The following is a 144,179-nucleotide window of genomic DNA, read 5'->3' as shown; positions in this document are numbered from 1 at the left end:
TTTAGAGAAACTGAAAAGCTGTTTGGGAGGCCTGTGTCTTGGCAGAGAAAAGAATTGAAACTGCTAGCTGGAGATAGGGGAGTTCAAGTTGATGGATGTTTTATTAAGGAGATGCCAGACAGGCATAGTTACCCCCTCCTGTACCTTCTTTCTCCCACACAGAAATCTGGCTCAAGCATCTGGGATTAGCCAAACTGGAAACACAGTTGGTCCAGAATGCAACACCTTCAACAGGAGAGACTGAGAGATTTCCCCATCAGAATATCCCATAACTCCATGGTTAGACTGCTCACCTGGGAGGTGGAAGATCCCTGTTCAAAACTCATCTTCCCCTCAGATAGAGGGGGGACTTGAACCAGGAGTCTCCCATGACCCAGGTGAGTACCCTAACCTCTGAGCTAAAGGTTATAGGGGAGGGCTGCTGTCTCTTCCCCCCACCATTTTGTGTGAACTCACCTTAGGGGCCTGATCTGGTAAGCGTATTAAGAAGGGACCTATTGGATCAGCCCTGCATATGATCTAGGTGACCAAACACCTCTCTTCCCCTAGTCTATGAATCACTCGGGAGTTTAGGCAGGAGATAAGCACCTGGACCCTGAGGGGAAGGCTGCAGTGCACATGAGCAGAGTCAGAAATATAAGCGCTAAGAGAACCTGTACTGCAATAACTTAGTTGCTGAGTGAGTTTAGGTGCTTACAGGTTTCAGTGGGAGTTTTGTGCATCATAGGTGCCCTGAAACTGGGACTTAGGTTCCTAACACAGGGACTTAGGAGCCTAACTCCTTTTTGTGCATCCAGGCCTTTATGTTTCCATGCTACTGAAGAAACAAAGCACAACTTAGCAGAGCACTCAGGATGTGCACATCCCTAAGTGTGTCAATGCTTCATGGTATTACTGTACCCTGCATCCTCCCTTGCTTTATCTCATCCTTGCTGTTTGCACCTTCTTTTGTTCTGTTACCAGAGACAGATGAAAGCCCTACTGACCTGGCCAGATTCCAACTTGGGTAACTGTATTCTGCCTACCTAAAATTCCCCATATGATTTCAAGTGGGGCGGGGCAAGCTATTTTCCACCTCTCCTTCTAAAAACATTATTTGCAATGTTGGCACAGAACTGATGCTACATTCCAAGCCAGTGGTGGTTACATTGTAATAGTGGATGTGATAACCTTATGCATATATATCTGATGAAAGGAGTTATATCAGATTGTAACTCTCAGGAAGTCAAGCTGAGAGAATCATTCTCAGCAGTAATAAATGTGATTAATCTTGCTGATTTGTCTGTTCTCAAATTTTCCACGAACACTTAGTGATTACCTCAAATGTATTCATTTATTCAGAATTAGTCACTTGGACTTTTGGTGAATAACTCTTGGGCCATGGCTTGTTTGTGAGAATTCAATTTACAAAACTCTAGCTGTGTTGGTTGGCACTGATTGCACCTACACTTCTCCTTCTGTTCCCTGATTACCAGAGAGTAAGTCTTAAAATCAGGTTTCTGGTGCTGATACGTTCATAATTCAGCATTTGCTTTCCATGAATTATCTCTAATATTTGCTAAACAAATTCACCACTTTCTCCACATGCATGCCAGCAAACCCACCTTCCATAATATTCACAGAGAGCAAATACAAAAGGGCTGAGAACAGAGTTGATGCAGTTGTGTTTAAAAATCCAGAAGTATATTCATTGACTTTTGTTTGTTTTTGCAATATTCTCTCAACTCTGTGAGAAAGCTCACCGAGAGAGGAGGTTTCTGTATGGTGAGGAGAAAAGAGCGGGTCACAGAGGGACCCCTGGCAGGCAGGAGAGTCAACTGCATTCTGTAGTGTAGCCACCAGTCCCTGTCATGACTGCTTAACCCACTTTGTCTCTCTGCCTAATTCAAGGGAGGACACTGTGTGAGGACATCAGGAAGCATAGGCCGTGTCGATAGTTTCTTAGAGATAGTTATGTCTCTTCACCATTTAGGGACAACACACAGGATCCTGCTGGAGGGTCTGTAGCTAGTTCAGGCAAACTCCTCCGGGAGCCTCTGGAGCTTAGTGCATGAGCCTCTACTGCATGAGCTAAAGGTCATATGGCTGTTAGCTAAGGCTGTAGAGCAGACTCATTAATCTCTTTCTCTAAGTGGTCTCGGTGCCACTAGGTGGGACAGAACACCACACCCAGAAGGTGCGTGGGTTACATGTTCAGATTGTGATCACCTAGTCTGACCTCCTGTACATCACAGGCCATAGAATTTTCCCCAAAATAATTCCTACAGTATATCTTTTAGAAAAATATCCTAACTTGATTTAAAAATTGTCAGTGATGGAGAATCCACCATGACCTTGGTAAGTTGTTCCAAATGTTAATTACTCTCTCTGTTAAAAATATATGCCTTATTTCCAGTCTGCATTTGTCTAGCTTCAACTTCCAGACATTGGATATTTTCTACTAGACTGAAGAATGCATTAGCAAATGTTTGTTCCTCATACAGGTACTTATAAATTATGACTGAGTCATCCCTTAACCTCTTTGTTAAGCCAGATCTATTGTGCTCTTCGAGTCTATCACTTGGCATGTTTGCTAATCGTTTAATCATTCTGGTGGCTCTTCCGTGAACACTCTCCAATTTATCAACATCTTTCTTGAACTGCAGACCCCAGAACTGGACACAGTATTCCAGCATCAATCACATCATTGCCAAATACAGATGTAAAAAACCTCTCTAATTCTACTCAAGATTCCCCTGTTTGTGCATCCCAGGATCACATTTGCGTTTTTGGCCTCAGGGTCCACTGGGAGCTCATGTTCAGCAAATTATCCATCACAACCCCCAGATCTTTTTGAGAGTCACTGCTTCCTAGGATAGAGGCCCTCCATCCTGTTCCAGAATAACTGGATCATTTTTCTAGAATGGTCAGCAAAAAACCAGTTATAAGTATTGGCTGAGATATTTGAAGGAACTTAATGGAAACTTGTATCCAAATCTGGATTTGGACACCAAAATTCCGAGGGTGATGTCTTCACTGATGAAATAAAGCGTATTTTTACCTTGGGATAACTAATGTGCACTAGCTTTCCTGCTGTAAAAACATAGTGAAGACAGGGCATATTAGTTTTACCTAGATAAACTAGATGAGATCAATCACAATCACAATCACAGGCAAGGTGGGTGGGAGGGTATAGTGCTGACCTGGACTATCTATCTTGTGGTAGACACTACCAGTACCTTGACAGGTTTCAGAGTAACAGCCGTGTTAGTCTGTATTCGCAAAAAGAAAAGGAGTACTTGTGGCACCTTAAAGACTAACCAATTTATTTGAGCATAAGCTTTCGTGAGCTACAGCTCACTGCATCCGATGAAGTGAGCTGTAGCTCACGAAAGCTTATGCTCAAATAAATTGGTTAGTCTCTAAGGTGCCACTAGTACTCCTTTTCTTTTTACCAGTACCTTGTCTCCACAACGATTTTACAGCAAAATAAGTATCACATACTAGTTATCTCACTATTAAAAAAAAACCTCTCCGTGAATACAAAGCTTTTAAAATCCTTTGAAGATCCCAGGCATTGACAATTAAATTGCCATTGTTAGGTTTCTGATCTAACATTCCCACTGAGTTGAATGAAGTCAGCTCACTTATCTCTCATAGTCTAGTTTCCAGCTATCATCTGCAGACATAGCAATATCCCATCTACAGTATATCAGCCATGTTGGTGGAGACCTAATTGCTACACTTTCCTCTCTTGCTCACTTCATTTTCTCTGCCTGATGCCTTGTAGCCTTTCCTATGCTGATCTCTCTGGGTATGCCTGCATTGCAGAGTCTACCCATGTACTGGTTCACGTGCAGGCAAGCATATGCTAGCCAAGTGTGGCCCCAAGTGACCGTAATGCAGAGCTGCCCACAATCCATACACATGTAGCTACCTCTACACTGGTGCAGCATTTCCATGGGTTTGGCACTAAATTTTGTGGGGATGTAACCCAGGATTCTTAGTGCCTCATTAACTTGAGCCACTCTGGGAATTGGTTCACAGTGTATTGTGGGTATTATGGTCAAGGGTCAACTAACATGAGTTAAAACTGCACCATAAAATCATAGCATCATAGGACTGGAAGGGACCTTGAGAGGTCCTCTAGTTCAGTCCCCTGCACTCAGAGCAGGACTAAATATTATCTAGACCATCCCTCACAGGTATGTCTTACCTGCTCTTAAAAATCTCCAATGATGGAGATTCCACAACCTCCCTAGGCAATTTAGTCCAGTGCTTAACCACCCTGATAGTTAGGAAGATTTTCCTAATGTCCAACCTAAACCTCCATTGCTGCAGTTTAAGCCCATTGCTTCTTGTCCTGTCCTCAGAGGTTAAGAAGAACAATTTTTCCCTCCTCCTTGGAACAACTTTTTATGTACTTGAAAACTGTTATTATGTCCCCTCTGTCTTCTCTTCTCCAGACTAAACAAGCCCAATTTTTTCAATCTTCCCTCATAGGTCATGTTTTCTAGACCTTTAAACATTTTTGTTGCTCTTCTCTGGACTTTCTCCAATTTGTCTACATCTTTCCTGAAATATGGCACCCAAAACTGGACACAATATTCCAGCTGAGGCCTAATCAGCGTGGAGTAGAGCAGAAGAATTATTTCTTGTGGCTTGCTTACAATACTACTGCTAATACATCCCACAATGTATTGACTCATATTTAGTTTGTGATCCACTATGACCCGGAGATCCCTTTCCACAGTCATTTCCCATTTTGTATGTACGATTGTTTCTTCCTAAATGGAGTAGTTTGCATTTGTCCTTATTGAATTTCATCCTATGCTTTGTCTACACTAAGATTTTAACACATGCTCATTGATGTGGTAGGTAACCACTTGTTAAAAATACAACTTTTTGCCTACTAAAAATAAGGCCACATTTCTTAGAACCATAGAATCATAGAATATCAGGGTTGGAAGGGACCTCAGGAGGTCATCTAGTCTAATCCCCTGCTCGAAGCAGGACCGATCCCCTATTAAATCATCCCAGCCAGGGCTTTGTCAAGCCTGACCTTAAAAACTTCTAAGGAAGGAGATTCCACGACCTCCCTAGGTAACGCATTCCAGTGTTTCACCATCCTCCTAGTGAAAAAGTTTTTCCTAATATCCAACCTAAATCTCCCCCACTGCAACTTGAGACCATTAGTCCTTGTTCTGTCATCTGCTACCACTGAGAACAGTCTAGAGCCATCCTCTTTGGAACCCCCTTTCAGGTAGCTGAAAGCAGCTATCAAATCCCCCCTCATTCTTCTCTTCCGAAGACATTTAAAATGTCTTCCTTTCCTAGTCAAAAAGCTGTCGACGTAAATAGGAATTGTTACCATGTAATCAAGAGCAGAATTCAGCCCTAACTGTTGTCTTTTCTGTTGCCTAGATATATTCAGCAAAACAGAAACCTTTCCTGAGGTCTATTCAGTAGAGTATTACAATTTAGCAATTACACTAATTACAGATACTTAACAGTTATATAGGCCAGCACTTACATTGCACTTTACATTTTCAAGGTGTTGTACAAATAATAGCTAATTAATCCTCAGAACATCCCGGTGAAGGAGGAATATATTATACCCATTTTACAGGTGGGCTCACGGAGGCTATTTGACTTGCCCAAGGCTATTCATCCAGTCACCTTCCAAACTGGGGCTAATACCTTGGTGTTTTTAAGAGCGGAGAGAACAGTACAAATGCAATCAATGCCATATGAGTCAGAGATTCATTCCTTGAGAAAGTAGAGGAGTACAGTGAACTGCTAATTAGATTTATGGGCACATTACAAATATTTCAAAGTCCTATCTCCCCACAGCATCCAAGTGTTTCTATCCTGGCCACAAAGTTAGTTCCATATTTATAGAACCATTCAACTTCGTCCTTTTAATCCACTTCAAACATGCAGGTAGGAAAAGGGGGCGTGGAGCCCTGCTAGCTATGGCAAGGGTCAACTAGAATCACAATACACTGTAGAAAGTCTCCTATGGGGTAATCTTCAGGGGACAGAGCATCACCTGCCCTTTGTCACCTGAGGAATAAAGACAGAACTGCAAGAAGCATCACAGCAATTGTACAAACCATTATCTGAGGATCTGGAAGACAATAGGTGAAAGTGGGGGCTGTATAGGTCCAGACAGCAAGAATGTCAAAGTCACAATGGGATGTTTCAGGAGTTTGTTGTACCACTTCTGTGTTAAAAGCTGACATAAAAGGTTTCAAGCTGAATCTGGGCAATGACCTTTAAATAATGACCTGGAAAGGCAAGATCTGCAAAAGTATATATATATATATATATATATATATATATATATGTAATGATCTGCTAATTGCAAGGATCTCCCCTTGTTGAATAGGAACGGAGCCCTTATTCCTGAATTTAAATCTTATTGTTAAAGTATATATATAAATTGCTTCTTCCATCCCTGGAATTCAGCTGCCTTTGGAGTGGAAGGCTGCAACTCTTTGGCTATGTCTACACTACACAGCTTTTAACAACATGGCTGGGTCGCTACAGCTGTGCCACTAAAAGTCGCACAGTGTAGCCACTGTTTGTCGGCTCTCCTGACAACAAACAAATTCCACCCCCAACGAACAGCATTTGTGTTGCTGGCAGGAGAGCGCTCCTGCCGACAACGCACTGTTCACACCGGCATTTATCACGGCAAAACTTTTGTCTTTCGTGGGGAGAGGTGGGGTTAACGCCTCTGAAAGACAAAAGTTTTGTCGTTCACTTGCCAGTGTAGACATAGCCTTTGACAGTACACAACAGCTTATGAAAGGAAGTGCAGAAAAATCCCCTCTCCATTGCAACTGCAGAGGGATTTCAGGGAGACAGATATTTAACAACCCAGATCAGAATTTAGCCAATGACCAGGCTTAATACTCTTACCAAAAGGGTGTCAGGACCTCAATTCTACATCTCATCATAAAACAATGGTCCAAATACATCCTTGTGCTTTTGTGCAACCTGGCGCAGGAAGTGAGGTGAAACTCTATCCTGCGATCGCTGCGGGAAGCTAGTACACTCCCCACTTCACATTACAGCTGCTCTCTTATACCCTGGCTACAATGGCCACTATGGACATTGCTGCAGCCAGGGAATAACTGGGGCATAGAGACACTCTGTCATGCCCATCCCCACCCATGGATCCTTTCTGAACTCAGGGCTTCCTCACGGGGCAAGGCCAGTTCTGCACAGGTTGGAGAGGTCTCCCTCACTATGGGTAGTCTGCAGAAGGGCTTTGTGATTGCTCTATACTGGCTCCGCTGACATAAAGTGGCAGTTGTATACCCTTGAATTCCTCTAAGTACCTCCAGTATAAAAGAGCCCTTTAAAAAGCATTCAGGAGTGGAGTCCCTCATTTCCCCTTTTTTGCTGCATGAGCACAATGGGACTGAATAGTGTTAGGATATAGATATTCAGGCCTGTCTGTAAAGGCCTATACTCTAAGAATTTAGGTGTATTCTTATCACTTGGCTAGTGATAGAGGTATAAAAGAAAGAATCAAAATCACTGTCTGCTGGTGTAAGGGCCTTCTCTTACTGTGACAGTCTGAGGCCCTGTTCTTAGGCTAAGGCCTTTGGCTAAGCAGCAGAGGCAGCCATAAGCTGGGAAGCGAACGGTCACATCCTCACATTCCAAACTAGTCACACTGAAATAAGGTGCTATTCGGCTGTTAGGAATACAATCCTGTCCTGATAGTTCCTATCACCTCCAGAGAAAGGGAAGTGCCTAGAAAATGTAAAAGGAAACTTAGTTTGATAGCATCCTGTCCGGCAAGAACTCACTTATCAATAGCTGGGATGTGAAATCCTCACTTCTGTATTGTCTTGTCATTATAGTTCCCACTTTGCTGTTGTTTGTCTGTATGATCTCTGTCTGGTTTTGTGATTGTTCCTGTCTGCTGTATAATTAATTTTGCTGGGTGTAAACTAATTAAGGTGGTGGGATATAATTGGTTACATAATCATGTTACAATATGGATTGGTTAGTTAAATTTCAGGAAAATGATTGGTTAAGGTATAGCTAAGCAGAACTCAAGTTTTACTATATAATCCGTAGTCAATGAGGAAGTGACTGGGTGGGGGTGGGGGTGGGCATGTGGGTGTGTGAGATAGGAACAGGGAATGGGGGTAAGAAAATTGGAATCATGTTTTGCTAAAGGGGGAGATGGGAACAGGGAATGGGGGTAAGAAAATTGGAATCATGTTTTGCTAAAGGGGGAAATGGGAACAGGGAATGGGAGTAAGGAAGTTGGAATCATGTTTGGCTAAGGGTAGGAATGGGAACAGGGACACAGGTGTAAGGCTCTGTGGTGTCAGAGCTGGGAAGGAGGATACTAAGGAAGGAAACTGGAATCAGGCCTGCTGGAAGTTCACCCCAATAAACATTGAATTGTTTGCACCTTTGGACTTCGGGTATTGTTGCTCTCTGTTCATGTGAGAAGGACCAGGGAAGTAAGTGGGTGAAGGAATAAGCCCTCTAACAAATGGAACTCATCCTACAGAGCAGAAAATCCCCAGCACAATATGTAGACTATTAAGGCCACTGCTCTGTATACCCATCTTGCTAAGCACCATTATGAGATACAAAAGAGAAAAAAAAAAGATTTTGTCTGTCTCCAACTATTCATCAACTATTTCATTTTTTAAAATCCACAAATGTAGATGAATAAATTATTTGATAAAGAGATGATCATTTCCATTTGCAACACATCTTTGTCCAGTCCCAGATAGAAAATGAACTTTCATATCAATGACCCCCACTTGTTACCTACATTCTCCTCCCATTAATCAGTCTCAAATATCAAAAAAGAGCTGGATTTATTTCTGCTGAGGAAGCTTCTCATAAGAAAAGACATATGCGAATCCTGCCATGTTCAGACAGAGAAGTGCCTGAGTTTGCTTTACTAGTCTAGATTTTCAAACTAAAATCAATGAAGCAATTTCAACAGTTTCTCATCCTTTTGGGGGTAGGAAGGTTCATCCAAACTATCAAAAGTTCAAAATCATCTCTAAGGTGTTTTTTTTAGAGCGGAAAGGTAAAAATAATAAGATCACTCACTGTGAAAAGACGAAAACCGCGTTTTCATCTTGCATATGCTCTCATCCAGTTTAACCCCTGATATTAAATGTGAGATTGCTCCTATCTTTAGAAGTACAACATAACAGCTCCTCATTAGATCCTGAAAATATACAGCCAGACTTTGAGTCCAGGGGGGTCACTTAGGTCATAAAAGACTTTGACAAATGTGTCAGCCACTGAAATTGAAAAGATGACTACTTCTATTTCTTTCTTCTAATGACAGATCTTTTTTAAAAAAATTCTGATACCTCTGTAACTGCAATAAGGGATTATCTAGACCAAAAGAAATGGGGTGAGATTGTGTGCTGAGCACCCAGCTCTGGGGCCCAAAATTGCCAGGATCCCTATAATTGTGTGCATTGCAGGGATTCCTCTCCTGCCACTTGCATGTCCCCTTGTTCCCCAGGCAAGATCACTATGAAAGACTCATGATAAAATCATGAGAGTTGGCAGCATTGTGTATCTATCTGCTGGAAGCAGTAGCAGGTGGCTGTCCTTTGTGAATCGCTCACGGGGTAGACACTAGACCAGTATATCAACAATATTCATTGTTTTCTAGCCACACCCCTTTATACCTCCCTTAGTCTGCAAATTTGTACTAGCTTTGCACATCCGCTCAATGCCAAATTGTTGCGAGTTACATTGCTTTCTGCTTACACCAGTTTAGGCCCATTTTATAAAAGACTTACACCCCACGTAACTTAGATCCCCCGTAAGTCACTGAGTTGGGCCTTCAACCCGATGTCCAGCAGGAGGACAAAACGGGGTGAAAGGGAAAAGAATTGTCCATATCTCCTATCAGAATTCATTTATTTCCATAATTTTTATTTAATGATATACATTTATAAAAATGCAAAAAAGGGCACCGATCTATATGCTATATCAGGGATCGGCAATGTTTGATACATGGCCCACCAGGGTAAGCCCCCTGGTGGGCCGGGTCAGTTTGTTTACCTGCTGTGTCCACAGGTTGGACTGATCGCGGCTCCCACTGGCCATGGTTCACCACTCCAGACCAATGGGGGCTGCGGGAAGAGGCGGCCAGCACATCCCTTGGCCCTTGTGACTTCCTGAAGCCCACGTGGCAGGCCATGTGCCAAACGTTGCCGATCCCTGACCTATAAGTACTATCAACATAATTTAAAAATATGTCCTAAGTCTTAATTTCAGCTATCCCCTACAACTCCCCCATTCCCCCTTGAACAATTCCCCACCTTTAGAAGTACATCTCCCCTCTCATTTTCAAATATGTGGCAGAAAAAATTAGATTTGCAACATGCTCCGAAGACTCACCTATTTTGGTCTATTTTGAATCAAGTGGAACATGAATTTCAGCCTCAGAGGGTACACTATACTTCAATAAAAAGTCTGCAGCGCCGTGTCTCACAGCCCAGGCCCGTTGACTCAGGCTCCTGGGGCTCAGGCTACTGTGTAGAAAAATTGCAGACTAGACCTTCAGGGTTTCTGAAACCGCCATTGGTTTCAGAACCTGGGCTCCAGCCCAAGTCCAAACATCTACACTGCAATTTTTTTCCTCTCAGCCCAAGCTCTCCAAGCCCAAATTAGCTGACCTGGGCCAGGTATGGCTGTGCTGTGGGTCTTTTATTGCAATGTAGACATTCCCGTAGCGAACACGCTGGCAACAATCCCCACTTTGTTTCTAACAATGGCACTCCAGCTTGAAAGCCACTGCTGCTCTCAACTGCGGCTGTGTGGCCTGTTCAGATAGGCAGTTCCTAAGAGGAAGGATGCCAAATGATTAGGGCACTAGCCTACAACTTGAGAGACAGCTTCTGTTCCTTGCTCTGTCATGGACTTCCTGTGTGACCTTGGGCAAGTCATTAGTGCCACTGTGTCTTAGTTCCCCAACTATAAAATGGGGCTATAGCACTGCCCTACCATCACAGGGCTTTCTGAGGCTAAATACATTGAAAACTGTCAGTAGAGGTGGTTGGGAAAATTCCAATCAAATGTTCATTGGAATTTGCTGATTCTGAGGTGGGGCAATTTCATCAAAGGTCCAGTACAACCCTGGCAGAACCCTGCATTGTTTTCTGCCAGCTCTCCTGCCTCTGGTGGGCTGCAGGGACCTTGGCTTCCAGCGGCTGCAGCTCTGGGGCAGCCTGCCGGGTGTATTACCCAAGAGATGGGGCTTCATTCCTTTTCACTGATAATTTTGAAATTTGGGGATTTTGTTCCTAATCAGAATGAAACTAAATTTTGAAATGTCAAAATCCTCCACAAAATGGAATTACCTTTCTCCGCCCACCTCTAATTGTGAGGCAGTCACATGTTTCAGTAATGCCCATTTAAGTACCTATAGATAGATAAAGGTCAAAACTAGCACTGGAAATCCACAGGCAGCCAGTGCAGATCATATAAATGTTCTCTTTATTTTTCCAATTCTTTTGCCCCAGTGTGAAATTCCCTCTTTAACTATCAGCTCCTATTTTAAAACTCCCAAACTGGGTTACAAACGAAAGAGATGTGGAAATAAAAAGGTCCTGTGTGTAGTTCTGTTCATTAATGCAACCCAGAAATGCTGAATACAAACAGTTTTGAGCTGCGATAACTGGATTTAATCTAGTGTATTATTATAACCTTTTTATTGTGAGTTTGCCTTCCTTCTAAGTCTATTCAGAGAACAGAAGTGGAAAGATGCAGTGGAGGAGCACCATTACATTTCTGTTGCTGCCAGACTGATCTAATTTATAGGATCCCTTAACCACTAATTGCTTAACTAAATTGCATTTTGCAGTGCAGATAGGAGCCATATTAGATTTTGAAATTCTGATCCAACTCCAAAATGTCTCATGGAGCATTTTTCATTACACTCTTGTGTAGACTTTCTAATGCCTCTAAACAGTTAATTAATTTATTTTAACAGACAAAAAATCCTTCTTAGTTGAAGCTCTCCCCCTCATTTTGCTTGCTCTTAAGTTTTCCATGAAGTTTTTCCATTGGGAGTTATTAGACTTGGGAAGATGGTGATACTACTATTTGGTGATTTAGTTTATATCTTGCATTTCCTCCAGTCCCTTTCATCCCAAAGTGCTCTGTAAGCTATTTAGCTGAAGTTTCAATGGTAGTGAGATGCCAAACTGCCTTTTGAGCATTTGAAAATCTACCCCCTGGCCCACAAGTGTACAAAAGTAACTTAATCCATCATTGCAATGCTGCCACCTCTGGGGTGGAACACAGCTGTTCTTTAACAGCATTCATCAACACTGTGTATAAATTACATTGACTCGCAAAGCAGTTCACAAATGTGTCGCTTAATCGATCATTTATGTCTCTTCTGTCACTGAACCAGTCACCTGGAAATGAAAGCTTCTGTTCCTTATTATGAATCATCTGAGCTACTGAGTCTCCCCAGGGATACTTTTATCAGTTATAGGTCTGATTCTTACACTTAGTAGTACCTTACTCTGTGAGTAGTGCCATTCAAATCAACATGCTTAAAGGGGACAGAGTCTGGTCCTATATTTATACATCTGGGATCAGACATCAGATTAATTCCTTCATTCCTTTTTTTAATATATACTCTACATTTTCCTTTGAGTCCCAGTAGGATAGTCAGCATCTTTCTGCTTCCTCTTCAGGTATCTACATACACCAGATCAGCTGCATATGTATGCATTCAGAAATTCAAGATGTATTGGTTTGCAAGGTACATAGTGAAAAGAGGGATTGGTCCTGGAAACAGACCTCAGGCTAGGATCAATTACATTGTTCATAATGGTTGGCTTTGAGGATGCATTGCCTTGTTACTGAGAGAATTTCTCTTCATTACTGATGCATTTTAAAATAATCTCTGGAAGTAATTCAAGCAGCTCCACCAGAAATTTATGTTATATTTATTTAGCTGCTTTCTTCCAGAAGTCCTTTATTTAATTGCTTCATTCAAGTTGCTTCACAGTCTGATTTGCAAATTTCAGACAAGGATCAGTGGTGCTGCAGCGGCTGCTGAAGTGCAGCCACCTCTGGGGTGGAACAGCAGCAGCTCTTTAACAGCAGACGACACTACTGCAGGTTAAGACAGGAAATGAATAATATTATATCCCTTTGAAACTAGTGGGAGGATTTTAGTTGACAGAAGTCAGTTATTCATGAAATTTTAGCCAGGAAACTGTAGTTAACATTCCTTTTATGAGGAAAAGTGCCATGAGATCTTTAACGGTCACAAGCATTCAGCACCTCACTTCATGTCTCTTCCTAAGTGACTCTATATAATGCAAATAAAGTAACAACCCCACGGCTTCTAGGCAACTACAAATAAAAATCTAAAGCAGAATCACTCTGAATTTCTCCATCTTTAAGAGTGAAGGAGCAAAGAGGAAGTAATGAAAGTACCTTATCTGGCAAGCAAGAGATTTGGATGACAGCCTGATACATAGAGAAGGAAAAGGTCATGTGGATGTCCGTCCCATCCCACCAGTTTGACTAGAGAGCCTTTGTGACCTCCATTCAAAATGGACAGGCTGTGCCCTTTTACTCTTCTGAGCTTTGCACCTGCTGCCTTCAGAGCCAAGGCAATGAGGCAGGATGCTGCCAGGAAATGCAAACAGAAGAGATGTACCGACCCTCTCAGAACCCTGATTTAGCTCAATTCAGCGGTCAAGTGCAGCAGAGAAGTCAAATGAACATCTGTTCTAGTTGCTGCAGTTGGAGGTGTGAGTTATGAGTGGAGATTTGCCAGATTACTAGGTCTATATACAATTGAAAAGAGAGAGAGATGAACTGATGCCAAGGTATGATTTGATCCCAGACAAAGTAACTTGTTCAGAAACAGAAGATCACAGACTGAACCCAAGGAAGGGGATTGAGCCAAGAGCAACTGGAACAGAGAGGAAGGTCACAACATGGAACAAACTGCTGAAGTCAGGAATAGAAGCCCAGGATGAAAATCAATTCAAAAGGAGGATCTGATGCAGTGAAATGGAGAGGCAGAGAGTGTGGAACAGCTTGGAACAGTTTCTCTGGCTTGCCAGTAGACACCCTCCTGCACCAGCCTGTACACTACTTAGTCCAGTCTCCTATTTGGGGTAGACTCATCACACACCTGCTACTACTTTAATAATGGAGGTATGTGAGGTAACTGGTGAGTCAGTTGTTTCTTTTCCCAGAATCCCCTCCTTTGGATTTCCTGGGATGGCCTTCCTTCTCTGTGTCTGAATTTTAGGCCCCAATCCTGCAATATGATCACTGCATTTACACAGATCCTCATGGACACTCTAGGATCAGGACCTTAGACAGTGATTGCTTATACATTTCTCATGGCAGGGATTGTATTTATCTTTCGTGTACCACGCTGAGCAAAACATCAGTAGTTACTATATGATGCTAACTTTCAGGGAAACTATAATGCATCCTTCAACTTCTGTGATGGGAATAGGAGTTCCTTTGTTAAATATTTGCAAAAGGTGGAAGCCGTCATTCCAAGTGAATCAGAAATTATGCAAATTTCACTTGATCAATTCTCCTTTAGCATAACACTGTGGATGATACTGTGTAAGACCTCAATCCAAATGTGTTGCATTTACTTCCCTCTCTTCAAATGGCTCTGTGCCCTGTAGGCCTGGCTTGACATGATTAATCAGACATTATTTATTTTTTGGAGACAGGATTAAGAAGGTAGATGAATCAGCAGGCTGGAAACAAAATGTCTGTACTAGCTAAGATAAGGGGGAACAGCCAGGGAACAATTTACAAAGGACAAGATAACAATGGATAAGAGAAGTCAGGAACCTGAAGATGAGGTAAAGAGTAAGTCATATTTGGGCAATGCATGGACAGAGCATTCTGTACTGGGATTGGTTCCTTCCAAGTAACCAAACCAAACCCCAAATGTGTAATGAAATGCATAGTAAATTCAATGTAATGTGTCTATGCATATAAAGAAAGAGGTTTTCTGTGTAATGTTGGATGTGTATCCTAAACCCACCCCTACATTTGAATCTGAACACCTCAGCATGTGCCAAATAAAGGAATCTGAATTACGAGACTGAAGTCGAACTGAGTTCTTATGGAACCAAGTGGAAGAGGTCTTAGGGTACTCCAGCATGTCCCACAGTAGGTCCAATGAGCCCTAGGTTATTTGTACTGGTGGCAGGTCTCAGCCTTTAGCCTGTTGATCTCTGAAACAATGGGTGATAGGTGGAACCTCCGTTCAGGGAGGCTAGCCCCATGGCCTCGCCCTTTCTGCATGAGGTCCCACCCGGGCCAGCAGAACCCCAAGCCGCCCCCTCTTCCCCGCCACCAGAGGAGCCCCGGGCCGGCCCCAGCTGGCTGGTTGACCCAAGCCCCGGCCTGAGCAGCCCCAACTGCACTGGCAGGCCTGGGGCTGGAGCAGCCACAGCTCAGTGTCCCACGGCAGCGGCTGCAGCCAGAGAAGGCAAAGACTTCCCTGGCCTATTATACCTGCTGCCCAGGTCTGAAACTAAACAGGATTCCTAGGGTACAACTGTGCACCACTGAGGTCAATGGCAATTTTGCCATTAACTTCAATGGGAGCAGGGTCGTGTGATCATTCTCATGGGGCCACCATAAGTGTGTGGTGTCTCCAACAAGTAGCTGGGTGAATAAATTAATATACAGTCCCTATTCATGGATACAATGGCAAAAAGGGACCACTGTGATCATCTAGTCTGCCCTCCTGTATAACACAGGCCATAGAACTTCCCCAAAACAATACCTAGAGCAGATCGTTTGGGAAAAAAACATCCAATCTAGTATCCTGACCAGTGAAGCATCTTTGCAATCCATTTCAATGTTGTCTGCAATCCTGCTCAGAAGTGGCTGTACTTTGGCAGCTGGCTAATGAAAATAAAACCCACCTCTATACAGTTTGCCATTCTCTGAAGCAATGAATGGGCCAGGAGCTTAGTAATAATGCTTGCATCTCTGGGTTTCAGGTTCAATGGAAGGGCCAGTGACACTGGGCAAGGGTGGTGAAGTAAGTCAGTGAAATCTGGAATCTTGTCTGTGTGCTCAGATCTCCTTCTTGCTACTTCTGTCATACCATGGGCAGACTGTAGGCTGACCAGGTTTTCAAAATGCAATTGGGCCAGCTATTTGGGAGTGGAGGGAAAGAGGGGATGAAGTAGTCAGTGATGGGGATAGTTTTGGTGGACATCAGGGTGGAGTGAATGGTGGAGCTGGTCAAAAAATGTTGAACTGTGTGTTGTGAAACATTGCTGAAAGTGAAACACTGAAAAATTTCGACATGATGTAAAAAGGGTGGGAGAAAACAGGATGTGCTCTCCTCCCTGTCTATTGCTGCCAACTTGGGGATTTAACTCTGCACATAACTGATCCAAGGCTCGTGCTGGGGCAAGGGAACCAATCTTGAAGCTAGAATTGGATGTCACAGGCCTGGGGCAGGGAATCCCTGGGGCTGCAAGTGGGCTAAGCCCTCCTGTGGTCAGTTTCACCCAGCTCAGCCAACAGGCAGCTCCTTCACAGAGTCCGAGTCTGCAGGAATGTACAGTAACCAGGACAAAGCAATCCATGTTTGTTTGTTGAACAACTGACAGGGACCTTAGGAGAGGCCCTAAGCAAATGAAGACATTACTTCTTACTCTCTGTTTTCAGTCTTGCTTGCGACTCAGCGATAATATATGTTCCCTAATGTTACTTGCTAAAAGCTGGTAGGTTTGGGGTATGGTGTCTGCCTTTCTTCTTTAATCTTTGTCCATAGGTGAAGATTTTAACAGCAGTGATCAGGGTATATGGGGAACATGTGCCATCCACCTGTCAACTTTACTGAGTAAAAACCCATCAGAGGATGAGATTTGCACATGGGGATAAGTATGTTTAATTTAGCAGACGTGAAATCCTCCCTCTCTGATGTGCAACCTCCCACCTCTGCTTGAAATTAAGATCTCATTTAAAGCAATTAAGCTCATCAAGACCTGAAGATGGCTGCCAGAGGTCTTTTTATCCCAATGGCTTCCTATCTTCATCCCTGAAACAGCACATTCACACACGTCTCCTGAAGTTCACCAAAGGTTGTTTTTGTTTTTAAATCCTGAACCATTTGGGGCTTCTCATTCTCTCACTTAGATACAGGCTTTAATATGCAAGATGTGTCCCACCAAATGCCCTTGTCACTTGCCTGCTCCAGCTCCCCATGAATATGAAACATGGCGTGAGAGTTACCAAGTCCTGTGTTGGGCTGCCTCTCTGAATCCTAATCTGGAGCTGGGGATGGCTGTGTTTTCAGACGTGCCATCTGTATAGGAAGGAGTCTCGGAGAAGAGTAAGCATGATGCCAATAGTGAATCCAGGTTACAATGTAGCTTCCCATAGAGAGACAGTGGCTTCATAGGAAAGCTTTTTTGATGACAGTGTCTTCCTAGAGCGGGGCAGGAAATGGACTTTACATTGCACAAAAATTAGTGAAGTGTCATAAAAAATCAGAACAAAAAATCAAAATATTGAACTTTTCACAAACTGAAAATCAAAAAAAAAACAAACCTTGGTTCAGGTCTATCAAAATGCTTCATATACATGTTGATCATTTTATATTTTTTGATTTTTTTTAAACTAAAATTAGCTTAAATTTCAAAATGAAAAGCCATTTTGATCAGGAAAACCAGAATTTTTCATTTAAAATACGGCAAATCAAAACCGGTTGACAATTTCAAAACTTTTTTTTCTCAGAATTGTTTTGAATTGAAAAAATTAACCAAAGCTGACACTTTCCCTTGAAAAGTTTTGGTTTCAACAAATTGGCATTTTCCAACAAAAACAAATGTTTCACTGGGAAATTCCCCAACAGCACTACTTCTTTCTATCTCCTACTTTTCCTCCCCTTTTCCAGTCCACTGCTTGTCAAAAGCAGGCTTTTCTGTAAAAATTCCCTAATAGGATTCCAGGGTACCAGCTTCTGACACATTATGGGAAAAGAAGAGTAAAGCAAATTGTCAACTCGCCAACTTTTCTTTCAGAGACTTAAATAATTCTCAGTTGTTAATTATTTTGTCTGGATCCCAGTGTGTAAACCCATCCATTTGCAATGATTTGTCTGCTGTATGAGGTGGTATTTAAAACATAATAACTAGAGAGGAAGACTAGAAATATAAGCCCAGAGTTTCAGCTCCAGCTGAGGAGAGCACAGCACAGCTCTCTAGGATGGGTACAAAGGTGGCCTTTGTCCCCCTGACATATGCATCCCAGACTGTGTTGGGCCAGCCCCCAGTATAATTTAAAGCATGCTAAAGGCTGCTCTAAGGGCAGGTCTAAACTACGGGGTTAAATTGACCTAAGTTACACAACTCCAGCTATGTGAATAATGTAGCTTAGGTCAACTTATTGCAGTGTCTACACAGCACTGGGTCGACGGGAGAAACTCTCCCATCGACTTACTGTTCTGGTGGAGTACCGGAGTCGACGGGTAAGAGTGATCAGCAGTCAATTTAGCGGGTCTTCACTAGACCCGCTAAATCGACTCCCGGTGGATCGGTCACCACAGCGTTGATCCATGGTAAGGTAGACATTCCCTAAGTTATACTGCTGCCAGCAGCCATGGATCGCGGATCATAGGCATACCATGGAGACACCCACTTTCCTCCAACCACACCTGTGTGGCAACAGCAGGAAGAGGAGGTATATAGAAGATGTAATGCCATGTTTATTCCACTGAGGATCCCTCCCACTGGGGAGAACTTCCAGGTTACACTAGGATTACATTAGTGCATCAGTAGCCACTGGAATTAGTACATACTTTAGTCTGTTACCACCCCTTATGTGTTTCAGACACTTGGTCCATTCACTGCAAGGTTTGGTGGATGTTTTGTTAGTTCTTCTCGGAAGATAGTGACACCGTGGCTGGTGTCTTGCCAAGGAGCCTAAGTATGTAGTAGTACCATTTTTTTACCCTCTCTGGTCTTGCAGATTAGGTTTACACATCACACAAATGGCTTCATTTATCAGTGAGAAGGGTGGTTGGTTGGTTGGTTGATTGCATTTGATGTTGGATAAAGTAATATGGCCACTCTGCTTCCTGCCTTACACACTTTTGACTGGAAATGCAATAAGCATCCTTTGGGAATTACCTGGGCTAGCACTGAAAATCCAGACTGGGAGCCTAATCCATGATCAGGCCAGGGATGTTGCTAGTCTTGTTAATGACTGACTCCATCAGCCCAAGGATCTGGCAGTGGGCCTGTGCTGATGCTGTTGTGGTTGTTGTAGTATCTGAGGTCAGCGTAGAGGTAGTTATTGTCTGATGTTGGGTTGCTTTCCTGGGGACTCTTTCCATTAGGCAAACTCTTCTTGAGTCAGTCATAGCTGGAATTGGGTAGATTAGGATATGGCTTGAGGGGATTACGTTCTCTGTCTACCAGATTTCCAGGGTGGTACAGCAGTGTCTGGAGTGTTTTAATATGAGCAGGTATGATGTATGGATACCAAATTCACACAAATGGCTTAGTTGTTTGCCTGAATAGGGGAAAGTGGGGTGTGGGACTAGTGTCATTTTTTCAGATGATTCTATGCAATATTGTCTTGGACTATTACTGTAACCTCTCTGGGGCAGGGATCACAAGCCAGATTCTCCTCTCATTTGCACCAGTGTGAAGCTGGAATAATCCTTTGATTTCTGTGATGTCACTCAGGATTTATGCCAGTATACCTGAGATCAGACTCTGGTCTGTATTAAATGTCTTTGTAAAGTGTCAGCCTCAACTGCCTGTTTTCAGCTTTAAGTGTAGGTTTGTCCACTTCTCCCTCAATCACCTCCACACTTCCTCCCATGCAAGGAAAACCACCCAGTCAGAATTCTAAAGCAATCACCTTATCTCTTTTCAGAGTAGCAGCCGTGTTAGTCTGTATCCATAAAAAGAAAAGGAGTGCTTGTGGCACCTTAGAGACTAACAAATTTATTAGAGCATAAGCTTTCGTGAGCTACAGCTCATTTCATCGGATGCATACAGTGGAAAATGTATTCCTTCCCCACTCTGAACTCTAAGGTACAGATGTGGTGACCTGCATGAAAGACCCCCTAAGCTTATTCTTACTTACAAACTTTGCCTTGTCCTTGAACCCTATGCTGCCACCACCAAGCATGTTAAACAAAGAACAGGGAAAGAGCCCACTTGGAGATGTCTTCCCCCAAAAATATCCACCCAAGCCCTACACCCCCTTTCCTGGGGAAGGCTTGATAAAAATCCTCACCAATTTGCATCGGTGAACACAGACCCAAACCCTTGGATCTTAAGAACAATGAAAAAGCAATCAGAATCTTAAAAGAAGACTTTTAATTAAAGAAAAAGTAAAAGAATCACCTCTGTAAAATCAGGATGGTAAATACCTTACAGGATAATCAGATTCAAAACATAGAGAATCCCTCTAGGCAAAACCTTAAGTTACAAAAAGACACAAAAACAGGAATATACATTCCATTCAGCAAAGCTTATTTACCAGCCATTTAAACAAAAGGAAATCTAATGTATTTTCCACTGTATGCATCTGATGAAGTGAGCTGTAGCTCACAAAACCTTATGCTCTAATAAATTTGTTAGTCTCTAAGGTGCCACAAGTACTCCTTTTCTTTTTACTTATCTCTTTTAATTCTTCCCTCACGACCTCCCTCTGCCGTGATGCCTACAAATCACTCCTGTCTGGCATTGATTAGGCAGGTGGAAAAGCTGTGACTTCTGCTTTTTTGCCAAGTTCTGTTCATTTAATTATTGCTTCATCTGCCCAAATTACTCCAGACCCATTTGTCTGTTTCATCCACATGTCACAGCTTGCCTGACACTAGGCTCTCTGGGGCAGGGACTGTCATGTTTGTTACTTAGTACAATGGCGGCCTAATCCTTGATTGAGTTTCCTAGATATTATCCAAATACATAATGAAAATTAAATGGCATCATACAAATAATAATTAATAATACAGTAGCATTTTGTTAATGCATTGGGAACATAAGAAAATGTGAAAACCAGCCAAGCTGCACGTTGTCAGCTTGTTTCCTTTTAGAGCTTTTTTTTTTAAATCAGATTGCTAAGTGTTGTTTCTGCTACTGGCTGATTTGCAAACATCACCACCTTTCCAAACACTCTCAGCTTCTGAGGGTGACGGACCACGTCAGGAAAAAGCAATCTGATACCGAGCTGCATAAATTGCTCTTTGCTTTCCCTCCCCTGAATGTGCAGAAGTCACAGGAGGAAAAAAAAGAAAAAGAAAAAGGGAGGGAGAGAGAGAAGAAAAGCTGAAAAGATTTGCCTTTGCAAAGCATTCTTTAAAGTACATTTCCACAGTGCATGCGCCTCTGACTCGCACAACCTTTTTTCATTTTCCCCATTACCTCGGCTTATTATTATTTTCCCCTTCCTAGTTTAATTTCTTTTCTTTCTAAAGAGCTGATTTTAACAGCTGCATCTCCAGCTGTCAAGTGTATAATTCAGGGACAATTTCTCACCATTGTGAGGATGGGTCAACAAAATACATTCAACAGCCTTCGGGGTGGGGGGAAGCTTCGCATGACATCTGCGTACATTGAAAGGGCAAAAAAACCCCAACAACCCTATATTAGCAAACAATGCAGAGTCATACAATGAACGCTCAGCTTGTACCTTCCTTTCAGCAAATAATTTAGCATGAAGACAACATTTGTCCCAGCTGATAAGGAGCCTGTTCTGGAGGATTTGGAGTGCTATCCACAAAAGTACTTAGGTACCTTAGCCCCATTTTTAGGCATCAGTATGATCCACAAAACTCTCACTCGGCGCCCAACCCTATAGGCATCTTAAACTCACTCAATGCCTACATTTTTGCAGTGAAAGCTCCCTAGACACCTATGTTTCAGCTCCGATTACATTCACTGCAGCCTCAGTCTAGGTGCCTATCTCCCATCTGAGGCCCAGAGCGATTCACAAACCAGGGAAAATAGATGTTCAGGAACCTAACTCAGGTGCAGAGGCTCAATCCAGGAGACGTGCTTGGCGGTCATCTACCAAATTAGGCAAATTCACACATCAGATGAGTCAAGGGGGCAGAAGGACAATATCATTATCACATGGCAGAGTGAAAATCCACTGCTTTCAGTGGCTGCTGCTATACTTTCCCTCTGTTATTGTTTGTGTGTTTGTTGCCCTTTCCCCCTGAAATCAAATGCAAATAAAACATAATGTCAGCAAAACCCCAAGCCAATGCAACCAAGTAATGAAGCATACCGATGGAAATGTCTAGGATGGAGGCCTGAACCTCACATGAAAACACGAGATTGTTCTTTCTCTCATTGGATGTCAGCAATGACTGTCTCTGAGGCTCTGTAGATTTCTGATCATACTGACTCTTCTTGTTCTCAGACAAGCTCCTTCTACAGTGACCTGTTAACTGCTAAGGTGGATCAGCTCTTCCTGAGTCCTCTTCCTTGTGGTTAACATTGTCAGTGACAGGGTAGGCCTATGTTACTTTTCTTGTGTGACCTATATCATTAACATGCTAGATATACTCAAGAAACAAAGGCATTTAATGACAGTAGACACTGAGATTCAAAAGTTAAAGCTTTATACCAGTTAAAGCAAAAATTGTCAACATCACATACCAAAATATGCAAATTAAATATCCTTAAATCAAACTCCAATAAGTTCTCAAGCAGCATTTTTCTTACTTTGCCTAGCAGTAAAATTCTATTATTATTGACAGAAATATTTTTGTGTCAGTTTGTGTGTGTACGGTGAAATTGACATTTACCAATAAAAATCTAATCCTTCCAGGGCTAACTGTAAGTAAGACAATCCTCATTGCCTGAGGCTGGAGTTAAAAACTCTCAGTTATTCTGTGGTTGGTGGCAAAAAGAAAAAGCAACAAGTATCATCTTTCTTGCCCCTCTCCACCAACTCCATCCTGAGGCAGAGACTGATCATTATCTCATTGATTGTGGCTAGTGATGTTGTAGGGTAAATCACAAAATCAGATAACCTTGCTTCCCAGCCTTTGTAAACTAATTATATCTATTAATCACATAGACCTCAAATTTGTCCCTCACACCAAAAGAGTTCCTGCAGCAGCAGGCATGCTCCCTGTTTTCTTTACATCTTGCAACAATTGTCTTGCCTCAATATTTCATGACCTTTTCCTGGCAAGTTAATTAGACCAACCAACCTGCTGCTCAGATTAATTAAGAAACTCAAGAAAAAGTTGTTGGGTTTTTGTTTGTTGGTTTGTTTTTTAATTGCAGCAAAATCACCCATTAATTTAAACAACAATTAAATGACAAAGAATCTAACGGAAGTTCAGCTTTAACCTGGAAATGGAAGAAAAAAATGATCTGTGAATCTCCAGCTTCTCCGATCCCACACTATCAATTGGTTATGGGCTGCTTTTTCATTTTTGTTCCTAGATGTTATGTAATGTTGCTGTGCAATGTTATGTAGCTGACAAGTTTCACTTCAGAGAGAGCTGCATTTCAGAATAGGCTGAAGGGGCGCCTGTGTGTACTTATAGGTCTGTTTTTTGAGCAGCTGAGTGAGAGTCAGAAGACCTGACTTCTAGTTTTGACTACGCCACAGATGTGAATGTGGACAAATTATTATTATTATTTATTCATATATTCTAAGGCCAGAAGAGACCATTATAATTGTCTGTCTGACCTCCTGTATAACACAAGCCATAGAACTTCCCCAAAATAATTCCTAGAGCAGATCTCTTAGAAAAACATCCCAGCTTAATTTGAAAATTGTCAGTGATTGACAACCCACCATAGCCCTTATTTACTCTCCTTGTTAAAAATGTACATCTTATTTCTAGTCTGAATTTGTCTAGCTTCAACTTCCAGCGACTGGATCATGTTATACCTTTCTCTGCTAGATTGAAGAACCCACTATTAAATATTTGTTCCTTATGTATGTACTTATAGACTTTAATCTATGTTAAACTAAATAGAGCTCCTTAAGTCTATCATTATAAGGCATATTTTCTAATCCTTTAATCATTCTCCTCTTCTTTGAACTCTCTCCAATTTATCAATCTCCTGAGCACCCGAAAGCATGCTAGGTATGATAAAGACAAATAGAAAAGACGTGGCCTGTGTCCAATAAAGCTTGTAATCTGATTCCTGTAGACAGCCCTTGATGTCGATGCAGATTCCCAGTGACATCAGTGGGACTGCATGCAGGCAAAACTGTGTGGATCCAACTGCAAGATCAGGGCCTAACTAGATATAGGGCAAGATGAGGGAACATAGATCAAAGGAGTACTACAAAGACAAGCTCATGAGACAAGTAGTGATAGAGCTGGTCAGGGAATGGTTTTCTAACAGAAATTGTCCTTTAAGCAAAATTGAAATTTTCCATGGGAAAATTTCAGTTGTGCCAAAATCTTTCATTTATCTTTTAGGAAAATCAAAATGATGATCTCTGGCTGCCTGCCTGGACAGCTCTTGTCATTTTCACTTTCTGGCTGAAAACTTCCATTTTGGTTCTTCTGAAACAGAATTTTTCAAAGAAGAGTTAAGAGAATGATTACAGGATTAGAAAACATGCCTTATAGACTCAAGGAGCTCAATCTATTTAGCTTCACAAAAAGACGGTTAAGTGGTGAATTGATTACAGTCTATAAGTACCTACATGGGGAACACAATGAATGATTACTGATGGGCTCTTCATTCAAGCTGAGAAAGGTGTGACGTGATCCAATGGCTGGAAGTTGAAGCTAAATATAATCAGACTGGAAATATGGCATAAATTTTTAACAGTGAGAGTAATTAATTGCTGAAACATTTCACCAAGGGCTGTGGTGAATCCTCCATTACTGACAAGTCTTAAATCAAGACTGGATGTTTTTCTAAAAGAGCTACTCTAGGAATTATTTTGATGAAGTTCCGTGGCCTGAATTATACAGGAGGTCAGACTAGATGCTCACAACGGTCTCTTCCGGCCTTGGAATCTATGAAAGAACTCTCCTGGGGAGTACTTCCATAATTCTCACACCCTTAGACTGGGCTCTGAGTGACAACACTCTGTGTATCTACTGTGCTTAACCAGCTGGTCCAACTGGGTTTGATACCTGTGGTTTCTCCCTTTGGGGGCTTGTGACCAGTAGGATACAGTGACCCAAAACAACCTTCTTAAAAGAAAAGTACGGTTTATTTAATTACAGGAACAAAGCATAACATAGAGAAAAGAATTTCAAAACAACAAAAGGTCTCTACACATGTCTAATCCTTTAATCATTCCCCTCTTCTTTGAACTCTTGCCTTGAGTCTAACTATCCTTGCAATAGACGACCCTGATATGTCTAACTTCCCCCAGGTCTCCCCTTGCCAGATTCTGGGTTGTCAGTCTCAAAAATCTGACTCTGTCAGCTGTGCCTCCCTTGAGGGAGTGTAACACTCTTTAAACCCTCTTGGATCCATTGGATACCTCCTCCACACAGGGACAGAATCCCTCTTGGGGAAACCTGACTGGCAGGTCCAGTAGGGGATCACGCCAGGGCATCAGAAAGAAGGATTCTTGCATTGTCTCTCAAGTGTTCTCAGAGAAAGGTATATCTGGATTCACTTTCCCCTTCCTGGGTGCATTTCCTGATTATCCTGCTAGTGAATTAACTCCACATATGCATACAGTAAACATCACAATAACATGGTCAAGATAAAGTAATCATAAATTATTGTAGGGTCTTCTCAATTTGTCACATATCACATCAATCGTCATGGCAAATATTCACTGCCTCTCAGGGCGAGACCTCTGGTCAGCACTTTGTTCCTTAACCTATGTGTTCCATATAGCACTGTAAAGTCCTTCTTATGGAAGATGTTTGTGCTTACAGTAGCACATTCTTCTGGCTAGGGATAGGTTAAGCAGATTCTTAAGCCTCTGCCCCCAAAGTCAGAGGAAGCTCAGATTCAGGAGTAAGTGAGGCACAAAGCACCAGTGGTGGAATAAGATGTGATTGCTGGTATCTACTTGTCTCTTGAGGGAGGCTGAGTTATTGGGGCTGCCTCACTTGGGTGACAAATTAAGGATAGAGGAATGAGAAGAAGTAGAATCCATACTGAAGCAGAATACATTTCTCTTGCCCTATCCTGGGGATGTTTTCCGCAGGTCTGGTGCTGAAGACCAGTATCCTAGCAATAAAGTATGTCTGTATTAATCAAAAGCCCCAGTTTTACTTCAGCACTTAATCAACCACAAACACCATCCATTGCCTCCGACATTCTGTCCCCATAAACATTACCTCCAAGAGTTCCAAGCTTTGATCCTCTGTGTCTAGTTTTACTGGTTCTACTGCTGGTCAGTAAATTTTATCTAAAGTGAATTTAGAGCTGGGAAAGGGTGTCTGAAGACTGCCATTCTCCATATCCACAAAGAAGATACAACATGGGTCCTGGCAATGCAAGATTCCCCACAGCATCGCAGACCTGATCTGAAAGTACCACATCTAGGGAGGAGAGTGGAGGTCAGCTCTCAGTTCTTGGACTTTCTGCTGAAACTCAAACCAAAAAAACTGCTGTTCCTACTGGTGGGGGTAGTAGGGATTTTTGTGACGCAGACACCAGCCAGGTAAGACCTGGATGGGTGCCAGCCATCTCTAGGGTGTAGCTCAGCAGTTCTCAAACTGTGGCTTGGGACCCAAAAGTGGGTCATGGCCCTGTTTTAATGTGGTCGCTAGGGCTCGTTTAGACTTGCTGCAAGGCTCAGGTTAAAGGCCCCCTGCCTGGGGCCGAAGCCCTTGGGCTTTGGCTTTACCCTCCCTGACCTGGGGTGGCCGGGCTTGGGCAGACTCAGGCTTCGATGCCCCCTCCTAGGGTGCTGTAGTCATTTTTGTTGTCAGAAGGGGGTCGTTGTGCAATGAAGTTTGAGAACCCCTTGTATAGCTCTTAAAATATTCAATGTTTGTAATCATTTATATCAATGCATAACACAGAAATTAGCCCTAGAGTTTGAGTTATTTAAACTAGACTGTACAAGGGACTGAGGAGCATATGGGTAAGGAATAATTGCACATTGACCCCAGGGAATGCACTGAACAAAGAGTTCATTGGAAAGATCTCACAAAGCCCTACCTAAGGGCCTGATCTATTTCAATCTCATAGACTCTTCAGGTTATATTTGGGTCTGGTATAAGTGGGAAGAACTCCATTTGGCTGAGGTGTGAGTAGCAAATGCTTCAATAGCTTGCAGGACTTTGGCCCATTGTGATACGAAAGAGACGCGTCCGTTCAGTTCTCACACGCATGCATCCCCTTCTCCCCTCACTTATCAGGTTTCAGATAATATTCTGACAGACAGGTGCCCATATATCTCAGCAGCCTGACTTCTGAGCCGATGATGAATACTGCATCTCCTCTCTCCAGCTGGATTCATAGAATCGTAGAATATCAGGGTTGGAAGGGACCTCAGGAGGTCATCTAGTCCAACCCCCTGCTCAAAGCAGGACCAATTCCCAACTAAATCATCCCAACCAGGGCTTTGCCAAGCCTGACCTTAAAAACCTCTAAGGAAGGAGATTCCACCACCTTCCTAGATAACCCATTCCAGTGTTTCACCACCCTCCTAGTGAAAAAGTTTTTCCTAATATCCAACCTAAATCTCCCACACTGCAACTTGAGACCATTACTCCTCATTCTGTCATCTGCTACCACTGAGAACAGTCTTTGGAACCCCCTTTCAGGTGGTTGAAAGCAGCTATCAAATCCCCCCACCCACCCACAGACTAAACAATTCCAGTTCCCTCAGCCTCTCCTCATAAGTCATGTGTTCCAGTCCCCTAACCATTTTTGTTGCCCTCCGCTGGACGCTTTCCAATTTTCCACATCCTTCTTGTAGTGTGGGGCCCCAAACTGGACACAGTACTCCAGTTGAGGCCTCATCAATGTCGAATAGAGGGGAACGATCATGTCCCTCAATCTGCTGGCAATACCCCTACTTATATAGCCCAAAATGCCATTAGCCTTCTTGGCAACAAGGGCACACTGTTGACTGATATCCAGCTTCTCGTCCACTGTCACCCCTAGGTCCTTTTCTGACGAACAGAAGAGCCCAACGATCTAGCCAGCTTTCTATCCACCTTGTAGTCCATTCATCCAGTCAATACTTCTTTAACTTGCTGGCAAGAATACTGTGGGAGACTGTATCAAAAGCTTTGCTAAAGTCAAGGAATAACACGTCCACTGCTTTCCCTTCATCCACAGAGCCAGTTATCTCGTCATAGAAGTCAATTAGATTAGTCAGGCATGACTTGCCCTTGATGAATCCATGCTGACTGTTCCTGATCACTTTTCTCTCCTCTAAGTGCTTCAGAATTGATTCCTTGAGGACCTGCTCCATGATTTTTCCAGGGATTGAGGTGAGGCTGACTGTAGTTCCCTGGATCCTCCTTCTTCCCTTTTTTAAAGATGGGCACTACATTAGCCTTTTTCCAGTCATCCGGGACCTCCCCCGATCACCATGAGTTTTCAAAGATAACGGCCAATGGCTCTGCAATCACATCCGTCAACTCCTTTAGCACTCTCAGATGCAGCGCATCCGGCCCCATGGACTGGTGCTCGTCCAGCTTTTCTAAATAGTCCCGAACCACCTCTATCTCCACAGAGGGCTGGTCACCTCCTCCCCATGCTGTGGGAACACGGGCCAAAGAGGCCACAAGAAAAAATGGTTTTGCTGCTGCTAATCTTACGGTTGATTCGAGCCCTAGTGTCTACACTAATACCACTTCATTAAATGTGTTTATCTGGCAGTACCAGCCTCCTTTTCTAAATTTCCTTAAATATTAACCCTGGCCCCTTTAAGGCTGCCCGTGGTGAAGAGTGGAACATCACTGCTGTGGGGAAACAGGATCATTACTGCTTTAATCTAAAACGAGCATCCCAGGGTCATTTGGATATTTCAGATTGAGAGATTAAAACTCCATCTCGTGCTGTGAAATGTAATGTAAAATTTGCTGTCTGTGTCTTCCGGAGCTCATTTCCAGGAGATCTCATGACACTTACCTAATACAGGTTAGGATCCTCTTTCCAATTCAAAATTACAGCTAGAAGATATTCATTCATATTGTTTGCACACGGCCAGTGACTGAAAGATGAAAATTAAATGTGTGTGTATATACATATCTATATCTGTGTGTGTATATATATCAGGGAGAGAAGCTGCTGAGCATCTCTCCCTGGTTTATAGCAACGTGTTAGATAACAGAGGAAAGGCGAGAGGGGAGAGAGCCAGAAATGGAAAGAAGAGAGGTGAAAGAGAGGCAACTGTGAAGTATGAGGTTACACATTCAAGAGCTCTGGTGGTGAGAGAATAACCACCAAGCAAGGGTAGCTCAAGAGGTTGGTGACCCAGCTGTATTGAATATGGGCTTGATCCAAAGCCCGTTGAAGTCTCTCCATTCACTTCAATAGGCTTTGGATCAGGCCATGTACAGTATTCGTATCCTTTTTCTGTAAGCGACAGATTGTGTGTGGCCCTACATGCGTGCAGTAGATGCAGGGAGGGCTCAGGGAGCTTTTCTACCTTTTTCCCAATGGGCAGCCATAATCCCAGCCCTTGCACTCCTTAGGGTGGGGGCAGGTTCTAAGCTGGCATAAGTTGGCATACCTCCACTGATTTTAATTAAACTATTCTGATTTATACCAGGGGAGGAACTGGCTCATACAGATCAAGGTGGGTAAGAATCACAGCCCTTTCCCAAAGGAGGATGAGGCCTTGGTTCTCAGTTTGAGGCTGGCCCAGGGAGGAGTGTGTGCTGCTGCACCCTTTCAGAGGATGAATCAGTTGCCACTCTGATGCACGCTCCCCCCCATGCTGAATTGACTTCAAATGCTGAATAGCTAAACAGTAAACTGGAGTTTTTGGTTTATTCCGTGTCCTTTTCATTTATTTTAACAGTAGTGATTCATCCCAATTTACTATGTTTTTGCAGCAAGTTGAACTCCAGTTGGGTTAATTTTCATTCTCTGCAGTTCTTTATTACTTTGTTAGGTCTAGACGCACTATGGATCTTTGGCAATAAATCTTTGAATTCGGCTTCTTAATATGGTTGGGAGGTTTACATCATTTACAAAGTCTTAGTTACCCATCCATCATAATAATGTCACACAGGACTGATGGCCCTTATGCCACTGCAGCATCAACATCATGAAACAAAGACTAACATTAGGAAATCAATTAGAAATGATATAAGGAAGATCATTTTGACCAAGAATTGGTTGATACATTAGCTATTTGCACTGAGGTTCTTGTCTGCTGTGTATCAATGTTAAATAACAGTACCAAGATGAGGACATAGCTGTTGTCAACAAAAAAGCATGTTGGCTCTTCGCTTGAAAAGAGATGGCTGGCTGTGAAGTTCTTTTATAGGACAGATGGAGAAAATGAAAGCCATTTTAAAACAACCAACATGGATAAAGCACTGGCCAGTGTAGGGCTCAGGAATAATAAAAGAATGTTGGTACTGTCGTAAAATACAATGTCTATCTTGCATCACCATCTTACATGTCTGTGGTGCCTTTTATGCCAAAGGATCCCAAAGCACTTTACAAATTGTGCATGTAAGAATCACTTCACCCACTGAATAAAAATACTGAATAAAGGACGCTTGGATAAGAAAGCACAGAGCTTAGTGACATCAGATGTATGTGCAGCCAGTTGAACATCAGCTTTATTTGTCTTCACCAGCCCAGAATGCTATAGGCAAAAAAAAAAAAAAAATAGAAAGTCCTCATAGTTTCTCTGACCCATTTCTGTTTCCCTTTGTAGCCCTGGTTTATATCAATCACGCACTCCTACTGACAGAGCTTCTAAAGTTGTGAATTTCAGTTTCCTTTCAGACCTTGCATTTCTATTACACAAAAGACTCTATTATTTTAAATATCAGTATTTGCATTTTAAAAGGCTTATATATTTGCCTGCCTCTGAGGAAGGGAAAAAATTCTCTGAGAGGTGAAAAAATGAGGCCTCTGGCATGCCAAAGAGTTGAAATAATAATGTGGTTTCACATATAGCTGGGTTTGAAAGCCCTGAAAAAATGATGTGGGGAAGATTGATTCTAAAAAGAATATCCACTTATAAAAAATGGAAAGCGCACAGCATGTCAATAATCTTTTGGAAAATGTTACGAAACTACCATTGTTTGAACTGATTGCTATCTAATAAATGTGATCAGTGTGGTACCTGCCCAGGGAGCTTTAACTTGCAGAGACTGGGAAGGTTTCTGTAATTTTTGAGGATAAAAAAAGTCAAGGAAAAAGAAGACTGAAATTTCATGTCTTTATGTCTAGAAAGTTACCATGCAGCAGGAATGTGTCCTGTGATGAGGACTGTGCTATGACCAGGAAAGTCAAAATGAAGGAAAAATTTGCAGTGACAAAATAAATGTCCATGGAGATGCATCTAATTAGCCACTGGAAGATAATTTAGCCCGATATCCTTAAAGATCCTTAAATGACTTAAGATTGCCATACATCTTACAGGTCTAATTAATACTGCGTTAGTGTCTCCGAGGCAAAAAGATGAAAGATAGACTATACTTTTAGGCTGAAATTGAGACAAGTCGATTGCAAATAAAGTAAAACCCACGAGCGATCTATATGAGGAGATGAACTGGTAGTCTTGGAAGAATCACATGGTTGTATTTTGCTTTTAACAGTGATGTCTGTGTATGCCAAGTCTTGGAGTGCACAGAATGAAGTTGTCATGATATTGGTATTGCACTTAGATTCTTAGCTATCAATTCTTTCCACAGAAGAGAAAATCAGTGTCCTGTTTTGTATACATTGTAGTGACTCCCTAGTTATTCATAGTTACTTTAATAAGAAGAGAAATTGAACTTTTTTGCATTTTAGGAGGAACTGAATAATTTTGCATACTACTGATCCATAAATTATAAGTGGCTTCTTTGTTCACATTTTTTGCTCATCTAATTCAGTACTATAGCTACTAAATCACAAAAAAATAGCTATCTGAAATGTGCAGGGTAGAGATCTCCAATTAAGTAGAATAAAATATGTATGTAGCTCATAAAAAAATGAAATTGATCTTGTACTTTAAAGAGAAAATAGTTTTGTCATTAAAATACAGGACTAGATTCCATGACTCCTGAGTTTTATTCCTGGCTCTGTCCAGACTAAATGTGTGACTTTGGTCAAGACATTCAACTTTTTTGTGCCTCAGTTTCTCCATCTGTAGAATAGAGTTAATAATACTTTCCTGTCCCACAGGAGTGTTCTGAGACATCTATTTTTTGTAAAACACTTGGTGGTGTTCTGATGGAAAGCTTTATAGAAGCACAACATTATTCATAGTTTTACTATTTCAAAAAATGCATCTTTTAGTAGACAAGAAAGACTGGATGGGTAACTAATAAAGTTACCAAAACTTTATTTTTGTTTTGTTTTCCTTTTCCATAGAATCATAGAATATTAGGGTTGGAAGAGACCTCAGGAGATCATGTAGTCCAATCCCCTGCTCAAAGCAGGACCAACACCAACTAAATCATCCCAGCCAAGGCTTTGTCAATCTGGGCCTTAAAAACCTCTAAGGATGGAGTTTCCACTACCTCCCTAGGTAACCCATTCCAGTGCTTCACCACCCTCTTAGTGAAGTGTTTCCTAATATCCAACCTAGACCTCCCGCACTGCAACTTGAGACCATTGCTCTTTGTTCTGTCATCTGCCACCACTGAGAACAACCTAGCTCCATTGTCTTTGGAACCCCCTTCAGGTAACTGAAGGCTGCTATCAAATCCTGCCTCACTCTTCTCTTCTGTAGACTAAATAACCCCAGTTCCCTTAGCCTCTCCTTGTCATGTGCCCCAGCCCCCTAATCATATTCTTTGCCCTCTGCTGGACTCTCTCCAATTTGTCCACATCCCTCCTGTACTGGGAGGACCAAAACTGGACGCAATACTCCAGGTGTGGCCTCACCAGTGCCGAATAGAGGGGAATAATCACTTCCCTCGATCTGCTGGCAATGCTCCTACTAATACAGCCCAATATGCTATTGGCTTTCTTGGCAACAGGAGCTCACTGCTGACTCATATCCAGCTTCTCGTCCACTGTAAGCCCCAGGTCCTTTTCTGCAGAAAGCTTTATATATTTTTCATGGGATAAGAGAGTGCAACAGATATAGGTCCTATAGATTTTTGAACATGCTGGAGATAGGACTTCACTAGCTAAAATTTTCTTTGACTCTCCAGAAATACCAATTCAGTTAAAAATTCCTAATTTGCTTAATTCTTTCACCCATCATCCACCAGTTAACTTATAAGTATCCCAGTCAATAGTTACTCCTCCTAGAAACATGAACTCATTCTTGGATACAGTTATTTTACGACCATTTTCACCATGGCCAGAGCCATTGGGTTCATTCACGTGCCTACAGGTAAAGGTTTACTAAACTCTAAGAACAGGAGTCAACTTCTTTTCTTTACATCTTTAGCAGGTATTTGAGAATCAGTTGCATTTGTCTGCCACCTTCTCTGTATATCTATCTATCTATCTATCTATCTATCTTCTTACTATTAGGAATTTTTAACTTCTTACTATATGCTCCATTCTATGCATCCGATGAAGTGGGCTGTAGCCCACGAAAGCTTATGCTCTAATAAATTTGTTAGTCTCTATGGTGCCACATGTACTCCTGTTCTTTCTTCTCAACCCTTTGTTAACATCAGTCTACAGGTCTCAGCTGATAACACAGCTATTTCCGAAAACATGGACGTGCATGTGCAGTCAGGGTCTATAGCCCCTGCTAGCTGATGCATTAATATTTCATCGCCACGAGGTTTGTTTTAAAAGAAGGGATTTAATAAATAATAACAACAATTTTGATATTAACATAATACGGTGTCCCAAATACACTGAATGTTTTTTCTCAAAGCCTATCTGAAAGGTCAATAATGTCTAGGGGGAAAATGCAGTACCACAGTATGCTCAATAAATTGATGGAGAAACAAAGCATTAAACAAGGGGGAGCATTCCTTCACTCCTATATACTTACACCTGGACCCACAAAGGGACTTAGACATTGTGACACTGAGGATCGGGAGGCCTAACTTCTTCAGGCGCCGAGAAAATCCTTGAAATAACGCTGTGATCTACAAAGCCTGGTTAGGTGCATAGGCTCCCTATACAAAGAATGGGGAGAGATACACACCTTTGACTATGATCCACAAAACCCAGCATGCTAGGTGGGCAGCTCCTGCCTTGCTCCACACTAAATGGTCACAGAAGAAGAAGAAGATGGTGGTGGTGCCCATCTTTAACCACTTTTGCTCCAGTAGTTAGAGCACTCAGCTGAGATGTGGGAAATCTATGTTCAATTCCCCACTTTGCCTGAAGGGAGAGAAAGGATTTGAAGAGGGGCATCCTGCCTTCAGGAGCATGCTCAAACCACGGAGCTATGGGATAGCCTGCTACAGAGCTCCCTTAGTCTCTCCTTCTGAAGCTGTTCCACTGTGTATTAAAAACTTAGAGTCATTGGGCCAGAGAGAATGACTCTAGGACAGTGGTCCGCAAACTGTGGGGCAGGCCCCCTAGAGGAGCATGGAGAAACATCCGGGAGGCACAGAGGGCGGGGAGGGAGCAGCACCCAGCCCCACTCTGACCCCAGGTCTGTTCTGACCCAGACTCCAGCCCCCAGCCACAGCTGTGGCCCCAGGTCCACTGTTTGAGAGTTGGGAGACCCTTATTCATGGGAGGCACACGAGCCACCCCTTCAGAGAGATTAGCCATGTGGCCCTGCCCCTTCTGCCTGAGCTCCTCCCCCCACTGCCCACCAGAGCTCCCTAAATCTCCCCCAGCCCATTGGCTGGGAATGGCAAACCACGACTAGTGGGAGCTGCAGGGGGCTGTGCCTACGGACGGTCAATGTAAACAAAATGTCTCATGGCCAGCCAGCAGATTACCATGATGGGCCTTGTGCCGAAGGTTGCCGACCCCGATCTAGGATTTAGTCACCTAAGTACCTTTGTGGATCTGGGCCTTAAATATTTAAGTCCAATCCAATATGTCAAAAATTACACGTAGATCAACTTACCTATAAAATATCAGTACTTTGCAAGAATGGTACATACACTAGATGACCCTCGTGGTCCCTTCTAACCCTATGATTCTATGATAGCACCTGTTTTCCCAGGTTCTCAAAGCACTTTGTAATCATTAATTAGTTCCCACAGCACCAGGGGTGTGCACAAAGGGGGGCAAGCAGGGGCACAGCTGCCCCCCCAATACAAAATTCCTCCAGCCCCGGGGCCACGATGGTGGGGAGAGTGAGCTCCTTCTGGCCCCAGGGCTTTGGGGAGGAGAGCAAGCCCCGGGGGTGGGGGGAGGGAAGAGTGAGATCCTGCTGGAGCTGGGTCAAAGTTAAGTTTCTGCATACACCCTTGCACAGCACCCATTTGAGGGTGGTGAGTGTTATACCTATTTTCCATAAACTTAGGAAGATTGCAGGGGTGTATTGGCTTGCTTACATAAACCCAAGTCAGTGACAGATCTAGGACTATCATGCTTGAATTCTGACTTTCAGTCAGGTGACTGAACCAGTAGATAGACCTTCACTCAGTCCATACCCTCTTAGGCCTGGTCTACAGTACGCAATTATATTGAAATGAGCTGCGTTATATCGAATTAAAATTAAATCTGTCCACCCAACCAACCCAGTTTTGTCAACTTTAAGGTCTCTTAAAACCGGTTTCTGTACTCCACCTCGGCAAGGGGAGTAGCGCTAAAATCAACATCGCTGTTCTGGATTTGAGGTACTATGGACGCAATTCGATAGTATTGGCCTCCGAATGCTCCATTGTGACTGCTCTGCACAACACTTTCAACTCAGATGCACTAGCCAGATAGTCGGGAAAAGCCCCGGGAACTTTTGAATATCATTTCCTGTTTAGCCAGCATGGCGACCTGGTCAGCACAGGTGACCATGCAGAGCTCACCAGTGCAGGTGACCATGCAGTCCCAGATGTGCAAACAAGCTCCAGCATGGACCAAGTGGGAGATACTGGATCTCATCGCTGTTTGGGAAGAAGAATCTGTTGAGGCAGAACTCCCTTCCAAAAAAAGGAATGCAAACATATTTGCAAAAATCTCCAGGGGCATGATGGACAGAGGCTACTCCAGAGACACACAGCAATGCTGTGTGAAAATCAAGGAGCTCAGGCAAGCTTACCAAAAGACCAGAGAGGCAAATGGACGCTCCGGGGTCACAGCCCCATACACGCCACTTCTATGATGAGCTGCATGCAATTCTTGGGGGGGATACCACCACTACCCCACCACTGTCCATGGACACCTGCAAGGGGGGACTCTCACGGAGCGGGGAGGATGATTTTTTGGAGGAGGAAGAAGAGGAGGAGGAGGACAGTGCACAGGCAGCAAGAGGTGAATAGGTGAATCCGTTCTCCCCGGCAGCCAGGAACTGTTCATCACTCTGGAGCCAATACCCTCCACCTGCTTCCAAGGCGGGCTCTGGGCCCATAATGCCAGAGAAGGCACTTCTGGTGAGTGTACCTTTGTAAATACGATACAGGGCTTAAAAGAAAGTATATTTACTGATTCATTTGCCCTGAAGACTTGGGATGCATTCGCATCCAGTACAACTACAGGAAAAGTCTGTTTGCGTTTGGCTTAAAGGTTCAGACTCCAGCGGTGGGGGTGAGGGGAAATCCGTCCATGCTGGCCTGTTGGCGTTTGGCCTAAAGGGAGTGGGGTGGGGTGGGGTGTGTGTGTGTGTGTGAGAGAGAGAGAAGCGATCATCCTAGACAGACCGCAGGCTCTCCTTTTAAATGGCCAACCCACCAGGCATTGCTTGGTATGGGAAAGGAGGGGGCCGCAGTTCGAAAGCATTGTAATGAATGTGGAAGAAGCAGAACCCCGCGTGCCCATAGGGCTTACCATGGCTACCTGCAAGCTGAATGCTGTTGCCCAGCTGCGTGTGATGCAGTCACACCAAACTGGTAGGCACTCAGTATAAACGGCAAAATGTGACCTTGTACAGAAATAACGTGCTAGGTACTATGAATTGTTTGTTTCACTGAGAAACAATCTCCCCTTTGTTCTCTTGAATGTATCATTTAAACTTCTACCCTACCTTTTTCTCCTCCCACAGGTGCAAATGTTTCAATGCGCCCCCTATGAACTCCGTCCCAGAGGCTGGCCCAGATTAGAAGGAGGAAAAAAACGCACTAGGGACGACATGTTTTCAGAGCTTATGCAGTCCTCCCACACTGATAGGGCCCAGATGAATGCGTGGAGGGAAACAATGGCAGAGTCCCGGAAAGCATTCAATGACCGCGATAAGAGGAGGGAGGCGCGCGATGAGAGCAGGCAGGATGTCATGCTCAAGCTGATGGGGGAGCAAACTGACAAGCTCTGCTGTCTGGTGGATCTTATGAGGGAAAGGCAGCAAGAACACAGACAGCCGCTGCAGCCCCTATATAACCGCCCTCCCTCCTCCCCAAGTTCAATAGCCTCCTCACCCAGACGCCCAAGAACACGGGGGTGGGGGGCTCCAGGGACCCACCCACTCCACCCCAGAGGATTGCCCAAGCAGCAGAAGGCTGCCATATCCTAAATTTTGATTTGCAGTGTGGCCTTGTCCTTCCCTCCTCCCCCTTCGCCCCCCCCCCCCCCCGGGCTATCTTGTGATTTATTTCCCTGTGCTTTTAATCAACTAATAAAGAATGCATGGTTTTGAAATAATAGTGACTTTATTTCCTCTGCAAGCTGTGATCAAAAGGGGGGAGGGCAGTTGGCTTACCGGCAATTAGAGTCAAGAAACGGGGCAGGAAACATCAAGGAGAAACAAACACCACTGTCACACAGTAGCCTGGCCAGTCATGAAACTGGTTTTCAAAGCTTCTCTGATAAGTAGCACGCCTTGTTGTGCTCTTCTAATTACACTGGTGCCTGGCTGCGCAAAATTGGCTGCCAGGCGATTTGCCTCGACCTCCCACCCCAACATAAACGTCTCCACCTTACTCTCACAGATATTGTGGAGCACACGGCAAGCAATTACAATTGGAATATTGATTTCGCTGAGATCTAACCGAGTCAGTAAAAAGTTTCACAGCCACTGGGAATCATTCCAGACTTGCAACACTATGAGGTCCCACCAGTCTGTGCTTGTTTCCCGAGCCCAGAATCAGAGTTCCACGGCATGAACCTGGCCTAAGGCCACCATGATGTCCCAGTTGCCACATGCTGTGCTTCTAGGAACGTCTGTGTCCATGTCTTCATCACTATCATAATCACGCTGTCGTCGCTTCCTCATCCAGTTTTGCAGGTTTTGCACGTACGGTTTACGATGGCATACTGCACAAGTTGCAGGACAGCAGAGTTTTGCAGACCTACTGCACCGTCTGCTGCAGGAAAGCAGGGGAGCAGACTGGCAGCGGAAACGGTGGTGTATGGTTGACGATGGCAGAAAAAAGGCGCGAAATGATTGTCTGCCGTAGCTTGCACGGAGGGAGGGGTGACCGATGACATGCACCCAGAAACACCCACAAGACTGTTTTTGCCCCATCATGCACTGGGAGCTTAACCCAATGATGGAGACTGCTGGAACTGTGGGATAGCTTCCCACAGTGCACCGCTCCGAGAGTCAATGCTAGCCTCGGTACTGTACACGCACTCTGCCGACTACATGCACTTAGTATAGTGGGGACACACACGACCAACTGTATAAAATCTCTTCCGAAAAATCGACTTCTATAAATTAGATATAATTTCGTACTGTAGACGTACCCTTAGCTTTAGGGAGTTGGAACAATAGAACAGGACATATAGATGCCTTTGGCTTTTTAATAAGGATATGATCCAAAGCCCATTGAAGCCATTAATTTCAGTGAGTGGTGGATCCAGTCCCATATGAATTTTTATGGAAAATAACACCAGGATTTTGTCCAAGCAAAAGAAAAGCAGCAATAAACAGTTGGGAACAATGACCTGAAAAACGTTGCCGTAAGTCAGATTTCTTTGATCAGTTAGAAGTTAATATCATAGCTTGCTTTGCCAAACACCAAAGCCAAACTTTGTGTGCTTATAGTACATTGTTACAGGGTATACAAAACACCCCCAGAGATTGGCAGGGAATTTTTTTTTTTTCCTGGCTAGAGGAAAGCCCAATGTCAGGAGCTTTGAGTAAAAGGGTCTGCAGGTTAGCAGAACAGGGTCAGCTGTGGGGAATTAATTGCCAGCTTCAGGCATTAGTTAACTCCTGTCATAAATATAAAGGGAAGGGTAAACCCCTTTGAAATCCCTCCTGGCCAGGGGAAAGCTCCTCTCACCTGTAAAGGGTTAAGAAGCTAAAGGTAACCTCGCTGGCACCTGACCAAAATGACCAATGAGGAGACAAGATACTTTCAAAAGCTGGGAGGAGGGAGAGAAACAAAGGGTTTGTGTGTCTGTCTGTAGTCGTCTTGGCCGGGGACAGAACAGGAATGGAGTCTTAGAACTTTTAGTAAGTAATCTAGCTAGGTATGTGTTAGATTATGATTTCTTTAAATGGCTGAGAAAAGAATTGTGCTGAATAGAATAACTATTTCTGTCTGTGTATCTTTTTTGTAACTTAAGGTTTTGCCTAGAGGGGTTCTCTATGTTTTTGAATCTAATTACCCTGTAAGATATATACCATCCTGATTTTACAGGGGGGATTTCTTTATTTCTATTTACTTCTATTTTTTTATTAAAAGTCTTCTTGTAAAACACTGAATGCTTTTTCATTGTTCTCAGATCCAAGGGTTTGGGTCTGTGGTCTCCTATGCAAATTGGTGAGGCTTTTTATCCAACATTTCCCAGGAAAGGGGGAGTGCAAGTGTTGGGAGGATTGTTCATTGTTCTTAAGATCCAAGGGTCTGGGTCTGTAGTCACCTAGGCAAATTGGTGAGGCTTTTTACCAAACCTTGTCCAGGAAGTGGGGTGCAAGGTTTTGGGAAGTATTTTGGGGGGAAGGACGCGTCCAAACAGCTCTTCCCCAGTAACCAGTATTAGTTTGGTGGTGGTAGCGGCCATTCCAAGGATAACGGGGGTAATATTTTGTACCTTGGGGAAGTTTTAACCTAAGCTGGTAAGGATAAGCTTAGGAGGTTTTTCATGCAGGTCCCCACATCTGTACCCTAGAGTTCAGAGTGGGGGAGGAACCTTGACATGGTGGCACAGTGGTGGGATTAACCTGAAATCATTTTGAGATCCAGTTGAGATTTTTTGAACTAGAAATACAGATTTTAAAAAGGAATTTTTAGGAAGTCCAGAAGGCAGCTTTGAAACTGAAAGCAGCTTGGTTTCTCTCTGCTTTGTGGCCAAGCAGAGACAAAAGGGGATTATCTTGTGAATTGCAGGTTTTCTTTGCCTGGAGGCACGGTACTTAACTCCTGCAGGGAAATTCACAGTCTTCCAACCCAGAGGTTTTTTTTTTTTCTTCCTAAAAGTAAATAGGGGGTGTGTGCTCTACCCATTTGCCTGGAGACAAAAGTGGCAGGGTTTTTTTTTTAGGATTTTGATTTTTTTTTTGTTTTACAAGGAGCACAGGTTTGAAAAGAAATTTTTTTCTTCTTTGGGCTGGGTAAGCAGGTTTCCAAGTAGTTGGAGGTTTTTTGCTTTAATTTGGGCCCAGAGCAGAGACAAGGGAATTGTCTTTTTCTGTAGGCTGACAATCACTATCAGAGAATAGGTATTCTATTCCAGCACAGCAAAATTTTACAGCCAAGTTTTGTTTGTTTATTTCTAAACCTCGGGTGTAAAGTTAGTTAAAAACAGAGAGGTTAGAATGGCCAAATCCTCAGCTCGACTACAGCTGGAATTAGCCAAATTTCAGGCTGAGGAAAAACAAAGGGAACATGAAAGACAGATAGAACTCATGCAGCTGAAGAAGGAACAAGAAAGGGAGGCAGAACAACACCAAGAGGCTGCCCACAAGAGGGAAATGGAGGCAAGGAAGCATGTGGAGGAGGAGAGGGAAAAAGAGAGGAAGCATGTGGAGGAGATGGAGAGGATAAAGGCCCAGCAGAATATACCAACAAACCCTAGCAATCCTTCTCCAGGTACCACTTCCCATCCCAGAAAGTTCCCCACCTACAAGGCAGGTGATGATACTGAGGCCTTCTTAGAAAACTTCGAAAGGGCCTGCCTTGGGTACAACATCTCTACTGACCAATACATGGTAGAGCTGAGGCCGCAGCTCAGTGGACCCTTAGCTGAGGTGGCAGCTGAAATGCCTAAAGAACACATGAACAAGTATGAACTGTTTAAATCCAAGGCGAGAGTCAGAATGGGGATAACACCCGAGCAGTCTCGTCAGAGGTTCAGAGCCCTAAGGTGGAAACCAGACGTGTCATTTACCCGACATGCCTACCACATTGTAAAACATTGGGATGCCTGGATATCAGGAGCAAGTGTTGAATCTCCAGTAAATTTGCCCTTCCTAATGCAAATGGAACAATTCTTAGAGGGTGTTCCTGAGGAAATAGAAAGATACATCCTAGATGGGAAACCCAAAACTGTAATTGAGGCAGGAGAGATTGGAGCCAGATGGGTGGAGGTGGCAGAGAAGAAGAAAACTGGTCGCAGTTGGAGCGGAGACCAGAAGGGACCACCCCAGACCACACCCTATTACCGGGGGCCGCCCAAAGCCCCACCTACCTCCCAAAGAACCCTCCAGACCCCTTATCGTCCCACCACCCCGTTCTCCAGCAACCCTCCTCGCCCCAGTGACCCGTCAGCTGGACGATGTTTTAAGTGTAACGAGCTGGGGCATGTAAAGGCCAACTGCCCCAAGAACCCCAACAGATTACAGTTCATTGCACCGGAATCACACCAGAGGTCCACAGGCCCAGATACCTCCCAGATACCCTTGGAGCGGAGGGAAACTGTGAGTGTGGGTGGGAGGAAGGTCACCGCGTGGAGGGACACCGGAGCACAAGTGTCAGCTATCCATGCTTCCTTAGTGGACCCCAATTTAATCAACCCAGAGATCCAAGTGACGATTCAACCCTTCAAGTCCAACTCTTTCAATTTGCCTACAGCCAAGTTGCCTGTCCAGTACAAGGGCTGGTCAGGAATGTGGACTTTTGCAGTCTATGATGATTATCCCATCCCCATGCTGTTGGGGGAAGACTTGGCCAATCATGTGAAGCAGGCCAAGAGGGTGGGAATGGTCACCCGCAACCAGGCTAAACAAGCCGTGAGGCCTAGCTCTGTTCCGGAAACTTCTATCAGGACCCAGTCAGAGGTGATGGACCTGGACCCCAGGCCAATGTCTGCAACAGCAGTAGTGGATCCAGTCCCAGAGACCCAGACGGAACCAGTCCCAGAACCGGAACCAGCCAAACAACCAACACCAGACCCCGTGTCAGCACTGAATCCAGTACTTGCAACCTCAACACCAGAGGGCCCCACCGAACCTGAACTGGCAGCAGCCGATAACCCTACACAAGAGGCTCAGCCGGAGCCTGAATCCCAACATAGTGCACCAGCGGAGAGCGGTTCACAGTCAACAGAAACAGCTCCATCCCCTATATCGCTTCCAGAGGGACCAAGCCTAGGTCCACAATCCCATGAGGAACTGATGTCTCCAGCATCAAGGGAACAGTTCCAGACCGAACAGGAAGCAGATGAAAGCCTCCAGAGAGCTTGGACGGCGGCACGGAGCAACCCACCGCCTCTCAGCTCTTCTAATAGATCCAGGTTTGTTGTAGAAAGAGGACTTTTATACAAGGAAACTCTTTCTGGGGGACACCAGGAAGACTGGCATCCTCAGAGACAGTTGGTAGTTCCAACTAAATACCGGGCCAAGCTCTTGAGCTTAGCCCATGATCACCCTAGTGGCCATGCTGGGGTGAACAGGACCAAAGACCGTTTGGGGGGGTCATTCCACTGGGAGGGAATGGGCAAGGATGTTTCTACCTATGTCCAGTCTTGTGAGGTGTGCCAAAGAGTGGGAAAACCCCAAGACCAGGTCAAAGCTCCTCTCCAGCCACTCCCCATCATTGAAGTTCCATTTCAGCGAGTAGCTGTGGATATTCTGGGTCCTTTTCCGAAAAAGACACCCAGAGGAAAGCAGTACATACTGACTTTCATGGATTTTGCCACCCGATGGCCGGAAGCAGTAGCTCTAAGCAACACCAGGGCTAAAAGTGTGTGCCAGGCACTAGCAGACATTTTTGCCAGGGTAGGTTGGCCCTCCGACATCCTCACAGATGCAGGGACTAATTTCCTGGCAGGAACTATGAAAAACCTTTGGGAAGCTCATGGGGTAAATCACTTGGTTGCCACTCCTTACCATCATCAAACAAATGGCATGGTGGAGAAGTTTAATGGAACTTTGGGGGCCATGATACGTAAATTCGTAAATGAGCACTCCAATGATTGGGACCTAGTATTGCAGCAGTTGCTCTTTGCCTACAGAGCTGTACCACATCCCAGTTTAGGGTTTTCCCCATTTGAACTTGTATATGGCCGTGAGGTTAAGGGGCCATTGCAGTTGGTGAAGCAGCAATGGGAGGGATTTACACCTTCTCCAGGAACTAACATTCTGGACTTTGTAACCAACCTACAAAACACCCTCCGAACCTCTTTAGCCCTTGCTAGAGAAAACTTACAGGATGCTCAAAAAGAGCAAAAAGCCTGGTATGATAAACATGCCAGAGAGCGTTCCTTCAAAGTAGGAGACCAGGTCATGGTCTTAAAGGCGCTCCAGGCCCATAAAATGGAAGCATCGTGGGAAGGGCCATTCGTGGTCCAGGAGCGCCTGGGAGCTGTTAATTATCTCATAGCATTCCCCACCTCCAACCGAAAGCCTAAGGTGTATCATATTAATTCTCTAAAGCCCTTTTATTCCAGAGAATTAAAGGTTTGTCAGTTTACAGCCCAGGGAGGAGACGACGCTGAGTGGCCTGAAGGTGTCTATTACGAAGGGAAATGTGCTGGTGGTGTGGAAGAGGTGAACCTCTCCATGACCCTTGGGCGTATGCAGCGACAGCAGATCCAGGAGCTGTGCACTAGCTACGCGCCAACGTTCTCAGCCACCCCAGGACTGACTGAACGGGCATACCACTCCATTGACACAGGTAATGCTCACCCAATTAGGGTCCAACCTTACCGGGTGTCTCCTCAAGCTAAAACTGCTATAGAACGGGAGATCCAGGATATGTTACAGATGGGTGTAATCCGCCCCTCTGAAAGTGCATGGGCATCTCCAGTGGTTCTAGTTCCCAAACCAGATGGGGAAATACGTTTTTGCGTGGACTACCGTAAGCTAAATGCTGTAACTCGCCCAGACAACTATCCCATGCCACGCACAGATGAACTATTAGAGAAACTGGGAAGGGCCCAGTTCATCTCTACCTTGGACTTAACCAAGGGGTACTGGCAGGTACCGCTAGATGAATCTGCCAAGGAAAGGTCAGCCTTCATCACACATCTCGGGCTGTATGAATTTAATGTACTCCCTTTCGGGCTGCGAAATGCACCCGCCACTTTCCAAAGACTTGTAGATGGTCTCCTAGCGGGATTAGGAGAATATGCAGTCGCCTACCTTGACGATGTGGCCATATTTTCGGATTCCTGGGCAGACCACCTGGAACATCTACAAAAAGTCCTTGAGCGCATAAGGGAGGCAGGACTAACTGTTAAGGCTAAGAAGTGTCAAATAGGCCTAAACAGAGTGACTTACCTTGGACACCAGGTGGGTCAAGGAACTATCAGCCCCCTACAGGCCAAAGTGGATGCTATCCAAAAGTGGCCTGTCCCAAAGTCAAAGAAACAGGTTCAATCCTTCTTAGGCTTGGCCGGTTATTACAGACGATTTGTACCGCACTACAGCCAAATCGCTGCCCCACTGACAGACCTAACCAAAAAGAAACAGCTAAATGCTGTTCAGTGGACCGGAAAGTGTCAGAAGGCCTTTAACAAGCTTAAAGCGACACTCATGTCTGACCCTGTACTAAGGGCCCCAGACTTTGACAAACCGTTCCTAGTAACCACAGATGCATCCGAGCGTGGTGTGGGAGCAGTTTTAATGCAGAAAGGACCTGATCAAGAATTCCACCCTGTAGTGTTTCTCAGCAAAAAACTGTCTGAGAGGGAAAGCAACTGGTCAGTCACTGAAAAAGAATGTTATGCCATTGTCTACGCTCTGGAAAAGCTACGCCCATATGTTTGGGGACGGCGTTTCCACCTGCAAACCGACCATGCTGCACTAAAGTGGCTTCACACCGTCAAAGAAACTAACAGAAAACTTCTTCGGTGGAGTTTAGCTCTCCAAGATTTTGATTTCGACATCCAACACATCTCAGGAGCTTCTAACAAAGTGGCTGATGCACTCTCCCGTGAAAGTTTCCCAGAATCAACTGGTTAAAATCGTCCTTGAGATGTGGAAAATATTGTTAGTCTTTATGTACTTGGTAGTATATTTAGAGATGCATGTGTCTTATTAACTCTGTTTTCCTAGAGCTCCAGGAAGAAATCCAAGCCAGTGTTTCACCCTAGCTGAGATTTGGGGGGCGTGTCATAAATATAAAGGGAAGGGTAAACCCCTTTGAAATCCCTCCTGGCCAGGGGAAAGCTCCTCTCACCTGTAAAGGGTTAAGAAGCTAAAGGTAACCTCGCTGGCACCTGACCAAAATGACCAATGAGGAGACAAGATACTTTCAAAAGCTGGGAGGAGGGAGAGAAACAAAGGGTTTGTGTGTCTGTCTGTAGTCGTCTTGGCCGGGGACAGAACAGGAATGGAGTCTTAGAACTTTTAGTAAGTAATCTAGCTAGGTATGTGTTAGATTATGATTTCTTTAAATGGCTGAGAAAAGAATTGTGCTGAATAGAATAACTATTTCTGTCTGTGTATCTTTTTTGTAACTTAAGGTTTTGCCTAGAGGGGTTCTCTATGTTTTTGAATCTAATTACCCTGTAAGATATATACCATCCTGATTTTACAGGGGGGATTTCTTTATTTCTATTTACTTCTATTTTTTATTAAAAGTCTTCTTGTAAAACACTGAATGCTTTTTCATTGTTCTCAGATCCAAGGGTTTGGGTCTGTGGTCACCTATGCAAATTGGTGAGGCTTTTTATCCAACATTTCCCAGGAAAGGGGGAGTGCAAGTGTTGGGAGGATTGCCCAGTAACCAGTATTAGTTTGGTGGTGGTAGCGGCCATTCCAAGGATAACGGGGGTAATATTTTGTACCTTGGGGAAGTTTTAACCTAAGCTGGTAAGGATAAGCTTAGGAGGTTTTTCATGCAGGTCCCCACATCTGTACCCTAGAGTTCAGAGTGGGGGAGGAACCTTGACAACTCCCCTAGGATGTTAGAAGAGGGATGTGTTTGGGGGGTGTTGAAGGATAGCTAGGAAGGGGGCAAAAGCTGAAAGTAGCACTGGGGAAATGTTTGTTCTCTTACTTAGCCACACTTTACACCACTGCTTTGGCTTTTGGCTGAGAGAAGCTTCGTGTATTTGGCCATGGAGAGGGCAGTGCATTCTTTATACTTACTTTTTATTTTTTCAAACCATTCTTTTCACCTGATGATGACCCTAAAAAGAAGCCCAGTCTGCGGGGGTGTAATTCTTCTCTCACTTAAAGCAATGTAAGTTAGAACAGGAGTAATGCCACTGCCGTCAATGGAGTCTGCTGTGAGAGGATATTTAGGCCCATGATATTTAAATTCTCCCTGCATGAATATTTTTCTGCTCTAACTGGTCTGCTACATAGCTAGTAGCATATATATCTACACATACACACACCATGCCTTTTCACAAGGTTCTTTGGCAGTATAGCAACCCCAGTGAAGAAATTCATGCACCCAGAAAGGTACAGTTAACATAACTATATGTTTTTTAAAGGTAAAATGAGATGACAATGCAGAGAGGTTTGGATGCTGCTCTTATATGTATTTTCCAATCTAGTGAAAGTTTGATGGTTTAACTGTGCATATATTCTATCAGTTTCAGGGAAGGCTGATATAATTTAAAGTTCTGTTACTTCAGCAACCGATCAAGCTTTTCTGATGCAAATGAAAGGGCAATATTCAGAGACAGAACTTGCTAGCCTAACTTACAGTAGGTGGAGAGAGCTGCTGATGTTCTGATTCTCGGTCCTTTGATCTACAAAATGTATTTCTCAGTCTTATCCTCCCAGCATTCCTTGTTGCTGGGGTGTTAGAATTCCTAGCATTCTTTTTGTTTGAGTTGGTATTGATCATACAGCTTTTTCTCTTGTAGCTACTACATGCTGATGTCATTAGTGCTCCAAGCTGATTTAATATTTCAGAAAATGTAAGATTATTTTCTATTTTGGAAAGAAATATAATCAAAGAGATTTCTATCCTTGTGTCTTGTAAAAAGATCACCCTAGTCCTAAGCAGATACTTGGCCTCATCCCAAAAGCATCACACACAAATCAGTACAATTTTTGCTTATGGTATTACTAGAAATGGAATACAGGTAGTGGGGCGGGGGTGTTAAAATACACATTAAGATGCAATGGCAGAGCTGAATCAGGAGAGGAATAACATGGCATCAGGATTGAGATGCATCAGCAGAGCTTGGTAGACCCCCTGAAATGAAATAACAGCTCATGTTTGCAGCTTGTGACAGAGGTTTTTTCATAGAGCTGTGTTGGGATGACAGAGCAATCCCCATCTAACATGGGAGAAGACTGCGTGTGGGTTTTTTTAAGACTAATAATCTTTAGTAGTAAGCAAGCAGGGAGCTGTTGATCAGACTCTGCTAGGAGTATCTTGCACCATAGAAAGTGGTAGCATTTTTGGGCAGGCCTGCTAAGCAATATTTTTACTGCCAAACAATGACCCCTCTATACCCCTCCCCTCCAAGGAAAAAAATTCCCAACAGCATGTAACTGACTCCTGACCACTGTGATCACCCTGCTATGCATTGGGTCAAACTGAGGAGTATGGGAAAAAGAAGTAAGATCACTTTTTGGCATACAATCAAATTTAACTTAAAGTGTGCGGGGGTGTGAGTATGCAGTCTTCTGGTGCTGAAATGGAATGTAGCTGCTTGTGCTCAGATCCTTACACAGTTGCCAGTATTTAAAGAAAATATTGGAAGGGGTGATTTACCCTCTAACCTAAGGAGTCAGGCAGCCCCTTCCACCCTGGCTGCAGCTGGTAAAGGATGTTTTGTAACCTCCAGTGATTTCTATCATCTGTGTGGTGTTTGCAAACTTTAACTTCTAAATTATGAGCCCCAGCCCTGTGAGGCAGGTAAATATCTTTGTTCCAGACTTACATATGGGTACAAGAGCTTAGGCGATTTAAGAAAAGGTCACAGTGGGGTCAGTGTCAGAGTGGAGATTAGAATGAAGTATCCTTTGTTCTCAGACCACAAGACCATAGTGGCTCTTATGTTACTCAGCTGACTCGCTTTGTGGTCAAAGGCCACGCGGCTCCTATAGCAGAGGATGGAGTTGTCAGAGTTCCTTCCCCACTCTGAACTCTAGGGTACAGATGTGGGGACCCACATGAAAGACCCCCTAAGCTTATTCTTACCAGCTTAGGTTAAAAACTTCCCCAAGGTACAAACTTTGCCTTGTCCTTGAACAGTATGGTGTTCAAGCACCACCAAGCATTTTAAACAAAGAATAGAGAAAGAGAGCATTTGGAGATGTCTTTTCCCAAAATATCCCCCCAAGCCCTACACCCCCTTTCCTGGGGAGGCTTGAGAATAATATCCTAACCAATTTGTTACAAAATCATCAAAGACCCAAAGCCCTGGATCTTGGAAAATGGAAAAATCAGTCAGGTTCTTAAAAGAAGGATTTTATGAAAAAAAAAAAAAAAAAAGGAAGGTAAAAATCATCTCTGTAAAATCAGGATGGAAAATACTTTACAGGGTATTCAGATTCAAAACACAGAGGATCCCCCTCTGGGCAAAACCTTAAAGTTACAGAAAACAGGAGTAAACCTCCCTCTTAACACAGGGAAAATTCACATAAAACAAAAGATAAACTAATCCGCCTTGCCTGACTTACCTATATTGGTTGCAATATTTGAGACTTGGATTAGGATGGGTTGGAGAAGATGGATTTCTTTTTGGCCTCTCTCAGTCCCAAGAGAGAACAAAAAATGTAAACAAAGAGCACAGAACAAAAGCCTTCCCTCCCCTCCCCCAAGATTTGAAAGTATCTTGTCCCCTTATTGGTCCTTTGGGTCAGGTGCCAGCCAGGTTAGCTGAGCTTCTTAACCCTTTACAGGTAACAGGATGTTGCCTCTGGCCAGGAGGGATTTGATAGCACTGTATACAGAAATATGCATCTGATGAAGTGAGCTGTAGCTCACGAAAGCTTATGCTCTAATAAATTGGTTAGTCTCTAAGGTGCCACAAGTACTCCTTTTCTTTTTACAGAAAGGTGGTTACCCTTCCCTTTATTTATGACAGGAGTTTAGAGCAGCTCTGAGTGCCATCAGTGGCAGTCTGAGCAACACCGTCCTCTACAGATGCAAACTGGCGTTGGACCGTCACAAAAATAGAGGGAGTTTTGGCCACAGTTTTTACAGACCCCATAGGGCAGCCTTGGGGTGCTGTAAAGATGGGACTGTGAATAACAAAAGAATGACAAGCTTTCAATCCCAGCTGGTATAGTCTGGTTTGTGTTTGCTGATACTTTCAAGGCTACCTTCACAAGGAAAAGGTCTGGAGACTTACTGTTTATTTTCAGTTATGCCAACTTTCTACTCGCATAAAATCAAACACCCTTGCCCTGCCTGCTTCCTGCCCCTCATCCAAGGCCCCGCCCCTTCTACAAGACCCCACCCCTGCTCACTCCATCCCCCCTCCCTCTGTTGCTCACTCTCCCCACTCTCACTCACTTGATCATTTTCACCAGGCTGTCTCAGGGACTTGGGGTGTGGGAGGGGGTGAGGGCTCCAGCTGGGGGTGCAGGCTCCAGGGTGGGGCCAGAAATGAGAAATTCAGGGTGCATGAGGGGGCTCCAGGCTAAGGCAGTGGGCTGGGATGCGGGATGGGTTGAGGGCTCTGGGTGGGGGTATGGGCTCTGGGGTGAGGCAGGATTGAGGAGTTTGGGGTGCAGGAGGGGGCTTCGGGCTGGGACCAAGGGGTTCCGAGGACAGGAGGGGAATCAGGGCTGGGGCACAGGAAGGGTGTAGGTTCCAGATGGCGCTTACCTCAAGCAGCTCCCGGAAGCAACAGCATGTGCGCTCTCCGGCTCCTAAGCGGAGGCGCGGCCAGGTAGCTCTGCACACTGCCCCGTCCATAGGTACCGCCCCCGTAGCTTCCATTGGCCATGGTTTCCAGCCAATGGGAGCTGTGGAGCCGGCACTTGGGGTGGCATGCAGAGCCCCCTGGCTGCCCCTACCCATAGGATCCAGAGGGGGAACATGCTGCTGCTTCCTGAGCCGTGCGGAGCCATGGCAGGCAAGGAGCCTGCCTTAGCTCCGCTGCACCACTGACCGGACTTTTAACGGCCAACTCAGCAGTGCTAACTGGAGCCACCAAGGTCCCTTTTCGACCTGGCATTTGGTCAAAAACCAGACACCTGGTAACCCTATGATGCATTGGAAAATGTCCATGGAAGCTGAGGCTCTCTCTTATATTTCTAGTTCCCCCAAACTAATCCCAAAGGCCAGATCTGCCTGAAGCAGTGAATGATTAGGGCAGTTTCCAAGTGTTCCTATGACTAGCAGAGAGATCTGATGCATGAATAATACTGTCTAGTTTAAGCCCAGAATTGCAGTTATGGAAGAATTTATCATAGGCTGCCAAATGAGGAATCTTTCATGGTGGGGGTCCAAGGCTGGAATAGCAGGGTGTGCTGCAAGCCAGGACTTAGATAAATGAGCAGAACTGGGAGTGGGGTACTGGACTGGAACAGAAGAGTGAGGAATGTGCTACATATGTGAAGGGTTGTATTGTTAATGATTATTTCTTCTCATGCAACCTCTGTCTTTTAGGATGGGATTCTCCCCAACATGCCAAAAATATGCACCAAAACTGCACTAATAATGTACAAACATACAGAACTTTTCATTCCAGAATATCTGAGAGCACCCAACAAATATATGCACTGATCTAGATAATCAATTTACCCACCACTAGCAGCCACCTCGGGTGGGATGCAATAGGTGTTCAACAGTGCACAGCAACACACTGCAATTTAGACAGAAGGTAAAACACAGAAATTTCAGGGGGGATCTGGATAATTGCCTAAATGAGAACTTGTTCAGAAGGGTTAACGCCTCAACCCATGCCAATGTGCCAGATCTGGTCCTGTTAGTCTGTGCTGCCAAGCACCTGCAACTTCCATTAGTCAGTGGCAACAGTGTAAACCTCTCAGGATCGGCTTCCTGGGAGTCACAGTCAGATCTTTTCTGTTAAGAGCGTGCTTTTGTGTTCTAGCCAGCTCTTGTATTTTACTTTCCAGTTATGTGGCTAGAATGCTTTTGCCTTTGATGTATTAACAAAAATAGATATATAAATTTGAAAAGCAAGGGCCATTTGAGTTGCTTTGAGTATTTATAAAATGCAGCAAAAGTCACTTCCCCGAATAACCATTGACTGTTGGATGTTCACACCATACCCCAGGACTCCATTTTGCCATTGTTTGCACATCAAAGCATGCTCTTGTTAAACAGGCTAATTAAATGACTGTGTAATGACTTGCAGTGTCTGGAATATTTCTGATACACTATTGTGTTTATTGTGATTGAATCTCCACAATGTTTTGAGTGTCCAAATACACAGTAAATTAGTGAAATATGAAGGTGCTTGTGTGAATATTAAATTTTATGACAATGGGGGGAATTAACATAAGAATTTCACTGCAATAAAAACTTTATGGATAATAAAAAAATTGTATGTTCTTTCTTATTTAAAGATGTCCAGAAATGAATATGAAATACCAGGCTCCATGATTTTGTTTTTGTTCATAACATTCTTCTGGCAGAGCATCGTTTCTCCAGGACTGCTGTCTAGAGTAAAGGAGGGTTTGCATTGTGGACAAAACTAGCAGCCAGTGCTATATCTGGATGTTTAATATCATCAGACAGTAAAGGAGGAAATTTTCTCCCTATGATGTGTTGGTAGGATTCTTGGGCTATTTCACTTTGCTCTGGAGTACTGAGGAGCCACCAGGCGGACCTATCCACAGGATTAGTTTCCTCATATTTTGTCTTGTCTCGGGGTTTGTGGATCTTGTGACAAGTCAAATATATGGGCCCTGAGGCAGGCTTTCATACTCTGCACATTGTGCCTGATCCAAAGCACGTTGACTCCTATAGAGCCTAATTCTCTCCTATGCTGAGATCTACTCAGTGTAGGAGATGGTTGGGGCTGTCTAGGACCCTATTATAACACCCAGAGCCTGTTATAACACCCTGATCTTCAAGCTGCGCTGGTTCCAATGTTAGCTAGAGCAGATCAAGGGCTGCTCTAATTTATGCTAGGTGGTTGTGATCCTTAAGGAATCATATACCAGCTGTGAATCCAAAAAAATCCCTTTCCCCGCGTTAATCCCCCTATGCTGGGGTGGTAGTGATTGACATGAGGGCCAGTACTGGGACAGAAAACCTAAACCATAACTGTCAACATGTATGTGCCACTGGGTGTCACTTTTTGCCATTATGCATACACTGTTATGTGCAGTTTTATGAGTCCTGTGATGTTTGTGGGGAAGGGAATGTCCTGAATAAATAATCACTTCAATTAAAAGGAAACTGTCAAAAGCCAACAACTTAGGGTTTAAACATATCTTTAAACTAACAATAATAAAAGATCCTTTCTCTTCCACCACAGAACCTGATGCTTGCAGGCCTTGCCTTCTTCCTACTGATCCCTCCCCTACTCCTTCTTTTCAAGACATTTCTTTAGCTGCCCATCAACATCAGTAAACATGCCAAAGGCAGCAGGACTTTCTACCCTGCAAAGTCTTATCAAACAGGCCTTGATCTCCTTGAAATATGAATCTAAATGCAACGAATGAATTATACAATAATGTGGGAGGAAAATACTGTACCTAATCCCTCCTGAAGTGACAATCACAGCAAAATCCTCGTTTTCTAAACATAATGTGCACAATATTGAGATTCTCAATTCATCCATACTTGATTAGACTCCTTCCATCATCATTTACATGGTGTGTAGTCTGTACAATTTCACACTTACTCTGTCACGCTTCCTAACCATCACAGTTTAATATTTTATTCAGCTCATTAAATAAAGTATTCTTTCCAGCTCATTTAAAATCCTGTGCATTTGTCGCCCCTTTGGACACGGGAAATTAGATGCAGGTTGGCACTGTGGCAGTCAGAGCGTTTTAGCAAAACTATACATCTTGACAGCATAGATGGGTCCAAACCAAGACCGTTGAACAGTGTGGGGATTCAAAATCTGACATCAGATCTGGATCAAAAATGTCACAAACGGCCCTTGTATTTGTAAGGGCCAATCCCTATCTTTGGAGCTGAGCACCGTTGAATTCTATGGAGCGCAAAATCCAGACCCAGATCTGAATTTTGATCAGACAGTTGTATAGTGCATTTGGATGATCTTACCTTTGAGTCCTTGAATGAATGGCATTATGTTAGTGCACCATATTGGTACTATTAATTGAAGGTAGATTTCCATATGCTCATGTTAGAATATCCTGCTTCATTTTTAAGTGCATTTCAGGTGCAGTGATTTGTGTACTATTTTCACTTCTTCTGGCCTAATTATACATCCAGTGAGACTCATCTCCGCTTTGACAGTCTGAAATGTGTAACAACTCATGATGCTTTATCCTGACTGGATCTGACATAAGTAGTCAAAATGTATTTTGGTTTGAGAAAATAATCTGCCAGTGATGAATTGCAGAGGTATATCACTGAGCTATGGAAACCAGGGAAGGCCCATAGCATGGCTTTGTGCATTCAGTTAGGACACTGTAAGACCTCAGACGATGGTAGATTAGTATACCAGATGGCAAACAAACACTCTCAAATTACACTTTCTAATTTGTAAATACAGTTTTTCCCTTGGTCTTTTTTACAATAAATGAAAACTTCAGGAAGCCTGGATCTGTTTCCCAACCAATGTCATTTTCCTCCTTTGCCATTGTATAGTGGCTAATGAGAGCTGTGAGGCAGCACTGCTTTATTACTGGAGGGTTGCTCCTAAGGACTGGGCTACTATTGATTTTATTCCTTAAAAATGGGTCCCTGGAGTATTTTGGATTGTTTTGAATGGAAAAAACTAAAGATTTAATTGAATTTTTTAAACAGACTTAAAAAAAAGCTCTTAGGTCAAATTTTGGGCCTGCCAACAGTTTGTCTTTAAAAATAGCAGGTGAAATACTGGTCCCATCAAACTCAATGGCTCATTTTCCACTGATGTCAATGGGGCCATGATTTCAAGCTTTCATGTGGGTAGAAGGCCGCACCGAACTATCCTTATTCTGGAATGTAATGTCCTTCATAGAGATTTTTCTCTAGAACATCTGGAACATTCACACCCGCGCCGCCATGCCCCCTGCCTTCCAGCAGCACAGCAAAGAAGTTTTTTTCATTCTATATTCTCCCTTTCGTTTCCTGCAGTGCGGACATCCTAACCATATGGCCCATTTACTTTGCATTTGAAATAGAGATGGGCCTGAACCAAAACTCAACCCCACGTTCGGCAAAGCTGTACTGTAGCTTGATTCTGCATGCACTTAAACCCAGTGTAAATGAGGAGTAAGTTTCCAAGCAATCTGAAATCTTTTGCAGTTTTCTTGCTGAAGCTTATGTTAGTCTCTGTGTAAGTTATAATCAGTGGACCAAAAGCAGAGAAAGGATGGGTGTAAGAAATGCTGCGACCTTCACAAAGGATTCCAGAGTCAATTGTCACTCCTGGGTAATGAGAACAGCCTGTGGTCAGACTCCATTCCAATAGTTGTGGCCAAAGATGGGAACATATTTCCCTTTTCCATCACCACAGGGAAATAATTTCCAAAAAAAATTGAACATATGGAAGCATAAGATAAAGGTCCAGATCTATTGTGTTTCAATTTGTTTTTCCAGTGAACTCATAACCCAGATAATAAAATATCCCAACATTGTGCAGTACTGAGAGTGCCAAATGTGTCAAAACATTACCCAGCTATCAGAAAGACAGATGATTAAGTGGTATGGCTGAGTGGGCAGAGTATGGGTTCACATTCTTCACAGGTGCTCTGTTTAATTTCTAATGCTTTTAGTGTCTAATAAATGGAGATGAGAAATCCAATTCAGATAAAATAAGAACCTGTTGGGACTTTTGTCCGAAACTCAAACTGAATTAACCAAAACTTTTCTGACATTCCAAAAACATCGGCGTGAACTGCTTTAAGCACAGACCACAAAAGTGGTGGTAGGTCCTAACTTACCCCTTTCCTGGTACCCTGATGCTGGTAAATCAAGTGCCAGCTCTGGCCCAGGCCATAGGCATTAGCTAAGAACTGACAGACTAATAGAAGGAAACCAAAACAACTCACCTGTTTGTTAGTTTTATTCAAAATTGGTATTAGTCTTATAAGAATGTATTTAGTGTTTAGACTCTATGAAATACTCATAAATTGCTGCAGACATTAATCTCACTTGTAATATTGGTATTCCATGTGATAAAGGAAATATGTACATTTTGCTTTGTAACTTTGAAGATGTTTGCTCTGAATTTGAACCAAAGCATGGGAATCGTCCACCTCTATCAAGGTTCCTCCCCCACTCTGAACTCTAGGGTACAGATGTGGGGACCTGCATGAAAAACCTCCTAAGCTTATCTTTACCAGCTTAGGTCAAAACTTCCCCAAGGTACAAAATATTCCACCCTTTGTCCTTGGATTGGCTGCTACCACCACCAGACTAATACTGGTTACTGGGGAAGAGCTGTTTGGACGCGTCTTTCCCCCCAAAATACTTCCCAAAACCTTGCACCCCACTTCCTGGACAAGGTTTGGTAAAAAGCCTCACCAATTTGTCTAGGTGACTACACACCCAGACCCTTGGATCTTAAGAACAATGAACAATCCTCCCAACACTTGCACCCCCCCTTTCCTGGGAAATGTTGGATAAAAAGCCTCACCAATTTGCATAGGTGACCACAGACCCAAACCCTTGGATCTGAGAACAATGAAAAAGCATTCAGTTTTCTTACAAGAAGACTTTTAATAAAAATAGAAGTAAATAGAAATAAAGAAATCCCCCCTGTAAAATCAGGATGGTAGATACCTTACAGGGTAATTAGATTCAAAACACAGAGAACCCCTCTAGGTAAAACCTTAAGTTACAAAAAAGATACACAGACAGAAATAGTTATTCTATTCAGCACAGTTCTTTTCTCAGCCATTTAAAGAAATCATAATCTAACACATACCTAGCTAGATTACTTACTAAAAGTTCTAAGACTCCATTCCTGGTCTATCCCCGACAAAGACAGACTATAGACAGACACACAGACCCTTTGTTTCTCTCCCTCCTCCCAGCTTTTGAAAGTATCTTGTCTCCTCATTGGTCATTTTGGTCAGGTGCCAGCGAGGTTACCTTTAGCTTCTTAACCCTTTACAGGTGAGAGGAGCTTTCCCCTGGCCAGGAGGGATTTCAAAGGGGTTTACCCTTCCCTTTATATTTATGACAACCTCCATCTAGAAGGACTATCAAACAGTAAGTGGGCCATCATAAGAGAAAAGCTTTGTGAATTGCCCCTCCATGATGGAGAATTATGTGCAGAAGTCCCTGTCCAATTGATTTGAATGCTGGAAGAGAGAAATAAAAATAGCTGATATGAAGATTTTTCATTTTTTGTTGTTTTAACTTTCAAAGGGACAGAGACATTAAAGAAAGTCAGAGAACCCAAGGGATTACACTTGGGTCCACCCTGAAAGACATTTTGAATTGACAGATGACCACATCTCTGTCATCTTTAGGAATCATAGATGGTAATTCATTTGTGTGTATATGTCTGCTTGCTTTAACTTGTAAATAATTCTCTCATTTCTTTTTCCAGGTTAAGCCTTTAGATAGTTTATTATAGGACTGGCTATGGGCATGGTCTTTGGTGTAAGATCTAGGGTACCAACTGATCTGGGATAAGTGATGGTCTCTTGGGACTGGAAGCAACCTGAGTATTTGGTGTGTTTTTTGTTTTTTTTAATTTTTCCCACAGCCCCCATTGGCCTGGAGTGGTGAACTGCTGCCAGTGGGAGCTGCGATCGGCTGAAACTGTGGACGTGACAGGTAAACAAACCAGCCTGGCCTGCCAGGGGGCTTACGTTGACGATTCCTGTTATAGAACATACTGACAGTTTTGGGTGTCCTCCCTATTTTTAAAAAAAGAAAAGGAGTACTTGTGGCACCTTAGAGACTAACCAATTTATTTGAGCATGAGCTTTCATGAGCTACAGCTCCCTATTTTTGACAATCTGCTCTGAGGTAAGCACTCATGGTGGCGAACCACTCCAGACAGTGTGACATCTGGGGGTTATGTCAGTCACAATAGGAAGTGAAAAGAAAACATCATAAAATGCTTTCCCCCAAGCTTGGCTGCTCCAGGGTTGAGGTTTTCCAAAACACTCAGCACTGGCCTAACTCTGCTCCCTCTGAAATCAACAGGTGTTTAACCATTGACTTCAATGGCAAAAAAGTTAGGTCAAAACTGAGTGTTTTTGAAAATCCCACCCACAGTGCATATCCAAATCTGTGAGGACAACTGTATATTTCTGAACTGGACCAGACCAGAAAGTAACTGAAACCTCACAAGAGATCATATGCCCACAAGATTCCCACCACAGTTTCCAGATCAAAAAGGAGAGGAGAGGATTCTTTACCACCAAAGCTTTCAAAGCCCACTCATCCCTAGTTGTGGAAGTCATCTAGCTTTTCAGAGCTGGAGACCAGCCTTTGTCTGAGAGTATGTGATATTCATCCATTTCAGTTCGTAGTGTCCATGCATATATTATGGTTCCAGTTTGTGTCATTACACCCCTTGAATTTCACTTTCCGGTTCTAATCAATGCCTCAAATAAAACAAAATTAAATTAATGCCTCCTTCATGTCAAAACTACATGAAACCTCACACACAGTTTTCCTCTTTTCCACTAAACTAAAAACATAAGTCAGCCCCAGTGCTCAAAATTCAGCTCAGAATCACTTGAAACTCAGCCCAACTTTGTTTCAGGCTTCACAAACCCACCTTGCCTTTATGGATGAGACAGCTCTGAGCTGCAGTGATCACATCTCAATCCAGAAGCTGAACAGCCCAGAGTTTGGGGATAGTTGAATCTGAGTGTTTGGTTTGGCCCATCTTAAAATTAGGGACCATGGATATTAAATTTGTCATTGAATTCTGATTCTGAACGTTCCCCCTCTTTTTCTTCTACAAATTATGAAAGTGTCAGGAGGGTGCTAGGATCTAGGGTGTTGGTTCAGGCCAATCGCTGTTTTCAGGGAACCCATACATATCAAAAAGTAGGTTTAGACACCCAAGCAAAAGATGGCTCAGTTTAGAGGTTCTCTAACCTGTAGTTCTGATGATACAAAGGCTCAAGACACCAATGTGAATGGTTTGAGACAGAAGGAAGGCACTTTCTTCAAAATTCAGAGCTAAATTTTATCACAAAATTGTTTATCTCCTTGCCAATAGCTGCTTTTCTGAACGAAATAACTCACTTGGTTTGACCTTTTCACCACCCAGATTTACCCCAAATCTCCCATCTACTTAATGCTCTAATGGCAATATTTTTTTTTACTTTCAAACCCTGAGAAAGACAGACAGGTGTTAAAACACTCACTCAGTTTCACTTTAACACTCAAAATAAAAAAAAAAAATTGAAGACAGACATGAAGGACAAAGGAGTAGTTGTGCTGAGCTGTGCGACATGGTGCTGATGTCTATTGTTCATACCTGCAAAACCAAAGCAACTTTTGTATCTTAGGAATGCAAAATGAAACAGAAAAATGCTAGAGAAACTTCCATTTTTCACGCAATAATTGGCACTGCTGTATCACAGAAACAACTGTCCTTGGAACTTGTACCACATGGCATAGGAAAGAGCTAGTTCAACTGACAAGATGTGAGACCCTGTCATAAATATTCTGTCTGAAGGAACAAAGGACTGTTCTATAGTGGGACAATGTGAGCAGCTCTTGAAACTTTGAATCATATAAATATAATGTTCTCCCAAAATACATCTGGTGAAAGGTGACAAAGGGACCTGACAACAGTCTTCAAATATGTTAAGGGCTGCTATTAAGAGTACAAGTAATCAATTGTTCTCAATGTCCACTTGGAGGAAGGACAAGAAGTAACAGGCTTAATCTTTAGTTAGGGGGATTTAGGTTAGGTACTAGGAAAAAGCTTGATAATTATAAGGGTAGTTAAGCTCTGGAATAGGTTTCCAAGGGAGGTTGTTGAACCCCATCCTAGGAGGTTTTTAAGAACAGGTTAGATTAGCGATACTCAGACTGAGGCTCGGAAGCTGCAAGTGGCTCTTTAATGTGTCTCCTACGGCTCTTTGCAGCACATGATATTAAAACACTGTGTGCTTTAATTATTAACCAGTCTGGATGCTTTTACTATATTATTAACAAATTATAGTTGATAAAATAATAATACTTGGTCAGTCATTTTGCTGTGAGAATAATATAGATAGATAGATAGATAGATAGTAAATGAAACAATGAATTCACACCACAGTGGCTCTTTTGGGTAATGCTGAACTGCTAATTTGGCTTCTGAGGTTTGAGTATCACGGGGTTAGATAAATACCTGTCAGATTTACTTGGTGCTGCCTCAGTGCAGGGGCTGGACTTGTTGACTTCTCAAGGTCCCTTCCAGCCCTATGTTTCTGTGATTCTTTGAAATGGACCACCATGGAAACTGAGGATCTCTGTGTTCTCTACAAAAGAGAACAGTAGTGTAAACCTCTGAATTGAACCAAACCAATATGATTCAACTTTGACCTTCTCTAGAGGTTAGAGGGAAGCTCTGTTCAGCTCAAAGTGATCTTGTCTCTTTCAAACCTCTCTGTTAAGGTACCCAGTGAGTGTGCCAATTCATGCCATTTGCGGTGGTGATGTTTTTGCTGATATGGACACTGGTCCCTTAGGGTATATCTACACAGCCAAGAAAAACCTGCAGCTGGTCCCTGCCAGCCAACTCGGGCTCATAGGCGTTGGAGCTGTGTAGACTTTCAGGCTCATGTTGCAGCCTGAGCTCTGGGACCGTAGCACTTTGCAGGGTCATAGAGCCTGTGCTCCTGCCTGAGCCTAGAAGTCTACACAGCACTGAAACAGCTCTACAGCCTGAACCGAATGAGTCCGAGTTGGCTGGAACGAGCCAACCATGGGTTTTTCTTTGCTGTGTAGACATACCCTCAGAAACTGGACTGAGACCTGTGCACAATAATCAGCCACTAGGGGGAGTTGGTGATAGCTAAACAAGGAAATGTGTGGCTGGTTAGTATTGATTTATTCATTATTGGCAACTGCAGGAAGCGGGAGCCTGCAGAATCATTGCAGACATATGAATGTGTTGCCTGAATAAAGACTGTTAATACTTAAGAAGCTGCCATATATGTGGTATTATGATACAACATGCAACGAGGTGGAGCTGAACTAGAAAGGAAGGAAGATAGGTACATACATTGGTCTGGGAAGTAATCTGTAAGTAAAACCTACAAACCCTTACAAACACAAAGAAGGAGGAGTGTGGTAAACTTTGGAGATGTTAATATAGCAACAATGGAATTACCCTGGAGAATGCCCCGTTAGGTTCAGGACCAGTTTCTGGAAGTCTGGAGGGACAGCAGTCTCATACAAGATAAGATAGTATGGATAGACCTCACAGACAGACTGTTCAAGTTACCACAACACACAATGAGAGGCTTGAGCCAAAATGCAACAGTGATGGTAGAATTATCTTTTGCAGAGTTTAAATTGAGATGTTCTGTATTTGAAAATGTCCACCTACATATTTGTAAGATTACAGAGTGTAATAGTGACTGAGTTTCTGTTTATTTTATTATTATTTTCTATTTTAAATGTGTTACTAATTATTCTTGTTGGTTTTGTAAGTTGTGTGGAAGATACTTAAAATGTCAGAAATGTTATAATATGTATAATAGACCAACCAGTCAGGGGAGTGGGCAGATAGCTAAACATGGAAATGGAAGGCGAGCTAGATTTGGTTTGTTTGTTGTTGTCAACTTCAGGAAGTAGTGGGCTTGCAGAACCATTGCAGACATATATGTGTTGCTGAATAAAGACTGGTTTCAGAGTAACAGCCGTGTTAGTCTGTATTCGCAAAAAGAAAAGGAGTACTTGTGGCACCTTAGAGACTAACCAATTTATTTGAGCATAAGCTTCGTGAGCACGAGCTCACGAAAGCTTATGCTCAAATAAATTGTTTAGTCTCTAAGGTGCCACAAGTACTCCTTTTCTTTTTGTGAATACAGACTGTTGGTACCCAAAGAAGCTACCATATGTGTGGTTTTACAACACAAGACCCAGCCGTTCATTTCTTATACTCACCTTATACTCTGTCTTGGATGAAATTTGCCATTAATTTAAGCTGTTGCTCCCTTATTTAAGTCAATGCAGTTAAATCCGTTTACTCAGCTGTGGATTTGGCCCTGTGCATTTCTGAGCTACTCTGTGTGAAGAAATGGATCTGAGCACTGAAGTTCAGAGTCAGATATGGATTAATATCCAGCCTACCCCCAAAGTTCTTGGTGGTTTACATCTGGTGTGAAAATTTGGATCTCTCTAACGTGGAATCCTATGTTGCTACAGAGTGAATACATTTGTATTGGTTTGTTGCCTGATTGAGTTTGTGTTCTTTTAATATATTTTTACTTCCTATAAAAGGACAGTCATTGGAATTTTAATATTTTTTTGTTTAATTCTGGTAATGGGCTCACTCACTAAAGGCTGACCCATTCTGTACTTTTTGATTTATGAGTAAAATATCTTTTAAAAAACAGCCAAAAAAAACCATTTGGGAAAATGTAATGCATCAATGTTTAGAGCTTGTGATTATTTCCACTTGCCCTACAAAACCTTAAATCACACTTTTTTTTTAAGCCCAGAAGGGATGTTGGCAAGTTAATGCCAAAAGCCTTACAAAGGTGCAAAGGACATTTCTTTGTTTTCTGACTCCTGCCTCCTCCATGTCTGTCAGCAAGGCTGAATTAGAGCTGAATCTGATGATTGTGTTAAGATGTTCCAGTGTGAACAAATGAACTGTTGGCTGCAGGTCATCTCTTGGGGTAATTATAAGGCTCCAATCTTTCAAGTGCATCCCTGTGGGTGCAAGGGATGCCAGTGTGAATGCAGCTGCAGGATCAGGACCAATGATTATATTCATCTCATTTGTTCGTTATGATGGGCTACTACTAAAGCCAGGGAAAACCCTAAATATCACCCACATCAGAATTTATCCAGTGAAGAAGAGCTCAGGAGAAAGTGTCCTTCCTTTCTCCCCCTCCCAAAAAAGGAAATCTAACCACCACTTCCTTGTACATCAGAAGCAAAATATAGCCATTGTTAGGATATAGATATTCAGGCCTGTCTGTAAAGGCCTATACTCTAAGAATTTAGGTGTATTCTTATCACTTAGCTAGTTACAGAGGTATAAAAGAAAGAATCAAAATCACTGTCTGCTGGTGTAAGGGCCTTCTCTTACTGTGACAGTCTGAGGCCCTGTTCTTAGGCTAAGGCCTTTGGCTAAGCAGCAGAGGCAGCCATAAGCTGGGAAGCGACCGGTCACATCCTCACATTCCAAACTAGTCACACTGAAAGAAGGTGCTATTGGGCTGTTAGGAATCCAATCCTGTCCTGATAATGCCGATCACCTCCAGAGAAAGGGAAGTACCTAGAAGATGTAAAAGGAAACTTAGTTTGATAGCATCCTGTCTGGCAAGAACTCACTTATCAATAGCCGGGATGTGAAATCCTCATTTCTTTGTTGTTCTATCCCTGTAGTCCCCATTTCCCTATTGTTTGTCTGCATAATCTCTGTCTGGTTCTGTGATTGTTTCTGTCTGCTGTATAATTAATTTTGCTGGGTGTAAACTAATTAAGGTGGTGGGATATAATTGGTTAAATAATCATGTTACAATATGTTAGGATTGGTGAGTTAAATTTCAGTAAAATGATTGGTTAAGGTATATCTAAGTAGAACTCAAGTTTTACTATATAGTCTGGAGTCAATCAGGAAGTAAGGGGGCGGGAAATGGGAACAGGGAATGGGGGTGGGGAATTGGAATCATGTTTTGCTAAGGGAGGGAATGGGGGTGGGGAAATTGGAATCATGTTTTGCTAAGGGGGAGAATGGGAACAGGGACACAGGTGTAAGGCTCTGTGGTGTCAGAGCTGGGAAGGGGGACACTAAGGAAGGAAACTGGAATCATGCTTGCTGGAAGTTCACCCCAATAAACATCAAATTGTTTGCACCTTTGGACTTTGGGTATTGTTGCTCTCTGTTCATGCGAGAAGGAGCAGGCAAGTAAGTGAATGACGGAATAAGCCCCCTAACTGCCATGTGCAGCATGTCAGATTTATGAAATTATTAGATAATATGACGGGTGTATTTTTCCTCAAGAGGTTTTATCACTTCATAAAACTGTCTTCCTAAGTAATTTACAAGAATGATTATTTATTTATTTATTTTCAGAATCTCATGGAAGAGAACAGCTAGCACCAATTTGACATTTCAGTGCTTATAAGAATCATCATGGAACGGAATACAATAGATAATCCTTTCATCGATTCCTGCAGTGGGGATGTGCATTAGTATAAAAAGTTAGAAAGACCAGGACAGCTGGGGGAAATGAACCTTTCCGCCAATTGTGATAAGGATTTTATAAAATGTTCTTTCTTTGTCTTTCTCTGTATGTATAATGCATTAAGAAATAGATGTAGATCAGAATCCAAATTCCAAATCTGAACATTCTTTAACTTTTGATGGTCAGCAAGTTCAGAATCCAGATATCCTAGCTGAGACTAGCAATCTATAATAGACTTTACCCCAAACCCATCTTTTATTGGTGGATGCAGTGTTGTTGTAGCCATGTTGGTCCCAGGATATTAGAAAGACAAGGTGGTCCATAGGGTTGCCAATTTTGGCTGGATGTATTCCTGAAGATTTAATCGCATGACATAATCTTTAAAGAAAGATTAATCTTTAATTCCTGCAGAGTGTAGGCCAATCGTGGAGGATTGGCAACCCTAGGTGGATGAGGTAATATCTTTTATTGGATCAACTTCTGTTGGTGCGAGAGACAAGCTTTCAAGCTTCCACAGAGCTCTTCTCTCACAGATCATCCCTGAAGAAGAGTTCTGTGTAAATTCAAAAGCTTGTCTCTCTCACCAACAGAAGTTGATTCAATAAAAGATATTACCTCACCCATCTTTTCTCTTTGATTGTTGGGATGTTCAAAATCTGCACCTGAATTCAAATAACGTGACTTGAGTATACATGTATCAGGAAGGACTCTGCCATTGAAAAGAGGTATGTAATTTGTATTAATTAGAAATGCCATAGATTAGATTAGATTAGATTAGATTAGATTAGATTAGATTAGATTAGATTGCTGGATTTAAAGTATTGCTTAGGTTTCTCCACTGCCGATGAGAAAAGAAGGCAAATCTGCATTCGACAACATGGTGGGTACTGGGGAGGGACAAATTCTACATGAAATAGGCTTTGAAAAATACATTTTTCCTCTACAGGCTGAGATCAGATGATGTAAAGCAGCATTTACCAACAATTTGTAAGGGATTAGTCAATTGTCAAAAGAGATTGCTTCCTGAAAGATTTCAGAGTGAACAACTAAGCTGCAGATGGTTTTTAATAGCTTTCTACAGCTGTGCACAGCTGGATGAAGGGAACTTGATTCTGTGTTACCTGTATCTTTCGTTCTGTCTTAATAAGTGATGACTTGTATTGCAGTGAGGTATAATGACAGGCTTTGTGTCTAAGCATAATATGGATTAGGGGCCATTAATTCTGAACACTTTAATCCTTTTTTCTATGTTTATTTCATAACTTTATGTGTTTTGAGCCCCACAAATAAATCCATAATTACTGCTGTTTTGTTCAGTACAATTTACAACTGATACAATGATAAACTCTCCCTTTCTAACTTTGGTATTCATCAATGCCTTTGCAGTAAAGCTCTATTCAGTAAGGTTCTTCTGCATGAGACAGACTGCCACTAAAATCATGGACATACTAGACCCAGGATCAGCAACCTTTGGCACATGGCCCGTCAGGGAAATCTGCCGGTGGGCCGGGATGGTTTGTTTACCTGCAGCATCCGCAGGTTCGGCCGATTGCAGCTCTCACTGGCCGTGGTTCACTGTTACAAGCCAATGGGGGCTGCAGGAAGTGATGTGGGCTGAGGGGTGTGCTGGACGCCACTTCCGGCAGCCCCCATTGGCCTGGCATGGCCTGGGAGCTGCGATTGGCTGAACCTGCAGATGCTGCAGGTAAAAAAACCGGCCCGGCCTGCCAGTGGATTTCCCTGATGGGCCGTGTGCCAAAGGTTGCCAAAGGTTGCTATTTGACATTGGTGAGGCCTCATCTGGAGTACTGTGTCCAGTTTTGGGCCCCACACTTCAAGAAGGATGTGGAAAAATTGGAAAGAGTCCAGTGGAGGGCAACAAAAATGATTAGGGGGCTGGAGCACATGACTTATGAGGAGAGGCTGAGGAAACTGGGATTATTTCGTTTGCAGAAGAGAAGAGTGAGGGAGGACTTGATAGCTGCTTTCAACTACCTGAAAGGGGGTTCCAAAGAGGATGGATGCAGACTGTTCTCAGTGGTGGCAGATGACAGAACAAGGAACAATGGTCTCAAATTGCAGTGGAGGAGGTTTAGGTTGGATATTAGGAAAAACTTTTTCACTAGGAGGGTGGTGAAGCACTGGAATGTGTTATCTAGGGAGGTGGTGGAATCTCCTTCCTTAGAAGTTTTTAAGGTCAGGCTTGACAAAACCCTGGCTGGGATGATTTAGTTTCGGATTGGTCCTGCTTTGAGCAGGGGGTTGGACTAGATGACCTTCTGAGGTCCCTTGCAACCCTGAGATTCTATGATTCTATATTCTTTGGTGCAATCCTGTCTGTTTGTAAATAATGACCTCAACGTCCTGTTTCACTAAACACAGTAGAAACAAACAAGAGAAGGTTTTTTCCCTTGCTTACAGTTTCCAGGTCTGCCCCTCTAGTCAGTTCTGTGCTCAAGAACTCTGTCTCTGCTGCTTCTCTGGACCTGCTCACCACTGCTTCTTTTGCTGTCTGCTGGCTTTTTCCTCATTTTCCTACCTCTCACACGCAAAGTTTGCCAAACAATACCCTAGCCCCTGCATGTTCAACTAGTCCTAGGGAAACCTCTTTTCATCTCTCTGGGTTACTTTTTGCTCAGGCCTTGCCATGAGGCTCATTGCTTTGGGTGGTGCTTCTATTGTTTTCAGCTATCTCATTACATAAAGGGATATTTAATTGCTCTTTCCATCTAGCCTGAAGGAAGCACCCATCAGTTTTAATCAGGCTTCTGATTGAGCTGCTTGATGGCAACCATTAAAACCTTCTCACATAACAATAACATTCTTGTATCTACCATGTGACCTAAAGACAGGAGATTGGAAAATCAGTGTCATAGCTACACTGGGAAATGCCCCATGCTGGGAGTTATTATACAATACTGGGGAACATCCTTGGATAATCATGGTATCAATGGGCTTTGTAATTGTGCAACTGCAAGCCATATTAGCAGTGGTGTTAATTGTATTGATTTTGAAGGTTTGGAGCTTAGTTAGACAACTGGGAAAGAGACAAGATGTATATGAAGTACAGGCTTTGATGAAGCTTTAGAGAGGATTCTACTACTTCAAGGTGCGGAGTTTTGGGAACAAAGGCATATTTCATAGAATCATAGAATCATAGAATATCAGGGTTGGAAGGGACCCCTGAAGGTCATCTAGTCCAACCCCCTGCTCGAAGCAGGACCAATTCTCAGTTAAATCATCCCAGCCAGGGCTTTGTCAAGCCTGACCTTAAAAACCTCTAAGGAAGGAGATTCTACCACCTCCCTAGGTAACGCATTCCAGTGTTTCACCACCCTCTTAGTGAAAAAGTTTTTCCTAATATCCAATCTAAACCTCCCCCACTGCAACTTGAGACCATTACTCCTCGTTCTGTCATCTGCTACCATTGAGAACAGTCTAGAGCCATCCTCTTTGGAACCCCCTTTCAGGTAGTTGAAAGCAGCTATCAAATCCCCCCTCATTCTTCTCTTCTGCAGGCTAAACAATCCCAGCTCCCTCAGCCTCTCCTCATAACTCATGTGTTCCAGTCCCCTAATCATTTTTGTTGCCAGATAGATTGAAGTGTTCTCCGACTGGTTTATGAATGTTATAATTCTTGACATCTCATTTGTGTCCATTTATTCTTTTACGTAGCGACTGTCCAGTTTGACCAATGTACATGGCAGAGGGGCATTGCTGGCACATAATGGCATATATCACACTGGTGGATGTGCAGGTGAACGAGCCTCTGATAGTGTGGCTGATGTTATTTAGGCCTGACGGAAGCCTGCTGTCGATTTTAAGAGACTGTTCTGATAATATTTAACAGCATAAGCATAAACAGAACTGTGTATGTGTAAGAAATTGCAGAGTAATCGTATTTGTGAGAACAAGAAAAGATAAAGTAACTAAAGAGCTAGAAAAGATTGGGATTGGACTAACACTAAGCCTGTACAGATGGGGCAGGGGAGTTAACATGGAAATGAGAGACTAATATATATGTATAAAAAAAGACAACAAAAAGTTTTAATTAAGTTTGTGTAACAAAGGCAGGTTGACGCTGTATAGTCCAGTGCAGGAGGCGACTATGATGAGATCATGATAAGCTTCCTACTTGTGAGTAATTGATCATTTCTTGCTGAGTGTTTTGCCTTAATAAATATTTGTTAGACCCCCTGGCTACATGCCTCCAGCTTTCACCCTGACCACACCACACGATCCATTGTCTACAGCCAAGCTCTGCGATACAACCGCATTTGCTCCAACCCCTCAGACAGAGACAAACACCTACAAGATCTCTATCAAGCATTCTTACAACTACAATACCCACCTGCGGAAGTGAAGAAACAGATTGATAGAGCCAGAAGAGTTCCCAGAAGTCACCTACTACAGGACAGGCCTAACAAAGAAAATAACAGAACGCCACTAGCCGTCACCTTCAGCCCCCAACTAAAACCCCTCCAATGCATTATTAAGGATCTACAACCTATCCTGAAGGATGACCCAATACTCTCACAAATCTTGGGAGACAGGCCAGTCCTTCCCTACAGACAGCCCCCAAACCTGAAGCAAATACTCACCAGCAACCACATACCACACAACAGAACCACTAACCCAGGAACCTATCCTTGCAACAAAGCCCGTTGCCAACTGTGCCCACATATCTATTCAGGGGACACCATCACAGGGCCTAATAACATCAGCCACACTATCAGAGGCTCGTTCACCTGCACATCCACCAGTGTGATATATGCCATTATGTGCCAGCAATGCCCCTCTGCCATGTACATTGGTCAAACTGGACAGTCGCTACGTAAAAGAATAAATGGACACAAATGAGATGTCAAGAATTATAACATTCATAAACCAGTCGGAGAACACTTCAATCTCTCTGGTCACGCGATTACAGACATGAAAGTTGCGATAGTACAACAAAAAAACTTCAAAACCAGACTCCAGCGAGAGACTGTTGAATTGGAATTCATTTGCAAATTGGATACAATTAACTTAGGCTTGAATAGAGACTGGGAGTGGCTAAGTCATTATGCAAGGTAACCTATTTCCCCTTGTTTTTTCCTACCCCTCCCCCTCCTCAGACATTCTTGTTAAACCCTGGATTTGTGCTGGAAATGGCCCACCTTGATTATCATACACATTGTAAGGAGAGTGATCACTTTAGATAAGCTATTATCAACAGGAGAGTGGGTTTGGGGGGAGGAGGGGGAGAAAACCTGGCTTTGTGCTGGAAATGGCCCAACTTGATTATCATACACATTGTAAGGAGAGTGATCACTTTAGATAAGCTATTACCAACAGGAGAGTGGGTTTGGGGGGAGGAGGGGGAGAAAACCTGGCTTTGTGCTGGAAATGGCCCAACTTGATTATCATACACATTGTAAGGACAGTGATTACTTTAGATAAGCTATTATGAGCAGGAGACTGGGGTGGAGGGAGAGAAAACCTTTTGTAGTGGTAAACACCCATTTTTTCATGCTTTGTGTGTATAAAAAGATCTCCTGTACTTTCCACAGTATGCATCCGATGAAGAGAGCTGTAGCTCACGAAAGCTTATGCTCAAATAAATTGGTTAGTCTCTAAGGTGCCACAAGTACTCCTTTTCTTGTAAGGACCCGCTGAGTAAGTGAACCTTAATCCATCAGTGTTAGATTTTGTTTTATTGACAGAAAGTTGTCCAGTACATCAGGGATATCTTCCTCCATTTCTCAAAATGTACCATGTAACAATGGGAAAGAATCACTGAAAGAATAGCTTTCTTCTCTCACTGACAAGGAACTTTATTAGAATGAGGAAAACAGCATTATCCCTAAAGCTATTCCGTATCTACAGAGTATTAGTTCAGAACCTTTCCCAGCCCCCTCCTGCTTACAGCTACCAATTAAAAAAAAGAGTACATATCTCCTCATCACCATGGGACTTTTAACTTCCATCTAGGCAGCAGCCAGAATTTGGCAGCAAGGTACATAGATTAGTGTCTCATTGAAAGGCTGACATCTGTAGAAGGCTGTACCTGATCCTAGATTCATAGATGCATCTCTTGTGAGATGCTGAGTGTCCTCAACTTCCCTTGGCTTCAATGAGAGTGGAAGGCACACAGACCATTGCAGAATCTGAGTCCTCACTCCTATTCCTCTTCTAGTATGGCCCTGCATAGTCAGCATTAGACATGAGTCCATACTTGCTATGGGACTGTAAAAGAGCTGTAGTTACGTCCATAGCAGCTCTTTGACTTTACAAGACATACAGAAAAACTCTTGCATTATAAAGGACAACATGAAAAGTAAGAATAGCAAGAACTGGTTGTAATGAGGGCATTCTGTTAAGTGGTTCTCTTAATGCATTTCTACTGTTTTCATGAAGGTCGCTAGTACCTACAGAAGATGCATTGGGATGGCAGCTCAAATGTTTTCATACAACTTGTATGCAGTGTTGGTCCCCTACGTACCTTTGGATCCTGTAGAATCACATAGTGTTAGCATCTCATTATCACATGGCGGGATGGTAATTAACACCTGTCACTACTGAGATCCATTTATTAATCCTCCTTTTTTGCATACAGAGACACTCATGGCCAGGATATGCTGATCTGTTTGCAAGGATGCTAAATGTTGCCTACGCTTAATTGTACAACTTTCTTGAATGGACATGGGGCTATGGGCAGCCATCATTGGCCTGGAACAGCGAACCGCGGCCAGTGGGAGCTGTGATCGGCTGAACCTGTGGACGCTGCAGATAAACAAACTGTCCCAGCCTGTCAGTGGATTTCCTTGATGGGCTGCATGCCAAAGGTTGCCAATCCCTGACGTAGCCAATGCAAAGTTATATATCTAGGAACAAGTAATGCAGGGGGTACCTGCAGACTGGGGACTCAATCCTAGAAAGCAATGACTCTGAACAGGATTTAAGGGTAATAGTAGACAAACAACTCAACTTGAGCTTCCAGTGTGATGTTGTTGCAAAAATGGCTAATAGCAATCATAGGATGTATAAATAGGGGAGTAATGAGTAGGCATAAGGAGATGATTTTACCTCTGTGTATGATATTGGTGAGACCAGTACTAGAATTGAATACAGTTGTGGCGTCCACATTTTAAAAAGGATGCTGAAAAATGGGAGAGGGGGCAAAAAAGAGCCACAAAAATAATTTGAGGGCTAGAGAAAATGCCTTACAGTGAATGATTTAAAGAGCTCAATCTGTTAAGCTTATCAGAAAGAAGACTGAGAGGTGGCTGCTACAGTGCATGAGCACCTTCACAGGGAGAAAATTCTGAGTGCTTTCTAGCAGAGAAAGTCATAACAAGAACCAGTGGCAGGAAGCTAACGCCAGACAAATTCAAATTAGAAATCAGGGACATTTTTAACATAGACAGTGATTAATTGCTGCAACAGACTACCAAGGGAAATGGTGGATTTTCCATCTCCTGATGTCTTCAGATCAAGACTAGATGCCTTTCTGGAAGATATACGTAAGCCAAACATAAGTTATTGAGCTCAATATGGGGTAAGTGGGTGGAATTTAATAGCCTGTGATACACAGAAGGTCAGAATAGATGATGTAATGGTCCCTTCTGGCCTTAAACCTTCTATTAACTGATTTCAGTGAAAGTTGCACTCATTTGATCCCCAAATGTCTTCACTAAAGAAACTGACCTTTCCTTCTACCCTCAAATGCTGTATGTTCTAGCACTATGATCAAAACAACTGAAGAAAGTTTGCTTGTTTGACTGCTGTCTTTTAGTCTGTACTGTAATTAACCTTGACTGATGCGACAACAATTCCAGCTACATGAATCATTTTATGTGAAGGCCATTACAGATTGTTAATTTACCTTTTAAAATGAATGATTCAGTGAGAAATCAAGCTAAGTAATAGTGGTGGAGTAATTAATTGAGTAGGACTGTGTTGGGTTGTGAAAGTGAGCTGCCATTGCAAAGATATTATTATTATTTTATTATTAATTTGTTTGTTTTCTGATAGTGCCCATATTATGCTGAATCCCTGCTCACAGAAAGATGTGAGGTAAAATCTTGACCTAGCTGATGTCAATCAGAATTTTCCCACTGACTTCAGTTGTGCCAGAATTCCACCTATGGTCCCTGCTCCAAATAACTTTATACTCAAAGGGCCAGATTCTGTCTCCCACACTCATTTAGTACTTTCCTCCACAATCTGTCCAAGCTACTATTCATCATGGAGAATGGTGACACGGTCTGTCCCTAAGCAAGCAAGTAAGCAAGGGAGGAGGAGAAGTGTACATTCAAAATATGCATGAGTATTTATATACATTGGGCCTGATTCCCCACTGAGTTACTCCAATTTAATGCCAGTGCATTGAAGTTAATGGAGTTCATCCAGCCTAAAGCTGGAATGCAGTGGTGAACTAGACCTATTATATATAGGTTAGCCTAATCATGACTCTGAAGGTATCTTCTGTGCAGTGGAGCTGACAGGCAGCTCTAGCAATTAGCAGGAAAGCAGGCCAGAAATCTGACGATGAGTTTGCATATGGCACAATGGGGGAATCCTGGATTACATAAACTGTCTAATTTTCTCAGTATAGCAGGCCAAAAACATCATCACCTCATGAAAAATAATACTTTAAATACACTTTAACACAGTGCTGTAAAAATGAAACCAAACAATAAGAAACTGGTCTTCGAAGAACCTGTGAATATGAAAAATGTGACAAAGTAGTTAAAATGGAAGTGTTTATGTGCCAGTGAATTTCTACTAATGAAAAAAGTCATTATTAAAGTAACCTTTTGGTTAATATAAGGTGGGTAGAAAGCTGGCTAGATTGTCGGGCTCAAAGGGTAGTGATCAATGGCTCCATGTCTAGTTGGCAGCCGGTATCAAGTGGAGTGCCCCAAGGATCGGTCCTGGGGCCGGTTTTGTTCAATATCTTCATAAATGATCTGGAGGATGGTGTGGATTGCACTCTCAGCAAATTTGCGGATGATACTAAACTGGGAGGAGTGGTAGATATGCTGGAGGGGAGGGATAGGATACAGAAGGACCTAGACAAATTGGAGGATTGGGCCAAAAGAAATCTGATGAGGTTCAATAAGGATAAGTGCAGGATCCTGCACTTAGGATGGAAGAATCCAATGCACCGCTACAGACTAGGGACCGAATGGCTAGGCAGCAGTTCTTCGGAAAAGGACCTAGGGGTGACAGTGGACGAGAAGCTGGATATGAGTCAGCAGTGTGCCCTTGTTGCCAAGAAGGCCAATGGCATTTTGGGATGTATAAGTAGGGGCATAGCGAGCAGATCGAGGGACGTGATCGTTCCCCTCTATTCGACATTGGTGAGGCCTCATCTGGAGTACTGTGTCCAGTTTTGGGCCCCACACTACAAGAAGGATGTGGATAAATTGGAGAGAGTCCAGCGAAGGGCAACAAAAATGATTAGGGGTCTAGAACACATGACTTATGAGGAGAGGCTGAGGGAGCTGGGATTGTTTAGCCTGCAGAAGAGAAGAATGAGGGGGGATTTGATAGCTGCTTTCAACTACCTGAAAGGGGGTTCCAAAGAGGATGGCTCTAGACTGTTCTCAATGGTAGCAGATGACAGAACGAGGAGTAATGGTCTCAAGTTGCAGTGGGGGAGGTTTAGATTGGATATTAGGAAAAACTTTTTCACTAAGAGGGTGGTGAAACACTGGAATGCGTTACCTAGGGAGGTGGGAGAATCTCCTTCCTTAGAGGTTTTTAAGGTCAGGCTTGACAAAGCCCTGGCTGGGATGATTTAACTAGGAATTGGTCCTGCTTCGAGCGGGGGGTTGGACTAGATGACCTTCAGGGGTCCCTTCCAACCCTGATATTCTATGATTCTATGATTCTATGAATATGTTATCTTCATTTAAAAAAAGAAAAACCTACTTAGTAAAACTTTAGCTTGGAAGAACTTCTGAATTATCTAAAATGTTTTCAACAACTTTTATAAGGGGAACTTGGAGGTGAAATTGAAAATGGATTTATTGAATGACATCCTAATGACACTGAAATAAATATACAAGGTTTCCAAAGTAAGTGACTTTCAATAACCCTAGATATAGTTAATATTTAATTAACCCTTTATCGCCCTGCTTTCTCGAGTTGATTAGCATTGGTGGACATCTACACTCTTTCAGAGCCCCATTAATTTCAGGTGCAGGACTGGACCCCAGATCAACAAAACATTTAAGCATGTACATAATTTTGAGCATTTTCTTAGCACAATTGAAGGCAGTAGGCCTTGAGCAAATTATCTGGTATGTAGGGATGGACTTGAGCAAATGCTAAAAGTTAAGCTGAATTGTGGCCTAAGGGCCTGATCCAAAGCCCATTCAAGTCAATGAAAAGACTTCAATTGACTTCATTGGGTTTTGGATTCGGTCAGGGCATGACTAGACAGGAAGGTTTGTTGAGCAGTCAGAATGCAGGATTGGGACTCAGGGTTCAGTTCATGGCTCCCCCACAAACCTCAGCAAATTACCTAATCTTGATGTGCTTTAGTTTCTTTATATATAAAATAGCATTAACAATACTTATCTGCAATCTGTTGTTGATCTCTGGAGTCAGCTTGTCAGGAGAGACTGCACAGCCATTTTATCAAATGTGTGTGCATTCAGCTTAGTCTGAGCAGGTTCAGTTTTCTGGAAGCATATCAGCCAGCATTTTTGAACTTGGGTGACTTCAATGTCAGCGCCTGTCAAGGTTCCTTCCCCACTCTGAACTCTAGGGTACAGATGTGGGGACCTGCATGAAAGACCCCCTAAGCTTATTCTTACCAGCTTAGGTTAAAAACTTCCTCAAGGTACAAACTTTGCATTGTCCTTGAACCCTATGCTGCCACCACCAAGCGTGTTAAACAAAGAACAGGGAAAGAGCCCACTTGGAGACGTCTTCCCCAAAAAATATCCCCCAAGCCCTACACCCCCTTTCCTGGGGAAGGCTTGATAAAAATCCTCACCAATTTGCATAGGTGAACACAGACCCAAACCCTTGGATCTTAAGAACAATGAAAAAGCAAGAAGACTTTTAATTAAAGAAAAAGTAAAAGTATCACCTCTGCAAAAATCAGGATGGTAAATACTTTACGGGGTAATCAGATTCAAAACACAGAGAATCCTTCTAGGCAAAACCTTAAGTTACAAAAAGACACAAAAGCAGGAATATATTCCATTCAGCACAGCTATTTTACCAGCCATTAAACAAAAGAAATATTATGCATTTCTAGTTAGATTACTTACTAACTTTTTACAAGAGTTCTGAGCTGCATTCCTGATCTGTTCCTGGCAAAAGCATCACACAGACAGACAGACCCTTTGTTTCCCCCTCCTCCAGCTTTGAAAGTATCTTGTCTCCTCATTTGTCATTTTGGTCAGGTGCCAGTGAGGTTATCTTAGCTTCTTAACCCTTTACAGGTGAAAGGGTTTTGCCTCTGGCCAGGAGGGATTTTATAGCATTGTGGACAGAAAGATGGTTACCCTTCTCTTTATATTTATGACACCACCTTTGAAATCAGACCCTTAAGAAGGTGCCTAAACATAATTTGGGGTATTTAAATGTTAGGCACCAAAGTTTAAAGAGTGGTCCTAGTTTACCTTGTCATGATCAGGGACCTAACACAAACATACTACACTGTTCTATACCAGTAACATGATATCGATCATTGTATTACCTACCTCACAGGAATCTTAAAAAGTTTAATTTGCTAATGTTTGTAGAACACATGGCTAAAAAGTGCCACAGAAATGCAAATAATGACATAATAGTCACCCTATGTGTCGTAGTTGCACTCCCCAGTAATAGGAATAAACCATGGAGAAGACAACTGCAGACTTTACAACAGTTCCCAACTGTGTTGGGACCTAATTCTGATCACCGAAACTCTTACTCATTTTAAACTCCTGGTCTAAACCAGTGTAACAGAGCATAATTTGGCACAGGGTGTGGCAGCAATGAAACTGCCAATACAGACTATACAGAAATATCACTATCTCTCTTAGAGCTTGGGCACCAACCTCGTGGTTAAAGCACTGGGCTGGGACTCTGGAAATCTGGGTTTAATTCCTGGAACTGCTACAGACTTCCTGTGTGATTCTTCAGCAAATCACTTAAACTCTGTCTATGTTCCTCAGATGTGAAAAAGGAACACATTATTTGTCTCTTTTCTATTTATCACAGGCTCATGTTCTGCTTGTTCAGGACAGCATTTAATAACACACTTAATTTTTAAACATGTGCTTAAATCCCATTGTCTTCAATCCCTGAGTTATAGTCTTAGCACATGCTAAAAGTAAAGCACATGTACAAGAGCTGTCCTGAACAGGGATGTTTTACCGAACTTGCTCCTTAGATTGTAAGCTCTCCAGGGCAGGGAATATTTTTTACTATGTGTCTGTACAGTGCCTACCACCATAGGGCCTTAATCTGTGTTGAACCTTTAGGCACAAACGCAATATATATTGAAATACGAAAATGATTGTAATAATGCTAACATTATTAATGAGAATGATAAAATAACACAGAAAGAATGTACCACAGCTGGGAACAGGACCCAGACACAGTATCATAACCACGAGACCATCCTTCCTCTCTTAATAGAAGACTAAAATGCACAGCAAGTTCCCACACAGCAAGTTCCCAGTGAGAGGAGAGAATTATATTGAAAAGGACTATGCAGAATTTGACTTGAGAAATAATTATCAAAGCATAAGGCTTTACCTGGGAGTTGATTACTAGTTGGAGATCTGATTGCTGGAAACTTTGCCTTAGGCCATTAACCTCCTCCAGTCATTATTTCCCTCAGGAAATGTCCTATTCCAAAGCATGTCATTGCTAAAACTCATTTGTTTTTTCCCTTTAAAACAAAATTTTAATATGAATGTCTTTGCCTTAGTAATAACAGTGACCCAAGGTAACTCTCTCAAGCCATGATGTTTCTGGGAATTAGTGATGACTAAGAACATGTCATTTCTATTTTTTTTTAATTAAGAAAAGAAAAAAATGTGTTGTTCCAAATGAGGGAAATAAGGGAAAACTCTGCTCTCTGTTACACTGGTGTTAAACCAGTTGCCACAGTGATGCCAGTGAGGTTACTGCAGATTTACATTGGTGAAACTGAGCAGAATTTGGATGAGGTTTTGCCACTCAGGGATGCCACACACCTGTATCCTGCCAATAATAACTGAAACTTCAGATGAAAAATCACTAAAAGAACCTGACCTTGCACCAACAGAAGTCAATAGGAAAGCTCCCATTGATTTCAATTACAATGGATTGGGGCCTAATTCAGCTCATCAATGGTATGAGATAAAGGCAAATATTCCTTCATAGAATCATAGAAGATTAGGTTGGAAGAGACCTCAGGAGGTCGTCTAGTCCAATCCCCTGCTCACAGCAGGACCAACCCCAACTAAATCATCCCAGCCAGGGCTTTGTCAAGCCAGGCCTTAAAAACCTCTAAGGATGGAGATGCCACCACCTCCCAAGGCAACCCATTCCAGTGCTTCACCACCTTCCTAGTGAAATAGTTTTTCCTAATATCCAATTTAGACCTCCCCCACTGCAACTTGAGACCATTGCTCCTTGTTCTGTCATCTGCCACCACTGAGAACAGCTTAGCTCCATCTTCTTTGTAACCCGCCCTTCAGGTAGTTGAAGGCTGCTATCAAACCCCCCTCAGTCTTCTCCTCTGCAGACTAAATAAGCCCAGTTCTCTCAGCCTCTCCTCATAAGTCATGTGCCCCAGCCCCCTAATCATTTCCATTGCCCTCCGCTGGACTCTCTCCAATTTGTCCACATCCTTTCTGTAGCAGGGGGCCCAAAACTGGACTCGAGATGCAGGCCCTCTTAGAGGTCCAGAGAGACACAGGCTACTTCCAGCTTTTGAGGCCCCTAGCCATAATAAAAATAAAAAATGACGACACATGAAAACAAAATAAGGCTCCAAAATAAAAAAAGAGTGAGACATAATTTGCATATTTTTTTTATTTAACCAATGCTTTTCTAGCCTTTCTGTGCAAATGCACTAATTATTGAGGAAAAATCTAGCTTTCGTGCAATGTCACAGTTGATATTAAGCATGATGTGCCCATTCAAATGCTCTTTTCCCATAATTGAATGGTGATAGTTCTTTATGTGTAAGTAGCTTCATCCACAAAGATGACATCAGAATGCATTCAAATTTGGATATGTGCTTCTGAATAGACTGAAGTTCAGTTTAAGCCTGTGCAGTGTGATGGAGAGATTGAAGCTCATTTAAAGCCTTTCTCACTGAATTCAAATACTGCACAACTGGTTGAACACCATCAACCCATACAGACCATCTACTTTTGGACATCCCATGCAGTGAAACAGGAAGATATTGTTTCAGAATTTCCCATCTTTGTGGACTGCTACTGAAGATATTGAAATTTGCTGAACAGTTCCAAAGTAAGTAATTGCCTCCTTGCATGATTCAGCATAGTCAACACCTACAAGGTTTAGTGTGTAGTTTCCACATCTGGAGAAAACACAGTTTGAATTATGCTCAAGCAGAACTGCTTGTACACCTTTGCACTTCCCAGCCATATTAGATCCATTGTCATAGGCTTGACCAATGCAGACTTGAAAATCTAACTTAAAACCTTCTAGAATTGCTAGTACTCGGGCAGCAATTTCTTTTCCAGCTTTTCTCATGAAATTATCAAACAAAATAAACCTTTCTTCAATTGAAAATTTTGAGCTGTCTACAATCTTAACGTATTGAATAACCATAGTAGTCTGTTCCTTGTGAGAACAATCTGGAGTGGCATCAACAATGATTGAAAAATTCTTGGCATTTCAAATCTCATCAAGAATTTTTGTTTGTATGAATGACCCATATAGCTCAATAAATTTGTTTTATATGCATGTGGAGAGATAATGGACTTGCATGTGCTTTTGACTCTCCTGTGATTCTCGAACACATTTAACATGCTCTGATAAAAGTGGATCATATTTGCTGAGGAGCTCAATTATGCCTAGAAAGTTTCCATTTGCACGATCACCAATACATTGACTGGAACCAAAGAAAGCCAATCCCTGCTCAGAAAGAAAAAGGATGACATTCAGGATGCGCTCAAGAAGTTTTTTCCAGTTATTAATTTCTGTAGAGAGTTCACTTAAGAGTACATTCTCAACTGAACTTTCAGCTGATGCTGCCCTACTGGCTGATTTCCATGCAACATAGTTTTCTTTGTGTGAAGTTGAACTCTCATGTGATGGTATTCAGTCTTTCAACTTCCTCCAACCTCTGTTGATGCTCCATCCTGATTGATCAGAGAGAACTGATACATTTGCAGCACTTTTGTTCAAAATGAAGCAGGGTGCAGAATACAGAGATTGTTTTTCCATACTCCAGCATAACCAGTCTCTTGTGCAGGTCTCACCATTTGGAAGAGTTTTTGTCAGCAGACGGGTAGGGAAAACTTGATTATCAGCATCTCGTGGAATGTTACTTGGAATTTCAAAACAACTAATTTGAAGAAAAGATTGCATTTGGGCAGCATTGCTCTTGTCAATAATTCCAATGTCAGTCACAGTCATACCTGTAGTACTCATGAATTGCTCTTGCTGCGTAAGATCTACATCTTCCTGTTGCTGTTGAGTTTCTTTATCAAACACAGGATCTTCTGCTGCATCTGTTACTGTTGGCACATCTTCTTGACTACTGTCCTCATGTTCAGGTATTGGCATTGAAATATTACCTGTTGCAGTTGCGGAGCTTTCATTATCTGTAGCATTGTTTGTTGGGCAAGGTGTTTTTTCCAATGGTTTGAGAAATGAAGTTATTGGCTTTGAGCTCTTAGCTGATGCTTCACTCCATTGTTTTCGCCGACTCTTGCTTGCACCACTTTCAAATCTCCTCTTCATAGAGATCTATCTAGTCAATATGTAGCCTATCCACACTTGAAATATTCTGCTGTAAGCAAATGCTAAATGGTACACTAATGCTGAAAAGACTTAAAACGAAGGAATACTAATTAAGAACAGAAAATGAAACAGTCAGACACATTATTGTCCTTATCACTGAATCAAAACTCAAGCACCACAAGGTATAATATAACAGGCTGAGCTGAAGACAAAGGGATGACATATATAGAGAGTAAACACAGACACGAATACAGACAGAAGAATAATGTCCAAAAATTTCAAATGTGTGTCCTCATGAAACTCACTGTACAAGATGGTCCTAACAAATTTTCACCTTGAATCTGGGCCTATAGACTACGAAAGCCTATGATGATGTCCAAGCTACCAAGATAGGGCTCAACCAACCAACCAACCAGTCACCTCTTTTAGCTACCATATGAAGATAATAATGAGGAGTTCTCACACATAAATAATTCCTTAGTCAACTAGACATAAAACAATAAAGACACTATAATGTGACAGTTTTCTACCTTTCAACATGTACTTGATCCAGCACCAGCCACTAGTAGTGGTTTGTTTATATAATCAGATGATCTGAGAGGACACGTTCATCATGGTCTAAACTTGTGTTATCAGAACCGATATATTTTTATTAATATTTATGAACATTTTTAACTCCTTAATATGACAAAATCTATACCAGTTAACAAAAAAAGTATGTCTTTTACCAAATCACATCTCTTATTTGCTCAAATTTGCAGCTCTAAGCTAAGACAGTGTGTCACATTTTGGTCCAATAGAGATGTGCATAAAAACAAATTACGAAACTTATCAAATGCCAAAAAATTAACAAGTGTCTAAATTTGAGGCCCCCTTTGAGCTTGAGGCCCAGGCCAAATGGCCCTCCTGACAACCCCCCCCCCCCGTGATTGGCTCTATCCAGATGTGGCCTCACCAGTGCCGAATAGATGGGAATAATCACTTCCCTTGATCTGCTGGCAATGCTCCTACTAATGCAGCCCAATATGCCATTAGCCTTCTTCTCAGCAAGGGCACACTATTGACTCATATCCAGCTTCTCATCCACTGTAATCCCGAGGTCCTTTTCTGCAGAAGTGCCTCTTAGCCATTTGGTCCCCAGCCTGTAGCTGTACATGGCATTCTTCCATCCTAAGTCAGGACTCTGCACTTGTCCTTGTTGAACCTCATCAGATTTCTTTTGGCCCAATCCTCCAATTTGTGTAAATCACTCTGTACCCTATCCCTACCCTCCAGAATATCTGCCTCTCCACCTAGCTTAGTGTCATCCGCGAACTTGCTGAGGGTTCAATCCATCCCATCATCCGGATCATTAATGAAGATATTGAATAAAACTGGCCCCAACCGACCCCTGGGGCACTTTGCTTGATTCCAGCTGCCAAATAGACATTGAGCCGTTGATCACTACCCATTGAGCCTGATGATCTAGTCAGCTTTCTATCCACCTTATAGTCCATTGATCCAATCCATACTTCTTTAACTTGCTAGCAAGAATACTGTGAGAGACTGTATCAAAAGCTTTACTAAAGTCAAGGTATATCACGTCCACCACTTTCCCCATATCCACAGAGATAGTTATCTCGTCATAGAAGGCAATCAGGTTGGTCAGGCATGACTTGCCCTTGATGAATCCATGTTGACTGTTCCTGATCACCTTCCATTCCTCCGAGTGTTTCAAAATGGATTCCTTGAGGACCTGCTCCATGATTTTTCTGGGGACAGAGGTGAGGCTGACCGGTCTGTAGTTCCCTGGATTCTCCTTCTTCCCTTTTTAAAAGATGGGCACTATATTTGCCTTTTTCCAATCATCCAGGACTTCCCCCAATTGCCACAAGTTTTCAAAGATAATGGCCAATGGCTCTGCAATCACATCAGCCAACTCCCTCAGTACTCTCAGATGCATTGCATCCGACCTCATGGACTCGTGCATGTCCAGCTTTTCTAAATAGTCCTTGACCTATTCTTTCCCCGCTGAGGGCTGCTCACCTCCTCCCCATACTGTGCTGCCCAGTGCAGCAGTCTGGGAGCTGACCTTGTCTGTGAAGACCGAGGCAAAAAAAAGCATTGAGTACTTCAGCTTTTTCCACATCATCTCTCACTAGGTTGCCTCCCCCATTCAGTAAGTGTCCCACACTTTTCCTGACCTTCTTCTTGCTGCTAATATACCTGTAGAAACCCTTCTTGTTACCCTTGACATCCCTTGCTAGCTGCAACTCTAATTGTGCTTTGGCCTTCCTGATTACATCCCTGCATGCTCAGGCAATATTTTTATACTCCTCCCTGGTCATCTGTCCAAGTTTCCACTTCTTGTAAGCTTCTTTTTCATGTTTAAGGTCACTGAAGATTTCACTGTTAAGCCAAACTGCTTGCCTGCCATATTTCCTATTCTTTCTGCACATCGGAATGGTTTATTCGTTCACTCTCAGTCAGGCTTCTTTAAAATACAGCCAGCTCTCCTAGACTCCTTTCCCCCTCATATTAACTTCCCAGCGGATCCTGCCCATCAGTTCCTTGAGGGAGTCAAAGTCTGCTTTTCTGAAGTCCAGGGTCTGTATTCTGCTGCTCTCCTTTCTTCCTTGTGTCAGGATCCTTGGTCATCAACCATCTCATGATCACTGCTGCCCAGGTTGCCACGCACTTCTAATTCCCCTACCTATTCTTCCCTTTTTGTGAGCAGCAGGTCAAGAGGAGCACGGCCCCTAGTTGGTTCCTCCAGCACTTGCACTAGGAAGTTGTCCCCAACACTCTCCAAAAACTTCCTGGATTGTCTGTGCACTGCTGTATTACTCTCCCAGCAGATGTCAGGATGATTGAAGTCCCCCATGAGAAGCAGGGCCTGTGATCTGGAAACTTCTATTAGTTGTCCAAAAAAAGCCTCGTCTACCTCATCCTCCTGGTCTGGTGATCTATAGCAGATGCCCACCATGACATCACCCTTGTTGCTCTCGCCTCTAAACTTAACCCAAAGACTCTCAACAGGCTTTTTTCCAGTTCCATACTGGAGCACTGAACAATCGTGCTGCTCTCTTACACACAGTGCAACTCCTCCACCTTTTTTCTCCTGCCTGTCCTTCCTGAACAGTTTACACCCATCCATGACAGTGCTCCAGTCATGTGAGTTACCCCACCAACTCTTTGTAATTCCAATCACATCACAGTTCCTTGACTGTGCCAAGACTTCCAATTCTTCCTGCTTGTTTCCCAGGCTTCCTGCATTCATGTACAGACACCTAAGATAACTAGTTGATTGCCCTACTTTCTCAGTATGAATCAGGAGGCCTCCCTGCTGCACCATCCTCCTTGTGTTTCCTCCCGGTATCCCACTTCCCCACTTACCTCAGGGCTTAGGCCCTACCTGGGCCTTTTCCTTCAACAGGGAGGATGGACCACAACACAACTTGTGCCTCAAACTCCTTTATCCTTCTTCCCAGAGCCACATAGTCTGCAGTGACCTGCTCAAGGTCATTCTTGGCAGTATCACTGGTGCCCACGTGGAGAAGTAGGAAGGGTTGGCAGTCTAAGGGCTTGATCAGTCTCAGCAGACACTCGTCATATCCTGAATTATAGCTCCAGGCAAGCAGCACACTTCTCGAGTTTCCCAGTCTGGACGGCAGATGGAGACTCCATCCCCCTTAGGAGGGAGTCCCCAACCATGACACCCATCTCCTCCTCTTGGGAGTGGTGGTCATGGAACCCCCATCCCTAGGACAATGCATCCTATGCCTTCCAGTCAATGGGGTCTCCTTCTGATTCCTTCCCTCAGATGACTCTTCCAAACCATTCTCTGCCGTAGTACCTGTGCAGAGAGCTGGAAAACGGTTTCTTATCTCTATCTGCATTGGGGGTACATGTGTTCTCTTTCTTCTTTTGGTGATCACATGCTGCCAGTTTTCTTCCCCGTTCTGCACTGCCCACCTTGATTATTCAGCATGCTATGCCTGCAGTACCAAACGCTGACATCTATCCAGAAAGTCTTCATTTTCTCTGATGTAATGCAGATTTAATACTTGGGTCTCTAGTCCTTTAACCTTCTTTTCCAATATGGAGACCAGCTTGCACTTCGTACAGATGAAATTGCTTCTGTCCTCTGGGAGAAAGACAAACATGGCACGTCCTGTTCAGGTCACAACAGCTGATTGCTCACTATCCATATTGTCTTCCTTCTAAGAGCCTCTTCATATGTTGTATTTACTGCTCACAGAAGCCTGAAAGGCAAAAACTCTGTGGGAACTCCCACCAGGTGAATTCCCAGGCAAACTCCTTCTGTTTGCTTCTCCTCTGTTCGCAGCTCACTTGGTTCACAACTGGCTGCTTTTTTATAAGGCTCTTGGCTCAAAGCAGTTGCTCTGGCTCAAAAACTTCCCTCCAATCAACCACTCAAGGCCCGCCAGGAACCAAGCACTCCCAATTCACACTTTTCAAACAAACAAAGTCCTTCCTGACTTTGTAGGTGATCAGGTTGAAGGATGGGATTTGAATAGCCATATCTGAGCTATATCATCATACATGTTATTAATGACTGATAAGGCCCCAATCCAAGAAAACACTGAAGCACATGCTTGAGTAGTGTCATTGAAGTCAATAAGGACTAAACATAAGGTTAAATTTAAGTATGTACTGAAATGCTTTGTTGGCTCAGAAGCTCAATTATCCAATTCTTCTTGGAATCCAGCTTCAGTAGGTGATTCAGTTACCTCCTGCAGCAGAGCATTCCACAAGTTAATTATCAATTGTGTGGAAAAACTGTCCTTTGAGCCTTAGTACCAAAACACTTTACAACCGTCAGATAACAAAACTTTTGGCCAGAAGCAAGCATGGTATTCACCAGATGGAGACTGGGAAAAGAAACTGATTGTTTGCATTGGAGCAATACATAAAGTGTATTTCCTCTTCTTTTCTGATTTCTCCGGTTTGTTTGCACTGGTGAATTGAAGGTGAAACTGACCAGATAACAAAGATGATGATGGGACAAGTCTTGGTTTTCTGTCCCACTGGATGGAGCTGAAAAAAGTGAACAAATCCCAAAATCGGAGAAGGAAAACATTCAGTATTTAATCTAACGGGTTATAAGTAAAACAGATAATAGATTTTTTAAAAACATTTTTTCTTCCTTACACTATTAATACAAATAATAGCATAAAGGAATGCAGTGAGGATTAATTCATGTTTGTAATGCACTGAGAAGCACTGCATAAATGCTAAGTATTATTATATTTCCCATAATGATAGAGTCTCATCTAAAGCTCATTCTTTCAAATGTTTTCTATTCTAAGCAGAAACATAATGATGACAGGAGGTATTTATCGGTTAACATTCTGCAACAGAAAACTATTCCCCCTCATTGGATATTAGGTCTAATTAACTTTCGTCACTGCTCTGTTTAAAGATCTCTGTCCCAGCATTTCATGCTTCGCTGGCCCCACAAAACCCAGTACATATATTGAATGTAATTAATATATAATACATTTCAAACTGAGACAAACAACATGAGATGAGCTTGAAATTTACCCATCACAAAGGTATGATAGTGTTACTTGTTAACAGAAGAGGCATTTTCTTGTCATTCCAAGGGACTATTATGCAGGTGAAACATGCTTTGTTGGCAATCCTGGGGAAGTAAATTTTCCATCTATCCCCAGAAGAGACATAGAATGGATACAAACTTCTCCCACACTTCACTGTCCCTTTAACCCTCACTGCCTGAAGGGACAATTTCTCGAGTGAAGAGGTGTCATCTCTCTAAATCTGATTTAATTCTGGGCCTCTCTACTAAGACTTCCAACAAGAGGGCCAGTTGGTACCTAATGGAAATGGGTTTTTTTTTCTGTTATTCCAATCATGTCCCTTGGGAAAGTGGACAAAGACCACCAATTCCCATTGCCTTTCATATACCTACTGGCCAAGCCACTGCCCTTTCTTCATTCAGATCCTTCCTAAAGGTTCATTTCTGCTGTGATGCCCACAAAGAGTGAGTCCACAATAATAATAAAAAATAGCAATATGAAATAAAAGAGAACTCTAGTTGTTCCCCCTGATCAATGTAACCAGTTTATTCTGTGCCGATCTTGGTGAGACTGCAAACTCCTCAAGGCCAGGACTGTCTTTAGTTTTGCTTTTTGTACAGCACTGAGCACCTTATAAGTGTTCAAACCCTAATAATTTATTTCATATTGATTAGCTATTAGGGGATGTCATAAATATAAAGGGAAGGGTAAACCCCTTTGAAATCCCTCCTGGCCAGGGGAAAGCTCCTCTCACCATGTCAAGGTTCCTCCCCCACTCTGAACTCTAGGGTACAGATGTGGGGACCTGCATGAAAAACCTCCTAAGCTTATCTTTACCAGCTTAGGTCAAAACTTCCCCAAGGTACAAAATATTCCACCCGTTGTCCTTGGACTGGCCGCTACCACCACCAAACTAATACTGGTTACATTCTTAAGATCCAAGGGTCTGGGTCTGTAGTCACCTAGGCAAATTGGTGAGGCTTTTTACCAAACCTTGTCCAGGAAGTGGGGTGCAAGGTTTTGGAAAGTATTTTGGGGGGAAGGACGCGTCCAAACAGCTCTTCCCCAGTAACCAGTATTAGTTTGGTGATGGTAGCGGCCAGTCCAAGGACAACGGGTGGAATATTTTGTACCTTGGGGAAGTTTTGACCTAAGCTGGTAAAGATAAGCTTAGGAGGTTTTTCATGCAGGTCCCCACATCTGTACCCTAGAGTTCAGAGTGGGGGAGGAACCTTGACATGGTGAGAGGAGCTTTCCCCTGGCCAGGAGGGATTTCAAAGGGGTTTACCCTTCCCTTTATATTTATGACAGGGGATCATGAAAGATTTGAAGTGCTGAAGAGGTGAAAGGTTCCACATCCTATTAATCATACACTGAACCATCCAGCCCTCTTGAGTTAGGCCTCTTATCTCTTCCTACCAAGAAGTCATGGAGAACTGCTGGAAGCTAGTATACCAGGATTTCAATGGTCTTCCCGGAGAACTTTTCAGTCTAGTTTTTTTCTGGTTTAACTGTAAAGATTAATAGCCATACATGACAAACGGATCATTTACAGTGTTAAGCACCAGTGATAAGCTAACCATCTGAGGATTAGGACAAGCTAGTGGAGAAAAGTGTTCTCCTGTCACAGACCAATGATCCAGGACATATGCAGATCGGGGTGCCTCAGCGTCTAACTACAGCATCACACCGCGCAGCTACCAGGACTGCCTGGGACAGAAAATGGTTTATAATGAAGCTATATCTTTTCTGCTTGTGCTATCTGGATACAGATCTAGAGATTGATCCCCAGACTAGTGAAAACAAACATACAGTAATTGTTTAAGGAGAATCACTGTCTTAGAAAAGATACCTGAATAGCTCATTAACAAGCTTTGATAAACCTTCTTGGGTACATTCTCAGCTGTTCCTCTGCCTGGCCTCCATTTGCACATGAAATTGAATGCTCACACACCTGCCTCTGAACCAGACAAGTACAAACACTGGCTAACATTTGTACACACACTGGGTTACATTAGAATGTCCAGCCACAAAAATCCATTTGCACAAATGCTAGCTTGCGCAAATGTTTGCACCCATGAAATGTAAGATCACATATGAATGCTTGCAAGTAGAGACTGAGGGCTGAAAATCTAGCCCTCCATAGAGACAATTCTGGTACATTCACCCTATATGATAGGGAATGTCTTGATTAGTGCACAGAACTCTTGCTGTGTGACTTTGGGCAAGTCACTTCATCTTTCTGTGAGTTGGTTTCCCAAACTGTAAAATAGAGATAACAACTTACCTATCTCAGGGATGCTGTCACATTTCATTAATAAATGTGTTTAAGGTAATTTGACATCCTAAAGTGAAGGAAACCATATAAGTATCAGTATTATTATTACAGAGATCAGCTCAGTGTCCTCCAATACCTAGAACAGGAAATAGTTGTAATTGATGGTACCTGGGCAAATGTTGACTTTCTAATAATGGCTACTTTATATATTTTCTTTTTTTCCCTCCTTGGTATTTTTTTATTAACCTGGACAATGGCATCAAAAGTTGGTGCCTTGTTTCTATGTAATCTCTCTTTCTCTTATTGCTTCCCATTTTCCCTATCTTAACAAGACAAATACAGGAAAGAAGCATATATAATTAGAAATAGGGAAGTCCCTGTAAAATACCTATTCAGAAAGAGAAGAGAAGAAAATATACTAATCAATGGTCTGAATGAAATGGGATATTAAGGACTTTATCCATTGCCCTCTGAAGTCATTGAGTGTCTTTCCAGTAACTTCAGTGGGAACTATATTGGGCCTTAAGAGAATTAACAGACAGACTTCCTCTGCCACTTATCATGTGTGACCAAATGCACTCCTATATTCACACCCTGCACATAACCTTTGTTTTTAATATGCCTTGTGAGGTATCATTTGAAAACGAATAACTTGCTGGTTAATAATATCATGATGAAATCTGTGCAGCAACATTATCTGTAAAGTTATAAACATAAAATGAAATTATGACTGAAATGTGTTTACCAGAGAAGTCTGTGTAAACCAGTTTCTCAAAGACAAAGGACAAGCTGATGCCTCTATCCAGATGTCATCAAAGCTGGTGGGCAATCACCAGCCAAGGGGCCATTCTTTGGCAAGGAAGTGGGGCAGGAACAAACAGATCTGCATTTTAGCAAACAACAGCATGGAACTTCTTTTACCACCAGACTCCTTGTCTCCATTCTCTCAGCGGGAATTAACTTAGGGAACTCGGGAAATGCATTTTCAAAGGGTAAATGAACTATAAAAATGAAGGGCAAAAAGACACCATGCTATCTCTCCCTATTCATCTCTCTTTTTTTCACCTAAGAAGACAAAAGAAACAGCTTTTGGACTTCAAGAGCAGATCTTGGCCTGAGAATTTGGTCAGCAATGTTATTGGGAACATATGGTGAGGGACTTTACCTTGAACCAAGTCTAGTTTGTTAAGTCTTAGTACTAAGAAGCATTTTATCTTTATTTCTCTTGTAACCATTTCTGACTTTAATGCCTTAGATTTTAAGTGAGCATAAGTCTATCTCTTTGTGGTTAAATAAACTTATTTTAGTCTTTAATTAAAACTAATCCACTCTTGTCTTTAATCTGAATTTTGTGGGTAACTCCATTTAAAGTAATAACTGTTGTACACTGACAGGGACAATGGATCTCCAATATCTGAACTGTCTAGGAGAGGACTGGACAGTGCAGAACACGCATTTCTGGGAGAAAATCTGGGCCTGGGAGTATGTTGGGGTCACCATGCAAGTGGTAACCTAGCTCCTTCCTCTTCCATGCCCTCAGATTCACTCCACACCCCCTCAAGAAAGACTTGAGGAAACAGATAAGTCTTGCATCTTTCATGAATAAATAATTCAGAACAATTAGCAGTCTCTGCTCATGTTGGAGAGGACTAATGAAGGAGCTGCCAGTAAGGTGTGTTCACAGAGCTGTGGGGAGAAACTTGGACTGGACTAGTTGGGGGTGCTGCAGATTAGGATTGAAGTGTTGAAGTATATTGGCCTATCTGTGTGTGTGGGTTCCCAGGAAGAGAACAGCATGGGGTGCTGCAAGTCAGTAGTGAGGTGCATTGATAAGGAGCTGTTGGGGGAGAGATTTCACAGGAATAGAACAGCAGGATGCTGCAATAGAGGACTGAGGTCCATTGGCATATCCTTCTGCATGACTGGAAAAGCAAAGGGGTGCTTCCAGTAAGAACAAGCTGCACTGGAAAAACTGTTTCAGTGATTGGAGCTACAAAAGCATGGAGTCTGGGAGGAAAGGACTTGCTACAGAAGTAAATCGATTTGAGAGGGAAAGAAGCTCTCAAGACATCTGCTGAAATCATTCATCATGCTAGCCTCAAACCAGTCCCTCACTTTCAGAAGCATGAAATTTACATAGGGTCTTAAATATAGAGAAATATAAAACCCTTCAACCCTCTCATTCCCCTCACTAATCCCAAATTGTCAAGGTTCTCACACAGGGGTGTGCACAAGGGAGGGCAAGCAGGGACACACCTGCCCCATGAATCTTTGTGTGTCCCTCCAGACCAGAGAGGGAGGAAGCAACACTGGTGTCTAGCTGCTGACTGAGCTCCTCCTCCTTCTCTCTGTCTCCACCCCCTCACCTCGGTGGGCAGTCTGCAAAGTAGACAGCAGCAGGGAAGGAGAAGCAGCAACTGTAGTGGTGGGGGAGGAGGAACTCAGTCAGCAGCTAGCCGCCCTGCTGCTTTCTCCCTCCCCAAGCTGCAGGGACACACAGCTGCTAGGGGAAGCCGCTGACTCCTCGCTGCTGAGTGTCTCTGCCACAGGCCTGCTGAGAAATCTGAGGTAGGGAGTGTCACATAAACCTTTCATTTGTGTGTTTTTAAGGTGCCCCTCCAAAAGCGGTGAAATTTAAATTCCTGGACACACCCGTGTTTTCACATTATTTTCAACCCTTCCTGGTAACTTCCTGGGATAGAAAATGATGATCCTACCCTGACAAGTTAGGAGAGAGGGGGCCTGCACATTCACTGCTGAAAAATCTTTCCTGTTGGAGCTCTGCTGTTAATTTCCCCATGTGGTAGTATTTTTAGGTTTCAAGTCAGCTATTCTATTGGATGAGAAAAGAAAGCAATTTACAGCTCCATGCAGAAACATAGCCACTTGCAGTTCATTTGTGTTTCATCTTGATTATCAATATGTTTGTCATCTCCCTGTAATTTATTCATTATCTGTTCCAGAGGAATATGAGGGTGGGGTGGAGGGTGAGGAAGGGAAGGAATGAGAGAAGTGCACTTGCCAAATTTGAAACAGACTCTCTAACAATGACTGGAGACAATTAATGTTCTCAGTAAGTATCAACAGGCAAGGTCCATGTTTTGCTTCAGATTTCTGCACCGAACAGCTTTTTGGAAAATGCAAATGTAGAGGTTTTATTTTCCAAGCACGTGACAGCATGTCTTGCTTGGAATGAGCTGTCCTAAGAAGCTTCAAAATTCTACTTAAAATTTGATTGTTTTGATTTTTTTCTGGCCTGAATAATAATACAGCAATAAACCAGGAACTGGATGGCTGAGGGGCACTGGTAATGGGACTGAAGAACCTTTCACCTCTCACTCATTTTGCCTTTAATTCTGCAAGGCACTGAAGGATGTGCTTAACATTAAGTCACTTGAGGCCAATGTGGGACTTAAGCTGCCTTCAAAGGGAAGTATGTGCCTCAGTGCTTTCCTGAGTAAGGATGGACAAAAGCATATGTGCTTAGCATTTGGAATTCATCTATTGGTGAGAGATACCAGATACCCCAGTGCAGTGTGCCCTTAGATGTGGCCACCCATCTAGTCTCAGATAACGCACTGATTAATGCAATATAGAGAGCTAGATATCTGTATGGCTAAGACTGCCCCTGCTCAGGGAAAGCCTGCAGAGTTCCTTTGATGCAGTGGAAGTCAATCACAATACAAAAATAAGTAAGTAACCTAAGAGAGAGAAGGAAATCAGTACCAAATAGAATCATAGAATCATAGAATATCAGGGTTGGAAGGGACCCCAGAAGGTCATCTAGTCCAACCCCCTGCTCAAAGCAGGACCAATTCCCAGTTAAATCATCCCAGCCAGGGCTTTGTCAAGCCTGACCTTAAAAACCTCTAAGGAAGGAGATTCTACCACCTCCCTAGGTAACGCATTCCAGTGTTTCATCACCCTCTTAGTGAAAAAGTTTTTCCTAATATCCAATCTAAACCTCCCCCACTGCAACTTGAGACCATTACTCCTCGTTCTGTCATCTGCTACCATTGAGAACAGTCTAGAGCCATCCTCTTTGGAACCCCCTTTCAGGTAGTTGAAAGCAGCTATCAAATCCCCCCTCATTCTTCTCTTCTGCAGGCTAAACAATCCCAGCTCCCTCAGCCTCTCCTCATAACTCATGTGTTCCAGTCCCCTAATCATTTTTGTTGCCCTTCGCTGGACTCTCTCCAATTTATCCACAACTCTCTCCAATTTATCCACATATCCAAATAGAAATGATCTAATTAGTAACATTTGTAACAATAGTTTATTGCTATGTACCACATGTAGCTATCATCTTCCCTCTCTGTGCTCTGTCAATTTAATTTTCCTTTCTGCTGTTGTATTATCTAAAATGATCAAACACCTAGTGCGCCCTGGAAAGTACACCAATTCAGAGCTGCATTTAAATCTGCTTGAATGTGCCTGTCATAAACTTAATTGGTATAAATACGTATTTGGCACAATAGTGTTTGGATTCCATTCAAAACCAGAACATCACCTTGTCGCAAACTTTCTTTTTATTGGTTTATTTTCTCCTCTGTTTTTTAATATCGATTTGGCAGTGATGTAAAGTAACAGTCTGATAACCCTAGAGATTGGATTCCTTTAATCCACAGTATTAGTGGATTATATCATTCCTCACCCCAAAAGTGGACCTTGCACCTGAACTTGGAGGGCTGCTCCAAGGCATGAAAGTGTGGTTCACTCTCCACAATCCAGTTGATCATTGGTTTCTCCGCTTAGACAACTAACACTAGGGCCAGTTGTGATAATATTGCCCAAGAAGTGGACACCTCTCCACTGGGAGATGAACTGAGCCCACCAATCCAGTTTGTACAGGCTATAACAGTGATGATTTACTGTACCTACGCTGAACAAGTGATGTAGAAGCTGAAAGACTGGAATCCATCACCAGTCTGACAAACATTCACTGTAGCTAGTTAATTTGCTTGTTTGGCTCTGTACTGTGTGTGCAATATATATTTTATATATATTTTAACAAATTGATTGTTACGTTGGAGCTTCACACTTTTCACTAATCTACACATTGTGTAGCCAGTGGGAACTTCACAGCAACACTAGGGATAGCATGCATAGTCTTCTGATCCCAAAGCACAAAGGCCCAGTCTCTTAATTGGCAGTGAGGAGCCTAAATGCCTTTGAGAATCTTACCTCTAGAGGTAAAGGAGAAGCTTCATTAGTAGTGCAGGGCCTCTGACACACAGCTATCTCATGGAGGACAATAGTTCATTCACATAGCCAGTTAATTATATAAATACTAAATGTAAGTATACTGGTAAATGTGTTCCTGTAAATGAAGTAATCGAAACAGACTGCTGGAGCACTGTTCGTATGAATTAGAAGCAGGCTTAGTTGTGATGTTATCTGAATTTCCCTGATGTCTGGATTGTTTAGATTATGACTTGAAAAACTTCTGCTGGTACTCGGCGGTGTAAATTATACCCACCCTGCACCAGTGAAAGAAGAGATTCACCAAAAGGGAAGGCCCCTGGGATTCTAGCAGAGAGTGCAGTCCAAGAACCCATAAGATTGCATCATTGCACAAAACTGTAGTGCATCTTCTGTGGTGCCGTGTACTCCCTCTCCCTGGCCAACACTGCATGCTTTTTGGGTTGCACTGGACAGAACTCTTGGTGTCATGGTGTTTGGGGGTACCTTGAACTGCTGCAGCCTCTCTTCTGGGGGACTTTTGTTGCTGGAGGCCTGTACCTGATACACTGACAGAAGCCCATATGCCCTAGGGCTGAATCAAACCCTCAGTTCTTAATTTCAGCTCATTAGAGAGGTAAGCCTGAGTCATGACATTTGGGCATAATAGAGAGTTATATTAACAGTGCAGGTAACAAACTCACTGCTTTCCTTAACCATGTCCACTCACTCCTCTAAATGAGTCAAACTAGGAGCAGACAGTGCATGTATTTAAGCAAATAAGCATACGTGTCCACTGCCTGCAACTGCAAAACTCTGTCGAGATTCATAGCCAATTACTAACAGAAAACCAAAGATTCTGATAGCTGGAATGATTACAAAGTAGATTAATCTGTGACTTTGAAAAAACTGTGCATTTAACTGTAAACGATTTTCATTGGTTTTCAGGATCCAGCTACATCCCTGGGAGATAATGTGCTACTTCCTGTTGTTCCTCTTTAGCTCTTGACATATTGTAATAGTTCAGAGATCCAAATACATCTATATATGGAAATGATGCAAAAATATTCAGGTAAGCCATCTGGGAAAGAAATCCTGCACAGTCATCCCCAATGCGCATGTGTATGTTGGCACACATGTGTAACTTACAACTTGTAATGTGACTGATCTGAAACATTCCTCTTTATGCCTACTTGGATAATGAAGAAGATATAGCATCTCCACTGACTACACCTGTATTTCCACCATACCACTAGTGTACAACTTAAGAGAAGCATCTATCCTTCATCTTGGTTAGAGAGCCATTAACCAGAGTTCATGAGATGCACAGTCTCCAGGCAGACCATACTGTTGTCTGTAGTTCAGATTCCAAGAATTAATATACTGTTGCTTGTCTGGGTCATATTATTTTCCATTTGATTTTTCATACTGGATTAGTCCATTAGTTTTCAGGTGTGATAACCTGCCTCCAGCAGTGGCCAATAACTAATCTCAATTCTAGAACTCCACCTCACTCCCATGTACATAATGTACCTACACAACTGTGCAGTGCATAACATGGAAGTTAAAAATCATTCTGACCTCCACAGGCAATTAGTTTATGCCCTGAAGCTTGGCATCCGATTACCCTTATCTACAAGGCATAGCTACAAACATTGTTATTGCAGAATTATCCAGGATTACAACTGCATTTATCACATCTCTGATTATGATAAGGGAACAATAAAGCTTTGGAATCCTCTACAGTAATATGGATGAATTAGATTTTGGTAATAAGAGCTTGATAAAGGAACATGTTCTTCTGCCCCCAATGGCTTGTAGATATGTAGGCTTTAATAGCTAATTATCTTTGATTTCCAAGAGATTATTTTTGCTGGGATTCTGTCAACAGAGATTTTCTTTTGGATGTAGTCCTAGTTTCTCGGATACATTTCAGCGTACAATTTCCAGTAAATGCCCACAGGAAGGGCTGTTTTCTATGATGCATCTCCCTCAGTCTGAAGCAATTAGCAGCTACAAACATAGAATATATCCGTTTTGCTACAGTTTTGAACTTTTCAAATCCTTTCATTTGGAGGATCAGAAACAATCCAATCAGACCATTTTCCACTTGGCTCTCCATGTCCCTCTTGCAATAAAATGAAATAAGATTATTTTTTCCAATTTGAAAATAAAAGGGGAAACAGTTATTCGCCAGCAACCAGATGGGCCTTTAATTAGTGTTCTGTGCTACCCCATGACAGAACTGGGTTCAACTCCTCAACTGCCCCCCGCCCCCAGGGATGATAAGTGTATGGGAGCAGCCCACTCTCTCCTTGGTGGGAGGGGTGGAGGAGAAAAAAATACCTTATGTCATGCAGTGGTGTCCCCAGTTGGTTCATTTAGAAGTAGCAGTGTTGATTCACTCCAAAAGAAATCCCGTCCCTCTCTCTTCAGCCAGAAGGGTGGTGGCCATAACACTGGGCCTCTGAAAGGGCGTGGGGGAAGAGTAGATCATGGAAAAATGGGAATCTTTTCAGTCTCCAAGAGATATATCAAGAACCCAGTAGGCGCAAACAGTTGACCCACTACTGCAAAATATTATGCACTTCAGTGATGACTTTAGATCATAGAATCATAGAATCTCAGGGTTGGAAGGGACCTCAGGAGGTCATCTAGTCCAACCCCCTGCTCAAAGCAGTATCAATCCCCAACTAAATCATCCCAGCCAAGGCTTTGTCAAGCTTGACCTTAAAAACCTCAAAGGAAGGAGATTCAACCACCTCTCTAGGTAACGTATTCCAGTGCTTCACCACCCTCCTAGTGAAAAAGTTTTTCTTAATATCCAACCGAAACTTCCCCCAGTGCAACTTAAAACCATTACTCCTCGTTCTGTCATCTGCTACCACTGAGAACAGTGTAGATCCATCCTCTTTTGAACCCTCTTTCAGGTAGTTGAAAGCAGCTATCAAATCCCCCCTCATTCTTCTCTTCTGCAGACTAAACAATCCCATTTCCCTCAGCCTCCCCTCATAAGTCATGTGTTTCAGTCCGCTAATCATTTTTGTTGCCCTCCGCTGGGCGCTTTCCAATTTTTCCACATCCTTCCTGTAGTGTGGGGCCCAAAACTGGACACAATACTCCAGATGAGACCTCACCAATGTCGAATAGAGGGGAACAATCACTGTTACACTAATAAAAATGATACCAACAGGATCTTGTAAAAGGGACAAGGCAAATTGCCATGTTTATTGTAAATACAACAAAATATTCCTATATGCAAGTTCTATATAGTTCCACTCACACACACAGACATTCACACACAGGTTCTGCAAGAAGGTTGTATAGTTACGAGCCTAGACGTTGCTCATGCCAAGTCACTGGCCAGGTGGCCTGGACAGGAGAGTGGAACCGAGTCATTGTCAGATGCACATCCGATGCTCCTGAAGGATGGTCGTAGAACCAGACTCAAAGAACACAGCCCCTGGACCCAATTTTTATAGGTCTCTGGTTCAATACAAGTCTATGGAAGTTGCTTCATCATGCTGAATTTACAACTGAGATGACCATCAATCAGCTCAATCAGCAGGTGGTACATCCATGACGGCTCCATGATGGCTAGGTGTTATCTTCTTGTTCTTCCTTGATGCGTTTTGGGTGGATTCGCCCTCTGGGGGTCATCCAGTTATCTCTACTTTGCATATTCTTCGGCCCATCGATACCAAGGTTGAAATTCTTAGGATTAGGCTGGCACCATTTACTAACCAATTATTTCCCTGCTTCAGGCTCTCAATTCCATGCACTCATCATTCATTCTTTTACTTAACAACACAATCTATGACTCTTGAGTCATTTAACAAGTTTTATCCCACTATCTATTTTCCCTCTTTGGATATCAAGATTTACATAGGCATGACAAAGGGCCCCCACGGGGGAAGAGCATCAGGGTGTTGTTTTAAAGAACAGCATTGTTTCCTCAAAGTTCTTATCACTTTCCAGCACAAACTCTTTGTCCTGTACCGGCCTGAAAAAATTAGCACTTTGGCCTTGCATTTGTTACAGAGTGAAATTCAACAGCATGGAACTGATGTTCATACATTTTTACAATACTTATATACTCTTTTATCTATCTTTATTTCTACTACTACATCATTATAATTCTATCATACTTATATAACTTTGAGGGTGACCCAACATCACGTTCCTTGATCTGCTGGCAATGCCCCTACTTATATAGCCCAAAATGCCGTTATCCATGTTGGCAACAAGGGCACACTGTTGACTCATATCCAGCGGCTCATCCACTGTAACCCCTAGGTCCTTTTCTGCAGAACTGCTGCTTAGCCATTCAGTCCCTAGTCTGTAGCAATGCATGGGATTCTTCCATCCTAAGTGCAGGACTCTGCACTTGTCCTTGTTGAACATCATCAGATTTCTTTTGTCCTAATCTTCTGATTTGTGTAGGTCCCTCTGTATCCTATCCCTACCCTCCAGCATATCTACCACTCCTCCCAATTTAGTGTCATCTGCAAACTTGCTGAGGGTGAAGTCCACGCCATCCTCCAGATCATTAATGATACAAGTAAGTGACCACCAAAGGTGACACATTTCAAAGGGGGCATGAATAACATACTAGGACTGCGATGGTCACTTGCCAACAGGCAAGTGCCAAATAGCTCTTCTCAAATCCTTCTGTCTCCTCCCACTGAGCCTGCAAGCTCCTCCAAAAGAGATGTCCATGTTTCTTCTCACTCACATGTGGTAGATGCCTTTGGGCCTCAGTTCAGCCTCCAGTTGTGCCCAGAAAATTGTGTGTATGTACATACAGATATTTTATGGGTGCAAATGCCTGTATGCACACTTTAAAATCTGTGCAAGGGATAGAACTGGCTCTCACAAGATCCATTCGTTCCAATTTGAAATTGTGTTTGCATGGGTATAGAATTTTCTCAAGTTCATGAACAGTGCAATAGGTTTCAAAATGCATAAGCAAGCGGAGGCTTAGGGGCGAAAATAGAACTGTGGGTCTCTCTTTGCCTCATGACCTTGCCCACTAAATGTGGTCAACAATACTTAGCCACCTCACAGGAATGTTGCAAATCTCAGGTCTTTAATGTTTGTAAAGCATTTTGAGTTCCTTGATGCTAAACGACTGGATGCATGGAGAGATGGATAGATATAAATGGCAATTCTCTTTCAGCCTCTGTGGTCCTGGGTGAGGGAGTAACTCTTCAAGAATAATAACAAATGCTGCAGGCTCAGAGGTAAGTAAGCTCATCAAAATATCTGCTTTGCTACTGGCTTCCAAGCGGCCTGCTTTCTACAGCTCAGAAATGTCTTTCATCCCTTTCTCTGCTCGATAGCAGAGTATGAATCATGGTGTCACAGTTCAAAAAAAGTGGACATAACATTCTGCTCATTTGGAGAGTTCTACTTTATTATACATCCACAGTAACAGATGGATTGCAATCGTAATGGTTCATGTTATTACCGTAAATGCTGAAAAGAACTGTGCCCAAACATTGAAACTAATAGTCTTTCATTACGTATATAAAGGCTGTTATAGCGCTTAGGAATGGCAAGTATGCCCAAAGTTGCCTGGTAATAGTATCATTTTTGACCTGTAATATCATTTTGAAGGAAGAAGTTTACAAAAATAACCCTTCAGAATTCAGTGAGAGGATTCAGAATTTATCCCTGTATCTTGAGTCTGTCTGGTCTAGTGATGGACAAAACTGTTCCTCTGTGGATAACTCCTTAGACAGCTATTGAGCTGGAGAGAGTGTGAGAATGACTCTATAGGCCAGGAGTTAGGGCACCCACCTAGGAGGTGGGAGACCATGAGTCCAGTCCCTCTGCTCCAATCATGCTTTCATTATTTAGTCACAGTGGAACAGCTTCAACAGGAGAAATTGTGGGAGCTCCACACCAGAATATGCTATACAGCCGTGATGAGAGCACTCTCCTGAGCGATGGGAGACCCCATGTTCAAATTCTTTCTCCTCCTCTCAGGGCCAGGGGAGGTCTTCTACATTCCAGACAAATACTCTAACTGCTGGGCTAAAAGTTATAAGGTGGGCAGCAGTGCCGCCTCCTGCTTGGCTTCTTGTTGCAACAGCTCAGGTACCTAACTCCAGGATATGGTTCTCAGCTGACAATCACAGGCAGAGATAGATGCCTCTTGGTAGCCCAGATTTAGGTGTCTATCGCCGTGAGAATGCCAGGGTTTAGGACACACCCTCTTGTCAGCATCTCCTCCTGGCTAGTTAAGGCTGATCCTTGCATAGCATGGTGGATTTTGTGAATAGCAGTCTAAGGGCTAGCACCTAACTCAGGCTTTGTGGATCACAGTGTTTCTCTAGGTCCCTAAAAGTTAGGCGCTGTGATGCTCTGTTTCACAATGCCTAACTTCTTGTGTGCATCCAGCCCATTGTTTTTATACCAACTTTATCCAGATCTTTTGTGTCTGCAAATTTGGGGCCAGCCTGCCTTATGCAGAATGGAGGAGAACTGGCAGAATTGAGCTTTTGAACTTGAGAGGTTTGCTTGTGAGTTGTCTAGCACTTATTGCTGCCAGCTGGAGTGGAGAGAATCCAACAACAGCCTGCCCTGGGATATTTTAACTCTCCCATGCCGATCCCAATGGAAACTGAAAGTACAGAGGCAGCCACATCAATGAAGAATAATGGTGAAAACAAAATAAACCAAACCTTTCAAATATGTCCATCTGGGTTCAGTCCTGGAAAGAGTTAAAGTTTCAGGTTAGTTGTTATTTTATCCGGAACCGCTTTGCCAATCTCCAGAAATGATCCTCTATTCAGATCTTGTGTTTTGCATCTTCAATCCATTTCCAATGAGTGGATCATATCCTGTAGCTGCCCAAGAAGGCAAATACCATTATCCCCACCACACAACCAGAGAAGGTTGTTTTCCTCAGGCCCTGAACCAAAGACTATTCAATTCAGTGGCAACCTTTCAGTTAACTTCATTGGGCTTCGAATTGGGCCCTTAGGGCTTGACTTATTCACTAAACCTATAGGTCTTCAGAAGTGTTTCTGATTGATGGGATAGGAAGGCAACTGATTTGTTGGCCTGATGAGTCAGAGGCTGACCAGACTTGACACCCATTGATGTCAGCAGTAGCTCAGCAACATGTTGGATCCACCCCTCTAGTTTGAATCTCCACGCGAAATGTGGAGTTTTTACCAGAGAGAGTCGGCATGTAATGATTTTCAAACACAAAGAAAAGCATCTTGAGGACCTAAGGGAAAGATAACATTCCCTTCCATTCTAGCTTTATCTTTGAACATTCCAAGACAATGTTTGAGGGGGAAAGGGAGTGATTTATTTATTTATTTACTTACTTACTTATTTTGCTTCAAACAACACACAAGCAACCAACCTTTTAATCCCTTCCCTTAAGGAGATTAATTATTTTCCATTGTTAAGTAAAAGGCTTTTCCTGTAATTAAAAGAAATTAAAAGGCATTCACTAGTGGCATCACCCTAGTCAATAAGGTAATTAGGGTTGTGGCAAACACAGGAAAAAACAAAAAGCTATTTCAGGGCCATGATTCAGAAAGTTGTAGGGATTTTTGTTTTTTTTTTTTTTTGGTTGGAGAAGGAAAGAAGGGCTTGCATGTGATTTTTGGTTTTAGGTCATTCATTTTAATGTCAGAAAATAAATAGTGTTACACTGTTAATAGTGTCTTGCATATTAGGCTCGCAAAATACTTTACATACATTCAACTGATGTATCATTATTATGTTTGAATATTTGGGTAGAATTTCCCAATTTTTGGATGACATGATTTTGAAATGAAAAATGTGGGGAGGGGGAATAAAAAAAAAAGTATTTTTTTATTCTATTACATTTCAATCAAAATTATTTTTAAAACTTTCAAATAAGTGAAAAATGAAATTGTTCATTTCAAATAATTCTGAAAAAAAAATCATTAAATTTTGGAACAATGTGAACATTTTCACCATTTTTCCTTAAAAAATAAACTTCTTGACAATACATTTCGAACTAACCTTAATATATGTAGCACCAGAAGTGTGCTAGATGCGCTACAGTCGGTATCCTCATAACTTCTCTCTGAGGGAGGGGAGTATTATTCACCTCATTTTACAAATAGAGAAACCGAGGCACACAGCAGTGCAGTACCCTGCCCAAGGTGAAATACCAAATCACTGATGAACCCAGGAGTCTGGACTCACAGTCTTAAACTTTCACTATTAGCCATCTATTTTGCTGCTTTTCTCTCTCTAGAGCCACCCAGCATCTAATTATTCATTTACCTTTCAGCCATACAATTTTAGTGGCTCCAGAAATGATCTGAAATAGTACAACGTGTACAAGTAATAGAGGGAAAAAATGTCCAGATGAACCCAAAGTTTAAGACCTGGAAACATAATTAAAAATCTTTCTTTACAATCCACAGTGTACAAGTCAAGGCAGTAATGCTCAAAAGTTAACCCTTCTTTCCCTATTTCTTAATGGCCTGATCCATCCACTTCCTCAAGGATTAATAGATACAAGGGATAAAATCTCTTTCAAAGGCAAGCAAAGTAGTCAGCTATGACTTGGAAGATCATTTTTGCCATATAATAATTGAGACTAACACAGAGCCTTTGAATAACAATGTGTCTTCAAAGTGCTGTAGAGCAGCGGTTCTCAAACTAGAGCCACTGCTTGTTCAGGGAAAGCCCCTGGCCGGCTGGGCCAGTTTGTTTACCTACTGCGTCCACAGGTTCGGCCGATCGCCGCTCCCACTGGCTTCGGTTCACTGCTCCAGGCCAATGGGGGCTACAGGAAGAGTGGCCAGCACATCCCTCAGCCCACGCCGCTTTCCGCAGCCCCCATTGGCCTGGAGCGGCGAACTGCGGCCAGTGGGAGCTGCGATCGGCTGAACCTGTGGACGCGCCAGGTAAACAAGCTGTCCGGCCTGCCAAGGGTTTTCCCTTAACAAGTGGCAGCCCTAGTTTGAGAACCACTGCTGTAGAGCATTAAAAGGTACTCTGCTGAGGATTTGGCCAGCCAGTTTGGGGAATTCAGATATCAAAGTGAATTTTCAAAGCAGAATGGGTTTTGGAAGTTTCAAGTCATTGAGTATTTAGACCACTTGGATGTGGCAATCACCTGGGGTATCCAATGCCCACTTGAGCCCCTAGAGATGACACCCAAATGGCTGTTTGTAGCTGTCTGAGCTTTTAAAAATTTCCTAATACTCAGGATATTGTTTAATCCCCAGGGGCCAAATTCCTGCCTCAGCTACCTGTACAATTCCATTTCCATGACTTAGTAGAAAAAGGCAGTTCCCTATGGGTTAGCTGGGTTTTTGTGGGTAGATGTGCCAGAGAATAGGGGAGATTTCTAGTCACATGGAAATTAGATAGATCTGGACTCTTGGAAACAGCCAGTCCCAACTTGTTCCCTTCACATTTGTCTGGATCTCCTCCTCCAGCCTCCGCTGCTTTCCAACTCCTCCCTCAGACATGGTACCAGCACAGGGAGATGGTCCCCATTAGGAGCTCAAAATGGGAGCAGCAAAGAAATGAAGTAGTAGAAGTAGTGGGTAGAGATGAAGTAAGGCTATCTGCCCACTGAGTAGGGGGACACTTGGCTGGAGGGATAGGGGTTAGTGAAAGAGTTGGGAGAGGCCTTGGTAGAGAGAGAATAAGGGGCAAAGAGCATGTTGGGGTGGGGAGGGATGGGAAGTAGGGCTGCTGCTGGGTGGAGGTAGAGGAAGAGGCAGGAGCTGAAGTCTCTCAATAAAGAACACTAAACACAAGCAAGTTTTGTACTGCCATGGGCTCCCTTTCACCCCTCTTCTCCCCCCCCCCCCATTAGCAGGGATGCTTGTGGGAGTGGTTTGAGAGAGAAGCTGGAGGAATGAGCATTGAAACAGAGGATGCATCTTCACTAGCAAAAGTGGTGTGCTGTTAATTTAACTAACATGAGATAAAATGCTAGTGAAGACAGGTTAGTTTGTAGTTTCCACATGAGTTAGCAGAATGAGTCAAAGACTTTGGGGAGCCTGGGGTTTACACTGACATGCTAACTCATGTGAAAACTACAGGCTGCCTTGCCTTCACTAGAATTTTACCTCTGGTTAGTTAATTCACGTTATGTAACTGGAATTAAGAACACACCTTTTTTCCCCTAGTGAAGACAAGGCAGAAGTATTCTTGTAGTGAGTTGGGGAGGCAGCCACTGTGGAGTGAGGGTTCTAGCAGCATTAAAGTTTTGCTGAATTTTTAGACAATGGGGGGTCTTGCCTTATTTCTTCAGATCTCCCCAATGTTACAGTATATTCATCTTTCCTGCTCTAAGGGTTAAAGCTCAATTCCTTCAAACATCCCTCCCTGCATGTTGCACATGCAGTTTGCTTCCATGGCATCTTCCATGAGCTTATCACCCTTGCTCTCAAGGTTATTTTCCTTCAGCAGAGAGGGAGCTGCAATCTCAGTCTGGATCATCAGCCTCATTTACAAAGAAAGCACACAACAGGAAAAGATTTCACGCCAGATTGGATCCGGGTTTGCTCCAAAGGATGGGGAACCTCTCAGTGAACCCCACTGGAGAGTTTTGTGTGGTTCCAGGTGTCGTAATGGACGTTTCACAGAGAGATAATTAACCCCCCTCACCCCGACGCACCACAGCGTTGATGCTTTCCCGCATGATCTGTCCCTGGCACCATGGTAGAGTGCAGAGCCAGCCTTATTGTTTCAGTTCACACTGTTCCCCTTTCCTGCTACTGCTCTCTGAGATTAATTGTATTCCTTATGCTGACACACAGAGAAACCCCACTGAATGGATTAGTTAATTTATTTTTTTTTAAATCAGTATAAAGTTAAAATGCCGCAGCACCAAACTCAATGGAATGTTAATAGACCACTGCAGCCCAGCTGGCTGGGCGGAGGGGTGCAGGATTCAGCTCCTCAGCCCTCTCCATATTAATTCACAGTCATTTGGGTTTATAAAAGGCCTTAAAAGAACCAGAGGGGAGGCCACTGAGTCACTGAGACTAGGGCCTCCACCTTACCACGATGACATGAAGGATTAAGAAGAGTGGGAGAAAAGATGAGAGAGATATATGAACTATGGAACAAAGTGTTCCCCCACTCACTGCATTTTGGTATATATCCAAAATGGAAGAGACATCCATGTTGCGGGCTACTTTGTACCCAGCCACTGTATGGCTGTACACGTGTGGGAGGGCATGATCCAGGTATGGAGGTCTCACGGGTTGCAAGGAGTCTGCTCTCCTTGAGCCCCTGTATAGGACACAATCACAATCATGGTGCTTGCAATGGTGCTGTGTGGAACTAACAGAACTACGCCTGCTCAAAGGACAGAGAGGAATGAGGAGGAGCCCACCTTGCCCCCATGTTAAGGGATTAAATAGCAGCAGCACGGCCAGGGGTCTCTGAAAGGCTTTGTATCACAATGAAGCACAGTTTCTTTCTGAGTTTGTGCTAGGCAGGGCCAGTGCAAGCTTGTACCTATGGAAGAAAGTCACCTCTGTGCAGATGACCAGTTCAAGGCCTATGCACCACCAGCAGGGGTCATGAAATAACTCCTGCCATTAGTATAGTACAATTAGATGCATTCTGAGGGATTTATTCCTTTCTCTTGTAAGCAGGGTCTGAATGAATGCTTCCCTGTCAGCTAGCGGGGAGTGGGGAAGAGAGCCTTGGTGTGTTTATGTAAATATAGTTTGTTCCTACTTTGCTTAGATTTGCTAGATATTCAGCTGATGGAGCGGTGTTTTGCTCATTGTAATAAAGTTGGCTGGTGTTGGGTCACAAATTATGTTAGTACTGAACGCGTGGGTAGTGAAATATGGTTACCAATGTTTGTAATTATTGTGGAAATACAGAAAAGGAGGACTGTGCTTAACCTGTCCCAAAGGAGGGAGTCACTTTCAGTTTAAATAACCTTGGTAAAACAAGGGCTCGAAGGTCCCAGTTCTATGAAAGTAAAGGGGGATGGGGGAGAACAGATCTCCCCAGTCAGAAAGCTGCACACCCTCAACCAGGGTCCTTTGTAAGACTGTTTCAACCTTTTCCTCCCCACTGTTCAAAGAATAGAGCTAAACAGGCTTCATTAGGAGCCGCTTTTGTTATGTTAAATGGCTCACTGAGAGCTGAAACCAGTTATGCTTATACCAGTTATGTTATACCAGTTATGAAACCAGTGAGACTGTGTTTCTGCTGAGAACTGAAATCACTGAGAGGTAAAATCACTTCTGGGCATGACTGTGTTTCTGCCAGGCCTACGCAGAACTAAAATCACGAAGAGACTGCCCAGGGGGAGCAGTGAGCAGGCGGCCTGGCAGGGTGGGGCAGGGTGGGGCAGCCAGCTGGCAGAAGCAGTGTACAGACAGCCGGAGGGAGTAGCCGGCAACAAGCAGCCAGCAGGGCAGTGGTGGAGAGGCGTGATAAGTGAGTAAAGTGCCTCTTACCCGCCGCTATACCCCCCATGGAGGATGGGAGGTGAACTCTGCAGATGCACCTCTGTATTCTGGGTCTGCACTGAGCAAGGGCAGCAACTGTGAGTGGGGTGCAGAGAAGGGTTGGGCACGTGAAGGGGACTTTTGGGTTGCTGGACTTAAGAACCTAAGGAGAAAAGGACACTACCCAGCCTACTTGGAGTGGGTTTTTTACTCATGGTTTATGTTTATGAACCCTCTTTGTGGTGTTTTCCCAAGTTAATGCCAAGTTACTTCCCTCCTTTTATTAATAGTTGGGAAAGCATTGGCTCTTAGAGGCACCCAGGAGTGATGTGAGGGCTCGAGCCAGTTCTGTGTTGGATCGATGGAAAGGAACCCCTAGATATTGAACCCGGCCCTGGCTCCTGCTGGCTCCACCTGGCAGAAGGGTTACAGTCTAATAAATCCATCATTGGCCATAGATGGAGAACAATTACCAGACTAAATAGACCATCAGGCTATTCCACTATGGCTACTCCTACAGTATATTCTTAGGAGTGTATATATAATTTAAGGCTGCTCACTCGCTTTGATTTATATTTTAACTTCATTGCAGGGCAAACATGATTGTAACTTGATAAAGATCCCCAACATTTTCATGGTGGTTAGTGGGGAGAGGGATATCAGCGGATTCATATTACCTTGAAATCAGCCCAGGCTGAAAGTAGACATCCCTCCCTGCTCACCTTTGGTGAAACAAGCTCCCCATTTTGCAATAGTTAATGGTGAACTTGAACAAATCTCTCCTTATTTAAAAGTCTGGGTTTGAGGAACAGACTGAGATAGATGGTTTCTTTCTCTGTAAGCTATTGATTTATGGATTGTACTAAATGGTGTGACATGCCCTTTAAATGGAATGTACAAGTAATATATTGTATGGCAACTGCATTATTAATGATTTTGATACCTGGTATTTGTGTCTTCTGATTCTGAGCTCTTATTATTTATACTGGTCAGGGTGGAGGGCAGATGCTGGGTTGGGCTTCCGTCCCCTGATTTGCTATGCTTTGCTCTCACACTCATATTTATTCCTAGGATTGTTCTCATTATTCATGTTACATCTAACCTGATCAGCTGACATTTTTTCTGACTGCATGCCAGGGCAAGGGAGCTGGGGAGAGGGGGAGCTTAATCTTGCAGGAGAATCACTGGGTATTTTAGATGAATAATAGCTGGGTGAGAGTAGATGATTGCTGGAGAGCTTATTCCCCTTCTTATTAAAAGTTATTTACAGTACCAGATAAAAAGAAGTGGAGAGAATTATAAAGGAAAGGTTTTTGTTCATTTTTTCCTCCCTTTAAATCTTTGTAATTAAATATTTTTCTTAGTTTATGAGATCAAACATGCTGGTACATTTACAGAGATAAACTTGTAAATAGCATATTGAAATTAGGAGGGCTAAACGCATGGGCGATGCGTGACTTCTCCATCTGGGGAGGCTGGGTGCACCTGGATCATAGCCCTGCCCCAAGGCTTGCCCCCATTCAGCTTCCTCCCCCTGAAGTCCAGCTCCTGCTCGACCCCCGGCCCCATTTGGCCTTGTCCCTCAAGGCTCCTCCCCGTGGCATTTGAGCCTCTTTGCCCCCTCCTGCCCATCTGAATGCTCACTGCTTGCACATGCCTCTCTGCCCCTCCCCCGAGACCCCCTGCCTGCGGGCCAGTCAGCTGGTCACTCATCACTCGCGCATGCCTCTTCAGCCTCTCCAAGGGCCCCCATGTGGGTGGAATGAGGATGTAAAGAGGCGGAGTGAGGGCGGGGCCTCAGGGAGAAGAGGATGAGTGGGAGCAGGGCCTCAGGGTAGAGCATAGGCAGGGTCACGACCCAGGGGCCTTTTCGGTGGCAGAACACTCCAAAGGTGGTGGGCCAGCTGTTTGGGGATGCTTAGCCTGCGCTGGCCTCTTAGAACCACCATGGCTAAAAATTAAAGAGCATTTTTTAACCAAAGACATAAAACCAAATAATAGCATGGGATTCCTTAAGTGTATCTGAAGCTGGAGGCCTGTCGGAGAGAATCAGTGGGTCTCTTGAACTACCCAGGAAAAAAAGGGATCAATTAAGCAGGATAAGGACTCTGCAGAGAAGATGAATGACTTCTTTGAATCAGTCTTCACCACCAAGGATACCAGGGAGATATCTCCCTCATACCTACTCTTTTCATGTAGTAGAGGTACCACCAGAGACTGAGGTTCAAAAAAAAATATACATACATATATATACACATATATATACACACACACACACTTTATGTATAACCAGATAAATTAAACACCAATGAATAACCAGAGCTGAACAATATATATCCAAAAGTGCTGAAAGTACATAAAAATGAAATGACAAAAAATATGCAGGGCCAGATCTTCAGGTGGGGTAAATCATTTACTTTAATGGAGATACAATGTTAAAGTCAAGGAATTGGCTGGCAATTGATTATTAAAATTAGCTACTATATTGGCATAGTAAATGGCAGCAAATATTGCACCAGCCTTTTTAAAAAAAAAAAAAAAAAAAGAGGCTAACAATGATCCTGAGGATTACAGACTAGGTAAACTGTCCTTCAGTACTAAGTATTCACTACTCAGTGTACTCATCTAGATTAACATAATATGGTAGACCAAACCAGCATGGCTTCAGTAAAGGAAAATCAAGCCTCTTCACTCCACTAGAGTTCTTGGAGCATGTCAGCAAGATCATGGTAACAATAATTGATTGAGGCCTGTGACTATGTCCTTCACATGAGACTGTTAAAGGAAATAAGTAGATTTGCGTGAGAGACAAAATACTGTCATGGAGTAGAAACTGACTGAGAAGCAAAAAGCAGAGCAGGAATAAATGGTCCGTGTTCATAATTGGCAAGGTTAATGATGAGGTGCCACAAAGGACTCGACGAGGACGGTGCTTTTTAACAAATGTATTAGTAATTTGGAAAAGAAGGTGAATGCTGAGGTGGTAAAATTTGCACATGGCACAAAATGATTAAGCCTGGTCAACAGCACTGCAGTATAGCTGATATAGAGTCAGTATCAGTGGCTCTCTGGAGAGTGGGCTCCTCTATGGTGGGTCCAACACCACCCAATCCAGGACTCTGGTGCAAGGAGCATTTTCAGGAGAAAGGGAACATGCCAAGGGGGTCCCAGGATGTCCTATAAGGTTGCTCTAATTTTGAGCTCTGACCAAGCCGGCTTTCGCTGAGGCCGTAGCACATGTGACCAACTACTCGCGCTGACCACATTTGTTGAAAATGGCTTCCAGTGAAACTTGAAAACAAGACACTGTTTTTGTTGATCTAACAGCTGCGTACGATACTCGTACAACGTTCTTAATAGATAAATATGATCGGTATGGCACATTGGCCTGCTTTTGAAAGTATCACAGGTCCTGCTACCTTGGGTCACAGGTATTGTTGAACTGTTCCTCTGTGACAGGCAGTTCAGAGTCTATATGGGGGAGAAGACGAGTGCTTGGAGATGACAGAGCAATGGGTTACCCCAGGGCTCTGTGCTTTCTCCAACTCTGTTCAACCTTTACATCAATGACCTGCCAATAATGAAATCAAGAAAGTTCATTTACACAGACAACATCTGTTTCAGTACCCAGGCCCAGACATTTCACGAGCTTGATGCCACCTTAAACCGGGACATGATAAAGCTAGATGACTACTGTAAGACTTGGCGCCTCCAGCCAAGCATCATAAAAACAGTCTCCAGTTTGTTCCATCTTCATCACGCTAGCACAACCCGAGAACTGAATGTTTATCTGAATGGTCAGAAGGTGAAGAATGAAGTAGAACCAGTCTATCTAGGTGTGACCTTAGACTGCACAATGAGTTACCATGCCCACGCGAAGAAGACAGCATCTAAAGTCAAGACATGCAACAATCTTCTTAGCAAACTGACAGGTTTGTCATGGGGTGCTCGTGCTCCAACTTTGCAGACGTCAGCTCTTGCCACCTCATATTTGGTGGCGGAGTATCGCCCACCAATTTGGAGTCAATCGTCACACACCAAACTGATGGATACGCAGTTACATGCCACCACGCATATCATCTCCGGCACCCTTATCCGACTCCACTCCCATGGCTTCCAGTTCTGAGCAATATTGCTCCCCCTCATATCAGACGAGAGGTTGCCACTGGCAAGTTACTGGAGAAAGTATGCACCAACTCAAGCTGGCCGCTTCATAATGACCTTTTTAAACCACCAGCTGCATGTTTGCTATCACGTCACCCATAATGGTCTCATCCGCCACGCCAGGATGCTAAGGCGGAAACACTCTGGTGAGAGGAATGGATATCTGTTATAATCCCCAACCAGTCCCTCATCGCCAACCCCACAATTTGCCCACTTGGTTTTGACCTGCCCCATCCCCAATGGTTCCTCTTGAACAGGATCCAGACTCGGCAAGGTCTCTGTGCAGCCAACCAGTATCGCTGGGGCCTTCATGACAGCCCTTTGTGCAGCTGCGGTGCAACACAGATGATGACGCACATTGTCAATGAATGCCTGCTGACTAGGTTCAGCAGTGGCCTAAGAGAACTGCATCACACCACTGAAGATACCATCGCTTGGCTAGACGACTATGCACATGCTAAATAAATAAATAATTTATACTGGAGACCAAATCTGAAAAATTCAATGAAAGTGTTTTTAACCCAAATTTGTTTCTTTTAAAATGCTTTACGAAACACATACAGTATTTTACCAGCTATCTCTGCATGTGTAGGTGTACACACACTGAGCAATTACTTTATTTCTCTGGCTTTTGCCATGAAGGGATATATTTATAAAATCTCAGTACATCAAAAAGAAGCTAGTACACAAGAGAGGAATAAATATTCAACAATGCAGCAAAAGTATTGAACAATGCAGTAAAAATAGATCCAATTCAATTTCAGAAATCATTGCTGCATTCCAAGAATAAATATTACTTATGAACATTTGCATATGGAGGATTTTTTTAAAACTTTACTGTCTTATCAAAAGTCATCTGAACTATCGTGCTCTTTTAAAAATTAAACTATAGAAAAAATAAATATTCCTAGATTTAGGACAAGTTATTTCAATCATTTTGTCCCCACACCCAATAAGAGTCTGGTCCAAAGCTCACTGAAGTCAATGGCTGTGGATTCAGGCCCTAATTTTCTTTATCCTCAAGATGTCACTGCTATAGACATGGAGGTCTCTCCTTGCCTCCGGCTAAGCCACTGCTGGAGTGTGTCTTTAAGTCTATCTGACCTATCACAGACCAGTGCCTCGCTAAACTGGCTTATTCCTCTGCTCAGTCTTGAGTCTATGCTACATTCAGCATCCTCCAGATTCCAGAGTTATGTTTAAATAACCCAACATATTGACATTAAGAATAACAAAAAATGACCACTGTTTTCTGTAAGAACCACTGTAGAATGTGTTGTGCTCTAGAGTTCCCAGCAGAATTCAACTATCAAACCAAGAAATAAACAAAACAGACATGTTGCTTGGTTCTCATTCAGATTCTGACTGTGTAAGTAAGGATCCCCAGGGTAGCAACCCTTTGTGCATCTCCTATTTAACAGGAGAGAGTCCAACTTAATAAGTTAGAGAAAATTCAGTCTTATATATTAGTGTTTACTAGAAGTAGATTGAGATGGCTGTGTTTGGATTTGCAAAATCTCATCTACGTGTTTACAAAAATTAAAGCCACAATGAGGTGTGATTCTGATTCCTTTTTAGACAAACCAACAAAGTTTGAGAGGATGGGGTTAGATAAAGATTCCCATTTTGACTGATAGCTAGTATTTACCTGAGGATCTACAAACGAGTTTGGATAAAACAGGCACTGACCAGAACCTTCACCCCAAACCTATATTGAACCTGACCAAACTTTTCTTTGGGGTTCTGTGTTCGTATGAACTCCTCAATGCCAACTGACAAAGTGTTCACTGTTCTGTAACACCAACTTCTGTCAAGCCTGACAAACTCACTACACCTAACACTGTGCTGAGATAATATTTATCTATTAAGAATGTTGTACGAGTTACTAAATGAAATCCAAGATCATGCTGGCCCTTAATATAGCTGTCAAATGTATGTGTTGATAAAATTTAAAAGGTTCTGTATATTCTGAAAATATCTCCTTTTACTTTGTGTCAAGATATTACACTGAAGAAGAGGTGAAAAACAGGTTTTGCCCGACAAAAGGATGTATATTCACATCTGCTTAGATTCATATGTAGATTAATCATTGTAAACCAAACACAATGGGAGCTACATTTGCATTTCAAGTCAACATGAGGATGTGAAGGCAACTTGAAGCCAGCACATCCTCACTCTGGAACCAAAACAATGATATTTTAGAAAATAAGGAAACACAAAAGACCATTTTGATACCTATTTACTGAGGAAATCCCTCAAAAGGCATGGGGATATTCATGACAACTTGGATCTTGGTTTTGGGTGAAAACGAGCAGCTCTGTCAAATACTGAATACTTGGAAGAAGATCTATTTTATTAAATAGGAAAGGTAACTATTAATAAGTGTAGACCTAGGATTACATTTCATATTTTGTTTCTACTCATTATCCTTTCTCAGTGTCTTAAATATGAATATTGGTTAAAAAAATTATTATTGTTTTCATTACACATATATTTCAGTGTTATGTTATAAATCCTGAGTTGTACCAATCAAGCTGTGTACACATTGCCTCTCTAGGGGCAGCTTACCTGGTAATTACTGTGAGTGTCCAGTGACAGGGGCTGGATACTGGAGGGAGTGCTCTGAGGACTTGGAGATTGGAGTGTACTTAGCACTAGCCTGCCCAGAGTTAGCATGGTCTGAGGAGACCTGGAAGTCAGTGCTTGTGGGGCCAGCGGCTATTGGTTTCCGGGAGCTGAACCATAATAGGGATAGACAAGATTGCATCATACTAAGATGCCCCACAGCTCTTAGTACCCTGGGGAGCATCCAGTTTCACAATCTTTTTTATTTCCTCTTCCAGTTGCATTTCATTTTTGTACATCAGGAAAACTCTTCATGTACTTCAAGCTTAGAGGAAGCACCAGGAATTTTATAAGGAAGCAAAGCCTGTCCTCACGAGACTGTCAGCTCACTAATGAAAGACCCAAGAATCAAAATTCTGATCTCTGTTACTTCAGTGAAGATCTGGACTTCAATACAGTTACTATGGATTTAACAGCATTAGCCCAAGAGGCTTTGATAAGTGTCCAAATGTTCAGATGCTCCACCAAATGTAACCCCTTTAAACTGAAGAAATACTTACTGATCTGCATTAGGGGCACTTCTGTTTTTTGGAGTGGGATAAATTGTCCTCTCATTCACACAAACAAACAAAATTTAGCCCCAGGAAACTGATGAAAAGAGGTGAAGTGACTTACCCATGGATCAGAGAGCATTACTGTCAAAGATGGGAATAAGAACTCAGGCATTTCTAACGGACATTTTCTGTAGCTGGAATACTAGACCATACTGGCACAGGGTGAATGCACTTTCTTCACTCAGCCGCCTTTTGGGTGATAATCATGACACAAATAAAGAGAGATAAAGGGTGCTTTGGCCTCCACTGTGAAAGACATAAGCATATACATGTCTCTAGTTCAGAATATGTGTAATCCTCCCAAGGAAGGATTAAAGTAAAAAACAAAACAAAAAATCCTATCAGTATATTACAAATAGAAGCATGTGGCTGGCTCATGGAAAAAATAATGGTGGGTGGGATTCAGAGCCTCTTTCCCCTAAGTTTGGCTCTGACTCCTATTTTCTATGATCAAACTGGCTGCTACTGCAGGTCCGTACAGCTCCATTGACTTCTCCCATGTTTGCTGATGGTGAATGTTGCATATAGTCACCAAAGCCGGTTACCTCTAAAGGGTTGTTTGGTGGCCTGTGTGCAATGAATCAGTAGGTCTCAGCACAATTCCCAATGGGTCCATATCATAGGAAATGCCATGAGCATTGGTCTTTTGTGGCAGGCTAACAGGGGCCAAGGACTGAATGGGCCATGGAAACTGAACTTCCCTCCCAACTCTTGAAGTGCTTCTTCTGGGGCAGGTCCCACACTGATAATGTGGGATGGTGAAAACTTTCCATAAACAGACCATGCAGTACCTGATGTCTGCATAAACAATCTGCATTCTTATTCTTCAGTGCCTTTCCCCAAAACTTTGCATATATCTATTATTTACAACAAAACAAACACTTCACAACATGGGGAAAAGTGTCCTTCTGCCCCACCACGTTATGCTTTCCCTGCTTGCCGTGACAATCATCTTTCCCTTTCATTGACTTTGAAAAGATAGAGTTCCCTCTCATTCAGAGGGAAGTGGAAGGTCAGCGCACATCTACATTTAAATGGAAAGCAGTTAATAGTGCTAACACTGGGAGCTGCTAATAATTAGCGATTATTAGCCTAACAATATGGAATGACTGATACAGAGTTAGAGCTAATGACTTTAAAGATGATTAGGCCATTTTGTCACTTGTTTGCTCTATTTATTCAAAACTCCATTCATTTTGACCACCGAAGGGCTATGTACAATGTGGTGTAAAAAAAGAGAACGCTGTAAGGACATACTGTACTCTGAGAAAAAGCCTATCTATTGAGATCTGAGGAATATACAGTAGAAGCAGATATGTATCCAAAGGAAATGGGGAGGTGGGGTTTATTCAGATAAGCAAGAAGTTGCATAACCACAGATCTGTCTGTCTAATCTGTCCCTCTGTCTGTTTTAGGAATTTCTAGAGCACCCACCACTGTAGTTTCTAAGACCTGCATATGGTTTCAGCTGAACAGATAAATTGCTTTTTTCTGATAGTGTTATAAAATTAGTGGTGGAATTTGAATTGGGGGGAACCTAAACATAAATAATTCAAAAGTTTTCAAATTTTTGTTTCACATGAAAAATTATGTAAGATATTTTTTCCACAAAAATGTTTGAGTTTACAAGCCTTTTTTTTTTTAAAGAAAAAATTTCAATTTGAATAAGAAGCGAAGTATTGAGTTGATGGGAAGCAGTTTCCAGTGGGGATCCAGCCTCAGGGCCTGATGCAGCAAAGCGTATAAACCTGTGAAGTCAATGGTGCTTCAGGACATGCTTAAGGGCTAAGCATGCCGTTAAGTGCTTCACTGAATTCATATGCCTAAGTGCTTTGCTGAATGTGGGCCTCATTTAATATCTAGAAGAGGGAGTAAACTGTGAGCAGTTTTTAGCTGGATCCTGAAAGCAATGAGGAGTCAGTGGAAATGTCCAAACAAGGGGCTAGGACAAGATCAGTCTCTAACAATGTGGGCTACACCACCACTGCAAACAAAAATGGGGTTGGCCTCTGGCCATAGTCAGCCCACCTCTAAAACTGGATGGGAAACAGCTGGAGCTTGAGCCCTCTGCGGTGAGCAATGTGTTAAAAGCCTGATTACAAACTTCTCAGTGCTAGATATGTGCAACACCCCTAGATCGCTGATATCCCCACAGAGAGCTCTGTACTCCTGAATGCAAAAGGCAGCACTTTGGAAAATCTCTGGGTTAGACTTCAGCATCACTTACTAATGATATTCCATATTCATATTCCAGCAGCAGAGGAATAATCAAAAAGAAATCATACATCATAAGTCAGCCTTTGGGGTGGGGGGGCAGGGGAGGGAGAGAGGCGGGAGGCAAGGAGAAAGCTTCAGGGGGCCATGGCCCCAGCCATCCGTCATCACTGTAGCCTCCTCACGGGAGACAACCCTGTAATAGAAGCTGGCTAATTTCTTTAGAAATATCTCATTAGTCCCTCCCTTCCCAAGCTGCCTCTCTATTAAAATGTGATAAATGAATTCTGCCACTGCCCATTCTAGCCTGTCCCCTTAATGGAATGAAGATGCGTCTTGCTGGCAAGCACTCAAGATGGAGATAATTATTCATGGGTTAGTGGAAGTATTGCAGTCGCTGAGCCCATAAGTGCTCCATTGATACTGGAGATAGGATCTCTTTGCTCCAGAGGACTCTGGATAGAGAGAGAGGGACATATATGTTCCTTAATTAAAATATTCCACACGCTCTGTTATTTTAGGATTCCCCCCACACGCGTGCACACACACACACTCATTTATTAGAAAATGTTTATTATGACAAGTTGATGGTGATGACAATGAGGGATTGATACTAGGGGCTAGAGCTATGGTTCTCAACCAGAGGTAGGCATACCCCTGGGGGTATGCAGAGGTCTTCCAGAGGGTCCATCAACTCATTTAGATATTTGCCTTGTTTTACAACAGGCTACGTAAAAAGCACTAGCGAAGTCAGTAGAAACTAAAATGTCATACTAACAATGACTTGTTTATACTGCTCGCTATACCATACACTGAAATGTAAGTACAATACTTATATTCCAATTGATTTATTTTACAATTATATGGGAAAAATGAGAAAGAAAGCCATTTTTCAGTAGTAGTAGTATGATGTGACACTTTTGCATTTTTATGTGTGATATTATAAGCAAGTAGTTTTAAAGTGAGGTGAAGCTTGGGGTACGCAAGACAAATCAGACTTTTGAAAGGGAAACAATAGTCAGGAAAGGTTGAGACCCACTAGGCTAGAGCTTGGCACAGCGTGGGATTTTCCATCTCAAAGCCCAGTTGTGGTTTTGCAATAGACCCTGTGCCAGGGACCATGCATAGTTGTGCTGCCCCAGGAACTGGCCAGCAACCAGACTGTGACTCAAGAGTGATTTGTGCAACCTGTACCTATACCTGGTGCAGATTACTGCCCTCTCTCAACTGGCTTAGCTGAGCCTGCCAGCATGACAGAGAGATTGAGCTAAGGCAGTGGTTCTCAACCTGTTTACCATTGTAGGTCACATCCAATACTACCTATATGGCCCTGAGACTGTCACATGAGCTGCAGCTGTGTGCTGATTGGGCCGCAGGTTGAGAACCACTGAGCTAAGGCAATGCCCACTCCCCATCTGGGCCCTGAACCTAACTGGGAATAGCAGCTCCACAGAGGCTACTTTACTACTCTATCCCCACTGTGCTATTTGTGATGTAGGCAGACTGCACAAGAGACTCTAAGGGGCTGCTGTATGCCCTCGTACTGCGGTGTGTGGGTGCATAACATAGTTCACAATTAGCCTTTAGGACCAGATTCTGTTAGTCTTACTCACCTTCAAATCAATGAGAAGGAAGGTACTACTCTGTTCCACATTAGTAAAGGCAGCAGAATCTGAGTCTCTGGGTGCAAGGTGGGACAGTTGAATTTTCCCTCCTACTCACACCATATAAATACCTTAAATTCAGCAATAAAGGGAAAGCTCTGAGAGAAATTTTGAATTGCCTTCTCTGCTCCCCTCTCTGCCCAGACAAATATCCACCCACCCTGCTGAGTTCTTCTGCTGCTACTACACACATTCACTGCTGAGTTCTGAGTTCCAATGGACGTTTCATTTCTGGCAGGCAGTTTGTGGGTCATCATAAATCTGAGAATTTGACTGACTTTTCTCTTAGCTCTTTGCCCTCTGAAACCTCAGGAGTGTCTCGGTGCCTCTGCTGCTCTTCACAGCCAGCTAAGTTAGGCGTTGGTGTGTCTCCAGCTACATTTGCATTCCGTTTTATGCAAGGCAGCAGCTTCTCCTGGATGAGCTGGATTTTAAGAGGGATGAGAATATGAACCAAGTAACACAGCATCCAAATGAGAAATAATGCACATCATCCATCACATCAGTCAGTGATGAAAAATCAACTCTCCTCAATTCTTATTCTCAGGACAAAGGGTATTTATTGAGATTGGAGTGAAATAATAATATCTGATTAGTATGTTTATATAGTACCTGAAGTGAAGGCAATTTGCCTAAGAGGGGAAAGGGCTCAGGATCCCAATGAACTGTGAGAGGCCATTATCAAGAAGTTTGACATGGATGATATGGTCAAGCTTCTTTAATAATGGCTTCACACAGATCCTGAGCCCCCTTTTCCTTTTAATTTTGCTCTGTGTAACTGCTGTTTGTTTTAGTTCTGAGAGCATGGCAATGAACACTCTGGCAACAGATGTCACCTCTGTGCTCTTGCCCAAGGATCGCCTCCTCTTCTTTATCCATCTCATTTTCCTTAACCACCTGCTTGCTGAATTAAACCTTGGGTACAGCTTCCCTTACCTATTATCCCTTGCACTTCAGCCCTTTCTCTGTTTTCTACTTTCCTGCAGTCTGACTGTGCCACAACTTTATTTAATACATTCTAAATCTGATGTCCTGCTAACAGTTAAAACAAAACAAAAAAACTGTTGATATGCATTTTGCACAGTGTTATATTTTATTCTGGCAACTGAATGTTTCATTTATCTTACAGGGTATTTACACGCCCTAAGCTGGAGTCATGGATTCATATGGGCTAGAAATGAATGAGAATAATAAAAGGTGATTCATTATTGCCAGTAATGCTCTATCTTGCACATATGTTTAATTTATTTGCTGAGGGACTGTGCTGAGAGCTGCTGAAGGGTGCTGGCTGCAGAGTACAGTCTGAAAGTTGGTAACAGAGAGATACTATTTGATCTCTTCTTGAAATCTTTTTTCTGTGTTCAATAAATGTGAAGCCTCTTTAAGAAGATTCAAGTGGATGATTTGTGATTCTTCAATACACATCACGCCTCAGTCAAACCACCACCACCACAATCTTTAATTTCAGATTCATCCCTACTAGCAGGAATATACTTTGGTGTCTGACTGTAGTGGGTTAGCAGTTGTCCCTCCCCATCTGGGTCAGTGGGAGGCCACTCCACCTCACTATGTCACTGGCATTGCCCACAGTCAGGGTAGGGCAGCAAGCAGTCTGTGGCTCTGGCCTGCAGTCAGGGCAGAACGGCAGTCCATTAGGGTCCCTAGTCTACCAAAGGCAGAGCAGCACACACTTATGAGTCCAAGCCCTCAGTCAGGGTGGGGGCAGCAAAGACTCTGAGGCCCAGGCCTGTACTCAGGACCGAACAGCAAACAAACAGTTATCCACCCAACCCTCGGTCAGGGTGGGGCACGTGTAACAAAGGGTCTATGGCTCAGGCCTATACTCAGGGCTGGGCAGAGAGAGGGTCGGGCATCCTAGCTCCAGCAGACAGCCGACAAACACAGGCTTCTTGGCCTAGAGAGGGTGGACTGCCACCCCAGGTGTGTGGTGGCCGGGGGACATGGGCCCTCCCAACTCCATGGCATCCCAGCACCAGGCCCTAACAGTGGTGGAGTATTCCACCGCTGGGTCAGCGAGGAATCCAGCTGCAACATGCCGATCGGATCTCTGACAGCAACACAGCCAGACTAGAGTTGGCTGTCCCTGAGCCACTTCCCTCCCTCCCTCCCCTTGGGTTGTACCTGGATCCATGTGGGCGGTGTCTTCCGGTTCGTTGGGGTACAAGGCCAGCGGCAGTCCAGGCGGCTCCTCAGTGCTTTGGTCGGCGGGCGACTCCAGCAGCTCTGGCCAGTCCTCAGTTCGGCAGGGGTCCACTGCAATCTCCCAGCTCAGGAACAGACAGAAAGCATCTGCCTCCTTCAGCAGCTGCCAGCCAACTGAGCTCCAGGACCCGCCCTTTATACTTCCTGTTCTGCTCCCTGACTTTCGGTGGGAGGGGCGGGCACAGCCTGGCTCCGCCCACCAGGCTTCAATGAGTGGCCCTCTGACTCAGTGGGAGGCCATTCCACCTCACTACACTGACATAACCCCGAATGCCCCTTTCTCTCCCATATTGCCATTAAAAACTTTTTATCTGAAAGACACAGAGAGAGAGAGAGAGAGAGAACTGCATGAAAATCCATTTATCCACCTCACAAAGATGAAGAGCTGAGTAAATGATGGTGGAATTTGAATCAGTGGTTCTGGCATTCTGATTGCTGAAATTCAACTACAAAGAGCCAGATTCTGTAATTCTTATTCAGAAAACATCCCTGTGTGTTGCATTTGAGCTGCACGTCATGGTCTGGTTGTACAAAAATATATTAGAATCAAACATTTTGGATCAAGATTTTATTCTGAAAAATAAATCAGGAAGCGTTCAATACAGTGAACAGTGTTGTGTTTTTTGGGAATTGTCGCACTGTGCTCATGGGTTTCTTATCATGCAGAGACTGCAATAGCTAGAATCTTGAGTTCCGTGTGTGTGTGTGTGTGTGTGTGTGTGTAAGTAAAGGCCAGGTTCATTAGTTCACTCTGGCCTCTTTTTGCCATTCAAGCTACACAAAGGGTCTGTAATCTGAAAATGCCCAGCAGCTGACAATTCACTTTTTGGTAGAAAACTCCCAGCTTGGCTTACCAGTTCAGCAACCAGCTCTTCCTTTGTGACCCCTCCCCTGACCTACCAAAGAGGACATGCCAGGGATAGGAAGCCTGGTATGGAGGAGCTATGGTATGTTAATTCTGCACAGGCATAGGGTTCTTTAAGGACCTTATTCTAGTAGTGGAACTTAGAGTAGCCTACCCACTGCTATAAGTGATCAGAGCTAGGACAGACCCTAGTCACATCATTGGATTCCTGATCCCCACTCTTCCACCCTGCACCAAACAGAGCTCACATGCAGGAAAACATCTATACTATAATGTTGGGGGAGCACAGAAGAATATAATGATTCATCGATCTGGAAAAAATGTAATCCACTTCCATCCAGGCCTAATATATACACCAGTATTTGCCTCAATATTTTTTTATGTAGATCCAGTTGCAATATAGGTCCTGCAAGGTCAGGATGATTTCTTTTTCAGCAGTTTTCAGAGTAACAGCCGTGTTAGTCTGTATTCGCAAAAAGAAAAGGAGGACTTGTGGCACCTTAGAGACTAACCAATTTATTAGAGCATAAGCTTTCGTGAGCTACAGCTCACTTCCTCAGATGCATATCGTGGAAACTGCAGCAGGCTTTATATATACACAGAGAATATGAAACAATACCTCCTCCCACCCCACTGTCCTGCTGGTAATAGCTTATCTAAAGTGATCATCAGGTGGGCCATTTCCAGCACGGGGTGAGAAAACCTGGATTTGTGCTGGAAATGGCCCACCTGATGATCACTTTAGATAAGCTATTACCAGCAGGACAGTGGGGTGGGAGGAGGTATTGTTTCATATTCTCTGTGTATATATAAAGCCTGCTGCAGTTTCCACGATATGCATCTGAGGAAGTGAGCTGTAGCTCACGAAAGCTTATGCTCTAATAAATTGGTTAGTCTCTAAGGTGCCACAAGTACTCCTTTTCTTTTTTCAGTAGTATCCTCCATCCCTTTTGCTGAGATAGGGTAACTTCATCAGGGGAGAGTGAATGAAAGTTCTATATAAAAAGAGAGATGCAAGGTTGTGTTTTTCTCCCAAGTTACACACTTTCTCTTCAGCAAATATAAATGTTGAGTAGTGCTAGAAACAGTACATAGCTCTTGTGTGAAAGAAAGCCTTTTACAGTCATAGTATCTTTTTTTTTTAAAGTAAAGTGTCCATCATTTGCATTTAAGTGCATTAATTCGGTATGTGGGTGTGAGCAGTATAGAATCATAGAATCACAGAATATCAGGGTTGGAAGGGACCTCAGGAGGTCATCGAGTCCAACCCCCTGCTCAAAGCAGGACCAATCCCCAACTAAATCATCCCAGCCAGGGCTTTGTCAAGCCTTACCTTAAAAACTTCTAAGGAAGGAGATTCCACCACCCTCCTAGTGAAAACGTTTTTCCTAATATCCAACCGAAACCTCCCCCACTGCAACTTGAGACCATTACTCCTTGTTCTGTCATCTGCTACCACTTAGAACAGTGTAGATCCATCCTCTTTGGAACCCCCTTTCAGGTAGTTGAAAGCAGCTATCAAATCCCACCTCATTCTTCTCTTCCGCAGACTAAACAATCCCAGTTCCCTCAGCCTCTCCTCATAAGTCATGTGTTCCAGTCCCCTAATCATTTCTGTTGCCCTCCGCTGGATGTTTTCCAATTTTTCCACATCCTTCTTGTAGTGTGGGGCCCAAAACTGGACACAGTACTCCAGGTGAAACCTCACCAATGTCGAATAGAGGGGAATGATCATGTCCCTCGATCTGCTGGCAATGCTCCTACTTATGCAGCCCAAAATACCATTGGCCTTCTTGGCAACAATGGCACTCTGTTGACTCATATCCAGCTTCTCATCCACTGTAACCTCTAGGTCCTTTTCTGCAGAACTGCTGACTAGCCATTCGGTCCCTAGTCTGTAGCGGTGCATGGGATTCTTCCGTACTAAGTGCAAGACTCTGCACTGGTCCTTGTTGAACCTCATCAGTTTTCTTTTGGCCCAATCCTCCAATTTGTCTAGGTCCCTCTGTATCCTATCCCTACCCTCTAGTGGATCTACCACTCCTCCCAATTTAGTGTCATCTGCAAACTTGCTGAGGGTGCAATCCACACCATCCTCCAGATCATTTATGAAGATGATGAACAAACCGGCCCCAGGACTGACCCTTGGGGCATTCCGCTTGATACCAGCTGCCAACTACACATGGAGCCATTGATCACTACCCATTGAGCCCGATGATCTAGCCAGCTTTCTATCCACCTTATAGTCCATTCATCCAGCCCATACTACTTTAACTTGCTAGCAAGAATACTTTGAGAGACCATAGTTTTGCTAAAGTCAAGGAATAATAAATCCACTGCTTTCCCCTCATCCACAGAGCCAGTTATCTCATCACAGAAGTCAATTAGATTAGTCAGGCATGACTTGCCCTTGGTGAATCCAGGCTGACTGTTCCTGATCACTTTCCTCTTCTCTAAGTGCTTCAGAATTGATTCCTTGAGGACCTGCTCCATGATTTGTCCAGCGATTGAGGTGAGGCTGAATGGCCTGTAGTTCCCCGGATCCTCCTTCTTCCCTTTTTTAAAGATGGGCACTTCATTCGCCTTTTTCCAGTCATCCGGGACTTCCCCCGATCACCATGAGTTTTCAAAGATAACGGCCAATGGCTCTGCAATCACACCCGCCAACTCCTTTAGCACTCTCGGATGCAGGGCATCCGGCCCCATGGACTTGTGCTCGTCCAGCTTTTCTAAATAGTCCCGACCCACTTCTTTCTCCACAGCGGGCTGGTCACCTCCTCCCCATGCTGTGCTGCCCAGTCCAGTAGTTTGGGAGCTGACCTTGTTCGTGCAGACAGAGGCAAAAAAAGCATTGAGTACATGAGCTTTTTCCACATTCTCGGTCACTAGGTTGCCTCCCTCATTCAGTAAGGGGCCCACACTTTCCTTGACTTTCTTCTTGTTGCTAACACACCTGAAGAAACGCTTCTTGTTATTCTTAACATCTCTTGCTAGCTGCAACTCCAGTTGTGATTTGGCCTTCCTGATTTCACTCCTGCATCCCCGAGCAATATTTTTAAATTCCTCTCTGGTCATTTGTCCAATCTTCCACTTCTTGTGAGCTTCTTTACTGTGCTTAAGATCAACAAGGATTTCACTGTTAAGACAAGCTGGTCACCTGCCATATTTAGTATTCTTTCTACACGTCGGGATGGTTTGTTTCTGTAACCTCAATAAGGATTCTTTAAAATACAGCCAGCTCTCCTGGACTCCTTTCCCCCTCATGTTATTCTCTCAGGGAATCCTGCCCATCAGTTCCCTGAGGGAGTCAAAGTCTGCTTTTCTGAAGTCCAGAGTCTGTATTCTGCTGCTCTCTTTTCTTCCTTGTATCAGGATCCTGAACTCGACCATCTCTTCATCACAGCCTCCCAGGTTCCCCTCCACATTTGCTTCTCCTACTAATTCTTCCCGGTTTGTGAGCAGCAGGTCAAGAAGACCTCTGCCTCTAGTTGGTTCCTCCGACACTTGCACCAGGAAATTGTCCCCTACACTTTCCAAAAACTTCTTGGATTGTCTGTGCACCGCTGTATTGCTCTCCTAGCAGATATCAGGGTGATTGAAGTCTCCCATGAGAACCAGAGCCTGCAATCTAGTAACTTCCATTAGTTGCCAGAAGAAAGCCTTGTCCACCTCATCCCCCTGGTCTGGTGGTCTATAGCAGACTCCCACTATGACATCACCCTTGTTGCTCACACTTCTAAACTTAATCCAGAGATTCTCAGGTTTTTCTGCAGTTTCATACTGGAGCTCTGAGCAGTCATATGGCTCTCTTACATACAATGCAACTCCCCCACTTTTTCTGCCCTGCCTGTCCTTCCTGAATAGTTTATATCCATCCGTGACAGTACTCCAGTCATGTGAGTTATCCCACCAAGTCTCTGTTATTCCAATCACATCATAATTCCTTGCCTGTGCCAGGACTTCCAGTTCTCCCTGCTTGTTTCCCAGGCTTCTTGCATTTGTATATAGGCACTTAAGATAACTCGCTGATCGTCCCGCTTTCTCACTATGAGGCAGGAGCCCTCCCCTCCCCTTTTGCGCTCTCCTGCTTGTGCTTCCTCCTGGTATCCCACTTCTCCTCTTATCTCAGGGCTTTGGTCTCCTTTCCCCCGGTGAACCTAGTTTAAAGCCCTCCTCACTAGGTTAGCCAGCCTGCTTGTGAAGATGCTCTTCCCTATCTTTGTTAGGTGGAGCCCGTCTCTGCCTAGCACTCCTCCTTCTTGGAACACCATCCCATGGTCAGAGAATCCAAAGCCTTCTCTCCGACACCACCTGCGTAGCCGTTCATTGACTTCCACGATTTGAAGGTCTCTTCGCAAGCCTTTTTCTTCCTCAGGGAGGATGGACGAGAACACCACTTGCACCTCAAACTCCTTTATCCTTCTTCCCGGAGCCACGTAGTCTGCAGTGATCCACTCAAGGTCATTCTTGGCAGTATCATTGGTGCCCACGTGGAGAAGTAGGAAGTGGTAGCAATCCATCACGTTGTGAATCCTAGCTCCTGGCAAGCAGTAGACTTCTCAGTTTTCCCTGTCAGGGTGGCAGATGGATGACTCAGTCCCCCTGAGGAGGGAGTCCCTGACCATCACCACCCGCCTCCTTCTCTTAGGAGCGGTGGTTGTGGAACTCCCTTCCCTAAGACATTGCATCTCATGCCTTCCAATTGGTGGAGTCTCCTTCTGCTCCTTTCCCTCAGATGTATTATCTAGTCCACTCTCCGCATTAGTACCTGGGGAGAGAACATGAAAACGGTTGCTTACAATGTATCTGCATTGCTGGTACATGGACGCTCCCCTTTCTTCTTCTGGAGGTCACATGCTGCCAGATTTGTACACCATCCTTCTGTCCCTGCTGCGCAGCCTGCTCTGAATCTTCAGAATGTTGTGCCAGTAGAAGCATATCCTGACATCTGTGCAGGAAATCTTCAGTTTCTCTTATGCAATGCAGGGTCGATACTTGTTTCTCCAGATCTTGAACCTTCTCTTCCAATATGGAGACCAGCTTGCACTTTGTACAGACTAAGTCACTTTTGTCCTGTGGAAGAAATACAAACATGGCACATTCTGTGCAGGTAACAACAGCTGAACGCTCACCATCCATATTACCTTCCATTAACCAATTATGTTACAGGACATGTTGGTCCTGTTAACTATTAACAGGCTATTAGCACCTTGAGAAATTACCATTGCCACCATCATTAACACATTTTTACAATTAGTATGGGGAGAGGGGGCAATGTAACATTTTTCTTCGTTAATGCTTCTTTCTCTTCCTCTTATTGCCCATCCATTGGATTCTTTCTGTTCGTGCTCAGCAGTCTGGCTGGCTCCCTGCAGCATGCTTCCTGCTTCCACCCAGCAGGGCTAAAACTGTTGCCATTTTGTTTGAAATGATTCTCAAGGAGTTTGATTCCTCTCTCCAAAATGTGAATAATTGTAGCATTTGATTTTTGGTTTCCTCCTTAGGGATTCTTGTGAGTGAAACAGTTATTGAATTTATCCTTATAAGGATTGCCAAAGAAAACTTTATTTTGGAGGACAGAGGGGGGAACTAACTGCTTGCTCTTCCAAAAAGCAAAAAATGCTGGAAAGAGAAAAATCTTGTAATGTAAGGTGGAAATTAGGGACGGACAAACCAGACCACAGAAGATAAGATCTGCACAGGAGTGGGGAGCAGGAAGGTGCATATTGGGCCAAGGATATCAAGGCCAGCTACTACACAAAGTGATACGGGATCTTATGTACATGAAGCACATGCATATATAAGACACTCTCATTCCACAAAGCCCCAAACTGCACGGAGATCAATGTATCCACCTTGGAAATATGGACGGGGTGACTCAACACTGCTAGGATTTCAACATATGGGCCTGAGATGTCTGCATGTTCTAACCTCAGGTAAAATCCAAGTCATATTGAAGTCAATGGGAGTTTGTCCACTGACTTCAACGAAGCTAGGATCTCACCCTTAAATCGCAGGTCACTGCAATTATCCTAAGCGTGGTTCTAATTAGAAAAGTCACCATGTAAAAATGTCATCCTCTAGCTCAACAGATCTACTTGCTTTATGTATTCTGAATTATACAACCTCTGTTCAGCATAGTGGCAAAAATCTAACTCTTGTTAGTCCTACAAAGCCAGCACAGCTCTGGGGGTGGGAGCTGGATTCTCTTCTGGCTCATGCATCATCAACCCAATTATTAACTAAGTTCCAGGAATAGCATGGTCTGAGTCTCTCTACAGTCAGCTGAAGGCAATAGCAGTGCACAGGTGTGAATGAGAGTGGAATTTAAAGACAAGTGCAATATTCAGATGCTATTTTCTCCACTTAGGTTTCCAGTTGACCAGAAAGAGCTAAAATACTGTGGAAAGATCATTTCTGAGGTATTTCTGGTCATGACTGTCTGCAGCGGTGTCAGAAATCTCAGGACAAAACCTCTTTTCATGAGATTTCTGGCCCACTTTTGCAAATGTTTGGATAATGTCAAACGTTGAGTTCCTATCTGAACATAAACTGAGTTTCACCCAGCTCTAGAGGAAAACCTATTAAGGGATCCTCACATTAGTCAAGCAATAATGGCCCACCCAGAGGCCATTTCTTAGCAGTGAATGACCAGCTAAAAGAGCTGTTGGTTTTGAGCTTTAACTTACTGGGCTGCCTTCCCTGTCACCTATTCTTTATTTAGTTATTTAAAAATGTACTGAAGGATACAAGATCTATCCCTGCTTTCAGAGTAATTCTGAGTGGCTATGATGTGCATCCTAATGATACCCATGGAATTCTAGGCGTCTACCTGACGTACTGATATTACTCCCCAGTACTGTGGAATCTGAGTGCCTCATGATCTTTTTTAATGTGTCTGCCCTCACCATATCACTGTAAGGTAGGGAAGTGTTGTTATTTCCATTTTACAGTTGGGGAACTGAGGTGCAGAGACTAGGGCTCATGAAGCTAGGAGCCTAAATACCTTTGAGGATCTGGGTCTAAATTGCTTTCCCAAAGTTACACACGAATTCTGTGGCAGAGCAGACCCAGGTCTTAGCCTGGCACCTTTAGCCATTCAGCCATCCTGCCTCTCTGTTGGGCAAGACTGATCTTTTATTTAAGGATCTCAAAGCAACGCACTCACACACACCTGGGTCAAAATATAATTTATCATGCATGTTTGCCATGTTTCCCCTTTACCATTTTTTATTGCAGAGAAAAATGGCATGTTATCCTGTGCATCCCCTTGATGAAATCCAAAATTGATGGCACAATATGGCTCTGGGTGAGAATTTTGTATTTTCTCAATGTAATAGTAAAGTCCAGGGAGACTGAACATCCTGCTAAAGGTGGTACCTGTAGGGCAGGGCTGAGAACTTTGCCAGGGTAGTCTAAGTTCCCTGGACTAAACCTGTTCAAAGTATAAATAAGGAGTATGAGCCCGCTGGGCTCCCCTAACAGAGAAGCTATCTCCAGTACCTCACTAACATTTGAGAATGAATGTTAGCTTTCCTAAGGAAGAAAAAAGATAAGACACTGGGCAACTGCCATTCTAATGCAGCCACATTCACCAGAGAATATTATCTCAGCCATTTGGGATAACATCATAATAGAGCATTGTCAGAGGATCAGTGTCTCCTGCTCTGACAATAAACACTTCGCTTCTCATGTAGCCACAGCAAACAATCATGTGGCTGTGATAAATTAATGTCCTAATCCATTCTTATTATCTCTCAGCTGAGGGCAGTGTCAGAGCTTTCCTCACAGTGAAATCCCTCAGTGAGTGACTGTGAGGGATCCAGGTGTGGGAAGGTCACCCTTTCACATCACCGCAGGGAAAGGACTTCAACTTATATGCAGGTGACAAATGGTAAATGTTGCTATAAAAATCCCCTCCAAATAGATTAACTATTAATTTGCTAAGTGCAAACAAAATGAAAGCAGTTCCTTCCCTGAAGAGCTCATGACTATTCAGGACTTCATATTTGTCATGATGCTACACACCATGTCTACTAGAATTTCAAGGTAGCAGCCGGGATAGAACAAAGATCTGTGTACTGCAAAAGCACATTGAGACTCTCCATCAGCTATTAGCTGTGTAGAGTGTATGACACATAGCTGGTCAGGAGAGAGAAGTGATACACATCTATACTAGCCAATTCATTACTGTATCCATCAACTTGTTTTAATGAGACTCTGAATAAGACTATCCAGGAAGCCACTGGATAATGATAATATACACCACTAAGAGGGGACCCAGGACAACATTAGATGCTGGCCTCAGTATGGTTTTAGAAGTGTCATTGTCAGTAATTTAGTTTTCTTCCAGCAATAGGAGAGGAAGAAAACAAACATGCTATAAAGTGGGTTATCACTATCTGTTAAGAATAAAAAACTTGAAGACCAGGGAGAGGTGTGGGGGTATGAGGGAGATAAGGTGCCAGCTTCCAAAGTTACAGAGTCCCACCTGGGGTTTCTGTCTTTGATGGAAAGTCATGAGTGTTTGGCAGCTTCAGCCAAGTATCCAAGTGCTCTTGTAATTGCTTCACAACCCCCCCTCCCCCCCCCCCCCGAATCAATCTGACACCAATGTGTGACAGAAATAGCAGAGGCCCAGGGCTAAAGCAGCAGGATTGATGTTAAGTCAAAATTGACTTTCACAGCTCCTAGCTACACTGTCCCTGGCTCTTGAAGCCAGAGCACTCAAACCTCCAAACAGAAAGCACTAAAACTCATCTTCAAAGTGTTAATATGAAAAGAAGGAAAATGCCATCACCTTACATTATCAGCACCTTTAAAAGGGATAAGAGCTTCCTTGACAGATGATGTATAGTGCAACTGGTGATAATTTAACAGTCATTCTCCTTCCTTTATTTTACATAATCCAGAACCAATTAAATTACAAGGGGGCAAACTAAAATCCAGTCCCCCAGTGCCCTGTAGTGTTTCTGTAAACACAGTCTGGGTAATTTAAGGCCTCTTCCATGTGATGGTTGCCTTTTGCTTACAGATCTGATCCATCATAAGCAAGGTTTTCTCCCCACCTGAATTGTATGGGTCACCCAACATGCACTGTGGTGTTTCAGTCTCCTCAGGAAGGATCATTGAAAAACATCAAGTATTATTTCAGGACAGCTGCGAATTTATGCTGGGATACAATGATGCTGAACCATGACATGGAATGAAGTGACTGGCACGAAAAGGGGCTTTTGAGGGCCAGACTTAAGTATAAGAAAAGCAAGCAGACCAATTGTAATCCTGCTTTTTGTGGTGCCCCATATTCTATCATGCCTGGGTCATTTTCATCAACCTCTCCAATACAGGGATAGAAATGGGAAGCTGCCAGTGAATTCCCTCCTCTGACAACTCCAACTGCTTGAGATGTTGTTCTAAGCTCAGTTTCATCCCATAACTCTAGTTATACCCTGTATCCTAGGACCACTTTAAACTATTCCTTTCTCTCCTTGGGATGAAACTCTTACGGACTTAAATGGTACAAGGATTTCAGCCTTTGTGTATGTATGCTTCAAATAAATGAAAACAGTTACTATATATGCTTTTTTGGGTCATCTGACCAAGCTATACATATTTAGTCTGTTAGCCTGTCCTCCTGAATCAGTCCTTCCAGCCTAGAGTTGTATTTTGGGAGTTTCATCTTTAAAGTTAACACTGTGAACAACTTGACAACACATTTGTATGACAAATGGAGGTATCTGAACCTGTCACCAATGTTTAGAGTTTGTTTTCTCCACTTTGCATGCATTTTATGCTCAGATAATTAGAAAATAACTTCTTCATACATTTTCCATGGCAGGGGGAATATGATACAGCTTAAGTATAGACATACCAGAAGACTCAATTGAAAGAGAAAGGAATCTATTTCCCATAGAAAGAAATAGTGCTGGAAAGCAGGAAGATTAAAGAGTAGCTACATTCCTCACCAGAGGTGGCTGCATTCCACTGATAGTAACGTGATGAGTAAATATGTTTATGCATAGCCTTTTGGATACCTTGGAATTAAAGATGCCACTCTCAGTATAAGTTATCACAACTTTACTCATTCAGATATTAATATCTGTGATTATTATTTTCACTTGCAAGACTGAAGACATTATTGCAAGGAGTCTGTGAGCAGTTTATCTATCTATCTATCACTTATTCATCTGATCCAAATAATCACTGTGATTACATAACCTGATAGTTGTACCAAATTGATCTTGATCTCTGCAAACAAATTTGAGCCTCGGAGTTGCTCACTTTGACTATCTGTCATTTGAGGTGTGTGGTTGGTTACCTAAGTCACATGGTATTTTTTTCTGTTCCCCAACTAGGTGGATGAAACTTTTAAAGTAAGAGAATAAGGAATAAGGAATAAAAAATAGACTTATCCATGCATGAATGCCCTTGTCCACAGTAAAATATGTATTCATATGAAGAGGAGCATTTCCTCAAACACATATGCAAATAACAAACCCATTTGTAGGCAAGTTCCTGAATATCAAGGAGTAGGAAGACAGGTGAAGTAAACAGCCACTGTGAATTTAAAGTAACGTCACTGACTTGGCAGCATATGAACAGCTCTGCTCTCTGTCAGTGTCTCCAGCTAGGTGTTTCTAATGTTCCCATCATTGTGGTGGTATCTGAGCACATCTTTGGAAATTTCCTTGCGAAAGCCTTGCTAACACACGGTTCTGTGCTGTGAGGAATAAGCGTGTGTGCTACTAGCTGGAGCACAGCCAGGACACTACCAGATGGGAAACTTAACTTTCTCCTCTCAACAGGTTCAGTTTTCCAGAGTCATTTATTCTCATCAGACCTGGCCTGAACCCGCAGTGAGTGCTTGGGGCCTGAAGCACAAGTGATTTACAGCTAATGACTCAAGCTCTCTCTCACTAATTTTGGGTCCCAGTGTAGAAGTGGTCAACTGTTTGATTCCCTCCTCTTCTGGCACAGTGAGGCCTCACAAATCATCTTTCCCGTCATGTGTCTATGGGGCTTTTGTATGCTGCTGGCAATGGAAATCAGAATCCTAAGGCTCCTTACATAATTTCTCACATACTGTCAAAGGAGCATTAACTGAAGCAGAAACTGTAATGGACTATTCTTTTCCAGCTGTGCTGGAAGCCTATATATTCTCCTGATGCATTAAGAGGGGAGAGAGAGGATACCAAAAAAAAATCCATGGATTACAGCTGTCAAGCTTCAACCTGCTCTCAGAGAATGAAATGGAAGATTGCTGGGAATGGGCAGACTGGTCAGGTCAAAGGAAGTAATGACTTGAGCCTTCTCCCCAAACCAAACAGACAGCACAAAGGGCTTTCACAGAATGACAGATGTTATAGGTGGAAAAGACCTATTAGATCTGCCAGTCCATTTCCCCTTCCCTGCCTAATATTGCAGGATTGTTCCCTGCCTTACATTCCCCAGAGCATCAGGCAGTCTAGTTTTAAATGATCCAAGCGAATGGGCTGCTGCAGCTTCCTTTGGGGAGATTATTCCAGTCCCAGTAAATCTTGCCATTAAGAATGTTTCCTGACATTCGTGCTGAATTTTCCCAAGCTCCGTTTCATCCCCTTCATCAGTCTGAAGAACAAGCTCTGTTAACTTTTTTTTCTTTTCAGGTTTTTTCTTCTTTCTGCAGTTACAGCCAGGATGAGAAGCAGAAGGTGCTAACCCTTCAAGAAAGATTTTTTCTTCTCATATTTCCAGCACAAATAGAATGCAGAAGAACTGGAAATCTGACTAGAATATATTTGCTCATGAGATTTCAAGTTTGATTCCTAGATTGCCTGCACTCACCTATCAGTCAGATCATACTCCCATCAGATCAGTGTTGCCTTCCCTTTTGAGTGCCTCCACTGTATTACCCTTACCTTCAGAGTCCTGCAAAACTATGCCTCAGTCCACACCTTGGATGTGATTTCTTCATGCATGACAGTTTCGCTGATCTGTTCCTTATCTCACTCCCATATTCATGTCTTCTATCATGCTGCCCCCTATCAATGGACTAACTTCCATTCCCAGTACAACAGGCCCCTCCTCCATACCATTCAAATCCCTCTTGAAGACGTATTTCCTCCTTAGAACAGAAAACATTAATTCTTATCAGTATATGGGGATAGGGTAGGGGGGAGGTGCATGAATAAATATAATACAACATGACAAGCAGATATTTACACATATATTCAGCATTCTAAGTCAGTACTTCCTCTGGGATTCACCACTGCATCTTTTTTTACAGATATTAAGCTCCTCTGGGCAGGTCCTGTCATTATCTATTTCATATAGAGGGCCAATTCCATGCTTAACAGATAATAAATAATCATCACATTTAATTAATGAATAGACAATAGAGGGTGCAGAATTTTAAATAAAATAATTAGAGTCTGGAACTGATATTTGTCATTGATGTCATATGTCCGTCTAATTTCTTCTTTCTTGCAGGAGGGCAAAAGTCAACAGCAACAAAAAAACCCATATATTTCAGTTGCAACTGGTGCCAGAGTGTTGGCATTTCATGATTTGTGTCTCTTTTCCCTTGTGTTATTAAAAACATAAAAGGCAATATAATGTTTGTTGGGGAGTATTGAACCAGTGTCACCCAAAAGAGTCTGGTATTATTTGTGTGCAATTACTATCTATCTTTCTGTCGCCTCATCCCTCACCAAGGGAAGGTACATGGTGACTCTAGTCAAGTGAAACCCTGAGTGTCAGCTTGAGGGTGCATGGCAGTGATACCATCACGTATTCAGAAAAGCATATTTGATCTTTCATTTAAACTTGTCAACAAACATAAAGGCTTCTCTCTGCAGCTTTTCCTCCTGCATCTTTCTCAACTATTCTCTCTCTCTCTCTTCAATGATATTAGCACCCACACAAATAAGTCTATTGGATATTTTGGGTTGCTGAAACAGAGGAGCAGATGGTATCACAGGCTAATGGGAGAGCTTTGTAGAAGCTCCAGAATAAAAGAAAGAGGGGAATAAAAAAGCATTGTTAAAAATCCCAACATTGAGTGCAAAAAACAACAATAGGAAACACCTCCAAAATTTGCCTTCAGTTTCACTGTGGAATGCCATCATACATACTGGAATGTTGACATTTCAGTGAGGACACATATATATATGAGTAAATCTTCAGCTGGTGTGAATTGGCTTTTAAATTCTACATTTAATAATAGATCTGATTCTGCCACTGACAGTGTGTAGGCAGAGTGCTGTAACTGCACAGAGCTCTGCTGAAATCATTGGGGCTTCACATGGCTGCAGCACCCCACTGACGTGCTAGCAATTTGCAGAATCAGGGACACAGTTGTTATGAAATATACTCCACCAAACAAAGGTATATGTGGGTATTGTACATGCATCAGAGAAATGCTGCGTTTCTGAGAAAGAAGAATTTTGCCCTTCATCTCACAGAACTGTTGTGATAACTGGTTCTACAGCTTTACCCTAATTGTGCACTCAACTGTAAGAAGTGAGTGTAAGTTCATAAGTTGCCTCAATAACCTATAACCACCATAGGAGCAGACTCCGTGGGTGCTCCGGGGCTGGAGCACCCACTGGAAAAAAATGGTGGGTGCTGAGAACCCACCAGCAGCCCCCCCCATACCAGAACCTTCCCCTCCTCCCCAGTGCCTTCCGCCTGCTGGTGGGCCCTACTGATCAACACCTTCCCCTCCCACCCAGCACCTACCGCTTGCCACAGATCCGCTGTTTCGCCATGTCAGGAGGCCCTGGGGGGAGCAAGGGTGCAGCGCACTCAGAGGAGGGGGCAGAACAGGGTGGGGAAGGGGCAGGGCAGGGCAGAGGCGGGGATGGGAAGAAGCAGGGCAAAAGTGGGGCCTTGAGGGAAGGGGTGGAGTGGGGGCTGGGCCTGGGCGGAGCCAGGGGGGAACACCCCCTGGCAAATTAGAAACTCGGTGCCTATGATATCCACAAATGTTGATGGGAGAAGGTACAAAAGGGAGACAGACTGAATGAGTCCAAATAACAAGGCCTCCTGATATAACTCAAGGACTGTTAGGTGTGGAACCAGAAATCGGTGACCTAAAATTGGTGTGTCAGAAACTAGGCTTAATTGGTGGACAAAATAGTGAGTGGATGGGCAATTCAGCCCACCATGCACTTTGTGGGTCCTTAAAGAAAGAGACTTTAGGGAGAAAAGTTGGCTACTGGAGCAAGCTGCACCATCCTGGCTGCCACTGCCATCATCTCCTTGAAACCTAGGCCTTTGTCTTCATGATCCTGAGAGATGTCCTGACTAGACTGAGCCAAAGAGAGAGAGACAGAGGCCACTGCCACCTATACTGGCTCCAGCTGAATCCCAAACACCACCTGGGATCGGACTTTAACAACAACAACAACTGAAGCTCATCTCAACTAACTTCCTTCTCCCTCAAGGACAGTTATTACCATCTTTGATTCTATCTAAGAGACTGTAAAATGAGTGGGGCTCCGTCTAAAAAACTCTCTCCAGCAAAAGGGAAAGGGGGCAAAAGATGCTGTTAAAATGAAAGCCTTACTTAATATTTTACATTTCAAATGGTTTAACTGTTTTTCCTTATTTTCTTTAATAAAAGGTTAAAAGGATTTTTAAGGGTGTGTTTGCCATGGTACTAAGCAGGCTGAGGTCTCTGTGTACCAAACCCCAAACTTTGTTTGAAACTGTTTAATGTTGGACAGTGACTGCATTATGACAACAGCTTTGGCCCATATATTCCATCTAAATAAATACAATAGAACCCAGCAGGAATAACAGAAGGAAAGTCCCTCCACAACACCACCTCACTTTTCAGATGTGTGAGTAGCGTTCTCTATACAAGTCTTGCCTTCATGTGGTTGACATCAGAGACAAACTCTCTGGACTTTCTGTTTACAGTGTCTCAGTCAAGGTGGTGACTGTGTGGTTTCCAATGATTTTTCATGGAGCTCTCCTCTTAAATATTGGAAGTGAGACATCTTAGAATAATGACAATACAAAAACTTCAAGCTATTCTCCTGTGATGGTCACACTCTGTGATGGGAGTTTGCCAGTACAGTTGGTTGAAAATGGTGAACATTTGTTGTGATTAAAAAAAAAAAGTAATGGAAATTTCAAAGAATTTTGACCAGTTCTAGTTGTAATGTTCTGCCTGGCATGCATGCAACCACTGTCCTCTTCTGGATGTGGTCATAACTATTCAGGGGTTTCCCACTGAATTTCTTTCACCCTCTACTGGCTGAAAACCAGTGAAAAGGATATAATCTAGAGGTTGAAATTTTTCAAATTATTTTTTTTTAAATTGTGTAATCCTTCTGCCAGGTGGAGTCGGCAGCAACAAGGGGGTTCCTTACAACACAGAACTGGCTCAAACTCCCCACCTAATAATCTGGGGAAATTAAACACTGACCTGGACACCTGTAAGAAGCAATACTTTCCCTCTTGCAAGTACTGAGTCTGTGTATAGCAAAGAAAACTTCTTATTAAAAAAAAAAAGGTAAAGGAACCGGCATTAATTTGGGGGGAAAACACAAGCATGATTCAGATGCATATGATCATGAGGAAAACACCCACCGCAGAGTATGGTGGGCAATGCCTTTTGCCTCAGTTGTGAAAGTCTTACAAACAAATGTTCCTTTAACATGCCACTCCCCTCTCCCTCCACTGCACCCCACTCACAGTTGCTGTCCTTGGTTAGCGAAGACACATAGTTCAAAGTTGTATTCACATGAGCTCTTCTCCCACCACCCCGGGGGGTGGGCAAGGCATTGAGGAATGCCTCAGCTGCTGTGCTGTTCCCTCTCGTCACTACTCACTGCTGTTCACTCCGTCATTCACTCCACTGCCATGGGCTGCTGCTTCGTCACTTTCTCTGCTGCCACCAGTCTTGCTACTGCAACCCCTGTGATGTCTTGAGGTCCCCCCACTTAACACAGCTCTCACTGACTTCAGCAGCTAGTGTAGGGAACCTCACTGCTAGTGCAGGCTGGGCAGTCTCTTTATCTCAATAAAAAGGCTGTCCCACAGCAGGTTTAAGCTTAGCACTTAGACCAGGTTATCAGTGATTTCAGCTCTAGTGATCATTTAACAAAAGACTCTCAACTGAGTTTAAGCAGCCCTGGCTTTAAACAGTGGAGAGAAGAGGGTCAAATTGTGTCTAGGGCTCTTTAGGCAAAACCAAGTACAAACACTTGTCCTGATTCTCTCTTAGCTCTATTGGCCTTTTGCGCCCCATCCCCTGCTTAGAGAATGCAGTTCAGTTGAGGGTGACTCCCTCAGTCAGGGCATGCCAAGCACAGTTCTGCTGCCCTTTACTCACGCAAGAAGGGTAACAACGCTTTATTACCCCTGCACCCAATACTAAAGTGATTTTTAATTCAACACCAGCCAATAGTGACCATTTGGGCAAAGCAGCTCCATCATGCTGTGCGCGTAAGCAGAGTAGGCATGTCTATGCAAACAAGGTCAGTTCCTGGATTCTTTTCCCTCAGCTCATCAGTAGATGTCAGGGGAGAGCTCATTCAGATCCTGCTTACAACTGAAAATTTGCCTTTTTTAAAAAATGAAAATTTTGCAGAAAAAATAATTCTATTGATTTTTGTGTGTTTTTGCCCCCAAAAAAACAAAAGTAGAAAAGTTTTCAATTTCAATTTTTCCTTTTTCCTTTTTTTCTACCTTTCTCCCTCTCCATCCTTTCTTCCTCCCCACCCTTTTATCTGTAGTAAAATGGAAAAAAGAAAACATAAAAAACTAAAAGTTTCAGGAAAAATTTTCACAATTTTTTTTTAAACCAGTTATTTTTGAAAACTTGAAAAACAATTAAAAATATTTGGGAAGTCTTTTGAAAAATAGTTTTATTTTAGTCAGCTCTAATATAATCAATTACTTATAAACTATTAACTCATGTGTTACAGCAGAAAGTCTGTTCAAGTATTAGCATCTTTAAAGAACTGAGTTTTCTGAATCAGGCGGTTCTTAGACCAGACCAATGGTGTCCTGGCCAATGATGGCGTCTCCTACCACAGTACAAATAAATAATAATAATAGGACAAGATTGCTCTGATGCCAATTATTTTTCCAAATTGATATCAAAGGAGATGTCAACAGAAAACTAATTGCAAATACACTATATAGAGGATGATCATACTTTCTGTATTTTAAAGGTAGCAGCCATGTTGTATGTTTGTCTGTATCTGCAGAAAGACATCCTTGGTCCCTAATATCCTGCAATCCCTAAAGAGCTACTCAGAAACATTTGATCACATAAATAGAGTACAGGTGAGATTTTCATAAGCACCTAGCATTGGCTTAATTTGTGCTCCCATTCACAGTGGTGGGAGTTTTACCATTAACATTAGTGGAAACTGAGTTAGGCCAGAGCTGAGTGCTTTTGAAAATGCCATCCTATATTTTCAAGCAATAATCATGCAAAATGGATGATTTTGTAACAAACCATTGTGGGGTGATATCCTTTAAATTTAAGATTTTTTCCTGTCAATTCGTAGCATTTTTAATTCAGGCATTTCAAAGCACATCACAGACTTTTATTCTCACAATCCTCCATGTGGCAGAGAAGTAGAAGGAGTAGCTGGGTAAATTCAACTGAGGCACAAGTGACTTGACAAGATCACACCACAAGTTAATGGCAGAACCAGGAATCATACCCAGGAGTCCTAACTACCCATCCCATCCCACACTCTGATCATGAGGCAGCAGACCAGATCCTATGGTTTCAAAGGCTTCAGGCTGTCATGGAGAAAAGAAAAAGAACCAAAAGCCAATAACTAGTGATTAATTCATATTGCATCTCTAATATGAAACTCAAAGGTGTGGGAAAGGCCCCGGAACATAGACCTTTCAATTCTCTCTCCAAGCTGACCTAAATAAAAGCTGGTGTGATCCTTAATTCATTTATTATTATTTATTTATTTTTCTTGATGGAAGTTATTTTCCAAGAGAAATTGAATTGCACAGAGTGACCTCAGATGCTTCATTCACTTTAACTCCCAGCCAATGTCTAATCTACGGTCTGTTAGAACCAACAGATTGAACTCATTGCACGTGGCCAGAGAAAAACGTGATCTTGCTTGAGATTTTCATGGAGATCTCTACCTTTACATTTTTCCTTGAGGTGAGTGGGGGCCTTTTGAACTTTATTTTAGGGCTGGAGGGAACAAACTAAAAGTAACAGCCTTTAGGGTTCTGTGGGAAAAGTTCATGAATATCTAAACTCCAGGAAACTAATGGTTTCCAGGTGTGCATCACCAAGTTGCTCATCATTAATTAATTAGCTAGCTGGCCCAGTTTCTCAGCAACAGAAGGACAGCACAGACATTGCCCCAAGTTAGGTTTGACTTCCACATCCAACTGTCTGACTCAAATCAGGGAGCACAAGGAACATCATGCTAAAAAGAGACCAGCTCCCTGCACACAGACATCATGTTGAAAGCCTAGCAATCAAATTATCCCAATATTAACCCCTAAGTGCTCAAAGAATACCATGGGTAGCATAGTCACACATATTGAATACAGCCATCAACCTCAGCGTCCATGCTAATGAAATTCACATGGGTAAAATCTACATGCAGCACTACAAATCGGGGGTTGAAGTAGAAATGACTGAATCATTTGGGGTAAAACACAAATTCCCCATCAGAAAAATCCCTTTTCATCAAACATTTGTTGAGGTCTTTAAAGAGTTAGTTTAGTTATTTTCATTATTATTATTTTTTTATTTTCACAGCTCCCTCCACACTTGGGAGGTACCGGCTAGAAGGAGAAGGGCTGAAACACCAGGATTCCAGGGGCTGTCCTTTTGATAATTCTGGTACTGTGGAAATCAGGCAGTTCAGCAAATCTTCCAAGAAAGTGATTTCTGGGATACATTAAAATATGGACATCTAAAATGTGTGTGGAGTAATTTGGAGCACTGGGATACATTAGAGAGGCCCTCCATGTTTAGGATTATGGTTTGCCAGCCTCCAAGGCTTCCCCACCCATAGCAGATCCACCTTCCTGTGTGTTGAACTAGCCAGTCAGCAAGTCAGTAATTGCTTAAGAACATGAGAGCTGAGCACCAACGCCTGAGCTAAACATGCAGCATTTGGGAACATCTGGGTCTTCCCTTGGGCCCAGGAGAAGAAGACATCCCCAGGAACACACTGGCTAAAAGCATGAAGGCATTAGTGCCAGCTCTGCAGTTTCATGCGTAAGGTGATATTGATCCTGCTGGAGCCAGTCTCCCTATGACAACCCACTCTGATTGGATGCTGTCATTCCTTCCTGGACTGCTGGGGAAGAGCAGCCAATCAGGGCTGCTGCAGGCAGCAGGCAGGGCTCTCCCCTCACTCCAATCAGGGACCTAGATGGATTTTGGGGGTGGGAGGAGGCTTCTGACATCCTTCTCAGAGGAGTGGGGTGGAAGGAGAAGAAAGAGCTCAGCAACTCTGAGTGGCTGTGCTCCCTCCTACCTCTTCCCTTCTTGTGCACACTGGGTCAGTCTGCTCCCTGCTCCTTCCCTCTCCTTCTCCATCCCTGCAACATCAACCCAGGGAAGGGGGAGAGGGAGAGAACAACCCCTGGTGCTGCAGGAAGAGCAGAGATGCACTAAGGGGCAGATGTGGAGTTGGAGAGCAGATATTGGGCTGGGATAGGTGCATATTAATTCAACAAAATCTGGGGGGTTGTGGAGAAGCTGGAAGCTCCACACCATGAAGCATCATTTTATACAGTCTTTTAAAATGTGATCTCAGTTGGCTCCTCCAGAGAGAGCTCCCACAATAGGAGCCAAAAATCACCTTACTTTATATATTTAGAAGAGTTGGCAACACTAAGTTGTTCCAGATGTGCGCGCACACCCACACCTACTGGGGTTGGGCATTGGAAGCTCAATAATTCAAAAAGACAGATGGGAAAAATTAGATTAAACAAAATCTCATGATTTGGGGGCCAGACTCATTATTTTGGGGTACCTGTCTCATGATTTTTGAATTTTGGGGGTGGCAACCCTGTGAAGGAGCAACGTCCATTTTATAAAACCCTTCATCTTGAACAATTTCAGAGCACTTCACAAACTGTACACAAAAATCACTCTTTATAAGCAGAGCTGGTAGCATGGTCAGTCAACTTGTGGAACTCCTTGCCAGAGGATGTTGTGAAGGCCAAGACTATAGAAGGGTTCAAAAAAGAACTAGAGAAGTTCATGGAGGATAGGTCCATCATGGCTATTAGTCAGGATGGGCAGGAATGGTGTCCCTCTGTTTGCCAAAAGCTGGGAATGGGTGACAGGGGATGGATCACTTGATGATCACCTGCTCTGTTCATTCCCTCTGGGACATCTGGCATTGGCCACTGTTGGAAGACAGGATACTGGGCTAGATGGACCTTTGGTCTGACCCAGTGTGGCCATTCTTATGTTTTTATGTTCTTATGTGCCTTTTGCCATTCCAGAGAAACCTGCTGAAATTTGGCTAGGTTATAAGTGTCTGAAAAAAAAATTGCAGCTCAGTAGATACATGTACAGTAGAGACTTGCTAGAGTTTAACAAATTTATTTGAGCATAAGCTTACATGAGCTACAGCTCGCTTCATGTGATGAAGCGAGCTATAGCTCACGAAAGCTCATGCTCAAATAAATTCGTTAGTCTCCAAGGCGCCACAAGTCCTCCTCTTCTTTTTGCGGATACAAACTAACACGGCTGCTACTCTGAAACTTGCTAGAGTTTGGCAGCTTAATTCTGCAAAAATTCCATCGGCATTGAACATGCTTCAGCATCTCACAGCTTCTATATGCCAGCCAGAGTGCATGTGTGCCAAGCCCACAGACCAACTGAGCATGCTCTATCTGGGGATGTAATTGCTGAGCAGGACTTTAACAGCAACTGCTCCACCTTGCAACCAGGGACTATTGTGGTGCTAACGCCAGAACTGAGAGCAAGGAGACTGTCTCCTGTACATTCTCAGTGGTCATTGGCTGGTGCCCAGACATCATGGAATAGAAGGAGGAGGCATCCTGACTCAAATGCAGAGGAGTGAGGAACAGAGAGCAGTGGGAGGGGGAAAGGAGCAGAGAGGTATAGCGTGAATAGGCGCATGCAGGGACAAGAACAGGAGACGAGGGGGTAAATAGGAGCCAAAGGCAATTGACCAAAGCAGAAGGTGACCAATGGGATGCAGGAGAACAAGGACAAAAAGGTCTATAACCTCTAGAACACCATCTCTATAAATAACTGACCCAAATCCCCAGAACCAATCGCCCCTTTCCTGGGCAGTGTCAGAAATCTGAACCCAGATCAAATGCTGCCCCTTGGCCCCATCTCTGTTAATGATCCATCGCTCAGTGTGGGGTCAGGGAGGCCTTCCAACCTCACCTTTCCCCTTCACATACACACACACACACGGAGTGATCTCTCAGGAGAGCTGGAAAATGGACAGTCATCTCAACAAACCCTTTTTACATCCATTCAAGAGACACCCCCCTCACCCCACTGCATTTACCTAGCATTCCTCTGCTTTGTCATTAGTTCTGTATCAGCAGTGGTAGAGCAAGGGAAGGGTTCTTGGCTGCTCCTCTTCTGGTCACAGCTGGATATTCTGAGCCTGAAGGACAAAGTCTGGTTTCACAGAACCACCTGGAGAGGGGAGATCATCAGCACTGTGACACTCCACTGATCAGAACAATTGCTCTGAAGAGCTTCTGACCCCTGAAATCGCTACATTTTGTCTGACCTCACAATGATAATCCCAGTCCTGTTCCCATCTCCCAGCTGACTTCCATCCCCACTGGCTCCATCTCTATAAAGAGCTGGACCAAAATCCCAGAGCAACCACTCCATCTCCTTGGGATATCAGGAATCTGCATTCTGTTCGCAGAAATCTCTTGATTCAAAACATTTTTTGAAAAAAAAAATTAAAATTGTTGAAACTACACATTACGACCTTTTCAGACTGAAAAGTTTCATTTTCTGGTTTGAAACATCGTTTTATTTCAAAACTTCAGTTAATTTCTAATCATAATAATAATGAATAATAAAAGTTAAAAAATTTAAAAGGTCAAAATAAAAATAAACATTTTGAAATGATCAGAATGAAACGGTATGAACAACCCAATCTACAGCATTTTTTTGATTATCATATCATAAAAAAAATTGAGATTTTTGACTTTTCGTCCTGATTTGGGATGGGAAAAGTTTTGAAACCTCAAAAACTCTTGCGGGAACAGAAAACCATTTCCCACACAGTTCTAATCCTAAACCTCTCTGCGTCTCGGTTTCTCCATAGGTAAAATGGCAATTATGATACTCCACCGTCCCACTGGAGTATTGTAAGGCAGGATCCGTTAATGAGCATAAAGTATTGTGGAGATCTGAGTGGAATGTGCCTGAGAGATAGAAGGCATTAATAGTACAGGATCATTAATTTGCCTCATATGGCAAATACAAATAGGTGGCCACAACCTGTAGGTATGACAGATATGGTTATGACATCCATGCAAAAATCAGGTCCTGTGTCTCTGTATGAAATATTTGATAAAGGGAGCCAAATGTCACCAAACATTATTCTAAGTAAGTCCTACTAAGGTACCACACTGCTACTGAGGGGAACAGGTAATAACATTATTTGAAATCAATGGCTATACATCAACTTACTTTCAAGTCTGATCACCTCTGAAGCGTTATGGGGATTTTAGTTTAAATGTTCAGCCTTCAAAGTCTCTGGGCAGAATGAGGAATAGCTACTTAGCCCGGAGTTACTGTAGTGGAACATCATTTAAAGGCTAAAAAGTAAACGATGAGTCAGATCCTCAGCTGGTATCACACGACTTCATAAATCCATTGACACTAGTGGCACAACTCAGTGCTACCAGCTGAGAATCTGGTCCCATTTCTTTAACTATAGCTATATATCAATATTTTCCTCTTTTCTAATATTTCAGATTGGTACAAACTGTACAAATTATACAGCTTAAATTCACTTTTCACCAAACTTGCCGTTTAAGTTTTTGCACTTTGCTTAGATGGGAGAATAAATCGAGACTACTCAGTTTCACCTTCTGGTTTCCATGCAGTATCGTTGCATTGGGGTTTTCCAACGCCGTAGGTGGGCAAATATAGCAGCACCATGTTTGTGAATATTCTTGCATCTAAAACGGTCCAGTTTGGTTTAGTGTTATTCATCAGTCCATTTAGTTCTGAACATTTTGATTAGAAAAAACACAGGTTGTGCAAATACTCATGAGATTGCATGTTCCTGAGAGTCTCTGTACCAAACGTAAACTCAGAGTCATTTTGAAAAGCTGTTTGTTATTCGTACAATAGAGTTATTATTTATTTAGCTTAGTCTGCAGATAGATCAGTCTGCAGTTTAGGTCCTCCAGTCAGAGAACAAAAAGCATATCTTGTGACTTAGGTGGCAAATCATACAATGAGGATATCAAATAGGGCCTAATCGAAAGCCCTCTGAAGCCAGTGGCATGAGTCCCATTGGTTTAATCAGGATTTGGACTAAGCCTACAATGAATAGGGCAGAGGCTCGCAAATCTTTTCATACTAAGGCTTTTATCATTAAGGTTTTTCAGAGAGAAGAGAAGGGTACCTGACCCGCCCCACAGAGTAGCCTCCCTGTGTCCTCCTTCTAATCATCTTCAACACCCTCATGGCACCCTATCAAACTGACAGTCCATTGAACTGGAGGGATCTGGGTGCAGCTCCTTGCCTAAATTCAACAGTGCCATTCCTAAACCAGCCAGAGGAGTTGCTAGAGACCATGAAGAATTGCTGCCTGCATCTTGGTGATGGAATACGCCTGCCTGTGCAGAAACCCAGACAAACTGTACATTGCTGCTAGACTGGGGCTAAAATGTGAAGGGTTCCAGTGAAACTGCATTTGCCTGCTTTGTTTAATCTTTTTCAGGGCAAGATTAGAAATTTGTGCTTGAACTGTTTGCTTTTCTCCTTGTTTTTATACATTTAACAGTCTAAACTCTCCCCTTTTTAATCTGAGGTGACTTCTGGGGTTTCCCTATCAAACACAGATACAAGGTGACACTATATTATGCTTTGTCAGAAAGCTGGCATTTCAGATACTAAAACGATAGCCTGTAGTCTGCAGCCATGTTATAATTTTTGCACAAAGACCTTGTCAGATCTCATAAATTAAACAGAGATGGGCCTGGATGGTACTTGAATGGGAGCACTCCAAGGAAATACAGGGGAGCTGCAGGAGCTGGGAATGATGATTGGGGAAAGTGCTCTTTCATTTAAGCCAGTAGTGAACCAGTGCCTCAGCCACATGCTAAAGATCTAATCTATCCTTTACTAAAATGCCCATCACTCTGGTATGCTAGGGAGAAAGGCCTCAGGTACTGGCCTTTAGATGTGATGTCAAAAGGAGGCTTTTTAGCCAGCCACCTGTACTCTGTTAAGATTCTGAGGCATTAAGACATAGGCACTGTAGGCTATGCTTAGGGAATCCAGCTGCTCATGTGAAACTGATGAAATAGTGTCTGCCTGAGTATGCAGACAGTCTGAAACAATAGCTCTGAGAGAGGTGACCTGCCCCATTCATCTCTACGGGGTATTAATGCCTAGATCCACTGCTCTGGGAGGCCCTGCCAGTGCCACCCCAAAAGAAGACTGTGCGTTGCAGAGTACCTTAATATGGCCTTGAAGTTCCAACGGCAATTTGCATACAAACAGAGATATTAGTCTGGC

The sequence above is a fragment of the Lepidochelys olivacea genome, assembly GCF_965140295.1.
Source record: "Lepidochelys olivacea isolate rLepOli2 genome assembly, chromosome: 6".
Lineage (NCBI taxonomy): Eukaryota > Metazoa > Chordata > Testudines > Cheloniidae > Lepidochelys > Lepidochelys olivacea.
Note: the sequence above shows the minus strand (reverse complement) of the source record.